General features: G+C 39.6%; 1 protein-coding gene and 1 long non-coding RNA gene across 2 annotated transcripts; both read left to right on the top strand.

Annotated features, from left to right (window-relative positions):
- The first annotated feature begins 5,194 nt into the window (after nt 1–5,194).
- On the top strand, nt 5,195–116,557 carry arid3c (AT rich interactive domain 3C (BRIGHT-like)). Its single transcript, XM_051950699.1, has 8 exons — nt 5,195–5,389; nt 5,650–6,300; nt 61,927–61,999; nt 90,720–90,903; nt 99,517–99,761; nt 104,810–105,100; nt 108,184–108,273; nt 109,261–116,557. Exons 1-8 carry the CDS (start codon nt 5,351–5,353, stop codon nt 109,434–109,436), a joined length of 1,749 nt encoding a protein of 582 aa, XP_051806659.1. The 5' UTR covers nt 5,195–5,350; the 3' UTR covers nt 109,437–116,557.
- LOC127534735 (uncharacterized) lies at nt 95,394–96,907 on the top strand. The gene is made up of 3 exons (XR_007943103.1): nt 95,394–95,598; nt 96,327–96,435; nt 96,594–96,907. It is a non-coding gene; the product is annotated as an uncharacterized LOC127534735 (long non-coding RNA).
- Nucleotides 116,558–136,299: the final 19,742 nt, after the last annotated feature.

Genomic DNA, 136,299 nt, shown 5'->3' on the forward strand with positions numbered 1-136,299 from the left:
AGGTTTTCCCTAACTCCTCCAGGAATAGTCTCCTTTTGAAGTATTCCCCCTGCTTCCATGCTGGATTCACCTCTATCCACACCACAAATGCATTGTAGGCTGACACATCTAAGATGTTGAAGAACTCCACCAAGGGCCAACGTGCTGTCTTCCTCTGACAAGAGTATGTGCCAGTGACCTGCAGAAGTGCCAAAAGTACATAAAGTCATGAGTACATACAAATGATATCCATGTTTCGCAAGACACATCAAGGTACAATTTAGCTTATCACATCTAAAACATGTTTACATATTGCACCTTGTCAAGGTTGTCAACTCCGCCTTTGTTCTTGTTGTAATCAAGGATGGCATCGGGTTTCTTGTCCTCCCTGGTGCTCACACTGACATCCCTGTGCAGAGTTGTCATCAGGAGCACATTTTTCCTTTTCTTTGGACAGTAGGACACCAGAGTGTGAGTGTCAGTGAAAGCAAATCTGGAGGAAAAACGCTCCCTGTCCTGGATAGGAAGTAAGGCAGGAGGAAGCTCAGGCTTGATTCTTCTGATGGTCCCCACCATGGTAAGTTTTTTTTGGAGAAGCTCCTGTCCAAGAGCGTAGGAGGTGAAGAAATTATCACATGTTATGTTGTGTCCCTTGAGACCTGCAGTCATCTCCAGAACCACACGATTCCCTTTGTTCTTTTCAGGAACACCATCCACAGCTTTCCCAGTATAAACCTGCATGTTCCAGGCATAACTTGTCCTGGCATCACACGCTGCCCATATCTTTATGCCATATATAGATGGCTTGCTTGGCATATACTGTTTGAAAGGTCAGCGTCCCCTAAAAGCAACCAGACGCTCATCCACTGTGATGTTTGGACTTGGGTTGTAGATGAGTGGCAGGTGCTCCACCCACTTGTCCCAAACCTCCCTGATAGCAGTCAGTTTATCTCGCTGACGACGGCCTGGTCTTGTGTTACGGTTGTCAAAGCAAATCACCCTTGACAACATTTGAAATTTCTGGAGAGACATAGTTGCCCGAAAAATTGTCCGACCAGATTCTGCATCCCATAAACTGCTGGTAGATTCATTTCTGGATCTGTACACACTAGTCAAAATCAAAAGACCCACGTATGCTCTGATGTCTGTCTGGGTCACCTCCGTCCAATTGCCTCTGTAAATGCGTTTCCCCTCCAAGTTGGTCATGTTTACTATGATGGTTACAATTGAGTCAGTCAGGAACAGTTTGAAGCAGGATGTGATGTCATCAATCCGGGATGTGGCATATTTCGTCGGTCCAGGGGACATCCTGATGTCATTTTCAGCTGAAAGTCTACCTTGATTCGCAGGTGGGGATGAAGACCAGGATAAGATTCCATTCTTTGACATGAATGTCACAGCAGCTTCAGCAGGGTCATCCTCTTCTTCATCCATCGCTGGACTCCTCCCCATGTGTTGATGTTTGGTCTGGATTATATTCTGTGTCATCTTCAATTTCTGACACATCCTCCTCGAATCCCTCCTCACTTTAAGTTTTCTGGCATTCCTCCTCCTCATCATCATCTTGGTGGTCAAATGTATAATCAAGAGCCTCACTTACTGTGAATCGACGTTTCATGGTGCTGTGACTGTGAACCAATGAACTGTTGGAAGGTCTCAAAAAAGCCCTTGTATACCGCAGTTACGAGAAAGGGTAAATGTTATTGAAACAATGTTGCAGTTGTCTCGAGAACTTCGGCCAGGTGTTGTTCCCGAGGGAGAAATATACAACATTGTTTAGGCTCCTGTAGTGGTTGCTAGGGAAACCAATGTGTGTGTGCATGTGTGTGCACGTGCGCCTTTGACAAATGAGGACGTACCTAGGCTCAGTTTTCTGCACTAATTTCAATCACCTCCATTCATTTCTAATGGCCGGTCATTTTGACCGGAAACACCAAGAGTATTAAAAAGTTGAATAATACACACAAAATTGCATTCAAATTTACACTATTTATTTTTTGTGTTAACATCCACTTTGTGGACAAAGTCATGAAAACTCAGATCTGTCGGAGGAAATTTTCCACATTTTTTGGGGGGGCAAAACTTTTAAATCGGTCAAATTTGACCGGAACACAACATGAGGGTTAAAAATGAGTCTGTACTTCAGCTGCTCAGTACCTGGTCCTCTGAACATCCACTAGGTAGAGCTGTTGTACAATACACAGTGTCAGAGCTTTGCAGGGACACAGCACAGCAAGGCTGCAAGAAAATTAAAAGTTAGAATAATAAATAAATGTACCTAACAGTGCTGCACTAAACTAACATGCTAGTTATGTAGAGGCATATGTTATCATTTTAAAGAGTCAAATATTTATTCAAAATCCACTTAACAAATAAAAAGGAGGAGTCCAAAGGAGTTATTGTGCATGCTTGGAAAAATGTTTTAATATGTCAAATTTCAAGTTAATTCAAGGAGTCATCATAAGCACAATGTAAGTCTTCCTCAGCAGCTGACTAAGTGCAGATTTAATATTCTGTCATGCTCTTTCACTGTTTCTCAGCAATCTCAGCACATATGACTGATGAACTGATAATATCAGAATCAGAAAGGTTTTATTGCCAAATAGGTTTTCACATACAAGGAATCTGACTTGGTGTTTTAGTACATTACAGTAAAACAGTAACATATACATTAAAAAATGTTGCAAAAAACGTCTCTTGAAATGTGCAAGAGGATAATAATAATCCTATTTAAAAGCTGTACATTAAGGTAACACAGAGAATCAATGTCTATGTTGGGGCAGGTGTCACTGGGGGAGTCTCTGGCGATGGTGAAGTGGAGGGACTCAAACAGTTTGTGTCCAGGGCCGTCCAAGGTTGGTCACAACCATCGCAGCACACTTGAAGGTCCTGGAGGGTCAGGAGATTACAGCTGATCGCCTTTTGGCGGAGAGGAAGATACGCTGCAGTCTGGTCCTGTCCTGCATAGCCTCTTCACTGTTCCTCGGACTGTACTCTTCTGGACCAGCTTGTTACTCAGTATCGCCACATCTATTACCACCACCTTCTTCTTGCATTTGTCCACCTACAACTTGTAAGTCTGGATCTGGAAGTTCCAGAGGATCTTGGCTCGGTCATTGTCCACCACCTTGGGAGGTGTCTTCCACTTTGACCTTGGGACTTCCAGTCTATACTCGCTACAGATGTTCCTGTAGACAATGCCTGCCACTTGGTTTTGGCGATCCATGTATGCTTTCTCCAGTCAGCATCTTACACCCAGCTACTACGTGTTATATATCTAACTCTGAAAGGATGATATGCTGGACACAAGGACTGCCTGCACATCAGGATGATCAACTTGAAGCTACATGCTGTCTGTGGCAGCATGAGTCCAATGCCTAAAACCAGAACCAAAATGCTCTGTGGTGTCTGTAAAGCCTCACACTAAGTACAAATTCACTAAAATGCCCAAACCTAACTCAGAATACCAACAGTTCACTGACACATGGAAATCACTAAATAGTTTCTTTCTCCATGCGACCTGATTAGGAATTGAAAACTAATTGGAATATAAACAACCAACAATCATTACATAAAAAAATCATAAGGAAATCTAAACTTATATATATATATTTCTGAATTAAAAATTAACCAAAGAAAGCCTCACATGCAAGCCAGATCTTATTGGTCTTACTTCAGATTATTCTTATCAGTGGTCATCACTCACAAAGGTAAATTAAACTAATTAGTCTTTTGACTCTACAAAAACATACAATGCACACATTTTAGTAGCTAACAGATTCCCAAAATAAGCAACACTTCTCAAGAGACAGTTTTTCTTTCAAGTCAGACAGAAAAAAGAAAAGACTTATTTTTAGGTGATATTTTTTCTTTCCTACATTTTTTATTTATTTATTTTTAGCATGAATCACCAAACGAATGCTGACCATGCAGATGATAAATTATTTGCTTCAGCCAAATGATATGCACTACATCACACAAAACCTTAATTGCAGGATCATCATGGTAAACAGCAGGCAATTACAGGTTTCACAGAAATTATATTTGCACCGGTGTACAATCCATGACATACAGTATAACAGTTCTTCATTTGAAACAGCATTTTGGCGAAAAATGTCAGCATAGCTTTTTCTTCATTGTTTTCATTTTGTTGAATAAAGAAATGATTTAAAGTGTAGTACATTTGAATGCAATTATGATCAGAGAAAGCCAATAGCTTTGTGAAAGCCAAGGCTGTTCCTAAATTTATTTTTGATCTAACAATGTTAATATCTGGCTTTCAGTTTAATAATGGACTAGCATTGTAGTAGATGTTTTTAGCATACACAGGTGGCTGTAGAAAGCCAACAGAGACAAGCAGTACAGCAACACTGTCTTATGTCAGTCAGTGAAAAAAGGGTGTCACTTTTGCTCCATATCTTATACGGCGGTGTTTCTGTGATCTCCCAGGTCAAGACATAATACACTGTAGGTAAAAGGTCTCAGTAGGGTGGGCCAATATGAAAATATACATTTGTCAAGCATTAGCAAATTTTGAACAGTATATTACACAGACACACGTCCTCTATTTATCTATCTAGGTGTATCGGGTCATCACTGCAAATCAGTGTGTCCTCACAAAATTGACGTTGTATGTTTTTTTTTTGTTTTTTTTTTTTTGCGCCAGTATGATGAAAATCTTGATTTGGCACAATTCGACACAGTTCATTTTCAGCTAATAATATTATTTAGAGAACACTTTATTTTGCAGATTGATGCTGAGCACACATCACTACCTAGATAATCAGGCATTTCTATTTCAGGATGTGCAATAATAGGATAAAAAAGTGTGGAATTTATATTAAAATCAGAAAAAAATGATATATATTTTTAAACATTTGTTATTATCATACTATACTATACTATTATCATACTTAAATAAGCTTGTCTGGTATGATGTGATGTCGCTTTACAAGATACATAAAAATGAATTTAAATTATCACAGTTTATTAAAAGTCTATCCAACAAAAATGTAACCGATTTAAATTACTTTTCTGAATAAATGTATGAATAAATGAATTAGACGTCGGTGGCAGTGAGGTGTGCTGAGCAGTCCTGGGTGTACCTGACTGTTCCTCAGTATTGACGTGTTGTTAGCAGATGGAGCAGGAGGGCTGATCTCTGCCTCCGGAGGTCACTCTCACAGTTGCCACTTGTTGCCCAAAGCAGCTCGGGGCTCCAGCATTTAACACCAAACACATTTCAAGTAATTATTCAGCCACCTATCGACACAGAAATATCTGAATGTTGAATGCGGAACGTTTGTCTGGACTGACAGAAGACTCCTGTGACCTGCTTTAGAACATTTCTGCGTGTCTGACGGACAGAAGCATGGTTGACAACTCCAGTATAGCGACCAAATCTGCTTTGGTAAGCGTCCCGTTTTTATTTCTCTCAGCCTGGATTATGACACTAACTGTTCTGTTGTTGAGTCTTTTTTCTTTTACGAATGTACTGAATGCTTAATTCTACACTCTTAAAAACTTTGCACAGTTTGATATTGTTCAGCCACTTGGTGCAAGTTTTCCACCATGGTGAAATATGTCACAGGTTTTTACTAGGCTACATTTCACAATCTGATAGCATAAGCGTGCCGCTAATAATCATTTCTCCACCACCTTCTACCGCAGCAAGGCTCTTTCTCGTCCGCCAGCAGCCTTCCACTCCAGGCTCCCTCCGCCTCCTCCCACAGCCCGTTCCCCGGAGCACAGTCCCACCAGCCGGCCAGCGGCGGCATGAAGCTTGAGGCGGTCATGGAGAACCTGCAGCGGCAACAGGCGGCACGACTAGCCCTGGAGGAGAAGCTCCGCAAGGCAGAGAAAGAGAAGGACCTGCGCTCCATGGTAGAGTCCCAGATTCATCAGCAGGCTCTGGCTTTCCACCACTACCAGGCGGCGATGCGCGGCGCCCTGGCAGCTCCTGTCGGAGTAGGCAGCTCGTCCCCCGGGGTGACACTTCCTCACTTTACCGTCCGCAGATCCGAGGAGGACGGGAGCTCCAAACTGGGCAACGACTTTAAGGAGCGGGACGAGGAGGGAGATGACGATGAAGACCAGGATATCATGGATGAAGAGGAGGAGGAAGGGGGCGATGTCGGGTCAAACCACTTCCAGTACCGGCAGTCTTCGCTCCAGGGAGCTTGTCTGTCTCCGAAGAGCGCCACGATGCATCTCTTGGCCAAAGTCCCGGCGGCCTTCACTCCGGCCCGCCGCGCAGAGTCTCCCTCGGCGCAGCCCCAGTCCCAGCACCACGAGTGGACCTACGAGGAGCAGTTCAAACAGGTGAGGCAGCACCGAGCCCAACACTCCGGGCTTCCTGTTTTATACACAAGTGTGTGAGACAGCTCTGTGAAGGTTTTGACAACTGACATTTTCATTTCAGAATAATATTCCTTCATTCAAATTGGCCAAACAATAGTCAACTATTTTTTTATTCTAAGCTATATGTTCTTTTAATTGTACGTCATTCTAATGAAAACAAACTTAGGATATACTTTTACTTTTGCGTGGGCATCCCTGTTTTTGTCCCTTTAACACAATGGGAACACTTGAAATGAGGGTCTGGGTCATGGTTAGTAGCTACTTTCTGATGATCTGTCCACACAAGCTGCTCTCCATATGGGTTTGTGTCAGGGCCACACAACAGCCTGCTGACACAAAACCACAAAACCAGATTGCCTGTGCACCGAAGAGTTGGCTCAGCGCCAAGCCATTACAAAACAGAAGCAAAATCCCATTCTGTTGTACGTTTGGCCGTGTTTTGCTCTGAAATGCACACACATTATTTACAAGTGTATTTGCATGGATATTCGTGCCTGTAGGCTTTTGCACAAGCAGTAGAACTCCATGCTCAAAAGTTGTGTTTTTGTGTTAAACCCACATAAATAACCAACATGGAAAATAAAATATCATGTTAATAGATTTTTTCCATTTCTTTTCGTATTGATTATTCATTAGTATTTCTTTTAATATATAATTTACAGCCTTCTTCTGTTTCTTTGACACCATGCATGTTACAATTATTTGCCAAACATTGTGTAGGTTCTCTTGGTGTTACCAAAACAGCTCTGACCTGTCAAGGTCTGCCATTCACAGATCTCTGAAGGGATCCTGTGATACAAGAAACCTTTAATGACCCCCTCTGATGAAAAAATGTATTTATTTTTTTCTGTGCTAGTCCCCACCAGTGACTGAAGAAATAATTTTCTAAAACACATCTCTAAATGTACATGTTTTCAACTTTTGCACACATTTCCTTACTTGCTGCAAATCTTTTAACCTTTGAGTTGTCACTTGTATATATCCCAATGTTTGGTGCATTTTTTTGTATTTGGATAATATTTTTCATAAAATTTATACCTGTGTGGATGTACTTTGTGACTTAGTTTAGCTTATTTCATTGGCAACATGATATAATTTTTTTTAAAACAATGTTATGTATTAGACTTTGACTGGAATTGAATGATTAAGTCCTGAACTGATTTTTATAGTTGTCTCTGGTGCCTCTTTCATGACATGAGAGACAGACTATACAACCATAACCGCAACATTCAAACTACCTGACTAATATTGTAAATCCCTCTTGTGGCACCAAAATAGCTCTAACTCATCAGGTCATGGACACTGGGATGTCTGGCACATGGATATTAGCAGTGGATCCTGTGGGTTGTGACACCTTCATGGATCAGTCTTGTTATGGTGCATTGTGAGTCTGTCAATTTTGCAGTTCACGGTGCAAAATAATCTGCTTTTGGACATAATTCCAATCAAGTGTGATTTCTTTAATTGTCTTATCATTCTGTAGTATATTAATTTCCACTCCAACCCCGAATAAATGGTTAAGGGATAAATGAGACATACAATTATCTGTCAAGGGAGATGACAATACACAACAAAACAGTTCTCTGAGCTGTTTTGTGGCATTACTCAGAATCGCCACAGACAGCAAAGCTGAATCTCCAGCATAAGACATGACATTTTCCCAATTGATTAATGTGAAGAGCACCATATATGTTTGTGTTTGGGGAACCACTCCTTTTTGTGGATTGTGCCTCTTTCAGCTTGTTTTTCAAAAAGCTATAGAAAAGTAGTGGAGGAGCGAGCTCCAGCTGTACTGGTGTATGATTTCACTCCCCTCCCCCTACAGTTCAAATCAACCACATTGCAAAACTATCCATCTTCACACATCATGTGGTATAACTTTTAATGCAACCAGCAAAGAGAAAATGAAACATGACAAAATTGTAGGGTTTTTCGAACTGTATGATGTACCTGCCATCGAATGCATATCCTGTCATGTTTGATAATAATGGCTGGGTTTTGGAAAGTTCTTACCAACACTGCAGATTTATTAAGTGTATTTCACTAAAATCCAGTTTTAAGAAGATGAAACCTGATTATATATTCAGGCTAGCTGAGATACTTGTGGCAGTGTGGCATTTTATTCAGTCCAGCACCAAATCAAATGACTTTAAACTACTAAAGAGGCCATTTCCTTTTTGTTTTAGTTGAAACTCAACTGCACACTGAGCTTTTTACAGGATTCTAGTCCAATATTGATGCATGTAACTGAATTCTACAGTGATGGAACACAAGATAGGATCATTTTCATGACTTTATATTCAGTTCTTCAATTTTATCATTCGTAATTAAAGCCAGGCTGACAGTGGAGTTGAAACAGTTACTAACATTGATTCTTCACTATATAATGTCACATTTTTATAACACATGCACACATTCATTTTCTGTTTTAATTTGATTAGCACACATGTGAAAGTAGCTTGAGTTGTGCAATCCCTCGTGTAGAAAAACTTTCAAAGGGTTCATCTTGAAAAACAATCACCCCTCCAATCTGACCCCTTCCCCCCACCCTTGCACCACCCACTTTAGTGTGACCATAAAACCGGGCAGGGAGACCCTTTTTAAAAGAGACACATGTTGCAGCACCGCAGCTCCTGTGTCAACATTCTGTCAGTCCAATCTCATGAAGCTACTGTAAGACATATTACTCAGTGCTCCAAATGGTAACAAGCTGGGGGTTCATGTCATCTTAATGACTGAACCATAGGGGTCTGTAAAGGTTGTAAATGGATGAATAGAATAATAGACAGCACAAACTTAAAATTTAAATATTTGGTTTGAATATTTCTTCCAGTATTGATCTTTTTTTTGTAAATGGTTGGAAATTAAACTAGCTCTTTCAGCATGTACCTATGATAGATTGCTTTAATTTTAAACTCAGTGGTCACTTACATGTTCCAATAGAGCTTAAGTGAATATTTTTTATTTTATCAGCAAACCCCAAGACTACCAGCAACACCAAAAGTAATTAGTTTACAGTTTTATTGAACAAGGGGAAAATTTGGCATTGTTAGCTTGACTAATTATTTGATTATCAAGACAATAGTAGTCAGAAGCTCCTGAATATTTGAACTCTCTGTTCTACGACAAATGTTCCAAGGGTGGTTCCATAGATTGCTCTGAGAGAAATTAAACCTGTCATTAATGTAAAAAGTTACATCTTTACACTTGCTGTACAGCATGATCAAAAATTTGAACAATCAAATGATCTCTGATTCAGTCTATAAGGGGAAGCTAAGAAGTCAGACACATCCACATGCCAGTTCCTTTATAGAGCCAGGACAACAGTGCATTGGGACTGGGTTCTTTGTTTTCACTCTGTCTCACTGCAGGAAGGGACCTGGGAGTCTGCATGTGGTGAAACACCCGGCACAACACGCCATTGAGACATACTTGTTTTTACTGCAAATAGCTCCTCTCTTTTCATTAAAACAAAGGCAGGGTCAGCTTGTTCAAACACCCTCCCCATCCTCAATGTGGGTGTTACTTTTTAATCGCAGCAGCCTGGAATTTCTGCAGCTGCTTGCAAAAGCCCCCTCTCTGTTTACAAGGTCTTAATATTGGGCAAACATTGCCTCACCACTGCAGGTCTGACTTGTTTTTTCCATCTCGCCATTGTTGGGGAGGCCCCCAGAACTGCAGAGATGATGTGTTGTCTTTTGAATGCACTTGTACGCCGGCTTTTAGATTGTTGTATGAAAAGTGTCATTGCCACTAGCATTGTTATCGGAGAAATGTGTTGTAATGCAGTAGAATGACACGATACTTCAAAACATGAGTTACGGAGAGCTGAGAGGCTCTTAAGGATTGAGTTTTAGAGAACGATATCTCAAGAAAGGAAAGGATAAAAGTAAATATTTTACGATCATGGTTTGGTAACATTTGTAATGTGATTAAAACAAAATCTACTCCATCATCAATACTGTGATACATTACTGACTTGATACAATGGAAGCTTTTGGATCAACAATAGCATGATACAGATTTTCACTCTTGCTCTCTTCCCGTTGTACTACGTTGTCATGTAGTTTGTCATTTGTACATGTAGCAGTGTGTTCAAGACTGCATTTGAGACTTTTTTTTGCCTTGCATTATTTGCACTATGTTTATTGCTGGAGTGTTTTAGCAGGTCCTAGTTATTTGCTTCAAAGACTCACTGCTTACTCCAGGCTGTCAGGATTAGAGTCAATGGCTCAAGGCCCAAGCTCTTTATTGGCTTTGTTTGTAATTGCGACACCTCTAATATTAGCTCTGCGTTTAGTTTGAACAGACTAATTTTATTACTATAGGGCTCAATAATCATCATTCTAATCCATCTTGGGTTTACCTTGATTTACCCATAAATCATCAATACTTGACAATAATGTTGACCATTTTCAAAGCAACATGATTTTTTTAAAATTACATTTTAGATTTTGATTATTTTGACACATTAATATACAGAATTGTTTTTGTGACACCAGTGTTCTGCTTTTCTCCAATAACTGAATATAGAAGCCACAACAACACAAACACACATCTGTCCCTGTAGGTAAAGGAAATAGATAACAAATCCAGGGTAGAAAAATTCACTGATTCTTCAATATATGTGACCTTCAGTCTCATTTGCATTCACTATGATGACCTATTCAGCATTTTTGGCCCAATGCATGTAATCAAAAGCTGTACAGTCAATGTCTGGAGATTTGCATGTGCCACTTAGGTTTCTGCTGTGTGCTAACAAGATTGAGTAATCATTGATAGACAAACAGCTAGCTAGCAGATTGGATTGCTGCCATAAAGTCTGTGTTTGTGTCAAGGTCTTTCTAACATGATGAGGAGAAATCGCTGAATCGTTTCTTGTATGTCGAGATATTTGAGGCACGCACTTGTCAGTGTATCCATATTACAAGATTGAACAACCTTTTTCTTTAAATTCCTATTTAGCGTCTTTATCTTTGGCTTTTAACACATGTTTTTGTGCCTCAGCACAGCTTGTCACTGAAATTTTATTTGTTGGCCTTTGTCATGTCAAATGTGTTCCTTTTAGTTGGCTGTCTTTCCCCCAAGATGCAGCAGTGTTGCTATGTACCTTTTATAGATCATCACAGTTGTGAGTGTCTTCTTTAATGACTAGCTATACTCCAATGATTGCCTGTAATTATACACCCTCTGTCAAAAGTTTTAGGACACTTTCTCATTCAAATATATTAGAACCTGTCCTAAAACAGGGGGTGTATTTCTTGCCTTGTATTTGTTTATTTTTCGAAAATACATCTATGTTATTTGGCCCTCAAGGAAGTTTCCAACTTGTTACTTACATTAACATCAAAAATTTATTATGTATGGGAAGCTTGAGGAAAGTCCCACAGTATCTAAATTAGTGCTGATTCCATGTTCACTTCACAGAGAATGCAGTTACGAAATAAGATACTTAGGTAGTTATGATATGCAAATATTTTGAAATGTTTTTTTTCTCAGAATTAAACATATAGCAATATAATCATCAAATGCCTGTATAGATTTTCAGTCATCCAGGTCATGCTAATTGTAGAGACTTCAGAAGAAATCAAATGGTCTTCTCTTGAAGTTTCTTAAAGATGTTTCACTTCTCATCAAAGAGGCTTCTTCAGTTCTGACTAATGGGGAGTTACAGAATTTATAGTCACTCCAGGTCACATGGCGAATGGCTCATTAATGACCAGGACTCACCGGACTTCAGGTGTGAATTGTTGTGAAACCAGGTGGTTTAACAGCAATGACAGCAATCATGGTGTGGAGCTGTCAGTTAACTTAACAAATGATGTAAATCTGCTATGTTAGGAGTGACTGAACATGCTAACGATGGCGACACGTTCTGTGAGACCTTATATCAATATAAGTGCTTTATAAGTGGTGTTGCAGACCCCCTCCTCTGTTTGGAGATGACTGTTCCAATTTGACATAGATGGCTTCCTTTACTCCTCTCTCAGACCATCTGTCCTTTCTGTCCAAAATGTGTACATTCCTGTCCTCAAAGGAATGTCCCTGTTCCTTCAGATGCAGGTTAACTGCTGAGTCTGGTCCTGAGGAGCTGCTCTCCTGTGTTGAGCCATACATTTCTGAAGCTGTAGTTTAGTCTCTCCTATGTGCAAGTCTGTGCACTCTTCAAGTTTTCGATGACTTCTACAATTCTCAATATTCTGTAATAAAATGATTAAAACACAAATAACGTTGTCACCAAAAACACAATCATGCATTTTTGATATTTCATAGATTCATTATAGGCCTCCTGGAAATATGACAAATATGCGTCAAAAATATACATACAGCAATTTTAATTATCAATTTTGGTGATGTAGAAACTTCCATGCATCCATTCTCTATACACCGCTTTATCCTCACTGGGGTCGCGGGGGGTGCTGGAGCCTATCCCAGCTGACTCGGGTGAAGACAGGGGACACCTTGGACAGGTCGCCAGTCTGTCGCAGGGCTACATACATAGACGAACAATCACACTCACATTCACACCTACAGGCAATTTAGAGAACCTCAGCATATTTTTGGACTGTGGGAGGAAGCCGGAGTGCCCGGAGAAAAACCACGCATGCACAGGGAGAACATGCAAACTCCATGCAGAAAGATCCCAGGAAAGCCAGGATTTGAACCGGGGATCTTCTTGCTGCAAGGCGAAAGTGCTAACCACTTCTTGTATTAATATATTAATATATAATACAATAGTAATTGTTTTAATGGTATGACCTTTTAACTTCCTGTGAATTATTATGATCAACCACAGCTGATGACTTCTCTGAGCCAATTTAAATAGAGCCAATCTGATGCACTCAGTTACAAACATTACAATGGAAAAGTCTGGGGTGCTGAATACAAAGCTGAAGAAGGAATTCATTGACTTGAATAAATCAGGACAGTCACTGGGGGTCATTTCAAAGCAGCTACACATCCCCAAATCATCTGTGCAAACACTTGATTCTAAGTACACAGTGCATCGTACATTGTGTTACCTCCACGATCAGAAAGAACACACAAACTACCACCTGCTGCTGAGAGAAAGTTGGTTAGGATGGTCTCAACTCAACTAAGAGAAAGTCCTGTTGTCAAATGAAACAAAAATTAAGCTATTTGGCCACAATGGCCAGAAATATGTTTGGAGGAAAGAAGGTGAGGCCTTTAACTCCAAGAACACCACATATACAGTCAAGTATGATGGTGACAGTCTTCTGTTCTGGGGCTGTCTTTGCCACCAGTGGAAGTGGTGCTTTCCACAATATTAAAAATTATCATCTCGAAGGTTAGTGCAGTTGGTTGTTCCACCAAGACAATCACCTCAAACACACAGCAAAGTACCAAATAAAGAGTTTGATCAGGCTGGAATTTAAGCTTTTAATTAGTATAACTCTGACACGACATGAAAATTTCCAGCTTATCTCTCCTGGACATATCTGAGCTCAACTGAGCATCAATATGACATTTTGACCATTTCCTCAAACTTTTTAAATTAGTTTCGTAACAAATACGCTTCCTCTCGTCTTGGCCCAGTCCCAGGTTTGGGTCTATTCATGTGATTGTTTGTTTGTTTGTTTTTATCTTACTGCACTGATCTGTGTTCAAAAAAAGCTGATGAGATAATAGAAAGATCCAAAAGACAGCTAATTTGACTTTTAAAAGGGATAAATTATCACAATTATCAAATTCAAGTCGCAACCTGGTCAATTTATGTAATTCCTAAGATCTTCATAAAAAATTTTAATTTGTTTGCTTTGTCACAATTTTTACCCATGAATAAAGGAATCTCAGTCTGTATATGTCTTGACAAATGTACATCCCGTCTGCTATTAATATGGCGGCTGTATTGTTGAGTTTGAAGTCAGTTTAATGAAGCAGGTGCCTTTTTTTTCATCTGTGTTAATAAAGGTTTTATTCACATTTCTTTTAAAATTCTAACAAAGATTTTCTGCATTGTTTTGGCTTAGGAGAAACAAATCAAAATTCAGGACTGCCTCATTAAGAAGATGATTTTTTTTTCTAACGAGACAAAGAAAAGCTATTGCAGCAAAAATTTCCTCCTGGACAGGTTGAGAACAAAATACACAACATATTGTTGAACCAGGTTAAAGTGTGATTTCTAGTAGTCTCGAATAGAATTTGTTGTTGCAGTTGTTGGAAATTGTAGTTTAACATTGCCTCTGTACAGTGCTTCCATTAAGTGAAATGAACTAAGGTCATAGGTTCATGGTTCACTGTGCCATCTTTCCCGACCCAAACCACAGCAGTTTTTGTTTGTATCTCCTGTCACTCTACTTCTCTTATAATTCTTACATTCCAGCAGCCTGTTCGGAATAGCATAGAGAGTTTTTAAACACCAAGAAAAGCACTGGTTAACAAATATCAGCTTTGGTAGTGGGTTGACAGGAAATGTTGGAGGCAAAGTTTGGGAAGTTCATTCGAAACCCAGGAAGGACTGAAATGTGAACCAGTATAGTATTTTTGGGATGTGGGGGCATCAAATGCAAAGAAGGATGGTATCTGAGGGACACAAAGAGATATACACACCAGCTGAATCTGTTGTACCTCTTTCATAGATTTACAGCCCCCTGTCAAAAGTTTTAGGACAGGCTGTAATTTATTTGAATGTCTTTGAAAGTGTCTTAAAACCTTTGACAGGGGGTGTATGTGTTTGTGTAGGTGTGTGTGTGCATGCACATGATGCAGGGCATTACATTCCTACTAAAGGCTGAGAGACCTCTCTATCAGTGATCTTTTAATGTTTCTGCTGTTGCTCCAGATTGATGGTAATCTTGGCCTGTCCAAACTAGTCTGTTCAGTCCAGTAGGTCACAAAGATCAGGTGCAACCTAAATTAATAAACCTCTGTGTTAATCCTGCTCATTGAGGGCTTAATTTTCACAATGCCAACACTACAGTTTGGCAGAGGTCTCTAGCCATTATGTGGTGGACAGAGTGAAAATGTGAAGAGAAAAAAATGATCATGGCAGGAAAGAGAAGACAGATTCACATCAGAGAGTTTGTGCATATTGAGGTTCACCTCATTTTCTTGTCAAGCCACTGTCTGCTGTCTAGTCCTTGTGGGAAATGGAAGCAGCTATAGTGGAAGTCCTTGATGTCATGGCCTGCCTCTTCAGTGAGTTTGGATGCCCATTACACTTTCCAGGCCTAGGTGGTTATCCGTTACTGATTTTTCATACTTTCATAGGCCACCACAAATAAATTAATGAAAGGAAACCACTAATCAATTACCCCCCCCCCCACACACACACACACACGCACACACACGCACACACACGCACACACACGCACACACACACACATGTCTGGTTCTTATATCCCCGTGGGGACTTACCATTGACTCCCATTCATACCTAACCCCTAACCGTTACCCTAATCCTAACCTTAACCCCGACCAAAACAATGCCTAACCCTAAAGAAACTTTTTTGCACTTTTACTTTTTTCAGTAACAACAACATGGCCAAGAAAACACTGTTTCCCCCTGTGGGGACCTCACTTTAGGTCCCCACCGTGATGCGAGTCCCCACCGAGATAGCGTGGAGTCAGGTCAAAGTCTCCACCAAGTCCCTACCGGTATAGATAAGCACGTACACCTATACACACACACACACACACACACACACACACACACACACACACACACACACACACACACACACACACACCTATACACACACACACACACACATATCTGGTTCTTATGTCCCCGTGGGGACTTACCATTGACTCCCATTCATATCTAACCCCTAACCCTAACCCTAACCCTAAACTTAACCTTCACCAAAACAATGGGTAACCCTAAAGAAACGTTTTTGCACTTTTTCATTTTTTAGTAACAACAGCATGGCCAACAAAACTCTCTTGCCACCCTTGGGGACCTCATTTTAGGTCCCCACCATGAGACGAGTTCCCACCTATATAGCAATAGTCAGGTTTAAGTCCCCACCGAGTCCCCACCAGTATAGATAAACACGTACACCCCCCCCCACACACACACACACACACTCACACACACATTTTGTGATTTCCTGACATTGCAATTTTCTGACATTGCAGAACACAACACCTGATGGTCATGATGTTGCTGCTGTAGTGTGAGAGCTGCCTCCACTATTAGAAATAGTCAAGTGTTCAGCGTCCTCGGTCAGGTAGAAGCAGCTGTCTGGCATAGCAGAAGCTGGGAAATTCCAGTGGTGGTACCATTTCAGAGCCTCTGATACACAAGGTCAGTAACTCCACCTCCATTCCAACTTGACTGTGAGTGACAGCACAACATCAGCCTAACAATTGCTACTGGTCATGTTTCCTGCCCTCCTCTTGCACTCCTCTGGCCTGATGGAAAGACAATAGGCTTTCTGGTTGATAGAGAAGTTTGAGGTGACACTGCACTGAGAGAGCTTTCTCAGTCAGTCAGATAATGAAGAGAAACCACAAAGAGGAGGAAGGGGCAAAGTCTCGGGTTACGGCATACTTACGTTGGTACAGAAGATACTTCTGCAGTACTGTGTGACATATTATTGAAAAAGAATTGTAGTAGACTCCAATATACCTGACTTATACAACAGTGCCTCAACAACACTTTTAAATAACATCCCAGATAGCAAACTATGGGTGAATCAATGTTGAATCTATGTTGTGACCTAACGTCGAAATTATACAGAAAGCGCAAGGTTGATAAAATGTTGAGTCAACGTTTGCTTTTCAACCATAAATCACACTTTACCCAGATAGCAAAAGATGTTAAATCAATGTTGAATTAGGGTTAAGAAGGTTGAATTGTGGTGACGGTTGAAGACTGATGGTTGGATCAGCGTTGATTCAACAACATTTTGTCAACATTGAAGTTTGTGTTTAAAAGATACCATTGAATCTACATTGTATTTTGGTTTAATTAAAATGTTTGACAGGTCAATGTTTAATTAATGTTGAATCTATGTTTGCAAACATGTAATCTATGTAAGCAAACGTTGACTCATATGGGGTATGTCTGTTTCAAACCAAAAAACAAACAAAAAAGATTTGGACGATTGAGGCTGAGTGTTTAAAAACTAGAACACAGCAAAACTCCTTGTAATAATTAACTTGTTATAACTTATTATTTCTATATAAAGACAGACACTCCAGAAAAATGATGCTTTAGCCTTAGACATGTCTTGAATAGAGGTAGAACTCTCTGTGTGCTCCTGTCAACTTAACCCATACAAGCTGCAGATTTTCCATTTTTTGTAATGTTTAGTGATCAGTGATGTTGCTGAAATATCAAGAAAAATAAGGTGTACTCCATATGGACGAAACCTATGACTTTTTTGCATGGGTCCTGCAAGAGTGACTTTGTGACTGGCTTTGACCTGAGATTTGTTAGAGTGAGACAGACCCTGAAATTGGATACATCCAACGCATGGGTGTAAAGGCACACTCGTATATTTTTTCTTGCAAGTGTACCAATGAATCGAACTCTGAACTGTTTATTTGGAAAGAAAACCTGCAGAGCTTTGGACATTAATGAATACTGCTTGAGAGCTGCTGTGCTAAATGGAGAACGGGTGAAATTAGATGTGACCGATGCTGAGTACTTAGCTGTAGGTGTTAATGAGAGCCTGTGATCAATTATCTACTCTGAGATGGTCAGAGATGTTGAAAAAGCCTCTCATAGTTGTGTGTTTTGTAATTTTTTTTTAGGTTTTCTTATTAGCTTAGAACTTGTAGTAAGTGCCAAATGTTACAGGAACAAACTGCTAATGTTATGCATCATACCATAGCATTCAGTTCTGTATGGTCAAGTGTGTTGACAAGAGGCAAAGGCAACTGTTGCAATATCTAATGAATGTGTAACTTGACCTGCATACAACAATGAGCTTTAAGGTAGTGTCAGTAATGGGAAAGCAACTTTGCAGTGCCTTTGCTTGTACAAATGATCAAAGCATCATTGCTCCACAGTGTTCTTCATCTGCAGCAACTGTGTTGTTTTAATGTAATCATCAAGCAGTTCCTTGGAGCTGTTTTTCCATACAACACCCTTTGTAGACTTTTCTGAGTATACAGTGCTTCTTTTTTCATTGACTGTATTAGCACCAGGTCACTGGGACTTTTTCCTTGTTTTACTTCTGAGAAGATTTTTTTATGAAGTGGATGTGACAAAATTTTCTTTTAACTTCAGTAAAATTCATATGAGGTGTTCCTCTACTTGTTCAGATATTTTAGTGAGTATTTAGCTCAAAAACAGATCACAATGTGTCACTCTTTGCCTCATGACACATTGTGCTGTGTTACAGAAAAATGTTGATTATTTTTACATTAAACCAGTTAGATGTGCAAAAATCAATATTCACGCCAAGCAGTTCAGCTTGGTGAAGTTCCTCCAAAAAATGAAATCAAGTCATCTTTCTGTACATTTAAAATAATGGTTTTGGACCCCAAAGCGCTTGACATTTAATGATATACAATTCACTTAGATGTATGAAAAAAGGAAGACTTACCAAGAATTTCCTTTGAGCAAGCGCTTGGAAACAGTGGAGAAAAGAACTTGCTTTCACAGGAAGAACATCCAGTAACATCCAGTATAACCAGGCTCAGAGAGGATGGCTATTTGCCTCATACAGTTGGAGTGAGGGTAAAGTGGAGAGAAAAATGAGCAGTGAGGAACAACAAAGCACTAAGTAGATTAAAATAGACGATAGGCACATTGGTAAAGTTTGGGACTGTATTTCAGAAACATCGAACTTTGGAGCAAGAAATACTTGCAGAGGAGTGTTACTATGGAAGAGAGAAGGCACAAAGTTAATGTCTTGTAATAGTTGCATGTTAAACCGAAAACATGAATATAAAAACACACACAAGACAAATAGTTGCCTTTGGTTTTCAATTCAGTTTTATTTATACAGTGCAAATTCACAACATGTCATCTCACAGCACTTAGCAAAGTAAGGTACAGACATTATGAATTACAAGCAGAGAACAGAAAACCCAACAATCCAAATTTTTGTGTGAGTGGGAGACAGAGTAGTTGTGATGACACTCTAAGAGGCAGGAAATAGGCTAAAGATTTCTGTAATGTATTGTGAAGCTCAACCACTAAGAACTTTGAAAAATACTAGTAATATTTTTTACTTTAATTCAGTATTTTACGGGTAACCATAGTGGAACTTTTGTGCTATGTTTTTGTTGTACAAGCTGGAAGTTGAAATTTGAATAGTAGTTGGGTAAGGCTGAACCAAGTGAGTCCCATATACAGGATGGACAGGTGCATTGTCCCGTTGCAACGTCACACCAACTGAAAGCTTCCCTCTCACTTTTTCTTTTTTTACCTTTGTCATTTGTTGCAATTCTGATGCTTAGTAGACCCCATTAATGGTTTGACTTTTTTGCAAAAAATTAATCAGAGTTTTGAGAACAGTGATATAAGGCTTTAACGTAAACAGTTATGCTCCTCCTTTGTGGGTGACACCAAGAATTTTATGAAGTACCCTCATACTAACATCTGCATAACTTTGTTAACAGCAACTGATTTGTTCACCACCACTTTTTGGCTCTTTTGTAACAAGGAGATCAATGTGTTCCTGAGACACATAGTATCCTGATACTAATCACCATCATCTTTCATGACATACTGTTATACTTGGCATCCTGCCCAGTGTTAGCTTCTCCTTTAAAGTTCTACTCTCCCTCCACTCATCTTCATCTCCATCTTATCAACCTCCTCAATGTGGCTGATGTTTTGTTTGGAGAAGCATCTTGGAAATTGGATTAAAACTATATAGTGTACAAAATGTTTTTTCTCCTCGAGATGATCAAAAAGTCTCAGCATTCTAGAAATATCCTCAATGCTGTCATAAGTACTGACAAAGGAAACCTATTAGCGATGCAGAATAATATAATCATATCATCACTTGTTTCAATGAAGTTTTAAGCCTGAATATTGACATGGCCCAAAATTAACACTGACACCCAAATAACTGTCAATAAAAGTTTATAGTTTTGCATGAAATATTACATAAAACTAAATATGGCATGTGTAAATGTAAGTTGAAGTCGTTGTCTTGGTCATCCATTATTGTTCGATGAATGTGTACATTTGAAAATCAGATTCATGTTTAGTCATGTCATAGGGATGTTAGTTCCACAACAGGAGAAACTTGATGTCGGCAGTCGAATGGAAAAAATATCTGCCCTGTGAATGTCACATACCAAAGATGAGATTACAATTCAGTGTGTCCTTTGATGTGAAAAAAGGAAACGGTTGTACTTCCTGTCTTTGTCTTCCCCTGTTGTGATTGCTTTAAAAACACGTTGAACAAACAGGGTTAGCAGTGTTACAAGAGAAGCTTTCATTTATTGTGCTTTAAGAAGGAGGCCATGCAGAAATGCAGAATGGTGACAAATTAAAGGAAAAACCAACAAAAACTTTAAGGTGTTAAGCTAGTGCATACTGCCACAACAGCTTTAGTGCTTCTTGATATTGATACTGCAAATCTCTGAACGCTACTGGAGGGGTGAATGGATGAGCACTCTTCTAAAAGATATTCCTTTATTCAAAGTTTTGATGATGGTCGTGGAGAGTGCCGTCAGTATGGTCCAAAAACATCACAGACAACAAAAGACACAAGCCAAAATCTTCCCCAAAAACTTTTTCATTCACTTTGTTCAACAATTTCAAAACTGTTTTTTTTTTTTTTTTTTTTTAGCAATCTTTCCTCTAAGTTTATTAAACACCTGCAGCATCAGGATCCATATGAGCATGTCTCTAAAGAGTGACAGAGTTGCTGTCATTTACCCTACGCTGTCAGTTCTAATTCTAATTATAAATTATCCCCTACATGGAGACATGAGGGGTCAGGATCTAACGGTAAATCAGACTGTTGTTTTACTGTTCGTAAAGTAGTTGTTAGATGATCATCACAAATTGACCAAATTTTTAGTGTTTAGGAAACTGTGAATACGTTTGGCTGTTAGTTATTCGAACATTTTGACCATCTGCTTTTAGGCTTTTGGTTCATCAGGCATGACCTGTAGACTCCTCCCATCATGCTCTACTGCACCACCTCCTTGTCTGATTGGCTGGTTGACACTGTCCACGCTCTTGCTTGCCACAGCTCTCACCAATCAGATATATATTTGCAGGTGACACTAAGGCCCAACCTCTCTCACTAGCTCACAAGAAATGCTTGTTCTGATTAGCTGTGATGTGAGACAGATGGACACCCTGATTGGCTAGTTTTTCTTTAAGGTCAGTGGCTGAAACTGAGTTGTTTCCCTGCTTACACTTTTATGCTAAGCTAACAGCTCGCTGCACAGTCATTTGAACTTGTCACGTGTCATGTCACTGTGAGGACAAAAAATGCAATAAATGCACATCTTTTTTTTTTTGTTCTTGCATTATTATGTTTTATTCTGCACTTGATGTTCTTACTATTCTCCTGTAAAGTATACATATCGTGTGCAGCCTGTACCTCTCTTTCTGTCACTGTGGTGGGTCTGTCTGAATGAACCCATGAGAAACATATATAGAAAAGGGCCTATGTCAGTATGACAGAATACTGCTACTTTGCCAGACTGAAGAATCATCCGTGTTACATATCCCACGTCAAGGTTTCAAGTTTTTCTTTTAATTTGTGGCCAGTCTGTCGGTCCTTAATAATAATTTCTGAAAATATTCCAGGTGTTTAGCTTCTAAAAATATTTGTCACAAGCAGCTATTATTCATGGCACCTCTGAAAGACACCAACATATGTATGCATGCATATAATATGAAACTGTCCTGTTATCTTTAGGCTGAGAATTCATGGTGTATAGAAGAAATCTTAATGGATTTGTTTCCCCACTTTAACCCTCACCCTGTCCAGGCTCCTGACAAATGTCTCAGTGTAGTAAGAGATGGACGTGGAAAACATTATTCAGCGTTACTCACATGGGAATATAAAATCAATATTGACCTTGTTGGGAAAAAGGCCGAGGGAGACCTATATAATTTGTGAGAGAGTCAGCAGTAGGAAAAAGTGGTCTCGTTTTGTTTTAGTCATGCTGGCTCCTTATGATTATGTGAGGAAGGATGTTAGTAGACTTTCTTTAGAGAGCCATGCCTAACACACACTCAGTAATTATAGATAAGAATATTGCAAAGCTGGAACATGTGTTTCCTGTCACTGTTGCCTCTCTCCCACAGTCTATCTTGAGTAACAGGTGCGATGCTGATTTAGATTCTTTTGATGAAGCAAAATAACTACCTATCACAAGCAAACAGTCTCTACACCGTGGGGAATCTGTCTTTTCTTTCGAGCATGTCAGTTTCTTTCAAATTCTGTCCAAAAATGACATTTATCAAGTCCAGCTCTAGTTAAATTGCATTTTATGTTTGTTACTGCCTTTTTGTCAAATTGAAAATGAGAGACATCTTGCTCTTCAGATGTGTTGTGACCTCTGTTCAGTTTAATCTGTCTTATTTCGTTTAATTCAGTTTATTTGATGTTAAATTTTCTACTTCTTATATTGCCTTGCATTTTATGTATTGCATTCATGTGAAAAGTGTCCCTGGTTTGGTTTAGTTGTCCTCAAATATAACACTTTGTTCACACAATAACACATTAATAGTTACAATAAAGATAATTTTTTATAGCTTAATAAATTTTATAAAAACCTAAAGAACCTGTACTGGAATAATCTACGATGCAGAGAAGTCCAAGGGGTTTTGGAAGATGGACATTTTGACATTTGTGTATTTTGCTGAAAGACCTTCATTTGGTGTGAGCTCTTGAATGAGCACAGTGAGTGTGCGCGGTCATTCAAGCTCTCTGTAACTTTAAGAATGTGACTCTCCCTTGTAATGTGATCCGCCTTAATTGGCATGCACTCCTGTGAAATCTAACATGAGCTTGCTGACACTGTTTCTGTTTTGCAGAAGCACTGTTTGACCGCCTCTGACCTACTTGCGAGCTGTTGCCCATCGTAGTGCTCCTTAGTCGGCCCACATACCTAAGTTGGTCAGAGATCACCGAGGGGATCAACAACAGATTAACAAATAAAGCTGCCACCATTTCTGTTCAGTGCATGGTGGACATGGGCCATTTTTTCTACATTTTACTTCATTCTTCTTCTCTTAAGCTGCAGAGGCATTCATCTCCTCTTTTGATCATTTAAAGCTTGATTTTACAGTCTAAGTAGTATGCACGGAGCTTAGATCTTGTTGTCCATATGGTTATTATCACCTCATGGCAGCTTATCAGCTTGCCATACTAATCCTATATCCCATTTCAGTGGTGGGTTAACTCCATGTAGGATGTAACGTTTTCTTTTTTGCCTCAGAACTTTTTTTTAATTTTATGATAATACACGTACTCCACCTATTGGAATTATATGATTTTAACACATGGTACTTTATGTGATCAACTTCTTCATGCACTCCACTCAAATGGTAACTTTGAATATGTATATATTATATTTATAACATGCAACACCAAAGTGATTGAACTACTTTCAGTGCTAATTAGACTGACTTATTATTAATCATTAGTTTTCTTAAATTTCTTATGACACAGGAAATGCCATGAAATAGAAAAAAAATGAAAAAGTCATCCTGAAAAGGAGCCAAGTGTTCTTGAAATTTCCATTCTCCTCAGTTTTTGCAGTTTAGTGCAGCAGATAAAGTCATTTTTTTCACCAAAATACTTCACTTCGGTATGCAAGCACCAAATTTGGTACAGATATTCTCTATAGTCTACGTTTTCATATTTCATTGGTGGCCACACAAAATTTTGAATGGACACCAATAATGTCAGCCATTTTTTAAAGATGGCCGCTGGAATAGATTTTTTTCTTGCACTGACAATGCCAAATGAGTGTAGCATACAATAAAGTTAGATTTTTAACACAGAATTATATCTAAAGATCATAGGTAAGTTGTTTTGTTGATGGAAATGTGTAAAAAATCACTTAATTTGCTCTGGTTGCCATTTTCCAAGATGGCCACCAAGAACCTTCTTCACTGCAAAAATATGAGAAAATGTTTTCCTGTTTGATGTATTGTATTAGGGTTCACTACTGTGGATATCCATGAAAAAATGTTTATTGATATGCTCTGTTTTGTGCTAATTGCTAAAGGTAGTTGTTTTGATAGTAGGTCAATAATAACAGAGTGAATGTCATAGCACAACCAGGGCACACTGGTGACTTCACTGCTGTGCAACTCAGCATGGGGTTTCTCTCCTTATCTGCTGCACTAGTTTGCTCATCCCCAAGATGTCAGTCAGAACAGCTTAAACTGAGCCATCCCTGATGTCCATGGTTTCTGTCGTGTGTTGAACAATCACACGTCTGTCATTAATGACCATGCAGTAAATGCCCTCTATTTGATTTTTTTGGCCTGGGTTTTGGGCATAAGGGCTGTGTTACAAACTTTTAACATTATGCTATTGGCCATTTGCGTTCAACCATCCAGACCTGTTGTCCTGCTGTGACTCAACCGCATGGTGGGAGGAGAGAAGTAAGGGTGTGGTCTTTATTCATATTTTGTAGGGCTCTAGACGCACTGGGTGGCACGTAAACAATGAAAAAAGGCAACTCTTAGAACATGACCGCTTTAAAGGACATTTCTCTGGAAATCCATGACTTTTCATAAAGCTAACACAACAGACTAAACTCATTTAGCTTTGTGATGCAGAATTATAACTTAAGTTTTCTAGTTTTTTGTTGACCAACTTGCTTTCTTTGAATATTGAATTTCCCTTTGAGGATGAATAAAGTGATTCTATTCTATTCTATTCTATTCTATTCTATTCTATTCTATTCTATTCTATTCCTTTTCAGGAAATTAGGGACCCAAAAATATAATCAGTCACACTGAAGTTGGCAAACAGTTCAGCCCCCCCAGTCTTTTCCTGTAGCTGTAAAAAATTCTCTACAGTAAAATTAAGTGATTCTGGTTTGCATTCTGACATTTTGAAACAAACTTTATTATGTTATTTTTTCAGGAATATATAGCATTTGCAAAATGGGACTTGATACTTAGCTTGAAAATGAGACACAAGATGAAAATGGTTAGTTTCTGGTAACCTATGCTGGTAGCATACATATTTTCTCATGGCAATTCAAGTCTGATTTTTATCGGAATTCTACATTCAAATCCTGCCTGCTGACGATCAACAAGCACAAATGAAATCAATACGTGACTGACACACTCGCACCCAGAACATTGTGTCTTCATTTCCCCTTGCTGAACCATGTTGCAGTTCTGCTACTGGTGAGATTTTAATTAAATTACCATAACCTAATTCGTCCAATAGATGGATGCAAGTCACACAATAAATCAAGTGACACAAAACAAGTTACATGGCAGGAAATCTGTTAGCTAAACAATTATTTATTTCTACATTACAACAACAAACAAAAAATCCAACTAAAAGACATTCATACATAACATGTTATGGCAGGCTGAATATTGATGAAGTCATTTAAGTTTTACATTGTTCACTGAAGAGCAAAGGGTAGAACTGAAGGAAGCATGTAGCACTACACATGAGAGAGAAGTTAAGTGGATGTGGAACAGCACAGATGGGGGATGGGATGGACTGGCCGGGGAGAGGAGGGGGTAGGAATGGTAAATTTAAGGCTCAAAGTGCCACATCATCACACAGAGCTGGTATTTCCTGCCAGGACTCCAGGCAGCTCAGACCTGCAATGTGAAAGCAGATGACCAAGATACCACAAAGATTCATCTGTACAAAACATACACACACACTCACACGCAATGATGTTTCCTCTCATTCAAAGTTTTGATAGATTGTTGATGTACATAAATATTTGTCATGTTTTTTGAATTCATGATTATCAACCCTAAACTTTCCTATCGAATGTAACAAAAGGAAGACAAGTGACAGGAGTCTAACCTGAGCTCCTGAACCAAAAAACAGGACAAAAGAGAGCACACATAAAGGGATTCTTACTCTTATCAAACTACAACTTGAAAGTCCAGATTTACAGAGTGCTATTTACAAGCCACCATTTGTTGAGGGGAAGTCAATCCAAACAACCGTTCACCTGAGATCATATCAAATGCATTAATGTACTTCTAACAATTCAGTTTCTGGCTCAAACATGAATAGCTGAACTACTCCAATATTCCAACTTACTATTGTGTGGCATTGCGTAGTTTTACAGTGTTTGAACAGCGTTGTAGATTCACTGGTGTTCTCAAGCCGCGGTGAGCAACAGAGGGGTGGTGGAACTTCTAAAGGAAGTGATTTAAGGCAACAGGTTATTTACCTGAAAAAACAAAACTCTGAACATGTAACTTGGGAGTTTAGTCAATACTTGGAGAGAAACTTCAACTATAGGAATAATGTAGACAGCGATAATTTTAAGTCCTGGAAGCATCACAAAGTAAATTCCATTGATCTCCACTGTCTTTTTGGCATAAGCAGAACAATCAGACTGATATCTCAGTACCTGCACGAATAGAACTAAAACTGCATGGACAGCTGTATAGAAACAGATCTGACAGCCGTGACGCCTCACAGTAGGGCTGGGACTTTAACGTAACAATTATGATTAATTAATTAGTGAAAAAATAACACGTCAAAATAGATAACGCATTTAATCGCACCATTCTCGGTTCCCTCATTTCTGGCACACCGATAACACTGATGAACACTCCAGCCCAGTAGGTGATGGTAATGCACCTAAACTCTGTTTACCAGCAGAGATAAAGAATTCATCAGTACAGACACGCTGGACCAACATGGCGGCTCGGTTGCAAACTTTCTCTTTTATTATGAAAACTGTTCAGCAAAAAAAAATTCTGAAAGCATCTGAGGTGATAAATATGCAGCTGAATCTGTCCTCATTTCAGTTCAACGAAGTTTGGATTTTTAACTTTCACAATGCGTCGGACCTCCGCTCCCCGTGCAGCATTTGAATTAATGAAACTATTTTTTGCAAATGAACCCTGGGGCAACACACCATACATTACCTACGACAGTCCTGGTACCAGCAAGCGGTGTAGCCAGCCCACAATAGGCCACTTTTGAAGGCATTGATGTCACGGATCGAGGAGGCTGGACCCGAGCAGAGAGTCACACCACCAAGGCAGGGTAGAATGAAATGACTTTTATTGTTAGGGAAATGAGTAGTGACGGGGGTGAGAGGAGCCGGGGTGCTGGTGGGGAGATGAAGGCGGAGTGGATCTGGGTCAGGGGTTCCAGAGTTGGGGATCGGCGGTCGCAGTTGGTTCTGGGGGGACCAGAGTGCGGCGGGTGGTGGTGGACGGATCCCTGGCGGCCGGAGGCAGGCGAAGGACGAAGAGCCGATGGGGAGGCGGATGCAGGAGGTGTGGGGGACCTCAGACGCTGACGATCCGGGGGGGCCGAGGTGGTGGATGGGCCAGGAGGTGGCTGACGTCTTCGTGGGGGACGCCGAGGAGGGAGGCCGGAGGGGACGTGGAGCCGGTGGGGAGCCAGAAATGGGTCGGGGCCTGGGAATGGCTGGAGAATCCGGGAGGGGAGCCAAGTAGGGAATCCAGGAGGGGGGAAACGAGCCGAGTAGGGGATCCAAGAGGGGAGACTTGAAGCCGAATGGGTTCCGAAGGGGAGTCGGGAAGACACAGCGGGAGGGAACCCGGACAGCAGAATCTAGGCAGGGCAGAAGAGACAGTGCGTTAAAAACGTCAAAATACTCAAGGTACTACTAAGTGGCTAGAGAGCGACTGACTGTTTGGTCAAGTTCAACAATCTGGCAAGGTGTGGAGGGATCAGCCAGTTCTCATTGCAGCGGTGTAATTATGGAGACGAGGTGCAGCTGTCCGGATTCCGTGGAGGTGGCTAATCACCTGAGTGGAGGCAGCCGTGAGACTGCACTCCACTCAAGTGCAGCGCTGAGGAGGGAGAACAGAGTCAGAGGGAGAATAAAAGGGGGAGACAGATAAATGGTCCGTATTTATATAGCGCTTTACTGTACCTACAAGGTACCCGAAGCGCTTTGCAAGATACTTCACATTCACCCATTCACACACTGATGGCGGAAGCTGCCATGCAAGGTGCTAACCACAACCCATCAGGAGCAATTAGGGGTTAGGTGTCTTGCTCAGGGACACCTCGACATGAGCTTGACGGGCTGAGGATTGAACCGGCAACCTTCCAGTTATAAAACAGCCACTCTACCCACTGAGCCATGCCGCACCATAGATAGGATAGGGGTATTTGGGATGCCAGGTAGGAAAGGGGTGAGGAGAGGGCCCTGACAATTGAAAGTGCTAGAGTTTACAAAAAGTCTTAAAATGTTGTATATAATTGCTATAATTGCACTTTGAGTTTGCAGTAATCTGTGAATGTAGTAGACAGAAGAAACATGCAGATAAATATACATGAAGCATAAACATTTTTGTTGTTTAAGTTCACATATATGTCTATTCATATATTCAGTCGTAAGCCAAAATTTATTTGATTTGATAAACTTTGCTTATCATGTCAAATATTGTTATTTGTCAAAAACGTGATTAATCGAGATTAATTACAAAGCCTGTAATTAATTAGATGCATTTTTGTAATTGTGTCCCATGACTAATTTGAATATGAATAACGCATCTAATTTGTGTGCTCATAAAGGAAACATTTCTACCCATCTGCCCTTTTTTTTAACTGTGAGTTATGAATTCTTAATTTCACACTAGCATGACATATTGGAGTCTATATAGAGAGCTTCTTCACCAACCAATGTAACTTCTTGAAACATACAAGCAAGAAGTAACACAGGTTTAGAAAGTAAATTCTGATAACGGCCTAAAACAAACAAAAAAAATCTCATGTACATATTATTTTCATTTTAGACTTAAAGGGGAACTTCGTTTTTTTTTCAACCTGGGGTCTGTTTTCATATGTCATTTCATATATGTGAGTGATGGAGAAATTAATTTTCAACATAGCTCCAGTATTTAGCCAGGCAGGCAGCTTCGCAGCTCAGCTAGCGAAAAGTATGTGGCAACTTGCCCCCCCGTGTCAAAGTCCGCCCTAACGTGCTTTTTTTCCCACACTGACCGACTCGGATAGTCTCAATGAGTGTTCCACAACATACTAGAGATGAGAAGTGAACGAAAACCTCCACATTACTTGGCGATCGCTATTTGTTGTGGTCTGTATCCAGATCTCAGGACGGTAGAAAGCAAATCTCGTTCCGAAATCGCGCGATAGCTCGCGCCAAAACATCAGTTGGCGCGAGCTATCGCGCGATTTAGGAACGAGATTTGCTTTCTAGCATCCTGAGATTTGGATACAGTTTTGTGTGTGTGTGTCTGTGTGTGCTCAGGTGCTGGCTATACTTGTAGGAAAACCGAAAACAATGTCACTTGTGGGGATCTCATTTCGGTCCCCACAAGTTTAAACAGTGTTTTCTTGGCCATGTTGTTGTGCAAAAACATGCAAAAACGTTTCTTTAGGGTTAGGCATTGTTTTGGTCTGAGTTAAGGTTAGGGTTAGGGTAAGGGTTAGCGTTTAGATATGAATGGGAGTCAATAGTATGTCCCCACAATGATAGAAAAACAAAGTGTGTGTGTGTGTGTGTGTGTGTGTTTGATCATCTTCTACATTTCAAATTACACCACATAGCAGCTGATGTACAACAGTGCAAATACAGCATATCTGGGATAAAAAAAAAGATGATTATACGAGTCACAATTTTGGTGGCAATTGTGATTTTCACATATCTTTTCATTAAAACAAGTATAAAAATGGCTGGATTTATGTCAGTCTGTACCAAACTGGGGCATCTTTATAGCATCATAATGCTTCATTTATTTGTGGTCTTTTTTCATATTTTATCTTTTGTCAAATAATTTGTGTATTGTACTTGGCCATATTACGATCTTAATAATATTTTTCTATTAATTGTTCAACCCCAGTTTTTACGTTTTGCTGCGTTACATTTCATGTAATTTCACTTCAAATAGGATGTACAATAATGTAGCTGACAGTTATACAGTAGCATCGACCTTTTCCGCAGTTAATAGGATAATTATTTTACTTGACATTTGAATGCAGGGTTTTACAACAATACAGGCTGAAAAGACAGGTGTAAGTGAAGTACCTGCCTTAAAAGTCTTATTAGCTGTACTGATATTCTTCTTCTTCTTCTTCTTCCTCTTAGTATTGTAGTCTTATATTGTTGTACTTTCTGCCAATACATGCCAATACAGTTGTAGTATTTTTTGCAAAATTCCTACAAAGAATGTGTAAAGAATTCTAGAAACTTAGCTTGCATTGCTGACATGTGGACAAAAATAATTGAAACTTTTGGAAATGATGAAGAAGACACCCATGTTCCCTGATTGAGTCAGTCGCCTTGTGTCCTTCCCTCATTTGTCATGCCAATATCACATGACTGTACAACTTGGTCTTGCTGATGGCAGACTTTAGGGATGACAATATTTCTTATTTTGTCTGTTTTACTTTCCATCAAGAGAGAGGTATTAGAATTTACAGTTTAACATGAAACTTAAGGTTTCCTATTAAGATGTTAACCATAAATGCTCCAGCCCCTGGATGGAATGGATGTTTAGAGCATGCTTTTATAGAACAAATTGGTGCCCTGAATTTATTCATTCTCCATTGTTTTGTTGTATTACTCCCACAGATAGTTGATGAAAATGTAAATTGAAGTCAGCAATTTTTCTCTCACCCTTGTAAAAAAAAAACATCAAGCTTTTTAGTCCACTTTGATAATGTTGTGCAGATGCTGTAAAAGCCATTTGCAGGCCATTTAACTTTTTGGACTTGTTTCAGGAGAATCGACACCAGTTTGTTACTCTTCATTCATGCAAAAGCTGTACTGTGAGTCATGCTGTGTGTCTGCTGCCTATCCAGCTGGCTTGAGACCTCGGGTCCCTCTTTCTGTGACTGTGGATACTTCGTCTTTTTGCCATGGCATCTGTGTTAGGAGGTGGTGAGGCAGCTCAGTGGTGCCTTGGGAAAGAGATGCAGCAAAAGCAGTCCCTGTGGTGTGCTGTATTCTCCTCCTTTGCATCCTCCAGCTCTTGTATGTCTGTCAGTGCTAACGTCACAAGACACTTTATTTGACCCTTCTCACACTACTGACTTCATTCCTAGAGCTTGTACTGGATTGCAGCCAACTGGCTGAATCTCACACAGATGCTTGAAAAGCATTGGAGAGTGACATTTATGCATTCATCAACTATAGCAATGTGCTTCAGGGTTTTGGGGTAACTAATCTTCTGGGAGAGTTCAGATTTGTGGGTCTAATATAGTATTGGATAAGGTTTGCACCCTATTTTCCACTGAAACCTCTTTTTGATGTATTTTTCTGTTTCATCTCTATTAAAATTGACTATAGATGTTTAAATGTCACACAAAGTGAGCTTAACTGTTCCACCACCACAAAACAAGCACCCGTATCAAAAAACATATCAAGGCTCCAAAATTAGCCATCCCATACAGGGTTAGGCCATTGGTGGAGAATGAGTAAGGTCTTATTGTCTTTTTTTTTTCTGTCTTCAAAGTCTCCTTCCCATTCTGCTGAAGAGCATTAATGTTCTCAAATGGCACACGACAAAAACATGCTGTAGCTTGTTAGTGGGCAGAGAGTGTGAGAGAGTGAGCAGTTGATGGGGGCAGTGGAGAGGGGTTGTTGAGACTGTGTACTGAATCCATTTCTGCTAATTAATTTAGATTCCCAATCCTTGGTCAGATTCTTTGAAAAGAAAGCAAGGTGTGCGTGCGTGCGTGCATGTGTGAATGAGAGGTCTAACAAGTTGAATGATTTTGTATATGGTGTAGACGAAAGTAATATTTTAGTATGATTAACTGTGCAGCTCCACTTAACACATGCAAAGTAAATTTTTTCTATAAATCTTATAAATACTCATGTACATAAAACTGGAAAATGTTGTAGGTACAAACTGAGCAGGAGCAACACCACTTTGTGGCATTGCTGGTTTTGATAGTTCTACTCGTTTTTTATGACATATTAAGTGTGATGAAAGCCACATTAGACAGGAGTGGTAAAAGCAATTTAAAATGCTGAGTGTTAACTTGAGGTATTTTCTCCTGCGAGCACTGTGAGACGTCAGTAAAGGGTAGCCAGGCATAAAAGGCAAGTTTGTGCAACTGATGGAGGATTTGGGTGTTGGCCTTTCGTCTGGATGCCTAGGTGTGGTTCTGAGGGCGGGGGCTGCAGACTCATCCACATTGGTGGCAGACTCAAAATTAGCACCCACGGTTTATGGCCATACAACTACCCATCCTCTTGATTGCCTCAGTCTGAGGTAGCCATTTGGTCGATGAAGGCAATAATACACTGAGAATCGCTTCCCACAGATCCCTTGCCCTTTAATTAGCTTTTCATATATGTTCCTCTGAAATAGTTTGCTCTCTTCTCTAAAATATCTCTAAAATATCTTGGAACTCCAGCTCTCTAAAGTAGATTGAAACTTGACTGACATGACTACAATCTAAGGACAGAATCAGGATGAAATTTACTTTTTTTTTTAGATTATTCAAGGGTAGCATTGTCAAAGACTAATTACCCCTCAACATATAGGTCACTGCTTGTCATGTGACCTAGAGGCATGCTCAGTCAGAACAAAGGACACAAATCATATTGTGCATTAACTTGTGTTTTTGTTATGTGAGAAACTAAAGAGATGCGGCATTTTCCCTACTTTCAGTTTATATGACATGTCTGTCTGTAGTCCATAAAATCTTAGCAATCTTAGTCCATAGCTTTTAATTCCCACACGAGATTGTTAGAGCTAGAGTCAGTGTCTCTCACTCCTGTTGACCAAAATTTGACAGAACTGATAAAAGTGAAATGATCAAATCAGAATTAAAGCAGTTTAGCGTAATGTCCAGTATATCATATCAGAGACGGTAAATAACAACCCATTCATTCGCTAAAATATATAGAAGTGGGTAAATTCTACCTACAGTACCCATTTGTTAACAAGAACAAAAATCTGCAGTATACAAAAAATGTCATCACCCCAAGATAATGACATGATCAATGACATCTCCTGTGTCTGACAATGATCTGTTAACTTAAGCTAAGCTTCATCGAATAAGTTGTCTTTAATTGGTCATATTAATGAATTATTCTTCATTAATTAATGAGTCAAGCAGATGAACAGCTTCCTATTATAGTATCCTGAATGGAACTCTAAGGGAACTTCCGCAGTTGTCCTGGCAAGGCTCACGGCTGTTACCTAAATGATACGTATGTTCTGTTGTACTGGGTTACACTAGGAGTTTTATGCTTGTTCCATGTTGCTCATCGTGTGTTTTTTTTCATTCGATTAGTGAAAACTGTGACACCATGAGTGCCATTGTTATAAAATTATGATGTTATGATTAAATGCTCTTTATGATTTCAAACTACTGTATAACTGTGTGACTGTGAACTCATGTAACCTAATGTACCCAGTAAATTTCCATGATTTAACTGTGGCCATGAAGATATAACAAGCTGATTCTGCAAGCAGCTGGTTGAAACTGGCAGCTCAGAAACTGATAATACCAATGTAGCTTGTTTATGTGCCTGCTTAAAAACTAAACTCTTTCCACCTATCGTCAGTCACTCGTTCACACTCTGCTCTGTTCAAGTGATTTCTTGTGCGAGTAAAACTTTGCTTTGACGTTAGAGATGACTTTGAGTATTAATTTGGAGAAGTCAGGACTCCACTGAAGAATTTTCATGGCAGCCGTGTTCTGCTGGATTGATGATGATCGGTGTGTACAGATAGGTGTGTTCTATGTGATGCACTATGTTTTGTTAAAAAGGAACTGAAAAGAAACTCAAGCTGTCTTACTGATCTCATTCAAGTAATCACTTGCCACAATATTCTAATTGTATGATCAAAAATACTGCAATGGTCAACACAGAATTTGCTGGATATTGATGGGGAACGTGTTCTTGTTGTCCCTACTAAATTCTATGCCCTAGCTGTTAAATCTTAGGTGAAACAAACTGAGTGCAATTGTTACACCAGATTTAGTTTTAGTTGTGATGATCAGTTTACGGTAGGTTTCATTGTGCAGCATAAAGTGGTAGGCTGCACACTGAGACCTTGTAGAAGACAGTGGTCTTTGCATTTGTACATGTCTAACACACACACACACACACACACACACACACACACACACACACACACACATAGACACACACACACAGTACTTTTGTGAGTTCTCCAATGCATGAAAACAGACAACCATTATCAAATGATCATTATTAGTTTGCACTTTTTTATTTAATTTTATTTAGTCATGTAATAAACAAAATCTAAAATTAACTTTGAAGTCACATCTCCCAAATTTACAGAGCCCCTAAGGTGCCACGGACAAAAAAAAAAATAACTCGTGCTCACGAGATACTATTTGTGCGCACGCAATACGAAAGCGTGCGCTCGAGATACTTATTCGTGGGCACGCTTTAGCTTAAACGTGGTCACGTTTAAGTTAAAACGTGAGCACGATATGTTAAAGCGTGTGCACGCTTTAAGATAAAACGTCAGCCGGCGGGAGGAGGACTCAGATTTGGTAAATATCCCAGTGCGCACTGACCGTGCGGAGTCGTCTCTGCGGCTGAGGCTGTGCGGAGCTGTTCGTGGTCCTGAATGCTATACTGACCTTTTGACCAGAGCTGTCCATACTCCCCTTAGTTATTCAGACAAGCAAATCAAAGTAAGAATAACTTTCCACAACAGAAAACAGAGCACAGAGCTTAAAATAATGTTTTTAAACAAAATAGGTATACTTCATGTTGCGGGTTAACTTAAAAAAGCATGTCTGGAAATAACGTGATGCCTAACTAGTTACTGGGAAAAATCCTAAATAATATGCTCCTGGCATGAGAGCCGTTATATAGCCTATTCTCCACAGTTATCACAAACTGAGTGAAATTTGCAATAATTTTAAGCGCGCGCGCGCGAGAGAGAGAGAGAGAGAGAGAGAGAGAGAGAGAGAGAGAGAGAGAGAGAGAGAGAGAGAGAGAGAGAGAGAGAGAGAGAGAGAGAGAGAGAAAGCAGGGGTCTGTGTGATACGCAGGTATACGCCATATACCCACGAGAAAATTGTCCAAATTTCCATATACCCACTTAAAAATGCGCAAAGATACGCATACCCAGGGGTGTAAACACGCAGGTATACACCTTATACCCACTAGAAAAGGTCCCGAATTTCCATATAACCACTTAAAAATGTGCAAACATATGTATATGTTTTATTGACATAACGTTCACTTTCCCGTTCATAAATTTGTCTTCTCTGTGTTAGGAAGCGGTGAAGCTGTATGGCTGAGAACAGGGCTCACTAAAAGGCGGACCGCGGTCTGAATCCGGACCCAGATGCCGTCTCTACCAGTGTAAATTTGACAGGTCGCTTCTATTTTACCGGTGCAGCTTTCACAGACTCCTCCTGCCATCAGGTAGAGCTGATGTTTCCTTTTCATCAGGCTCCCTTTCCTAAACGTTAACCTTAGCTCCAGCTGTAGTGTTTCCTAAAGCAGCAGTATTCACAGGACAAGCAACAGACTTATTAAAACACTGAAACTGTCACAAGGCTGGACCCGTGCAGAGGAACACACCACCGAGGCAGGTATGGAAGCAATAAGGGGAATTTATTGTAGACAACGTAATATGGAGGCAGGTGGGTCTGAGGTGAGAGGGGAGTGAACCTGGAGATGAGTTCGGTTCCGAGGATGGTGAGCCGGGGATCGGCGGCCGTCTTCGGTCCGGTGGAGGGGGACGAGTGTGGCGGCTGATGGTATTTGGATCCCTGGCGGCAACGGAGTTGGATTGGGGCGGAGATCCAGGAGGATTGGTGCCGGCAGGACGGAGCGGGCAGACATAGATGAGCAGCGGAGAGGTTCCTTCAATCAATGATGCAGCGTTGAAGTGGTGGAGAGCGCCAGGCTTTATGGGAGCGCTGATTGTTAATTTTACCTGGCTGCGCTTCTGATGAGCCGGCTCGCTGCAGCCAGAGGGGCGTGACAGTTTCTGTCAGAACCCTCTCTTCTCCCCGTTTCCTATCTGGCATCCAAATACATTTTCCCCATCTTTTCCCCACTTCTCTCTCCCTCTCTCTCTCTCTCTCTCTCCCGGTTCCGGTCGGGTGTCTTTTGAGAGAGTGTGGTTTTGTGAGGAGAAAAATAAATATTTTTTTGGGATATACTGACTTTTCTCACCCGTTGTGCCTAGTGGACCTTACCTGTGTAGGTGTGCACTGGCCGCCGGGTGAGCATCATGCCCGTGCCAGCCGGTGTGAGTGACTTTGAACAGCTGACACGCCGGCATGCTGTCAAGCTAGTTCCTAGCGGTAACTGTTCAGTGGAGGAAGCCGCCCTCGCCGTGGGAAAGGAGATTGGATATAACAATGTCAAATCAGCCTCCCGGATGAATGGAGCGATTGTGATTTTCTTGTCCAGCACAGAGAAAGTTGCGGAAGCGGTGGAAAAAGGCGCTGATATCTAGGGCACATACACACCTGTGTTTCCGTTGGTGAGTCCTGCTAAGCGAATCATCATCTCCAATGCTCCACCGTTCATTAGAAATGACATTTTAGTGACAGAACTGTCCCGTTTTGGTCAAGTTGTGTCTCCAATAAAGATGGTGTCGCTGGGCTGTAAATCCCCGCTCCTCAAGCACGTCATCTATCATCGCAGACAAACGCTGATGGTACTACGGGACAATGAATCTGATCTTAATGTTTCATTTAGTTTCAAAATAGATGGCTTCAACTACATGGTTTTCGCTACATCAGAGACTATGAAGTGTTTTGGGTGCGGTGCAGAGGGACATTTAATCAGGGCATGTCCAGAGCGAGTGGATGGCAATGCGCCTGTGCGTAATTATGCACAGGCTGCTGCTCCTGCAGCGGCCTCCGCCGATCCAAGTGTGGCGGAGCAGGTCACAGAGGCCGAAGTAGATGATCCGGATGTTGTAGCTGCTCCTTCTGTAGAGCCCACGGACGCACCATCGGGCCCCCCGCCTGCAGTGGCGGGTTCGAGTTCAGACCTCTCCATCGACGTCAATCTCTCTCTCTCTCTCTCTCTCTCTCTCTCTCTCTCTCTCTCTCTCCCTCCCTCCCTGTCACCGAATCCTCCAGAGGCCGTGAAACCCCCTGAATCCCCTCCTAATTCCGGTACTCCATGCCCCCCTGGAAAGCCTCCATCTCCGTTCAGCTGGTTCGTCGTTCCTCCCTGCCTGGATCATCTATGTCTGCCCGCTCCGTCCTGCCGGCACCAATCCTCCTGGATCTCCGCCCCAATCCAATCCGCCAGGGATCCAAATACCATCAGCCGCCACACTCGTCCCCCTCCACCGGACCGAAGACGGCCGCCGATCCCCGGCTCACCATCCTCGGAACTGAACTCATCTCCAGGTTCACTCCCCTCTCACCTCAGACCCACCTGCCTCCATATTACGTTGTCTACAATAAATTCCCTTTATTGCTTCCATACCTGCCTCGGTGGTGTGTTCCTCTGCACATATAGCATTCAGGACCATGAACAGCTCCGCAGAGGGCTCCGCACGGTCAGTGCGCACTGGGATATTTACCAAATCTGAGTCCTCCTCCCGCCGGCTGACGTTTTATCTTAAAGCGTGCACACACTTTAACATATCGTGCTCACGTTTTAACTTAAACGTGACCACGAATAAGTATCTCGAGTGCACGCTTTGGTATAGTGTGCGCACGAATACGTATCTCATGAGCACGCTTTCGTATCTGGTGCGCACGAATAGTATCTCGTGAGCACGAGTTATATTTTTTTTCGTCCGTGGCACCTTAGGGGCTCGGTACAAATTAGGTGTGACTTCAATAATAAAAATAATGAAAGAACATCTCATCACCAAACACACCACTATGGCTCACTGTTGCATTTAAAGTCTCTCTTCAGTCAGAGAATTAACACTTAAAGAGTCATCACTGTGCATCACACTTTGCATCTAGAAATTGTTTCAATGAAAAGAATCTCTTGCTGCTATAAGATGACTTAGATCAGAGGTCACTAAACGGTGGACTGCGGTCTGGATCCGGACCCAGATGCCGTCTTATATGGACCTATGTTCAGTAAATTGTAATGGGATTTTAAATTTGACGGGTCGCTTCTATATTACCAGCACAGCTTTTCTGGCATTGATTATCAGCTCAGGAAACACACAGACCAATAACATACAAGTTCAGCCATCCCACGTGACGCTACTCAGCCAATGAAGTCTTTGCATTGCACCCACTAAACATCACAGCTCAGTTCAGAAAACAGTTGAGAGGTGAGGGACAAATCAGAGGAGGACAGACAAAAAAGAAAGACAAATAAAGTGACACCCAGAGGAAAACAACCCTGCACATGCTAACCATGTTTGGCTCAACACACAGCTGAGAGGCAGCTTTCTCATCTATGAACATAATCAAAACTAAATATCGTTCCAGACTCACCAGTGAGCTTCAAATGTGTTTGAGAACGACCCTGACACCATTCAAAATACTGGCAGGGCAAGCTGCAGCTTCTCCCATTAAGCAGCAGGGGATATAAGTGATATAAGACAGGGAAAAAATGCAAAAGTGTTAAATTGTTTACATTTTTTGAGATTTAGGTATTGTTAAAGATGTATATATAAGTTGGTTCAGGTTGTTCATTCATTTTTTTCAAGTTCTGCACTTTATTTTAAGATGAACAGTTAAATCAAAACTTATTGATGAAGAAAGGTTGTCAAAATGTTTTTGAACCTTACAGAATTTATTTGATTGAACATTAACATTAATCACATTAATTCAACTTAGACATTATGATGTTCCGGACCTTTGCTTTAATGAATTTTCTCTGACTGGACCTCTTTGAATTTTAGTTGAATACCAATGACATGCTGTGTAGGCATCTGTAACAAACTGCGGGTCTGGACTCGAGCAGGGAACCACGCCACCGAGGCAAGATATAGGAGAGAATCTGGTTTATTTGACAGAGGGATGGATGAATATGGGCAGGGAGATGATCCGGGGAAGCAGCGGCGACGGTGGAGTGATCCGGCTGCTGAGGTGGGAGGGAGCCGGGGGATCGGCGGCTGTGGAGGGCTCCAGGGGGGAGCAGAGTGTGGCGGCAGGGCAACGGATCCCTGGCGGCTGTGGATTGTAGGTAGTACTCGGCGGGCAGGATTTGGAGCGGGCAAGACGGGTCCAGGGGAGGCACTAGGAGGTGATGAGGGTAGGGGGGAACCAAGGAGGGAAAATCTTCGGGTGACGCAGTTTGGTTCTGGGAGGGAGCAAGGCACGGAGTCCGGACAGCAGATCTGGGTAGGCAGAGGAAAAAACCACGTTAGCTGATTGCAATACACGGCAGAACAAAAGGTTAGGCAAGACAGCAACTAACTGTAGAGTCTAGCGCAATAATCTGGCGGAGAATGGACAGGTGAACCGGTCTTTTATTGTTGAGGTGGTGATTAGTGGAAACATCATCAGCTGTCCGGACTCCACAGACACTGATTGCGCAATGGAGAGCAGCTGATGGCTGTGTTCTGCGTCAAGCCCTGCAGGAGAGAGAGTGAGGAGAGGAGAAAAGGAGGAAGAGAAAAAGAGGGAGAAATGAAGGGAGGAAAAAAGGAGGGAGAGGGGGTCTTGGGATGCCAGGTGGGAGAGGGTGAGGAGGGAGCCCTGACAGCATCGGTATGCACTGTAATTTCTAGAGCAAACACTGGCCTTGAAAATAAGCTAATGTGTTTGTATCAACATTTATTTTTTCTGTCAACACATTATCATTTGTTGCCAGGGAGGGCATCAAGCCCACCTCGCTGCTCTGTACTATAACTGATAGGTCTTTTTGAGTCTAATTACAGAACCAGCTGTCCACTGGTGCTACTAAGTGGGGCAACATTGTGAGTTGTGGTGTGTGTGTGTGTGTGTGCATGTGTGTGTGTGTGTGTGTGTGTGTGTGTGTGTGTTCACCTCTGTCTTTTCAGTTGTTTCCTTTTAAATGTTTAATACATTATTTTTTTTGTGCCTTTAAATTTTGGCTGTCACTTTAATTGAATCAGACTATATCACCACAAGTCAGAACCAGCTCACAGCTTTTGTAACCATACCATTGACTCCTGTGGGGCAGTGCCTGATTTAATTCTAGTTCCATTTGTTGAATGCTGCAGATGGCTACTCAGCTGACACATCCAGGCCCTGAGGCATGCTGCAACTCACCAGACTAAACAAAGCAATGGACCTGAAGGATTTTATTCAGACCTCCGTCATGTCATTAAAGTTGAAGTTAATGTTTAAATGGATGTATGAGTGGACAGAGTTAATCACAGAGGTCAGTGTGACCTCTGTCCGTCAACAGAGCGAGACCAGACTGTATTCCCAGGATGTTGTTGTTTAAATGCAGAAGAAACAATGTTTTATCACTGTACATTAAGCCAAGCCTTTCACAATAGTTGAACATTACACAAACAATGACTCTCAAGACACAAATGCATTATATAAATGTGGAAAATGAGAGTGGAGATGTGTGCGAATGAAATACAAAAAAGACCTGATCTTGAACTTGGGACAGTGTGATTACGTGATTTCAAATCCCAAGGCCTCCACAGCATTAAGTAAACTTTTAAAATCTGTGTTTTGTAACCTGTTGACTGAATGCTTGACTCAAGATACCAGCTCACACGCCTGCTGCAAAATAGGATGAGCTTAAAAAAACAAGAATTAAATGATTCTGGTCTTTTTCAGTTGAAGTAAACACTATTTTGAGGTATCTGTAATAGTAGCAGGACTGAGCTTGTCCTGTCACTGTTATAAACACTCCTCTGCTCGGTTGTAGAAGGTCTTTCATCATGGAATACATTTTATGGTGAAGCATGGCTTCATAAAAATGCTTACAAAGGTTATTCAATGTGATGGTTACATCTCCATATGCACAAGCTATTGAGCAGCTGGCAGGCATCTTGGGTAGAAATGACATAAATTTGTGTCCCATTACAAACTACTTTTTTTTTTTAGCAAGGCATCACAGCTACTTAGAGAGTTTTAGGGAGGAAAACCGCAATGATAGTTACTTATTATCAAGCTATAAGAGGACAAATGGTAAAGATTAGCTTAATCAGGTGAGTGTACTGTTTCTAAGTCAAACATTGTTATCTCTCAAATCCAGTGTTTTTGTTATTTATGGCCAACAGTGACTAGAACACATGCACTAAATGTCTGTACACAGTGTGGCATCTTCGTTCAGCATTCTTTCATATATTTTTAAATGAATTTATAAAACAGTAACAGTCCAAATATATATTAAATGTATTCACGCATTTAAAGAAAACTGAAGAAGCGGTGCATTCAATGTGTTTTGCCACTTAGATAATATTTTTGCAGTTTTAGCTTGTCAACACACACCCCACACACGTTTTTTTTTTAAATGTACCTTATCAAATGTAATGTAGCATTAAAACGGAACTGTCACTGTGGGACTTGTTGAAAGGACACTTGTTTTTATTATGTTTCTGTCAGTGTTGTCAATGCTGTCACATTAAATGGGGCATGGCTATGAAAAGTAAAAAGTCAGGTGTCAAATGTTAAATCAAACCTTTCTTTTGTCATTTCTGCTGTGTGTGTTGTGTCTACCACACACTGCATGGATTGATACATGTTTTTTCTCTCTCTCTTGTTTTACATATTATGTTGCGTGTTGTGACTTTGTTTAACCTGTCGGGTCAGCTAATAACTTTCATCTTCATACTTTCAACAGAGTTTGGACTCAGCAGCTAATTGCCTGTCTTCAACTAGCACTGATTGAAACTACTTTACAGATTAAATGATGCAAGATTAGATTGATTCTCCTAGGAAAACTGCAGAATATTATACGATACAATACAGCAAAGAAGAAAAAAATGAAATTAATTAAAGCTGCAAGCAGCGAATCCACGTACGTCCACCAGGTGGCGCTGTGACTGAGAGTGTATGTCGGCCTCTGAATCGCATCTGGACCAGGGTCTGATCATACATGTAAAATTTCAGCCAGATTGGAGCATGTTCAGAGCAGTTATAGAGCATTTCCTGTCCATCCACCAGGTGGCGCTGAGACTGAGACTGTATTTCAAACAGTGGATGTGATGAGGGTTGGACTCTGATCAGTCATGTAAAGTTTCAGGCTGATTGGAACATGTACAGGCTACTTATAAAGCATTTCCTGTCCCTCCAACAGGTGGCGCTGCGACTGAAAGTGTATGTTGGCCTATGGAACTGATCAGGATTGGAGTTTGATTACACATGTAAAGTTTGAGGCAGATTGGAGCATTCAGAGGATAGTTATACAGCAGCTGTTGTTTCATGGCGAAGCATCAAAACTCTGATGGTCATCATGGCCACACCATTTGGCTTCTGGTTAAACTTTTGATAACTTTTCATCACCAAGTCCTGCTGTGTGGACTGACAAAATTTCAGGTCTCCTGGAATTATCCCCTAGGAGGTATTCACTCTCAAAAATGAGAAAAATCATCAAAAATCTCACAATTAATCCAAGATGGCGTACTTCCTGTTGGGTTTAGGGCATGGCTCCAAGAGGTTTTTTTTGTGCGTTCTGATGTGCTCTATAGGCCTCCCAAATTTTATGGATGTAGTTGAAACGTGCTGGGGGGGCTGTTTGTTAAAATACTGTAGGGGGCGCTATAGCACGTGCAGTGCCGAGATGCATACAGTGTTGTTCCTTGATTCGATGGTGATGTGTGTGGTAATTTTTGTGAGCATTGGAGTATTCCTTACCTGTCAGAAAGGACTTTGTTTTTCATGGCGATATTTGGTTGCTACGGCAACAGCGTTGCATGAAATGTCACACTCTTCACAGTGTGGGATTGTCAAGAGGTGAAGACTCGACTGACCAATTTCCAGCATGATATCACCAAGTTTGGGGCCATTGTACCTGAAAATATAAGGCCTTAAACTTACTATTATCAACAGGTGGCGCTATGACCTTTGCAGAATTTCTGAGTGTGGATGTGTTCAGACTGGACCTGGTGTCCATCATGTGAAGTTTGGGGCAGATAGGATCTTGTTCAGCTGAGATATGAATCGTTACATTTTCATGGCGAAACATCGAAATTCGTTTGGCCGCCACAGACACGCCCTTTGATGACAAGTCACCATTTTCACTGGGATGCCTCATCAATGTGTTCAGGCTGTTGTCACCGCATTTGAGGTGAATATGATCAACTGGGTAAGAATAGGGCATGAAAGTGTAAACGATGTCTATTTCCTGAAACCACAAGGTGGCGCTATGACTGTGAATGAATATCCCTATGTGGATGACATCAGGACAGGACTGTCATCATACATGTAAAGTTTCAGGCAAATTGGAGCATATTGAGAAGAATTAGACACCACTTCCTGTTTCATGGCGAAGGATCAGTTGTTTGAGGCTCTGCCATGGCCACACCTTTTGGCTTCTGCCTGAGTTTTTGATAACTTTTCATCAGGAAGGTCTGGTGCATGTACTGGCCAAATTTCAGTTCTCTCAGACTTACCCCATAGGAGCTATTAATTTTGACAAATTTTCAGCAAATTCAAGATGGCCGACTTCCTGTTGGGTTTAGGGCGTGGCTGTGATTGACTTTTTGGTGTGTCCTGATGTGGTGCATATGCCCACCAAATATTGTAGCTGTAAATGAAACATTGTGGCAGTTGGCCTAATGACTTTTTCAATTTTGCAGGTGGCGCTATAGAGCCATTTTGCCACGAACATGCGCAACTCCCATAAAATATCAAATTTTTTGCCAGTCCTGATATGCACACCAAATTTCACGCGTTTTGGGGTATGATAAGGCCACCAAAAAGGCAATTTATTTGCCGGGAGAAATTAATTTTGACAAATTTACAGCAAATTCAAGATGGCCGACTTCCTGTTGGGTTTAGGGCGTGGCTGTGATTGACTTTTTGGTGTGTCCTGATGTGGTGCATATACCCACCAAATATTGTAGCTGTAAATGAAACATTGTGGCAGTTGACCTAATGACCACTTTTCAATTTTGCAGGTGGCGCTATATAGCCCTTTTGCCACACACATGCGCAACTCCCATAAAATATCAAATTTTTTGCCAGTCCTGATGTGCACGCCAAATTTCACGCGTTTTGGGATATGATAAGGCCACCAAAAAGGCAATTTATTTGCCGGGAGAAATTAATTTTGACAAATTTACAGCAAATTCAAGATGGCCGACTTCCTGTTGGGTTTAGGGCGTGGCTGTGATTGACTTTTTGGTGTGTCCTGATGTGGTGCATATGCCCACCAAATATTGTAGCTGTAAATGAAACATTGTGGCAGTTGGCCTAATGACCACTTTTCAATTTTGCAGGTGGCGCTATAGAGCCATTTTGCCACACACATGCGCAACTCCCATAAATAATCAAATTTTTCGCCAGTCCTGATGTGCACGCCAAATTTCACGCGTTTTGGGATATGATAAGGCCGCCAAAAAGGCAATTCATTTGGCCGGGAGCTATTAATTTTGAAAAATCTACAGCAAATTCAAGATGGCCGACTTCCTGTTGGGTTTAGGGCATGGCTGTAATTGACTTTATGGTGTGTCCAGATGTGGTGCATATGCCCACCAAATATTGTAGCTGTAAATGAAACATTGTGGCAGTTGGCCTAATGACTACTTTTTCAAGTTTGCAGGTGGCGCTATAGAGCCATTTTGCCACACGCATGCGCAACTCCCATAAAATATCAAATTTTTTGCCAGTCCTGATGTGCATGCCACCAAAAAGCCAATTCATTTGCCGGGAGAAAAAAAAATAAAAAAAATAAACCCTAGGGTCTCAATAGGGTCCTAGGCACCGCTGGTGCCTTGGACAGTCGGTGCACCGCCCTTGCACCGCCTGTCCTCAGCACCCTCGGTGCTCGGACCCTAACTATGAAAAGCATACATAGCAAAAATGCCTCACCCAGACAGAGTCTCTGGATCCCCTCATTGTGGAGGTCAAGAGTTCTCCTGGTGGCACCTCATATGTAGCCATGTGACAGATGACTGATCTGAACATAATACTGTTTTCCACATCTTCTGTAGACCAGTGTCTTTAGTTTATGCTCCTCTGAACTCTCAGATATGCATTCATCTTTGTAATGACAGATTTATGGTCTGCAACCCTGCTATAATATCTTTCTCTGCATAATTGCCGAATGACTATTCCCACTAAAAGTCTAATCACATCCTCAAATGTGCTCTGTTGTCCACAGTTTCTGACCCTGTTTGCTGATTTTGATGTCTTTCTTTATAGATCTGAATGCAGGTGTGGGCTGCACTGTGACTCAGTGGTTAGCACTGTCACCTCACAACTCAAAGTTCCCTAGGTTCTGGGCTTGGGATCTTTCTGAGGGGAAGTTTGCATGTTCTCCCTGTGCACGCATGAGTTTTCTCCAGGTTCTCCAGCTTTCTCTGACAGTCCAAAAACATGCTGAGGTTAACTGGTAATTCTAAATTGTCCATAAGTGTGAATGTCAGTGTTCTTGGTTGTTTGTCTCCATGTGTAGTCCTGTGATTGACTTGTGACCTGTTCAGCGTGTCCCTTGCCTTCACCTTAAGTCAGATGGGATAGGCTCCAGCCCCCAGTGACCTTAATGAGGATTAAGTTGTATTATAGACAGTGGACTGATGGATGAATGCCAATGTCACTTAAGTCTAGAGGTGGTAGAGTAGCCAAAAACTGTACTTAGGTAAGAGTAATGTTACTTCAAAATAATATCACTCAAGTAGAAGTAAATAGTAGTCATCCAAAAAAAGACTCAAGTAAGAGTAAGAAAGTATTTGGTGAAGACTACTCAAGTACTGAGTAACTGTTTGATTGTAATGTCCCATTTATTTTTTTTAGAAATGATGAGATCAGACTGACAAAAATGTAAAATAATGTGCAAATTCTGGTATTTCCAAATAATAAAATTAAAAAATATATCAAAAATAAACAACATTTTTACAAAATGACAAGTTAAGGCACAAGAAACACAAATTTCCAAATCTCAGTTTTTCACAACATAAAGCTTTAAAACAAATACCTGTAGTAAGGTAACGTTTTTATGTTTGAACAGTGTAAACTACTTCCAGTGACAAGATATACTGCATGCTCATAGAGTCTGTGACTTAGGCTGTATCACACGGACCTATCAAGCCTGACGTCACACTTCAGTTCACCTGTGTTAGTACACAGAAGACAAAAGCCAGAGATGTCTATGCTAATGCTATGATAATGCTGTCGGACTCTGAAGCAAGATTTAAATTTCTCGAAAACGCCCCCTTTTTTTTCCCTTTCCTTAATTGTCTGCTATGTGTGTAGAGTTTGTGACACGAGACCGCTACAGTTCGTATGTGGTCATGTGACTACAGGGCGATGTCTAGTGAAACGGAGTCACGTGATTACTGTTGCTTCATCTGATTGGTGAAACAGTCATGTGGTAGATCCACTGGGACATCTCTCCTGCAAAATAAAGCATATCTAATGTGGTAAATAAAAAAGTAACGAGTCGAGTGTCGTCCAGTGTAACAGGCAAATCTACTCAAGTAAAAGTAAAAAGAAAATACTCTCAGAAGAACATTTTTTTTCCAAAAGTTAAACGTAACGGAGTAAATGTAACTTGTTACTACCCACCTCTGCTCAAGTCACTGTACCTATAGAAACATGAGCCAGCTGAGCAGTCTTTATGACCCAACTAACCATGAACCTTTCTTCAAAGTGACTAAGATCTTTTCCTCTTGCCTTGTTGGCACAAATTAATTAATTAATGGTGCATGTGGTTTCAGAGGCAGAGGTTTTAAGGCAGACAAAGTGTGGCTACTGTTTGGTATTTTTGTGGCCAGAGTTTTGCAATGTCAAGGTAGAACATTTGAATAGTAGTAGAGATAAGTAATATTCTTTAAGTGACCATTGCACAGATTGATAAGTAATCAATAAAATTAGCTCCTGTCATTGTTTTAGAAGCAATGCACCACATCGGACAAATTTCTAATAACAGTACAGAGAATCTGTTGTTATGTTCAGGGGTGCATAGCGAGACAGCAGCACATGATGTGCCTCTCTGAATCCACTTATCTTGAGAACTGAAAGCTGGCCACCAGGTGTTATATGTTAGATAACTCAATTGTAAAACACAGGCTAACATACATGAAAATATGAAATACTAATATAATATCACACACTATGCTTATTTTTTATGTTTAATATTACCCAAAGCCATTGCACTACACTATTCTGATAGTATTTACTTTACTTTTCTATGGAAAATTATAGGATATGTGTGACCCATCTACAGTCATACATAAGAAGACTGAAAGAAAGAAAGACTGAGCAGTTATGAAACAATAATATAGCCATATCAGTAATGACAGTTCTTAATAATAAATGTATATATTTCAACCCAAGATTTTCTTTAACCAGCCCAGGTAACATCGTTTTGACAGAGGTTGATCCACTGGCCTTTGTGACTGGCACTGTTCTCTGAATCCCAGTAGGTTAAAATTAACACCAGCAAAGGTTTGAATGACCTAAAATACCACATGCCTCTTGTTTAGCTTTAACTTTTTTAATAGCCCTCACCTCTGGCAATGAATAAAATAATCAAGCACGAGAAGGAAAACCAGGCCTGTGAACAGTCCATTAAGCAGCTAGGTGGCATGGTGTGAAGCAGCATTTTAATATCAAATGTCTCATGGCTGCTTGTCTGACACTGATTAACACTGGTGTGTGCAGAAGCATTCTAACTTGTTTGGCAAGAGGGCTGGAAGGAGGATGTGCTGTGTTTCAAATGTGACACCAGTGACTATGTACAACTGATTAATGCACACAGAAATGTGAGGTGGGTCACAGAAGACAGAGGTTGTGTAGTGATATTTATTTAGAACAGCAATATTTAAAGAATAAATTATTTGGTCTAGTTATTGTTGTAACTTCAGGAATGTAATAACATCCACAGTGCCATAAAGTTCATTAGTTTAAGGACAGTTTGACATTTTAGATAATGATATTGTTTTTCATCAAAGCCAGATGATGATGATGATGACATTTTCTGATATCAGTCAGTTTCTAGGCATCAAGAATAAGGAAACCCCAAGCAGCATTTAGTATCAACAGCTCAATTATCTGTAGCAGGAACAGCACAAATTAATTTCTCAGAACATTCTCAGGCAGCAAGATCAATTTGTTTGCTTATTTATCCTGTATGTTTTAGTTGGAAATTATGTTTAACTCTAGCATGTTATACATATAATAACCAAGCACAGTCACATTCACACCTGTGGACAATTTAGAGTCACCTATTTACCTCAGCATGTTTTTGGACTGTGGGAGGAAGTCAGAGAAGCCGGTAAGAACCCACACAGGCACAGGGAAGACCCTATGCTGAGATTCGATCCCAGGATATTGTAGCTGTGATGCAACAATGCTAACAGTGCACCCTGTACATGTTCTGTCATCCATTCCAGCTCCAATCCCATGAAAACAGTAGAAACTTGACATTAAGACTAGCAGAGACACTGAAATGGTCTGTTCCAGAAGGAAATATCTCGTATACCCTGTTTCTCACTCAGCAACATTATCAGGTCAACAGTGACCAACTAAACATTTCCTATTAACATCATAGATACACCAGTCTCACTTTTTCTCTTCAAATATTAGTTATCAACCAGATATTAAATACAACATAGATATCTGATACTTGTACTCTTTTCTCCCCACATTTAAAATCAGTATAACACACTGCCACAAAAAAATAGAGGTCATGGCTCACTAATAACAGAAACACAGAATATTTTGACATTACAAAGAATGTATATTTAAAATTTATCAGTCCAATAAAAAGTCTGCTTAATATGACATAGGACCAATAGCAGGCTGGATCAGCACAATTCAAACCTTCCCATTGTGTGATGTTCAGGTTAATGTGCAGCTCAAACAGCCACTTTGTCTAAGTACAGCCTCACAAAGGTGGTAGTAGAACTGTAGACCCAGAAATGTGGAAGAATAAGGTCAAACTTCTATTTTTTTGTAGCATCTTCAATATAGAATGCTAATTTCAATTCAACAATTCAGATGTAATAAAAGGAATTGGGGGTTGTGTAGTAGGTAGTTTGCAGCATGGTAAAGTGGAATTGAAGGTTGAGTGGTGCAGTGACAGAGAGCTGATTACAGGTTGGCGATCCAGTGAATTGAGTGTGACCTCAGTGTGTCAGCAGATCATGTAATGTGGAGCAGCTTCCAGTTGGACTGTGTCGTATTGTGTTAGACGCACTCATTGACGGTTCATGCTGAGCCTGCAGTTACACTGTGAGCTCTGTTTCTCACCACCACTGTTTGTGGAGAGAGGAAGCATTTGTTTGAAATGTCTGGCTTTGTGATTTTAATCGGGCTGTGTCTCAGTTGACAGAGTGATCCAGTAATTGCAAGGTTGGTGGTACCATCCCCAGCCCTTCAATTGCTGAAGTGTCCTTGGGCAAGACACTGATGCTGAATGACAAGCACCTTCCATGGCTGTTCTGTAGCCTTTGGTGTGTGTGAATGTGTAGGAAACATTGTAAAGCACTTTGATTACCACTAAGGTAGAAAAGTACTACCTAAGTGCAGAGCATTTACCATTTATCCCAGTCACCATCAATGTTTACTTGGAAGTATAGTTTGGCTATTTATCAGTAATGAGTTTCTACTTTTTAGTGTTTGCAAATTTGTCATGCAAATCACCAAAAAATCAACAATGGACAATTCGTGTGAGGGTTTCCTTCAACAAATATACATTAAATTCTCAAATAAAAGAATGGCTTTTATTTACCTTAGCGTCACAGAAAAAATGATCTTTTCTTGAAATGGGCTCTTATTAAACATGGGACAGTGATTTTGAATTACTTTTTCCTCGTAGAAATATTGTGTAATATTTTAGTAAAAACGTTGCCTTAATTAGCTTTTGATGCTGTTTTGCCTTTACATGTTTATCTGCAAATAATTCAGTATATTTATGCAGTGCCAATTCCATCAGTTGGAAGGACAGTCATCACCACTCTGCTGTTGTGTATTAAATCTGCATTCATACAGTCCATAGTCTTTTTAGTTTGTTTTCGTGTTGTTGTTATATAGCTGTGTTTTTCCACATGTAAAAGGTCTGCAAACTCACAAAGCTCAACGTCTCCCACAGTAAACACTGCTTCTTTTCTCCAGAGACCTCCAGGCCTTTCTTCTGAGACCTCTTACGACACCATGTAACACATCTGCATAATGCCTGTCTAGCAGCTGGTTTGGCCTTCAAACAAAGCAGCTCTCTCATAACTAATTTTTGTCCTACGAGATCCGCTTATGCTAGGGCTGCATCATTATACTAGGGTAACGGTATGGAATCATTGTCACTTTACTTTACCCAGCTGACCAAATAGAGTAGATTGGACTTCTAGGGAGGATTTGTTTGCAGTTCCTTCCACCTCTACCAAGGGTTATGATTTGTGGACAAGGAGAGGTAGCTTGGAAGCAGTGTTGTTTTTGGCAGCCAATTTAGATTTAGTCTTAGTTTTAGTCTTTTGAACGAAATCCTTATTCTATTTAGTCACAATTTAGTCATTTCTATAAGTGATAGTTTTAGTCCAGTTTTAGTCGACGAAAACTCAAAAGGTTTTAGTCTAGTTTTAGTCTAGACATATTAGCCTTTTAACAAATTATGTATTATTAACCTCACTGACAAAATGACAGTGGAATCAATGTTCATTACTACAGAAAAGCCAACAAAGATATTCCTTCTTCAGGACTTGCGGGTTTATTTTTTGTCAGTTTAGAGTAGTATGTTAAGGTTAAGGTTTTGTAGAATAAATATCCTCGTCTCTATTATTGTTCTACGTCTTGAGAAATAAAAAAAAATACCTTTAATTCTGTGTTCTGTAAAGTCAGTGCATTTGATTTACAATGCATTGATTCTATAGAATATAATGTTGATTAACTTGCAATGCCCCAGTAAAATAAATAAATCCTGAATAACGGGGGAAAAATTAGATGAAGCATATCGACGTTCTGAAGGCTGGAAAGTGAAATCTCTGGTTAGAATGTGGTCAGATGGTTTATATGATGTTATTGTTTGACTTAAAATCTGTTTAAAAGTAGAACAACTCAGGTCCAACTGGTTTATCGCAGTAAGCTTTGAAAACGGTATTAGAACTTCTCTTGCCATTTCTGTCTGACCGTCGGACTGAGACCACAGACTGTCACCAGTTAATCTGATCGTCACACTCTGCCGCAGTGAAGCGATATTTCCACTCCGTTACATGGAGGTCCTCATTAAACCGAGAATTTTAGTGGTAGACTGAACAGCCGTGAGTCCCAACAGAGCAATAACGACAATGTTAAAGCTGACAACAAGAACATTTCGGAACAGTTTATTGACGTCTGTGTGTTTTGAACAGGCATCGGTACAGTCACCTATGCTATGCATTGCCGTTGTAACAGCTGCCTCGCTCACTGAATATCACCAGTTGATCGAAACCATCCATTAACGTTTTCGTCCAGTCTCGTCTCTTGAACGAAAACTAGCACACGTCTCATCATGTTTTGGTCATCAGAGAACCGCGTTTATTTCGTCATCGTTTAGTTTTCGTCATGAAAAAAAGGGGCGTCAACGAAATAATTTCGTCATCGTCATCGTTAACGAAAACAACACTGCTTGGAAGCCCACAGACAGACACCCAAACCACAACAGGCAAGCGGATATATCCTGTAACCCAGATACATACACAGGGTTTCCGCGGGGTTTTAAAAAGTATTAAAAAGTGATAAATCAAAAACGCAAAATTTAATGGCCTTAAAAGGTTTTAAATTTGGGCAAAAGGTATTATTTTTTAAAAACGAGGTATTATTTTTTTCTTTTAGACAATGGCTGTTTCATTTTGATCAAAAAATAAACAAATAAAATAAAACATATCTTGCTTGCAAAATTTTGTACCAGAACGTTCGTCAGTCGCTCACGTCGACGTCATAACAATGCATTCATTGGTCGTTAGAGAGCTGAAATCTTCCGCGTGCGCACTGAGTACATAGCTGACTTAGCTGCTGCAATGCTAACTTGACATCTCCCTGGATGATGCCACTTCGACTTCCGAGAGCGACCGCGGCCTGCGGGATCGCGGATTAGCGCTCATCTGTCCGCAGATTGCTCTCCCACAACCTATACGTGGATCCAAACTTTAAGCTGTATCACTGCCGAAGTCTAATCACTTGGTCCTTGTGTCATTTCTGACCGACCCTGAAAACTTCATTCAAATCCCCGAGTCCGTTTTGAATGATGTGGGTAACAAGGAAATGATTCACACACGCTGATCGTCACATAACTCCGCCGTGGCTCTCAGCGGCGAGACCGAGACGCCCCGTCTGCCCCAGTTGTCCAACCACGGAGCGCGTTGCCTGTGGTAGCGTCCCGCTCAGGCGGTGGTCGACATGGACATTTCTCTCCACTCTTTGGTGGAATAATTAATCTAATTTACCTCATTCTTTCAGTGCTCTAATGGATCTGGATGCAACAGTTTCCATCATGGTGATTTGTCTGGTCTGTTGTCCGCTCATTTCAGCCGTTCTAATATGTTTCATGAGTGTGTATCAATCGATGATTTTTTTTTCTTTTTTGTATTCCACCACAATATTGCACGGTTGTAAAACAGTTTAGCTCCGCTTTGGTGAAGAACATCAGTGAATTAATTGTTTATCACGTTCTTCAGCAGTAATTTTTGTTGGTAAATGAGAGACATTAGTATCGCACATGTCTACATCTTCAAACCATAAACAGGAAGTAAATTCGGTGACATACGTGCATTACGTTTGCGCTGGGAGCTGCTATGATTGGTGGAACTCACGGGAGGCGGGCCAAAATTGCGGGAAAGTTGCAGTGATTGGACAAAATTGCAATGGCTGAACTAATCACAAAATCAAATTCTCTGAGGAGAAGATACAAAGAGTAGAAGGAGGAATTGGTGCAAATGGACAAAACTAACGAGGACAAGGCTGTGCAGCTGACGCACTTGCCGTAAGATTCTGATTTTGTCTCTCTCTCTCTCTCTCTCTATTTTATGAAAGGTTAAGACACTTGGCACAAGATTTTTTTTATTTTGTCATCCTGCTCTCTTTTTGATTAAGTGTTTTGTGAAAATTTGCGTGCAGATTTGTTGGTCATTTAAACCTAGTTGGTTGTTCAATCCTTGTCTCAATTTGTTTTTACTGGTTTGTGTGGTTGTTAAACATGTTCTTAATGGGCTAGTGGAGTCTTCCATGGGGACAGGAAATAAATGTGCAATATTTTGTCTAAATCTCTTCTTTTATAGTATTAGTAGCTTTTGCCTAATGGTTGGGAGTCAATCTTGAAAAGGTTGTACGTAAGTTTAAATTCAATACCATTCCATCGCTTAAGCGCCTCTGAAGCAAGGCACCCCACCTCACATTGCACCAGTTACTGTAACTAATACCCTGTAGCTAAATAACTAGGTCTCCTTGGATAGTGGTAAGTATGGTGTAAGTGTTGTATGTCAAAATCTGCGTGCATATCAAAAAAGGTTTCTGATTAATACTTGCAACTCGGTGTCTTGATGGTTGTAAAAAAAATCTGAAGGTAGTAAAAAAAGGTATTAAATGGTAGTAAATTTAACTTCAAGATTGGTGTATAAACCCTGATACAGTGCCTTGCGAAAGTATTCGGCCCCCTTGAACTTTTCAACCTTTCGCCACATTTCAGGCTTCAAACATAAAGATATAAAATTTTAATTTTTTGTCAAGAATCAACAACAAATGGGACACAATCGTGAAGTGGAATGAAATTTATTGGATATTTTATACTTTTTTTAACAAATAAAAAACTGAAAAGTGGGGTGTGCAATATTATTCGGCCCCTTTACTTTCAGTGCAGCAAACTCACTCCAGAAGTTCAGTGAGGATCTCTGAATGATCCAATGTTGTTCTAAATGACTGATGATGATAAATAGAATCCACCTGTGTGTAATCAAGTCTCCGTATAAATGCGCCTGCTCTGTGATAGTCTCAGGGTTCTGTTTAAAGTGCAGAGAGCATCATGAAGACCAAGGAACACACCAGGCAGGTCCGAGATACTGTTGTGGAGAAGTTTAAAGCCGGATTTGGATACAAAAAGATTTCCCAAGCTTTAAACATCTCAAGGAGCACCGTGCAAGCAATCATATTGAAATGGAAGGAGTATCAGACCACTGCAAATCTACCAAGACCCGGCCGTCCCTCTAAACTTTCACCTCGAACAAGGAGAAGACTGATCAGAGATGCAGCCAAGAGGCCCATGATCACTCTGGATGAACTGCAGAGATCTATAGCTGAGGTGGGAGAGTCTGTCCATAGGACAACAATCAGTCGTACACTGCACAAATCTGGCCTTTATGGAAGAGTGGCAAGAAGAAAGCCATTTCTCAAAGATATCCATAAAAAGTCTCGTTTAAAGTTTGCCACAAGCCACCTGGGAGACACACCAAACATGTGGAAGAAGGTGCTCTGGTCAGATGAAACCAAAATCGAACTTTTTGGCCACAATGCAAAACGATATGTTTGGCGTAAAAGCAACACAGCTCATCACCCTGAACACACCATCCCCACTGTCAAACATGGTGGTGGCAGCCTCATGGTTTGGGCCTGCTTTTCTTCAGCAGGGACAGGGAAGATGGTTAAAATTGATGGGAAGATGAATGGAGCCAAATACAGGACCATTATGGAAGAAAACCTGTTGGAGTCTGCAAAAGACCTGAGACTGGGATGGAGATTTATCTTCCAACAGGACAATGATCCAAAACATAAAGCCAAATCTACAATGGAATGGTTGACAAATAAACGTATCCAGGTGTTAGAATGGCCAAGTCAAAGTCCAGACCTGAATCCAATCCAGAATCTGTGGGCAGAGCTGAAGACTGCCGTTCACAAACGCTCTCCATCCAACCTCACTGAGCTCAAGCTGTTTTGCAAGGAAGAATGGGCAAGAATTTCAGTCTCTCGATGTGCAAAACTGATAGAGACATACCCCAAGCGACTTGCAGCTGTAATTGCAGCAAAAGGTGGCGCTACAAAGTATTAATGCAAAGGGGCCGAATAATATTGCACGCCCCACTTTTCAGGTTTTTATTTGTTAAAAAAGTTTAAAATATCCAATAAATTTCGTTCCACTTCACGATTGTGTCCCACTTGTTGTTGATTCTTGACAAAAAATTACAATTTTATATCGTTATGTTTGAAGCCTGAAATGTGGCGAAAGGTTGAAAAGTTCAAGGGGGCCGAATACTTTCACAAGGCACTGTACATATAAAACATTTTGAAAGTAGTACAGATTGGCATACTGCACCCTGACAGAGTAGAGATCAAACAATCATGAATTCAGGCCAACAAAGGTGCTTTATAGGTACAATGTGGGGTGTGACCAGGCAAGCAGGTGTGCCTTAAAGAAGTATCCATGTACCCTGATGAGCAGGAGTATTCTTCCACATACAGATGAAATATGTAACTGGGTGGAGAGATAGTCTCGAGACAATAGAGAACTGTGGAGTTGGGACTTTTATACCATGTTAATGCTGGGCCCAAGTAGCCAAGCAAGCAGGCCCCTCCACTCAATCCTCAGCAGTTTAGGGACCTGAGAAACAGATCATTTCTTGTGTTAGTCAGAACTTAATTTTTTGTTTGTAGCTGTATTAATTTATGCCACTTTCAGAAAGCAGATGTCTGAATGATATGAATGTACCGAATACATGTTGGATGTGTTCATGACATAGCAGTCCCTTTCCCTAATTTTAATACATTACATTTAAGTGTTGGTATCATTTAATTTATCTCCATTCCTCATTGCAATATCATGTCACCAGGGTAGGATAGTGTCTAATTTGCATTTAACAGTGGTCAGATGGAGAGTTGTGATCATTGCAGGCATACCCAAAATCACTGTTACACCAACACAGTCATATTAGACTCAAGGGTCATGTCAGTGCAGTAGAAGCTGAAATAAGACAGTGCTTGACAGCAGAGGCACATGTAGGGCGACAAGGGTGAAGTGGATATACGACTCTGAGGTCAAGGTTCTGAGTGGCCTGCCAGAAAGCATCCTGACTGCATGGCTTAGGTGGAGAATACAGTGCCATATAGTTTGGACCAAGAGACATACTAGGAAGTGTTTGACTGCAAGACAGACACCAATGACAAAAAGATCACAAGCTCCACAAACAAGGTGTTCATTTATAATATTTGAAAATAATGTGAACTACTATATACACATGGATCAGAGACAGGTAAACCAAATCAAGCAAGGGAGTGAGGCTGAACGATGGAAATAGAACACAGAAACCACGACAGGCACACAGGGCTAAGAATCTACAGGAAGTCACAGTACACCAACCGACTGAGCTTGGAAATAGGGCAGGTTATAAGCACTAGGTACAAAGAACTATCACATGGAGCTAAGAAACAAACACTTTACTGGCAGAGCTAGGACACAGGACTAAAAGCTAACCAAAACCAGGTGTAACCAGGCAAGGAAGAGCCACTTGGAACAATGCCAAGGAAATAGCAAATGGCCTGTATTTATATAGCGCTTTACTATACCTGCAAGGTACCCAAAGCACTTTACATGATACGTCACATTCACCCATTCACACACAGATGGCAGAAGTTGCCATGCAAGGTGCTAACCACGACCCACCAGGAGCAATTAGGGGTTCGGTGTCTTGCTCAGGGACACCTTGACACGAGCACGACGAGGATCGAACCGGCAACCCTTCAGTTGCAAGACGGCCACTTTACCCACTGAGCCATGCCGCCCATGGACTGATGCAATTAATAATCGAAAGCAAAACTGGCAGGACACGAGGCAATTTTAACTGACAGATTAGGGCTGGAAAAGGAGCAGCTGAAAGCTGTGGAAGCATGTCAGTGGAAGATCCAAAGTGATGAACAGAGGACAAAGCAGGGAATGAGTCTAAGTTGAAGCTCTGACAGTGAGTGATTGTCTGAACCAGGGTTTTATAGACAGGTCTGTTTATTAGAGGCAGGTGAGCAGCTCCTGTACAGGTATCCCTGCTGATTAGATTGCAGCACACCCAAAGAGAGGAAAGGAAGTGAATAATCTCACACATAAACAGGTGCAACAAATTTTCCATCAATTTCGGACACAGTTGCTCAAGGTGTGAATGCTACCAGTGGTTGATATTTGTTTCATTTTCCAGGGAACTTCACATATAGTTTTTATATCCCATAATTGCTCGGCGGAGTTATGTGACAAGCGGTGTACATTTGTCCTACTGTGAATCTGTCAATCTGTCTGTGCGCATCATTACTCAAAAACGTAATAGTGGAATTCAATGAAATTTTCAGGGTAGGTCAGAAATGACACAAGGGCCACCTCATTAGATTTTGGCCGTGATGCAGATTATAGTCTGGATTCATTAAGTATTTCAATATCATTGCAAGATAGCGGCACTGTGTCACTGTAACCATGACAACAAGTAAACGGTACATCAGCTGTCTGCTGATGATCACATGACTGTGATCCTGCCACAAATCAACCATGACTTATCCATCGGAAATAATACAAGGAACAACTGATTAAATTGTGGGGTGTTTCAGAATCCTACCAATTCCTGCCACCCGCTACATATTATGGTCACATGATTTTGGATCGGTACATAACACACACATGCATAACACATGCCTGTGCTCATCACAAGGTCTGTTTTTTTTTTTAAAGATTTCATCTATCAGAAATCCTACAACAATTGAGCAACCTTCCTCAAACCATCATTGCTAAATGAGTCTTATGCATTTTATTAGTGTAACTATTTTTTTCTTAATGCTGCAAATATACATGAAAGAGGCTTCAAAATAGCTACAACAAATACACTATTCTCATAGAGTGTATATAGCCTATGGGTCATTCCAGAACTGGAGGACATTTTACGTCCCACCCATCAAATTTCAAGTATTCTACATACAAAATACTAAAACATGCAGTTGTGTAAAATTAGTTGTACTGAGACCAAATCTAAAAAAAAACTAGGAGAATGAAATGATTGAAAAATGTTTTTTAAAATACCAAATAAGTGTGGACTTTCCCTAAAATGATATTTTTCTCATGTCCCACCTCTCTAATGACCAAATTTAATCTCAAATGAAACAGTTAAAACGAAATTCAAATGTCTTTTTTTGGTATTATTTTTTTTCCACTGATGTCTCTTGTAATTGTGGGAGCATTTTTTTAATCAACATCCATCCATCCATTCTCTATACACCGCTTCATCCTCACGAGGGTCATGGGGGGTGCTGGAGCCTATCCCAGCTGACTCGGGTGAAGGCAGGGAACACCCTGGACAGCTCTCCAGTCTGTCACAGGGCTACATATACAGACAAACAATCACACTCAAATTCATACCTACGGGCAATTTAGAGTTATCAATTAACTTCAGCATGTTTTTGGACTGTGGGAGGAAGCCGGAGTACCCAGAGAAAACCCACGCATGCACAGGGAGAACATGCAAGCTCCATGCAGAAAGATCCCAGGCTCAGGCCGGGATTTGAACCAGGGATCTTCTTGCTGCAAGGCGAAAGAGCTAACTACTACCCCACTGTGCAGCCCTTTAATCAACATAAAATTTTAAATAATAATTATTCCCTAAGAATGTGTAGAGCAAAGGGATGTCCTCTCTTGAATGTCTCACTCTACCTCATGCAATCCAGTTATGCATATTATCAGGATTAGACTAATTGTTTTTATTTTTTTCTTTACTTATTTCCATCAGTAAGTTTGTCCTCTTGGTCAGCAGTAACAGCTGGCTAAATGTCAAGCTTCTGCTCCTGAGAAAAACTTTACATTGGCATGGATTTGCTACCCTGTTACTTGCAACTCCATTACGGTGATTAGTGTAGGATTAGCAAACAACAAATAAAGCATGTAATCAAATTTTGCCATTGATATGTCAGCTGAGCCAATCAAGCCTTTGATAGTTTATTTCCTATTTCCTATTGATGAGTATGTAGCAGAAAATTATAAAAGAGAAGGTATTTTTCTAAAATTTTGAAGCCCAAATGTCATTTAATTCTGGAATGACTCATATTCTGGTGAAAGGAAAAAGGCCACAAGCCATTTCCAAATTCAATTTTAGACAGCTTCCCTTAGCTGAATCTGGTGACTGACAGCCTGAGAGAAGCATGGGAGCCTCCAGGTTCAGCTGAACTCAGTGTCCTTCAGCCTGCCTCAGCCTGTCAGTCCGTTCCTTTGCTTTACACACACAACCCAAACAAAAACATTCGGCTAATAAGTAGTGTTCAAATAGACTGGACTGTTATCCAGGGACTTTTTGATGACATTTGGTGATTTAAAAAAAAACAACCTATAACCCAGTGAATGACAAATGCCAATTAAACCAGTTACCCAATAGATTCTCATGAACAACAACATAATTTATAGTTTGAATGAAAATTCTGAAATCAAACAAAAGCAGCTATGTCATGGAAATAGAACTGACTGAGGTGGGACCTCCATATACTCAGGTTAAAAGTGGTCCTTAAGGAAGACTGGGAGCCAGAAAGCCTTTCCACGGATGTGGAAACAGATCTAAGGAACTTGTAAAACACAAAAACAGACAAGGTAGGAAGGTGCCTTGGACTTCATATTTGAAATATTTTGCTGCAAAAAATGTTTATACAGTATGTTTACATTTATATATAATGAGTTAATGAACTATAAACAACAGTCTTTCACCTTTTCTTTAAATATTTAGCTTTTTAGCCATTGAAGCTACTTTTTCATAGAAAATAATGTTAGAATGTTGTTTGTTCATATAACTGAATGTCATTGTCTGTCTTAGCTGTGTTTATGCACATACAACATTTTTGTTTCTGCATTTAAGAGAAAATCTTCATCAGTGTCTTTGCCCATATGCCTTTGCACTCCATGGACCTCACAATTGATCCTGCAGCATTGTCATCTGCTATGCATTTGTGCACTTAACATTTTTGCAATCGCTTGCTATTCCTTTACCTTTCGATACTGCCTTCGCTATGGACTGCCTGCAGTGCAGCACTCACAGGGTACTCACAACGCCTCCTCCCCCAACACAAAGACACACACACACACCAACTCCCACCTCCGGTTTCCTCCTGAGTGCTGACCTGCACTGGTCCTTTAATATTGGTGACAGCTAATACACTTCTAAATGATCAGTTATTATCTCAAGGGCCTCGTCCACAGGGCCCCACTGATTCCAAAGGTCATCCCTCTGTCTTCCATTATTGATTAAGTGGGCCTGTTAACGTGGCTCTGGGCCTTACTGAAAGTGAACATTGCCACTAGCACATTTCCATCAGCTGTGTCTGGCTGGAGAAGCCCATTTAAAAGCCTCTTTGACTCTGTCGCAGTACCAGTGAATAGGGCAGGACAAGGAGCATAATGGATATGCCAATAAGGAAAGTAACGATACTAAAATATACCAAGGGCCGCAAAAAAGACAGACACAAGACGATGTCCTGCTGAGACACTACAGGATTTTTAAACCCAGTCTTTAACAAAATATTACTGACTAATATTATTACTACAAATATTACGAGAAGATCTCGACCATTCTGACCACACTATTAATATTTTAACAATTTATTCTTGCAATTCATTAGAAATGCACATAGTCATAATCCATGCTGTATTGTGCAAATACTTGGCATGAACAGGTGGTAATGGACTGTAGGGAGAAAAACACCAACACATCAGCACCACATAAAACACAGGAGTTAAAATAAAACAAAACAGACATTGAATATAGCTGTTAAACAGAGTTATATGGACAAGTGTTTTTTCATCTAATTTTATAATCTCCATCCATTTGCATATACTTTTACTTGACATACCTGTATACTGTAGTTGTGGGAGGTGAGGCATATAGTGGGTGAGGAATGTGAAAAAGCACAAATCCAACCCAATACGAAAATGGGAAAATGTGTTTTCGAGCTTTTTTTGTAACTTTATTCAGTGGAGGCACATGAATAGACTTCAATGTGAGTCAAAATCCGTCATGTTGAGTTGGTCATCTTTAAAGCAGATGTTGTCAGTAGTTTTGCCTCAATGTCACATTTTTTTCTACAAATATTATGTCAGTAATTTTTTAAAAAGGTTTGGACAAAACGTTAGAAACACCTTGTGCAGGGATTTAAATTAACTGATTTCACAATATTGTGTATTCATACAACTTTTTGTCTTTTTGAAATGGCTGAAAAAGAAACCTGATGTGATAGTTTGCCTGGAACTGACAAAAATAGCCATGTCTTTCTAATGTTCCCAGAAGTGGAAATAATAATTACATTTTCGTGATATTGTTCAAGCACCACTGTGACACTGTGCATCTTTGTGTTCAGGGTGTATGCCAAGTTTTCAGTGTGTGATACACACAATACACTCAGCGTGCTCAAGGTTATTCAGAGGTATTCCTGAAGGAACTGAATGTCCTCATCTGTGCTGGTCAACTTGTTTAGGAAATTCAGAAGCCTCCCCACTTGTCACTAACCAAATGTGTTGATTTTCCTTGATGAAAATGTTTAAGAAATTCTTATCTTTTTTCTTTTTCAGTTGTATGAATTGGACGATGACCAAAAGCGTAAAGAGTTTCTTGATGATCTTTTCAGCTTCATGCAGAAACGGGGTAAGTAATTTTCTTTTACCTGTAAGTACATTTCAGTATGCCCTAATACCAATTTACCTCACTGGGAGGGATGTTCATTTATAACCAAAGTGTTTCATAGTATACACAGCTACATCGCATTTCAGTAAGAAGAAGCATCTGTCCACATCAGAGTTCACTATGTGTGGTCAAGATTTACATTATCCTCCCTTTTTCAACAAGACACGAGCTTCCCTGCAGGTTTCAGCTTCTTTGTTTGCAAATATACACTTCAGATGCAGTTCAAGACAACCCTCTCAAGGCCTCCTTACAATATTATGGGCTCTCTGTTTTTCATTTTTTTGGTCACCTGCGTGTCATGTTGTGTTTTACCCAAAGATAAGATTCCTGTTTTTTTGTGGTTTTACTGGGGAAATGTATCCATTTTTAAACCCTTGCATAATATGAGGAAGTTAACCACCCAGTCATAGCGGAGAATAAAAAAAACACAATCACAATGACTGTCTATTTTAGGAGCACAAGGCTTGCATGCCATGTTCTTTCCTATTTTTAATTATTTGTTGCATGTTTCACAAGCATGCAGATATCTTTGTTTTGTATCTTCACTTGCATGTCCTTCACTGACAATGCAATATCTTGTAATTAGGGAAAATAATTCCAGGCAGATATTTAGGCAGATATTTTGTGGAATTCATTTTTCATTCTGTGAAATCTGAATTTCTAAAACAAGAATACCAAAAAATGGTCAATTTTGGATTGTTTTGAATCAATCAATTTTATTTCTGTGCCTAGCAACAGTAAATTTTGACGTTTAGTTTCCTGTGCAAGGAAAAATCCTAATGACCTGAGCACACATTGGAAATAAAATTTAATGTAAAATCAAAAATGAATATAGAAACACTAAATGTGTCTCACCCACAGAAAACTTAACCTTCATTTTTTTTAGAGTCCGAGCACCGAGGTGCCGAGGACAGGCGGTGCAAATGCACCGGCTGTCCAAGGCACCAGCGGTGCCTAGGACCCTATTGAAACCTTAGGGTTTTTTATTATTATCCTGCCAAAAGAACTGTTTTTTTCAGGGCCTAAACATGCTCGAAAAGTCATGAAAATTTGCACACACATCAGAACTGGCGAAAAATTTCATATTTTTTGGAGCATGTGGAGGTGTGCAGCAAAATGGCTCCATAGCGCCCCCTACACTTTCCCACGGCCATCATGTTTCGCCTACAGCTACCAAATTTGGTACACATATGAAGCACATCAGACTGAACAAAAAAGTCAGTGACAGCCATATTCCAAACCCAACAGGAAGTGAGCTATTTTGCGTTGAATGTCAGATTTTGCCCATTTTTCATTTTTTTCCAGAGCGAACTCCTCCCAGGGGAAAACTCCAATTCGCCTCAAATTCGACCGGTACATACAGGAGGCCTTAATGAGCAAAAGTTATTAAAATCTTTTTCCAAAATCAAAGGGCGTGTCCATGGCGGTCTGTGGAATTTTGATCCTTCGCCATGAAATTTCAAGTGCTGTGTAAATGCCCTGAATATGCTCCCATCTGCCTGAAACTTTATATGTATGATCAGAGTCCTGCCCTGATCACATCCATATGATGAAATCCATTCACAGTCAGAGCGCCACCTGCTGGCAACAGAAAATGTCATTTTTTACACTTTGATGTATTATTCTTTGTCTCTTGTTCAGATTCACCTCAAATGTGGTGATATAAACCTAAACATGTTGATGGCGATTCACAGTTAAAATGGTGATGTGTCATCAAAAGGCGTGTCTGTGGCGGCATGGTGAATTTCGATGTCTCGCCATGACTTCTAAAAAGCTTATATCTCAGCAAATCCTCATCATATCTGCCCCAAACTTCATGTGCTGGACACCAGGCCCAGTGTGAGGACATCCACGGTGAAAATTTTAGAAAAAGTCATAGCGCCACCTATTGGTAACAAGAAGTTTAGAAATTACATTTGCACACACCATTGCTCCAAACTATTTCATATCATTCTGAAAATTGGTCAGCTGATTCTTCACCCCCTGACAATACCACAGTGTGAAGATTTTGATATTTGATGAAATGCTGTTGCCGTGGCAACGCGTTGTTTTTCTGACAAACAAAGTACTTTTTGACAGGCTTAGAACATTCAACAGCTCACCAAAATTTACACACACATCACAGTCGTCTCAAGGAATAACACTGTATGCATCTCTACAGGACATGTGCTATAGCGCCCCCTGCAGTATGTTTCATAAACAGCCCTTGCAGCACGTTTCACCTTCATCCACAAAATTTGGGAGGCCTATAGAGCACACCAGGACACACAAAAAAGCCTCTTGGAGCCATCCCCTAAACTCAACAGGAAGTCCGCCATTTTGAATTACGTGGATAAATTTTCTCTATTTTTTTCATTTTTGAGAGCGAACTCCTCCTGGGGGTTAACTCCTAGAGACCTCAAATTTTACCAGGGTATACAACACGATGTTATGATCAAAAGTTATTAAAAGATTCTTCAAGAGTCAAAAGGTGTGAACATGGCGACCTACAGAATTTTGATGGTTTACCATGAAACATCAAGTGCTACCTAACTATCCTCTGCATGCTCCAACCTACCTCAGACCTCACATGATTAAACACAGTCCTGTCCTGATCACATTTATTGGCCAAAATACAGTCACAGCATGTGCCATAGCGCCCCCTACAGCATTTTAAAAAATAGCCTCCACACAGACTTTCACCTATGACTATGAAATTTGGCATGCATATGTAGCACCTAAGTGCAAACAAAAAAGTCTCTTGGAGTCATTCTCTAAACCCAACAGGAAGTCCGCTATTTTGAATTAAATGTCAGATTTTTGGTGTTTTTGATCATTTTCAACAATTGATTCCTCACAGGCAATAGCTCCAAAACACCTGAAATTGGGACAATATATAAAACACGCCTTCAGGTTGACTATTTGTGAAAATTGTTCACAAAACTCAAAGGGCGTGGCCATGGCGGCCAACTGAACTTTAATGTTACGCCATGAAGCAGGACGTCTTGTGTAAATCCCCTGTACATGCTGCAATCTGCCTCAAACCTTACATGTTTGATCAGAGTCTGGTCCTGATGAGTTTCATACACCAATTTGCAGTCACAGAGATAGCGCCACCTGGTGGATGGACAGAAAGTGCCGCATAAATGTCCTGTACATGCTCCAATCTGCCTGAAATTTGAACTGTGTTCTCAGAATCCAGCCCTCGTCACATTAATGGGCCTAAATAAACTCTCAGTCGCAGCATTGCCTGGTGGAAATGCTTGGGGTCACCGACCAGCAAGGATGCGAGGACCCGTTCAACGCTGCTTGCAGCTTTAATTCCTTTTGTTTTTTGACTCTTAGGTCATTTTGCTGTGCTAATGCATTTGGCCTAAAATTCTGTAAAGGTTTGACAATAACACTCAAGATACAATATGTATGGAAAAAAGGTGACACTCAGGACCTGAAAGACAAAAATGTCTGATTAAAACCTCTATATCTGCTATTTTGGTCCCTCTGCCATTACATCATAAAATCATGCACCCAGTGTCGTTGAGCTTTGAATCTGGAGCATCAAAACTGACATCAAAATTGTCATTTTTAGTAGTTTCTACCAGATTGTGTAATTTCTTCATATTTGGCCCATGGAGCAAAATGCAGGCTTGACTAGTTTTTTTGGTTTCTGCTGTATTATAGATCACTGCAGGCCAGTTTGCAACTGTTTGGGGATCCTGGTAGGGATGTTGCAGTGTGGTGTGAATGTGCATATTGAAAAGTTTGTGTCTGTCTGCCAATTTGTGTGTGAGTACATTTGGAAATTTAGGAACTCTGATTTACTGCAGATCACAAATTCCACCCTACACACACGCATGCACTGACCTACAGACTCAATAGAATACAATTCATCATCCCTCAGATGTACAGTATATTTCTGTGTATGTGTTACAGGCCTTTAAGCTTTGAAGATGTGTGTGTGTGTGTGTGTGTGTGTGTGTGTGTGTGTGTGTGTGTGTGTGTGTGTGTGTGTGTGTGTGTGTGTGTGTGTGTGTGTGTGTATACGTGTTTATCTATACCGGTGGGGACTTGGTGGGGACTTTGACCTGACTCCACGGTATCTCGGTGGGGACTCGCCTCACGGTAGGGACCAAAAATGAGGTCCCCACAGGGGGAAACTGTGTTTTCTTGGCCATGTTGTTGTTACTGAAAAAAGTAAAAGTGCAAAAAAATTTCTTTAGGGTTAGGCATTGTTTTGGTGTTGGTTAAGGTTAGGGTAAGGGTTAGGGGTTAGGTATGAATGGGAGTCAATGGTATGTCCCCACGGGGATATAAGAACCAGACATGTGTGTGTGTGTGTGCTGAGAGAGTGTTCATCTTAAACTTTGTAGATGTGTGTGTATATACGTATAGAGTTGGGGTGTGGTGTGTGTGTGTGCATCTTTGGAGGGGGATACTTTCTCCTGCTTTAACAATTTCTCCTTATCATATGCACACACAAATCGGTCCTTCCAGGATTTCGCGGGCGTTTTTCATGATTGTTGCGGCCGAAAATGCCTGAATTTGCGGCAGCTTTTCTAAAAAAATTGCGTTAAAAGTTGCGATGTTTTAAGCTTATTTATTGTGATGAAATTGTGGGAGACAGTGACAACTGCTGAAAAGCTGCTTTTTTTTCAAGCTTGTAGAACATGTTTCATCACTGTAATTGACAATATTTATTCCGAAATTAATTATTTTGCGTTCCAACCCATTTCCACAAAAGCTGGCACACCATGGTGGGACATTAGCAGCAGCCAGATACTGGTTTAACATGAAGTGGTTGGTAGATTTGCGGCACAAAATGATAATTTACTATTAATATATTTATAATGAATCATATTCGGACATATCTGTCAGTGGCTTAAAAAGTTAATTTCACATCCTGGCACACGTGTTCACACACACACGATCACGGCTTGTCACGTCAACTAACAAGAATGGCACTGAGAGAGCGCAGTCCTCCACCAAGACAGGTGTGTGTTCTGCATGTGTGCATACCGAATCGCGTGACCTAAATATGTAGCCGGCGACGGGAATTGATGGGACTCAGAGACACCCCCACAATTTAATCAGTTGTTCCTTGTATCATTTCCGATACGTCCACAGTGGTAGATTTGTTGTAGGATCACAATGATGTGATCGTCAGCAGGCCGCTGAGGTAGCGTTCACTTGTTGCCATGGTTACTGTGCTGCTATCAGACGCCATGCTGCTACCTCAATGGGAGATCCTTAACAAATCTGTGGTTCCAAACTTTAAGCCGTATCACTGCCGAAGTCTAATCACTTGGTCCTTGTGTCATTTCTGACCGACCCTGAAAACTTCATTAAAATCCCTGAGTCTGTTTTTGAGTGATGTGGTAACAGAGGAAGGATTCACACACGTTAATCGTTACATAACTCCGCCGTGTTCTTAGGGGGAATAAATAATCTAATTTACCTTCATTCTTTCAGTGCTCTAACGGATCAGGATGCAACAGTTTCCATCATGGTCGTTTATGTGGTCTGTTGTCTGATCATTTCAGCTGTTCTAATATGTTTTGTGTTTTTTTAAGTGTATCAATCGATGATTTTTTATTTTTTTTGTATTCCACCACAGTATTGCACAGGTGTAAAACAGTTTAGCTCCGCTTTGGTGAAGAACATCAGTGAATTAATTGTTTATCACGGTCTTCAGCAGTATTTTTTGTTGGTAAATGAGAGACATTAGTATCGCACAAGTGTTGTACTGTGGTCCCCCGTCTATGCCCCCACCCTGACACTTCTTCCCCCAATTTTAACGCACCACATACACATTCACATTTTGGGCTTGCGGGGAGACTGAGGTGGGGTTCGTTACCCTCTGCTCTGCCTCACCGACCCCCAATCACCGACCCCCCCGCCCTTGGGGGGGGAGTGGGGCTGTGGGCAGGTGGAGTGCCGTGGGGGTCTGCTATGGCCCGTTCTGCTGTGCGGGCCTTGGGGCTCTGGCTGTGTCGGCGGGGGTCGCTCCGGGCTCCTGGGCTGGGTCTCCGCTTGGTGGCTGTGTGGACCTCCTTGGGCTGGAGGAGACAGCTCCCTCCTTTTGGTGGAGGTTTTCATGCATGCCAGACTCACCACACCGGCACCTACCAAAACTCAATAGAGTTTGTTCCTCCAGTCGCTGAGTCAGTGGAGGTTGCTGGGTTAGTGTCTGTGGATCTCACTCTGCTTTATCTATCCTTCTTGTGGTCTCCTGACATCTTCATGATTGATCCAGTTGGGATTTTGTCGTATTTGGTGTTTGTGAAGGGTTTTAGATTTGTAACTGGTTTTAAGGTGTAAATTAAAGAGCATAAACAAATAAAATGCACCTTTTCTCTTAGAACACTGTCTATGCCTCACCTTTCTGTCTGTCCTGTGTTTGTTTTATGTTTCACTTGGGTGTGCACAGCCCTCAATGGCATAATGCAGGAAACAGCTTGAAATAAACATGATAGGTTAATTTGCCATGAGGACAGGTGATGGTCACAGTCACAAAGAAGAAAAAAATTGCACATGAAGCTTAAGCAATGACACCATGGTTGGTTGGTGTCATTTTTGAGCGGACTTGCAGACAAAAAAAAAAGAAAAAAAAAGTATCGCACATGTCTGCATCTTCAAACCATAAACAAGGAAGTGAATTCAGTGATGTACGTGCATTAGGTTTGCGCTGGGACTGCTCTGATTGGTGGAACTCATGGGAGGCGGGCCAAAATTGCGGGAAAGTTGCGGCGATTGGACAGAATTGCAAGGCCGCGCAAAATTCGTGGAGATTGGTTGATTTCGCGTGAATTCGCGCAATCGCAACATCGTGAATTCCTGGAGGGACTGACAAATACTTATACATACGTAGGTCTATACACACCCACAATCGCACAGCTTAAAACTGGGGGGCTCAGAGATGCCACTTGTCAGGATTCTGCCTTTTGTTCCTGTTTCTGTTTCCCTCTTGTATTGTCTGGTCTCTCTGTCTCCCTCTGTCTGCTGCTCCCTACCCATTCTGCACCTGGCCTCTGATTGTTTTCAGCTGATGCAATCAAGCCAATTCATTCCACCTGGTTCCCCTTGCTAATATTTAAGCCCTGTCTTTTCCTTCAGTCATTGCTGGCTCATCGTCTTGGACTCACCCTGTTTCTGTCTCCGTCCCCTCCTTTCCTCTGGCCTGCGCCCGCTCACTGGATTACACTGCTTCCCTGTTTATGGATTACTCCTTTTGGACTCAGTTGTTTTGGACCCGGATTTCAGTTGTTTTCACCTTCCATTTAGTTTCCTCATGTGTGAGTATTTTGTCCTTAGCCCTGTTGTTTGTTACTGATCCGTAGTCTTGCCACCTCAGTCTCGTTTTCAGTTTGTTGTAGTTTGAGTAATAAACCTTTTACCATTATGCCCGGCGTTTTGTCAACTATGTCTGCACTTGGGTTCACTACATCCCACATCCCTGACACCACTGATGTGAAAACCAGTACAAAAGTCCGAGTTTATCTGATTTAGTAAGTTTTGGACCATCATTGAGTTTGCACAATGATGGTCCAAAGCTATCAGAACCAAAACTATTAACGTGTAGCTTTGGGGGAGCTTATCATGTGATATCCCACCTGGAATGATGAAGAGAAAGTTCACCGCTTAAAAAGCTCTGGAGATATTCACGTAGCCTGCTGATTCTTGTTTGGTGACTGTTTGTATTTACATGAAATATTTTTTTTAATTTTTACAAATGAATGAAATAAAACACGACCTGTCCAGGGTGTCCCCTGCCTTCACCTGAGTCAGCTGGGATAGGCTCCAGCACCCCCCACGACCCTAGTGAGGATAAAGCGGTGTATAGAGAATGGATGGATGGATGGATGGATGGATGGATGGATGAAATAAAACAAACAAACAAACAAACAACCAGTCAGAATATGATGACTCTGAAACTGAGGATGAATGTTCTTCAATAACTAAAAATTTAAAAAAATATTTTTTTTCTGTTCAAAGAAATTTCATATTTTTTAAGTAAATGATAAGTAAGTAAGTAATACAAGTAAATGTCCCTAACCTGGCAATAGCCAGATTAATAATTGAGTAGTACTTGATAGTACTCCACAATATCAATCTGGGACCGCTCCATGTAAATCCGTTCAGAGGAAAGAGGCATGGATTGGACAATGCAACAGTATGTCCCGCCTCTGACAGGTTTGTTTTTAGCCAATCACGGGATCTTCACAACGAGCGGAGCCAATTGGTAGATTAAAGTCTTACCAAAACCCGTAGGTAAAAAAGCACAAACATCTTTACCATCCAGAAATGCGCAAAGCACCTCTCGTTGTTCTTCCTTCAAAGAAGCGATAGGAGATTCAGCTAAAACTGACTTAATAGCAGCATCTACACGATCGTTGTCCTCCGTTGCCGTGTTTGTTTTGATCTACTGGCGCTTGGTATCGTCTTCACACCCGGATATCCCGCCCCACACACGAATACTGCTGCGTGATTGGCCCGTGCCAACTTGGCTCTGTACGAACAGTGAATGCGGGAGCAGTGCAAGATGATTTCTTGAGAGATTTGTGAACTCACAAATATCGCGAGAAATCAACTTGCTGGCAAGGTTAAAAAGTCCCGTTTGAAGGCGAAAACCTTGATTTACATAATAAACAACCATCGATATTTTACCTAGACTAGTAGTTATCCTGTGAGATTTTTTAATCTTATGCTGCTACAAAAACAATAATGTACCAAAAATGATTGTTGCTAATTGCTGCCATTTCCCAGCTTGTACTAAATGATAAAACAAACAAACAAACAAAAAAACAATAGTGACATTATGTCAACAAATTGGCATTTAATCGTTAAAATTCGAAGTAAATAAATGTTTGATAGTTATGATAAGGATTGATATTGCTTTAAAAATCTTACTTAGTGAGAATGGAAACTAATAATATTGTCTAATATTTTTATGGCTGTGTTTTTGACATGGGCTCTTTTTTCCCCTCTCAGGTCTGAAGTGCAGGTTTTTAGTCAAAATCTGACAATACAGTAGTGGAAAAAGTTTTCAGACACCCTTAAAATTTTACACAGTCTCAAATATTATCATGAAATATTTGTGGATAAAACTGTTTTGTGTTTCAAAAGTTATGGCTGCATTAGACAGACACAAACAAATACAAATTATATATATATTTTAAATTAATATATTAGTCTTGCCATTAGCATACAGTAAAGCTCTAATCCTAGCTAGCATGTTCCCCATAAGTCTTTCACACTGTTGAGGGATCATCTGCTCCCATTCTTCTAGAATTACTGCTTTTAATTCTTCTACATTATTTGATTTATGCTTTCAAACAGACCTTTTGATAATCCACCACAGATTTTCAATGGGGCTCATGGGGACTGAGCTGACCAGTCTAAGACCTGGACATTATGCTCTTGCAGCCAAGTTCTACTGGCCCTCGATGTGTGGCAAGAAGCATTATCTTGTTGAAACATCCACTTTGACTTCAACAGAACAGTGCACATGCAGAAGGGAGCATGTGGGTTTGGAGAATGGCATAATTAGTGACACAGTTCAATGTGCCATCACAGACAGTGAAATGACCAACACCAGTAGCACTCATGCATCCCCAAACCATGATACTGCCTCCACCATGCTTGACAGTAGGCACTGTATATGCTGGAGATAATGCTTCACCTAGCCTTCTGTGTACCGTCACATTAGCAGGAGGAAGATAAAGCTGGAAACTGGACTCATTTGACCACAGAATCTTCTTCCAATTTTTGGCTGTCCAATTCTTGTGTGCTTGGGCCCAACGACGCCAGGCTAACTTCTGTCTCTCATTGATCAGGGGCTTATTGACAGCCTTGTAGGATTTTAAGTCATGATTTAAAAGTTGGCCATGTATAGTGCGAGTTTAACACTGGACACCAGTTTGGTTTGACTGCTGCTCCTGAAGCTCCTGTGATGTCATTCAGTGGTTTTCCTGCACATGTGGCTCAGGATGTGGTCATTTCATGCTGAAGAAATCCAGAGATGACCAGATCTCGTATTTTCTTCCAAGCTGTTGGTTTGTCTGTATTTCTGCAGAGTGTATCCAACTGCTGAAGGACTGCATCTGCACTTCTGGCTATCTGGTGGCAGCTGTATCCTTCGTGATTTTCAGTCTGTATCTCAGGTGCGTTTCCTGCATTAGGTTCCTTGTTTGAGACATTTTTGTCTGTGAAGAACTTTCAAATGTGCTGCTTTATATAGACACGAAGCATGGCAACAAAAATTGTGCCTTTTAATAAAAAACACGACCTTCATTAGTGGGTTACTTGTACCAAAACGACCCAATAACCAAACATTTTTATGTATTTTTATGGAACCAATCAATTCTAAGTTTTTAATGTTTTGTCTTTTTTAGGATTTGTTTAGTACTTTGGCTGTGACTGTACTAAAAGAAATTGCACTTGAAGACCTAAGAAGGATTTTTAAAGCTGCTGTCCGGAGTTTGAATCGCAGCGTCTCCCAAAACACTGTTGGTCCCACCCTCCCTCCCTCTGATTTCGCCCCTTTATTTGTGCATGCGCGCAGTACATGAGAGGAGTGCCCAGAGTGCTGCAGCATCTTGCCTGTTTTGCTGTTTTCCACTCTTCTACATTTAGTACATTTAGTAAATAATAAAGGAATTACGTTAGAATGCTGTATTGAGTCTAACTTGTCCTAATACCAAAATAACATGAATCTGCTAGGACGAACGAGTAAAGTTTCAATATGTGATTACACTCGTGTATCCCTCTCGATGACGTTGTTTATCAAACTTAGTGCATTTACGCGTGTATATGTGTTACATTGTTTATTTATTTCTATCTAGAGTTCAGAATTGCATGACTCCTCTGACGAAGAGTATGTCCCAGACGCCCCAACATCTTCCTCCAGAGGTCGGGCATCTAAACGAAGCCGTCAGGCGGGCTATGGAGGCCGTGGTCGGGGAGCGACGCCAGCACCCCGAGCCAAAAAACGTCCTGCAGTCTCTGCCGTGGGATTGGTAACTTTTCTGGAAGTTGCTGATCCCTGATGCTCTCTCCTCCACAAGCAAAACAAATGTGTGCGCGGTTGCGTAGTGCGTAGCTCGCGCACCTCTGCATGGGTGTGCTAGCTGTGCGCGTAACCGTTGATTGACAGCATGACAAAGTGGAAGCTCGAACTTGATTGGCTAGCTGCCGACCGGCGCTTTTTGGAATAACATGGGGGGTCTATGAGAGGAAGGCGGAGCTCATGAATAAATTTTCATATCGAGTCATACTAACATTATATTATAGTATCGAACTAGACCAGGGGTCAGCAACCCGCGGCTCCGGAGCCGCATGCGGCTCTTTCAGCCCTCTGTCGTGGCTCCCTGTAACTTTGGAAAATACATTATTCTGCCTTTCAGGTGCGTTTCAATGCATTTTAATATAGAGAATTCTATTGTGAAATTACCGCTCTTACTTTGACGTGTCACTCCACCGGATGTGCTGTGCCTGTGCATGAGAGCGCAAAGCTGATGCAAAAAGAGAACACGGAGCTTCCGATTCCCACACGTTTCATGCCTTTTTTTAAAATTTTACTCCTGGAGAAGCAACGCCTGTAGTTTCACATCGTTTTGTACTCAAGAATGGCAAGCCTGTATATTAAAGCTCCACTCCAAGAAAGACACGTCTTTGAGTCAAAAGTACTCATGATAGGGAAATTACATGTTACTCGCAAGAACACGGCTCGATGTCACATCCAGGCAGCAGGTCAGAGTCAGAGGAGTGTCATCTTGGAAAAATAGGTCAGCGACTTACCGGAGAAAAGTTATTAGCTTAAGATAAATAGATTTTACAAGTTAAATAGACATTCGCAAAATATTGATTTCCAGCTAACATTATGTAACATATGAGACTGTAAATATGCATTATCAAGTATGTATGCATTGCAAATGGGTGTCAACATGTCATTACACTTTTTGAAGGTAGTCACCTTTGACAACTAACATTTCAAAAAGAACAAAACATACATAATACTACCATTGGAATGACTACTAATACTTGTATCCCAATTTAAAGTACTGAAAAGCAAAAAAGTGTAATGCCCTTTTTGTGTCAGAAGGTCTAGTTTAGAGCCATACCTGTAGATATAATGACATGTTGACACCCATTTGCAATGCATCCATGTAATTATAACATACACATACAAATTACATGTACTAACTTGAATTCGGGGAGCTCTGTAGTAGTTCATGGTTGATTAATTTAAAAATACAACAATAATGTTGAATTTTACAGTATCATTGCAGTGGGATTAAACAGATTAAATTAATTGTACAATGTCATGTTACAAGCAAAAGAACTTAGACCTAAGTTATAACTTAGGTATACCTAAGGTATACCATTACACTTTTTGAAGGTTGTCACCTTTACAACTAACATTTCAAAAAGAACAAAACATACATAATACTACCATTGGAATGACTACTAATACTTGTATCCCAATTTAAAGTACTGAAAAGCAAAAAACGATTTTGACATTACCCATGCCATTTTGAGAAAGAATATCTCAGTAACTACAAATATAACCCTGCTGCTTTTTTGTACAGTGATAGAAGACAGATAGAACTGTCTTGTAGAAAAATTTGGGGTCTCTGGTACCTGTCCCACACTGAGATTTTTGCCCCCCAAAATAGCCAATAAAAAATCTCGTCCAACTTTGGGAGCTCATATTTTCCAAACTGAGGTACCTAGAAAGCTCCAGTTTGCTAAGTTATCACACAAGTTTGTGTAGAATGGAACCCAGGGGTGTTAGAACACTTCTGTGCAGTATTTCTAGTACTTTAAAGGTCCCAAACCCCACTCGTGAGTAGGTATCTCTTAATTTTTAGCATTTTTAGCAAGCCCCCATGGCCTGCAGAGTGTAGGGAAACACCTGGGGATGTTTGTGGGGCACTAGCTACATGCAGAGGCCTTGTTTACCAACTCACAGCTCTCTGGTATGTCTAGAGGCTGAGAAATAACCACTTAAAGATGCAAAAAACGCTGGCGAGGCTTTTTATAGCCCAAATTCTGAAAATTTCAGACCCCTACAACTCACAAACTATTTGAGCTACAGGCCTACAATTTTGCATAGAAAGTACTTTTGTGACTATCTAATGGCATGCAAATTTAGGATTAATTTGAAGATGGTGCAGCAACCACCATCTGGTGAAACCACACGGAATGACCCGGGTGGGAACTAATGAGCCAAATCATGAGCCCTGGAGGCCACCCAATGTTAGGAAATAGACATAGCACCAGGTTTAACCCTTTAAGCTGCAGTCAATTCCAGCCATTTTCAGTACAAAAAAATTGCTAATATTCTATTTGTAAATAAAAAATATGACGAGAAATACAGGGAATATTGGACACGCATCGCGAGGTGCATTTCCTTGAAAACGACCGATTCGTGGATTATATACCCACTTCAGGACATGTTTTGGACAAAGTATTTTACTGGCTTGTGTCGTCTGGATGTCCAAGGTTGGATTATGGCCGTTTTTTGTGGAATATTTTCATCTGTGTGTAATAATGAACCCGGAAATGTGAGTCGCGCTGTGTACGTTGAAGCCGTGTATAGAGAACGGATGGATGGATATTCGTTGTTTGTCGGACAAATGTGTTTATATTACCCGCTGTGGTAATCACATCTGAAATTGGTTTATACCGGCGGATTCATGAGAATCTAAGCTTTCCATTGGCGTATAGTGTTTGTATAATCGCGTTTGCAGCCTTCGGACATTCTTTAAATTCCTATGCAAATTAGTAAGTGTACCGCCGGCAGTACACTGAAGTTTAACGGGGTAAATAGTATTCATGATAACTGACAAGGAAATAGAAAATGTTTTTTGGATTTGCTGTGGTTTTTTTAACACAGTTATTTCGGCCACCAGCTCTGTCTTGCAGCACCGGCAAAAAGCTTTGCTTTCCAAGCCTGCAACAGGTCTCAACCACCTAATTGGCAAATTGGCTCTCCCACTCTTCTATAAGTTTGTAGGCGATGCTGCTTACTTCGACTCTGTCCCGCCCCCGCCGTTTTCTTAGCCTCTCCTTCTCCTCCTTCTCCTCCTTCTCCTCCAGGTTCTCTCATTTTCTTTTCCGCGCTTCACTTCTTCCAGACCAGGTCGGCTCTGTTTCTTCTTCTTTTCTTTTTTTTCATTTCCTCACTCATGGGGCGGGCGCAGCGGACTATTCAGCCAATCATTACCGTTGTTCTGAGGCAAGCTCACATTTAGAAAAGCACGATTGGCTTGAAACTTGTCACATGGAAAGAGATGCCTTCAGGGTTCACAAAAAAAATCCGACAGACAGTTGCGACAGGCTGATTACAACCGATTACAACCACACTTTCACGGAATGGTCAAATTATCGTATATTTGGCCTTTTTTGGGATTATTGATCGTACATCGTACAGGGGGCAAAATTATCGTACAAATACGATAATTATCGTACACCTGGCAACACTGTGCAGCGTCGGAGTGGTGAAAAGCACCAGGCTTTATGCTGCGCTGATTATTAATTTCACCCGGCTGCACACTCTGCACAGCCGTCTGTCATTATGCTGATCAGTCTGGTCACAGGAGCGGAAGGCGTTGACACCTGTGACAGACTGGCGACCTGTCCAGGGTGTCCCCTGCCTTCGCCCGAGTCAGCTGGGATAGAATCCAGCACCCCGCGACCCTAGTGAGGATAAAGCGGTGTATAGAGAATGGATGGATGGATGTAAACAAGCTGGCATTTAAAGGTGTAAAATCCTAAAAATGTAGGAATATTTGTCAATTATGATCAAGACTGATGCTGGTGAAACTAAATGACTCACTGAAAGTAGAAAATATCAATATTATATACAGGTTTAACAGTGAGGGTTTTTTTCCAGCTTTTTCGCTGAAAAAACCCCAACGAGAACAGGCGTTTAAAGGGTTGAAATCCTTAAAAATGAATTAATGTGTAGCAATTTTCTGGCATTGTTTTTTACATGAATGTTTTTGTCTTTAAAGAAAGCCAGATCTATAGGGCCCATAAGTCATTATTATTTGCACAAGCATTCATTTTCAGCACACTGATGCAATTACATTTAAAATGCATGGACAATTTCAAACTAATGATTGTCATGTAGGGCCAAGTGTTTCACCTTCTTCTGCCATTAATCTGAAGTTAATCCACAGATGGACAACAGATACTATTATTACACATCGCTAATCAAAAAATGAAACCGACAATCATGGGCTTTTTTTTAAAGAGTTACAAATGAAATAACCACACCAAGATACAACAATTCTCTGACTTTTGATGTTTCAAATCTCATTTTCCAGCAAAATTCAAAGCATCAGCAGTATGCTGGGAGGAATCGCTAATGTTGGAGAGCTAGTTGGTAATACAAACATTTATGTATTCTTTTATAAATCAGTTATTAATGAGCTGCTGACATTCAAAGCAACACCACATGCAAAACGATTACATTGAACATACAGCTTTTGTCGACCTTGTAGTCTTGTCTTTTCTTCACCTCCTTATATTTATTTATCACAGTATTCAGTTCGATTCAGTTTTATTTATATAGCACCAATTACAGGTCAAATTATCTCAAGATGCTTTACAGAACCCATATGCTTGAACCCCCAGAGCAGCCCCAAGGCGACAGTGGCAAGAAAAAAAACTCCCTTTTAACGGGAAGAAACTTTGAGCAGAACCCGGCTCTTCATAAGAGGGGACCCATCTGCCTGCTGACCGGCGGGTTGAGAGGAACAGAAGAGGGAGAGAAGTAGAGAGGCAGAGGAAGCGGGGGAGCGGGAGAGATCGGACAAGAGGAGGGTGGGGAACAAAAGTATAAGCTGTATTTATTTGAACTGATTTGTATTAATTAGAAAGAAAAGGAATAATGTGATGCCCAATATCTGTTTTAGCTGTGACACTGTACTGTATTTATAACAGTCAGAATATCTGAAAAATTACAATCTTGTCCCACTGTGTGCTGTGACAGATGCAGAAAAGCCCACTTTGATAGAGTCATGTTATAGTTAGGTGGTCTCTTGGGATTTCGAAAGACAGTATGGATTGTTGTTGGAGCGTTCAATTAGAGATTGATTTTGTGCTTAATGTAGGAAGACATTGTCAGTGCGAAGCAGATCAGCTGCAGCCTATCTCTACTGCTCCCGTCTGACAACTGTGATCAGAGTGGACTGCTCCAAATATCCCAATCAATGTTTCTTGAAAACATCACTGTCATTCCACACTGACAAAAAAATGCAGCCAGGAAGCCTTGGTAACCATATATTGCAGAGAAAAGAGTAAAACATACTGTAGTCCTTCAACGTTGTTGATTTAATGACTGGCTGAATCCATTGTTAGGACATGGATGGCAGGAGTGTCAGTCACAGACTGTTCAACGAGCTGGTGTTTCAATTGGAGGAGTGACTAAAGTGATGTGAAGTGGGTTTGTAATTGTGGTTAAGAGCACACATTTGAGAACCGTGATGTTATCTACAGATGCAGTTGTGCTCATAAGTTTATGTACCTTGGCAGAATTTGTTAAATATGCACCATTCTTTATTAAAAACATGAATGATCACAGCAAGTATAATTGTGTGATAATAAATTTTCCGACCACTAACCCTAAATGAAAGAAAAGGTTTTCCATAATCAAGCATATTTTCTAAAATACAAAAGGACAATATTTAACTAATTTATGGGTTTGTAAACTTATGAGTCAACTGTATTTGATGTATCGAGAAAAACAGAAGATCAAATATCCTCAGGTGACTGAGAATGTCAGCGTAGGACATGATCTGACTGTTAGCAAGAACAATCATTCTTTTGGAAGAATGGTGTTCATCCCTCCCATACAGTTGCAGGAGCTTGGAGAAGCAATTTTTTCACATTCATTGCGCAGTCTTCCCTTACCTTATTGTGTTTTTGCTCACTTCAATATCTAAATGTTTCACTTTAAAACCTCAGATAAAACTGGTGTTCGTGATAGTGAAAAATTAAACCAACAATTCCTCCAAGCTAAGTATTATGGTGCATCATTTTTCATATACTTCCAAAGTGACACATTTTCTGATCTGAGACCAGGTACCAGAACAAATTGTTTTTGTTAGTGGCTTCCAAAATTAGTACCAGTGACTATGACAAAACTGATTTGTGTATATTGTCACTATTGAGGCTTGGTTAGCTTTCAGCACAAAAAGTCAGCGGTCCCAGATAGGGAAGCATCGTGCTCAAAAGATTCTAGTGTTATTAGTTAGTATTTTTTCTGGCCAGTATAGTAAATGACCAGAAAAAACTGAGCTTTGATGTATTGGGTCAGACTGAGCTTGAATCTGCATATAGAATAGAATAGAATAGAATAGAATAGAATAGAATAGAATAGAATAGAATAGAATCACTTTATTCATCCCTGAAGGGAAATTCAGTTGTCAGGGTTCTTATCTGTTTAATTTTGAATTGAATAGCCTGACTGCTGATGGTATGAAAGATTTTCTAAATCTTTCTGTCCTGCAGCGCAGGGATAGGAGCCATCCACTGATGTTTCGTTGTTCATTGAGGCAGATGTGAAGTGGATGATCCATGTTGGTCAGAATGGCCTCCATCTTGCTCAGTGCCCGTCTCTCCACCTCATCCTCCAATGTGTTCATTGCGATTCCAACCACAGAGCCAGCTTTTTTAATCAGTTTGTTCAGACGCCTTGCATCCTTGTGTTTTATGCTGCCTCCCCAGCAGACTGCAGCATAAAACAGGACACTTGCTACCACAGACTGATAAAACATCTGCAGCGTCTTACTGCAGATGTCTAGTGATCGAAGTCTTCTGAGGCGATAAAGTCGGCTCTGGCCCTTTTTGTAGATGAAGTCTACATTTGTAGACCAGTCCAACTTATTATCAAGGTGGACACCTAAATATTTATATGATGTCACCATCTCGATGTCCACGCCACAAGTGTTCACTGGCTGAAGAGGGGATTTGGATCTGCGGAAATCTATGATCATTTCCTTTGTCTTTGAGTAGCAGGCAGTTTTTGTGACTCCAGTCACTGAAGGCACTTATCAGATCCCTGTATTGGGCTTCATGTCCATTTCTGATACATGCCATGATAGCAGTGCCATCAGAGTATTTCTGAATGTGGCAGGACTCAGTGCTGTATTTAAAGTCAGATTTATACAGAGTGAACAGGAATGGAGCCAGGACTGTTCCTTGTGGAGCCCCAGTACTACTCAACAAGGAGTGTATGTAGTGCATTATGTTAGTTTGCCCAATTACTTTTGGTTCCTTCAGTGTGTTGAGAGCACATCTAAAATGTGTTGTAATTCCTACACCGATCACCTGATTTGGATGTAAATACCCTCAAATTAAAGCTGAAAGTCTGCACTTAAAGCACATCTTGTTTCATTTCAAATCCACTGTGGTGGTGTACAGAGCCAAAATGCTGAAAATTGTGTCAATGTCCAAATATTTATGGACCTGACTGTATGTAAATGAGGTTGTGTAGATATTTTTGAACATTTTTGATATGTTTGTGTAACTACACACATCATCATTGTATCCCGCTATGCTGTCAATCCAGTTGCACAATGCAGTGCAGCATAACACAGAAAAAAGTCTCATTTACTAAGATGGTTTTTTTATTTACCAACTCTGGCTGTAACAACAGTGTTTATTTGTTAAACATTTATTAGGAAAAGCAACAGCATTTGCAGTTTATGCTGCACCATTGCCCTAAGGTGATTGTAGAATGCAGCAACAAAAAGAGAGCAGCCACTTTCCTTTACACCTATTGCTGTTTGCCACTGTATTCATAGTTTTATAATGGCTTAGCTTTTTCAACTGGAGCAAGGGGACTATGCAGTATCTTATTTTACAGTTTGAGTCGACCATATTGTGCATCTCTCCATCAGCAGAAAATACACAGATCAATAAAGAGAAACAGTGTCACAGCAGCATCAGCCTCAAATTCTGATATGTTATAATATGTGACAAAAAACTGTTATTTGTAATAATTAGCAAAACTTTCTGTATCTATTATGTCATATTGCTAATCATGTACTATATTTTAAACTACAACCTACTCTGTTTAATGTTGTTTACTCAGTGGTCATGGTGGAAGTCTAGTCAGTTTGCATGCATCATCTATGTATATCTATGTAACTTGTTTGCATTGCTAATTGGGTTTGAGGAATTTCTGACTTAATGCCATCCACTGACTGCATTTTTTCAAGAAGTTCTCAAGAAGTATGTTGTTTTACTTCAGCAAGTTTATTAGAGTATTCCATGTGCATGTATTTGTCCAATTTTATCTATATACATACTCTCGACTCAGCCCAGGTCAGAAACTACAGATTAGTTTTACTGTCTAAAATACTTGAGAAAGCCATCTTCAATCAAATACCTTCATTCCTCTTTAAAAACAACCCGTATGACCCAAATCAGTCTGGTTTGAAACAGGGTCGCTCCACCTAGACCGCACTTTTATCTGTAACAGAATCACTGCATTCTACTAGAGCTGCTAGACAGCCTTCAGTTCTATTGCTGCTTGATGTCAGCTGCTTTTTTCACGGTCGGCCACCAAATCTTTCTCTCTACACTCACTGAGCTTGGCAACTCAGGATCTGCCCTCCACTGGTTCATGTCGTACCTCTCAGAAGATACAGCCTATCCACAGGTGTTCTTCAAGGCACAGTGCTCGGTCTCCTCCTCTTCCCCATATACACAACCTCACTTGGTGCAATAATCCAGTCCCAGGGTTTCTCATACCATTGCTATGCTGATGACACATAGGTTTGTCATTCCCCTGGACGACCATACTGTCTCTCCCCAGATTTCATCATCCATCCATCCATCCATCCTCAATACACCGCTTTATCCTCGCTAGGGTCGCGTGGGTGCTGGAGCCTATCCCAGCTGACTCGGGCAGGGGACACCCTGGGCAGGTCGCCAATCTGTCGCAGGGCTACATAGACAGACAAACAATCACACTCACATTCATACCTACGGGCAATGCCTGTTACAACCACCACAACAGGGCCAGTCTATAACTAGCCTCTTCTCTATTTTTCCACAGTGGAGGAATGAGTTACCAAACTCTGTTTTATCAGCAGAGTCACTCTCAGCTTTTAAGAAAAGACTAAAAACCCAGCTCTTTACTGAACACTTTTGCACTTGACAGACTTCTCAAAAAAAAAAAAAAAAAAAAACCTAATACGTCTGCATTTCCTGTAGGTACCACAGTCCTGAACTTGACCCTGTTTTATAGCATTTATCCAGGTTCTTTGTTCCTGACTGGATCCTTCTTTGTGTTGTCTCAGATGTATGTTTCTTTGCATAAAAGCATCTGCTAAAATGAAATTGTATATGTGACTCCATATTGGTGGATCATATCCCATGTATATCCTCTTCAAGTTGGAACAGGTGATGCCATTGCTCTCACCGTGTCTCACCTTCTTGCCGGACAAGCCACACACCGGTCTGAATTCAGCTGCACAAGTGTGAGGTCATTGACCAATTATATTGTCATGCTGAGTCTATCTTTCATTTGAATAAGATAATGCGATATGTGTTTGCCTGACACATGCACAGAAAGCTTGGACTGAGAAACAAGAAAATGTTTTGGTTACACGGTCTAAAAGACTAAGCTTAACTGTAGCTAAAAACAAGGTCCACCAGGAAAAAAAAACACAACAGCATTAATGACAACATGTGTCTGATTAAGAAATAAGTGATGACTCTCCAAAGGATTAAGCTTGAAGAGACAGACACTTCCCAGCCAGCTGAGTAATAATAAGCATTGATATAAACACAGTTATATTGCCATCAGGGACAGCATGTGTTCAGTCAGAGAACTGTGAATCATTGTGAATGAAACAGCCTCTTCAGAGGTGTGTTGATAATGTTCTGCTTTGAGTTTACAGTACAGTATTTGGGTGCAGTTTGGGACCAGTGATTAATACGTGACACACCTCTCTGCATGACGTTTGTGTCTTGTGTGTATGGAAGGCTTTTTTTTTAAGCAACAATTTTATTGAAATTTTAGAACAATGTAACAGTTAAAGACATATACATGGACACAACCAGAAAGAGACAGAGAAAAAAATACAATTAAAGCAAAAGAAAGATTTACAATAAAATAAAATAAAATAGGACATTAAGTACCCCATTTCCATATCATGTTCATTTCAACTTATTATTCTATGTCAATCTGGATGAGTATGTCCAGTGGTTGTATTTGGTCCAGAGGGCTTCCAATTAAAATAAGAGAATCCTTTGGACAATAAATTATGACTCTCCGCAGGAAGGTAGTCCATGAGTGGTTGCCAAGTGATCAAGAATAACTGTTCATTGCCTTTCAGCACTGCAGTAATCCTCTCATGTGGGAGCACAGAAAAAATCTCTTTGTACCACATAGTAACAGTAGGAGGTTTGTTCCCAATCCACCTTAACAGTATACATTTTCTTGCCAAAAGTAACAATTTATCTAGCAATTTAAACTTAAGAGGGGGGAGTGTCCGGATCTTTGGTTACTTTAGTTTTGAAAATGCCGCTAAGCTCTCTTGCTATACAAGACCAAAACCGTAGTATGTATTTACACTTCCAAAAAAGATGAATATTGTCCCCTCTCTCACTGAGACATTTCAAACATCGCGGTGACAGGTCTGGGTCCATCTTATTCCGGATGAAAGGTGTTATGTGTAATCTATGAAGAATTTTATATTGAGTTTCCCTCAATTGATTACAAGAAAACAAATTTTTGATACAGTTAAGAGCTTCTTGCCAGTCGTCTTCTATGTACTCATTATCTAAGTCCCTTTCCCATTTACGTTTGACATCAAACAGGCTTGTTGGACCTATGTCATGTAACAGGTTGTAAAAGGAGGAAATAAAATGGGAAGATTTTTTGCAGTTAATAAGAAAGGATTCTGGGGCACTCAATTTAGGAGTATTGAGGGAGGGGAGACTCAGGCCCTTTATAAAGTGACAAATCTGTAAGTACCCAAAAAAATGCTTATTGGGAAGACCATACTGAGATTGAAGTTGCTGAAAAGACATCAAAATACCATCTTTAAATAAGTCTCCAATAACCTTAATGCCTTTGGACTTCCAAAACTCAAAAATTAAACTGCTATTAGCTGGGATGAAATCCCCATTCCCACAAATAGGTGTCAGCATAGAGACCAAACCCTTTCTCCCAGTGAAATTAACTATATCCCTCCAGACCCTTACAGAACTGTAAACTATCAGGTTAGCTTTAACCTCTTTCGTGATGCTTTGTCTTTTGCAGTTAGTTAGGCTCCACAAAGATAAAGGTGAGCAAACCCAGGAATCAAGACAGAGGGTTGAGTCAAGATATGAGCGAAGCCAATCCCAGATTATCCTTGCATGACAGGCCCAGTTATAAAAAAGTATACTGGGGAGTCCAAGACCACCAGCTCTGGTTGGCATTTGTAAGATCTTAATTTTTTCCCTCGGCTTCTTACCACGCCAGACAAATTCAGAAAACAATTTTTCAATACTGGAGGCCACTTTCCTGGGCATCCATAAGGGCAGCATCTGTAGAGGATAGAGAATCCTTGGGAGTACATTCATTTTGATCAAACTGATCCTGCCCATAAAGGACAAAGGGAGATTCGACCAACGTTGTAAGTCTCTTTTAACAGCACATATAATTGGGGAAATATTTAGTTTCCAGAGATCAGACAGATTAGGGGATACTTTAATTCCTAGATAAGTAAAACCTGAGTTAGAACACCTAAAAGGGAAGTCCTCTGTCAAGTCACTAAGATCTAACCCACCAATAGGCATTGCCTCAGATTTATCAAAATTAACCTTGTAGCCAGATATGCTACTAAATTCTTCCAGCAATGAAATAGTAGCAGGGATTGACCCTTCAGGAGGGAAGGCTTTTTAACCTTGATAGACTGTGTAGATGAAAGAGAAATGTCTCAGCATAATATAGATGCTCAGTATCAGGATAAAGTTAAATGGAAAGAGTTTCTTTAGAGGAAGCACAATCATCTCCATCTCTTATAATAAGGAACAATGAAATTGTTATTGTGTCTGTAGAGTAAAACCTTACTGCATGTAACCATTTGTGCAGCCAGTGGCTACCTACATTCTAGTTAATACATAGCCTACTAGGAAAAATAAACAAATATTAAAACAACTGGTAATAAGCAGGTGTATGCATCCATGTTCTACAGCTTATCTATAACCAAGATGTTGTGTCAGCAAGCTAAGTTAGTCCAGAGAATCCTGAGGCATTTCTAAGCCAGATGGGGTGTATATTCTCTGTATAAACTCAGAACAACTGAAGAATTACAAAATTACTATTTACATAGCACCAATCCATTGTTGCTCTGGCTTAGTGTCACTCATTAAGAAGACTCTAAAAGACTTCAACTTCTTTACTAGGGGCAGAAATTTACTCCCTCCCAAAAAGAGCAATTCACTACTTTCTGTTAGGGAAGTGTGGTTGTAGATCTGGAAGTCATTGTGATGTCAAGCGTAAAGAGTAGAGAAGCAGATAAGTGTTGCAGCGTAGCAGACCTTGCAACAGATAGGACATTTTTGGACAGCCTAAGTCTAAGTGTAATTATAGTAATATTAAAGTTTCAGGAGTAACAAAAAAGTCTATGTTTTATTGGCATTAAAATGTCCACTGAGTTACACTGAAAGCATTACTGAACAGGGGTTAGGGGTACAGTTTTATTCAAGTAGTGGTAATAATGCAGAGCTCAGTACCACGCTACAGCAAAGATGACTGTCAAATGTCAAATTTTTATCTGGTTGAAGTGTTGTTATTATTTTTATTTCTTTTACATAAGGAATTAATCTAAGTCCACTAATATGTTTAGTGTAAAACTGAATCTAAATGTGCTGGGGAAAACTGGTTTGATGTAATAGAAGTTGGGCATATTCACACCCATTCCCAACAGTATGTTGGATAAAAATGATACAGGATGATATTGTAATTCACAGTAGACCTGATGGAGTCAGTGTGGTGTCACTCTTCTAAGGCCTAAACCAGACACAATGATACAAAATTGTTTGGCTTATTGTTCCAGTAACATGAGGGCACTGCAGCTGGTTACAGGTTTAGTTCAGAGCAGCATTGTCTTTGATATTTGACATTTTGATGACAACAACTCTGTTGATGAAGATGAATCCCAGGCTGCCATTGGTGAGGAATCACCGTTAGTACTCACAGTAACTGTAACCTTTAGCTACGACTGAGTAAAACTTACATAGTGTTCCTTTATAACAAAAAAATAAACACTGAGACATCATTCTTTGCCTGTCCCTTTTCAACTTCACACTGTCTTTCTCCTCTTTGTTCACAATCCATTTCCAGTCTTTTCGATGGCGGCAGGATATATTCAGGTTTCAAACCATCTTCTTGATAAAGCTCCTGTACATTTCAGATTGTGTGTTCATTATTCTCTAAAATATATTTTATTCTGTTTTCACCTACAAGTAGAAATGTGTTGTCTTAATTTCTATACCACTTCTTTTGGTAAAGCAGTGCAGCGCAGTCTTCCACTGATATATTTTCTTTTGTCAGAGTCACCTAAATGGATTGAATCATGCTGCAGATGGTCGGAATGCCTTTGTGTCAGTTTTTCATTCATGGAAGCAAAGACATGGAATCCTAATTGAGCGATTCCATCAGAAGCAGCAGAGACAATGGTTGCAATGGCTTCCTTTGTGTGTTGATAAATACTCAGGATGATTTACTGTTGCTTTGGAGCTGTGGGTATTAAATGATTATTATCTCTAAGACCTCCCATCAGCACTTTTTCTAAGAAGACAACTTTTGTTGCCCTCGTAATTGCTTAACAATACTTTGTGGTAGAAGAAAAAGCTACTTAAGAGTTACCTAAAAATGGTGGCGCCTTCGATCGCTATGACAATGGTTACCTTGCTGGTGCATCAGGCTTTCACCTTTCACTTGACTAACCTATATTTTATGTTCTATTAGTATAATATTCACACAATGTTAATTTTGTCATAATTTATGTATTTATTCAGGTATTTGTGTTTTACCATAAAAAAAACCCTTTCCGCCTTAACTCTACACAGCTGCTTCCTCTTAAACACCCCTGTTCCACTTGCTGCAGCTGTAGTACATGTTATATGTATGACATTTGCACCTTTGACTCAGATGTCTGAATCTGTGTTTTTGAGACCGTCATCGGTACACTGCTCAGCCATCGCCCTGATTTTTTATTTCTGTGTCTTGTATATCTTGTATAATATAAAAAGACACAATAGAGGCAAGTTAGTAAGGTACAAATCTTGATATTCACTAGATGGGAAACTTTACATTAATTTGGTAAATAGAGAGGGTTTTGCAGAAGGACCATGTCTGGATTGCTCAAAGTAAGGGACTATAAGCAGTATTGCTTTGTATCCCTACTAATATAAGCAGTACCCTCACAATCATCAGAATAATGCTGAATATATTTAATGTAGAAACTTTTGTGTGTCTTTAATATGATTTGATTTGTACAGTTATTACAGTCTGTATCATCAGTTAAAGTATGTTACATTTTTTATTTTTTCTATTTAGTTAACTAGAAAATGTGTTTAAGGGAAAACATTATAGCACACTTTCACTTACCTTACAAAAACTTACACTTACACTAACTATCAAAAACATGGAATATCATCATCATGGCTGGGGTCAGTAAAATTCGGATTGGGTGCCCAAAATATAATTTTCTATCGTGAACCTTCACATGTTGGAAATGTATGACAGTCTGCGCCTTACACCTTTTTTATCTTTATTTAGGGATTTGAGCAAGTACATAAACACTTGGTTTCCCCTGTGTCTGCATTAATCATTCATTTCAAGGGTTAAAAGAGCAAAGTCAATGAGGAGGAGAAAATGTCATTCCATTATTGGCTTGGAGGTGCAAAGTGAACACTTCAGTGATGAAGCCAAGCATAAAGATGATTACTGCACTACGAGAGGCCCTGATGTTCCACATTGTTCCAATTACAAACTCGTCTTCTCTGAGCAGCTCAGGGATTAGCTGAAGTAGACTGTTAGACTCTTTGCAGAGTGGATTTCTTCCACTCTGTTCACCATTGCTCACTGTCATAATGACACATGACCTGATGAGATAGTTTGCGCGGACAAAAGGCCTCCATTCTCACTCTTTTATTCCTTATATCTCTTTCAGGGAATCAGAGAGACAAATACATCACCTTCAGTATTGAAAGCACATAAATCTTGTTTTCAGAGGCTTGTGTCTCCTCAGATTCCTGCAGACAAAGACTGAGGCTGTTATTTATTATCTCAATCTTTGTTTGGCAACCATGTCTTTAACCAGATAATAGTTTTATACATCAGGACACGTACATGTTTTAATGTGTGGCAATAAAGATAAGCTGTAAGGAAAAGATGCTTTTGTTTTATATCGCACTATTTTACTGTAGTGCTCAACTCTCCTAGCAGCCCATGTCAATGAAAACCTTGTATCCTGTGTTCTATGCACACTACAGTTGCGGATGCTTTCATTTTCTTTCTGTCCCCAAGCAAACTGCAAATATAATGCTTATAGTTTTTGGCTTAGTTTTAAATCAAGTTTACCTTGAAATGATGTGATTATATTTGGGTTAAATTATTGTGTAGCATAAATTAAGTTACAGACACATTCAGTGATTTTGTTGCAGCACTATAGTGCTGTCTCTGTCTCTCTTTATTCTTTATACCTTCATTAATACATGCAGAGTAAAATATTAAAGTGAATGGACATCAGAAATAAAACGTAAAATATAAAGAAAAAATGGACTAATATACTGGCAGTTTTTTTCATAAGAACACAGAAAATGGCAAGGTTTTTAGCTTTACATTAAGCTTAACTTTATGTGATTTTAAGTGATCTTAAATCGCTTAACTTTTTAAAATTGCCACTATTTGGACTATTTGTCTATTTTATTTGTCTACTTGACACATACTCCACTATTCAGCTGATGAAGGTCTAGTACAGAAATGTTACTTTAATAGATTTATTTTTGCAAGTTAAACAGTATGTGGTAGTCCATTTCAGTGAAAACTGCAGAACAAAAACAGGCAGTAAAAGTCAATACCAAAGTACACTTTTGCACCATTTATCATGTTGTAGACAAAATTTTTTGATGGATTTATTTGCCAATTTTACATCAGCCAACACTAAGTTTTCACAACAAAGTGAAAAACCATGGTTTTAGAATTCTTTTGAAATGTATTATAAATCAAAAACCAAAACCTTTCATTGTATATAGACAAAATGTAGATTCACACTTTTGATAGCCTGAGAAAGAGAGAGACTTTTCTTGCTGGTTTTTAGCCAGCAGCAGTGTCCTTCATAATTTCTTGTGCTCTTGCTCTGTGCTATTTTGTGTACAGCTCCAGAAGAGTGTATTGCACTCAGGTGATCATACTACTGTCTGCACTGCTTTGTGGTCCTGATCAGTGCCGATGTCATACTAGGCAATGGTTATTCTTACCCAGAAGCTTTCAACAGCATCACTGCAGAATTTCTTTGTATAGGGTTTCTTTGAGTTGATGGGAAAGAAGGATGGTGCATCATCCACCAGTGCTGCACAGCCCATGAGGTCAGTTTCTTTATACTTTTTGTCTCGGTTTCACATTTACTTTCTTCAGTGTGAAAACTGACCGAAGTGAGTCCAATCAACATGTACTTGAGTGCAAAGACGGCAGTTATTTTCATATAAAAAGTAAAACTTTCTCAAAAGATTCCTGTCATGTCGTGCTAAGCATTGTCTTCCTTTGAAATATACTGCTATCATTTGTTGTTTAAATCAAGCCTGTCCTGCACTTTCTTTTCAAAAGAGCAATGCTGAGGCACTGCAGCGTCAGACTTGCTGCTGGTATTGTCTTTAGAGCAGAGAGGAACATCAATCTTTTGTTTAATAGTGTCTCATTCGTTCACATGCCATCACCGCAAAATGAAGCCGTAATTACTGGCCTTAATTGATGTGGCTTTACCACCTTAGACGATACTTCAGAGTTTCCCCCTACCCCCACTGTATAGGCCCCACTGCTGTTGTTTGCACTATATTTCTGCAGCTATTGATCACTATTATGGTAAATCCGATGAGCACAATGGAACTCTGTCAGCAAAATGCAGGTTAATTATCTCAGGGTCAACCACTTTGGAGTCTTCACAAAGAGCTAGTCGTTCTCTCTTAATGCCTAACATTAAATAGCAAATAGAAATTATTATTGGAGCCCCTTTATTTTGCTAATAAGGGGGCAGGTTGACAGGTCATTAATAGATGACTACTATTTTCTACAAATTGCATTTGTAAAGTTTTTAACAAGACAACACTAATTCATCTGCGTTTTTGCTGTTTTCCCACATCTTAATTACTTCATCTTTCAAGTTGTGCCCGACATGTACATTTTGTATTATTTTATTATTAGGAGAAAGGTGTTTTGTCACTGCGTTATATAACATAAAGGTTATTTGATTTTGTCATATAAATAATACTTCTCAAGTAGTTCCAGTGGATGTACAAATTAGAAAAAAAATAAACTTTCCTTGAAAGTTATATTTCTTGTTCTTAACAAAGCTGTCAGACTTTTGACTGGCTTGAGATAAATTGGCCTTATAAGAAGGTGGAGAAGCCTATTGATGGGAGGAAAGTTAATGGAATTGATTGTAGATATTGTGTTTGCTTTCTGCAGGGACTCCAGTGAATCGGATTCCTATCATGGCCAAGCAGGTGTTGGATCTCTACATGCTCTACAAGCTTGTCACAGAAAAAGGCGGCTTAGTGGAAGTCATCAATAAAAAAATATGGCGTGAGATCACCAAAGGCCTTAACCTCCCTACCTCTATTACCAGTGCAGCTTTCACTCTCCGAACACAGTGAGTACGAGCAAAGATGATAACCCCAGATGACTGATAATCTGGACACACACTGCTCTACTGACATCAAGTCAACAAAGTGTTATGTGTGTGCCCTGGATAAATGAGATGCTTTGTTTATTTTGTAGCCAGTGAATTTTAGATCATGTGTCTGTTACTGTATTTTCTTTAAATGCATGTGAAAGGTTTATTTATTCATAACAACTGCATATGTGAAAAGGAGGGAAATTTGTTTTAACCACTGGATAAGCTGTTACTTCAAACAAGATAATTACAAAGGATGAAGGTGCTGTTTTTGCTTGAACATGCATTTCAATTTATACAGGACTTTTATGAATCTGGTCTCTATATTGGTCGCAGAAGCCATTTACCTGTAGTTACACACAGTAATAATCTGCAATTGTTTTAAAGATACCATATATTAAAACAAATGGACATAACATTTATCTATGCTCGGTTAAATACATATGTAATTCACTGGTGTGGCTACAGTAGCATGTTCTCAAGCTGCTGGTCAAAAAGTAAGCAACAACCAAGGGCATGAAAGTAGTCTTAAAGAAAATGTACCTTACTTAAATGGGTAAAATAATTTTTTTTAATTGTCTTGTGCAGAATGTAAAATAAAAGAATATAAAAATGTATTACTCATAAATAACTGAACATTTTAGAAATAGAACTGTGAAAAAAGGTAACACGCTGCAATGTGCAATTTTGAAAAAAAATTGCAGCGTGTTACCTAAAAGCTTTTGCAGCTGCAGCAGCTTCAACATTTGGCACACTGATGTAAGAAAGCTGGGAGTGAACCTCCAGCCTTTTATCATGGTCATCAGGTTTTATCATATTTATTAGCATCCTCCCCACAGACTTTGGTGCAGTAAAGCTGGAATATCAATAGTGGCTGGCTCACTACTGATTTACTTGTAAATCTATTATCCACTGTAGGAGAGATGTAAAACATGCCTAAAAAGTAAAAAACTGAAAAACTAAAAAACAATATTCTACCACTCTTAGGAAATTTGGACATCCAATGATTAAATTAAACTTTTTTTGTTTTATTTTTTTACATGTTCCTACAGTCAGTAGGAACTCAACATTCTCGAATCAAACACGATACACCTTTGTAAGACTCATTCTACTCAAAGTTGAAAGCGAGCGGCAAACCCCTGGGTTGACGAATTAAGTAAAAGCGGAAGTACAGAAAATGCAATTACACCAATGGCTACTTGAAGCTCAAAAAATGAATTAGTTACCATAGACCACCATTTTAAATTTCCAGTGTTGCAACAGGAAAAAAAGCCTGGTACGAAAAGTTTGGTTCTTTACAGCTGATTTCCATTGTATAAGGGTGTCAAATTTTGCATATGTCATTTAAAAATATATTAAGGTCTAAAGTAGTCCTGTAAGAACTTGTATCTTTCAGTGAGAGGTGGCTGCCTTCACAGGACATTTAATCATCTTGGCATTTGCGTGGTCCAACCTCACCTCTAATCAAGCTCCACCTCTTTGCTTATCTTTGGGTTAGCTGGGTGTTTGGCAGTCAGGCACTGCCACGATGTCAGTTAGAGGCACTACACTGAGCTTCAAAACCACTTTTCACTAAACTGTAGGATGAACTAACTATGGCAACACTAGACATGCTATGTCAAACTGACATGTATAGTTGCATGTAACATCCCAAGACTTGCAAAAACAAAAACTCCTTTAGTCATCTTAAACCCAGCAGAAAGTCATCTATTTTGAAGTTACTGTGCAATTTTGGTGGAGTTTCCACCATTTATTAGCCTAGCCGCGCTAGACCCAGCTCTGACGATGCAAGGGTCTTAGCTTGGAAAATCCAAACTGAATCTCCATGTAATCTCCTATCTCCATGTTAGGAGATACAGGAGAGTCAGTTTGGCATTGTGCGAATTGAATCGCGTTTCCCTCCCGGTACAGTTTGGTACGACCAATCATAGCACGGGAGGCGGGAGTTAATGCTGCGTCATCTTCAGCGCCTGGATTACCCATAAAGATGATCCCGGAGGAGGAGGAGGGGGCCCACCGCCGTAAAACAAGAAGGAGAGAGAGAGAGTGAGGAGGGGGCCAAAGCGAATCTTTTTGTGGTCTCTTGGCGTTTTGGATGGCGTTAGTCGTTGCCTCTTTTCACTTGACGTTTCCGAAGATGAGGAGGCAGTGGATGGCTCGTTACTTTCGGCTTCTTGCCATTAGGAAAATCCCGTTCCAAACGTGTGAGTAAATTTAAGCAACTTTTACACATACACACCGACTTGGTTTGGCTCCGATTTAAAGTTATTACTAACACCGCTAATCGTTCGGAAGGAGTCTTTTGTTACGTAGCCTTTTCAAAAATAAGTGTTGTGCTTGAAAGTACCCCATGTATTCGCAGATTTTTGTGACAAAAACGGCAGTAATCATTCACTGCGACGCTTTCTCGGCTGCATGCCATTGTTGTTTGGACTACATGGACTGCAAGGTCGATTTGTTTGTGCGTCACATCCATGTTACGCTGATTGGTTCTTTCTCGTTCAAGCTGCATTCGTTAGCCCCTCCTTTTTGAAATCATCTCGTATCATCGCAATGCCAGACTGCCTTTATTTGTATTTATATTAATACATAAATAAAGTCAGTCTGGATTTTCCAGGCAACAAGGGTCTAGTTATCCTCGGTAAGCCTCGAGGCTGGATGCTCCTAAAACTGGCCCACAAATCACCATGAAGTGTAGAGTCAGAAGGCGGGCGTAACTAAGTGACGACAGAGGCGCGACGATTCTGACAGAAACAACCGGAAACAACTAGCCTAGCCGCGCTAGACAACCCACGGCAACGAATTTAATTCTCTGCCAGGGTCAACAACAAAAACGACAACAGTCGTTGAGCTCCATTAGCACCGACTCTGAATAATCTTTCTGTTAACATGTCTTTAATATACTTGAGCTTCACCCATTGACTGTATAAATAAGTCTTCACCAAACTCCCGCATCCTCTGATTTCCGGCGCTCTAGGAACTACGTCAGCCTATTCGTTGTGCTGATTGGTTGTATACCTGCCCAATTGCTGCAGAGTGATTTGAAAGACAACCTTTTAGCCCGCCTCCCTCCCTGCCGAGGGTAACTAGACCCTTGCATCGTAAGAGCTGGGTCTAGCGTGGCTAGGCTAACCATTTATAGGCATTGCACTGTGACAAACCCCTTCTAGAGAATTAAGTAGATTGACAGAATATTTGGACAGTCGAATCTAAAGACTTTCACAATGACAAACTGCAAAGCTTTCAAATTTCTGTTGAATGACGGGCACATGATTCCATAGTGTATCTCGAGAAAAGTAAGCTGTTGTAGCTCAAGTGTACATTGTCCAGTGTGCCCTAAATGTTAAATGTTTGCTAAGTGTCCTATCTCACGACATCTACATGGTAATATTTTTGAAAATCACAGTGCCTTCTATAATGTCTGCAAAAGGAAATTACATGTTTTATACAGGGCTGTGTTAGTGTATTGGCTGTATCAACCTCTAGCACGGTCACAAAATTGACCTTGAAGATGCTTTATTGTGAAAATTGTGAGTTCACATTGAACAGTCTTGCCGTAGAGGTGTGGCAAATTTTTATGTTCCATTTTGATTTCATTGAAACAAGAAGATGGAACTCCAACAACAACAGATGGAAATTAGCCTTGTGCTAAGTCCATTGTATTTGCTGCAACCTTGTGCAAACTACTTTGAGATTGTATGTTCATTCGTATGCTCTGTCCCATCCAAATAAATAAATAAATACAATGCGCATTGCTTAATTTACACCAAATTTGTCATGTTTAATAATCCTGCACCTGAAAATATGGACATGTTAAGACTGGGTTGTAGTGATAGCACCACCTGTTGGACACAGAATGTAAGCCTAGTGTGACAAACATCATCTGATGTGCATGTTTTATACATGATACACTAACATGACAAATAATTAGTTGGTATTCTCTAGTGACACATATTGGACACGGTACATGCTATGTGACTCATTTGTGAAGCATCTCACACAGTTCAGACCCGAAGACATCTAAATGCTCAAAACAAAATCCCTCAACTGTCCCCACATGTACAAAGGTGTGAGGGCCCGATCATATATATATATATATATATATATATATATATATATGGCATGCCGTTTAGGAAATTATATATATAATGAAAGTCGATATATATATATAATGAAAGTTGATATATATATAATGAAAGTTGATATATATATAATGAAAGTCGATATATATATAATGAAACTTGATATATATATAATGAAAGTCGATATATATATAATGAAACTTGATATATATATAATGAAAGTTGATATATATATATATATATCAACTTTCATTATATATATATATATATATATATCAACTTTCATTATATATATATCAACTTTCATTATATATATATATCGACTTTCATTATATATATATCAACTTTCATTATATATATATATCGACTTTCATTATATATATATCAACTTTCATTATATATATATCAAATCTTTTTTTCCTACCGAGCCCCGGAAGGGACATGTCCGTATGGCGAAGCGACAATGAAGGACACTCACCCGGACGAGAATTTTATTGAGTTTTGTTTTGAAATCGGCCTGAAATACACAGACATTCAAGCAGTGCAATGCGCTAAGAGTCTGCCATGCAGACCAGCGATCCTGATAATGGTAAGTTTTATTTCTCCAACATCCTGCTGTTATCCTACTATGAATACGCTAGCTACAACAGTCCCACATCAGTATTATGAACGTTCCGCCAGCTAACGCGGTCCGGACACCGGATCACTGATTAGAGGTTGGCGTTGAACTATTGTTTGCCAGCCAGTTAGCCGCTGGTAAGCTAACAAGCTATGAAACAACTCCTTATAAAACCGGAGGAAAGCAGCAGCAATATTTCAGTCCAAGACCTGTATTCAGAACCTCCCACACTGTTACACAATGACCCATTATTCATATTACTGAACTATATGGTTATCATTGAAATTTTCCTTGAAGAACCAGTGAACTCTTTGCGAACACATTTTAATTTATGTGTTGATTATGTTTCGTATCAGTAATACAAGTCTAAAAAACTGATTCAAATGATCAAGTTAACACAATGAAGTAAAGAGTACTGGTAATCTGCAGCTATTTTCATAATTTCAAGGTAAAATTCTGATGTGTGATTTTCTAGCTTTGCAGATGTGGAAATCCAATGCACTGATTTCTTATACACAGATGCTTTTGGTGTTTTTTGTTGTAAAATAAAACAAGGCATTTATCACTGTTGGAAATTATTACAGGTATTATTTGTAACACTTTATAACATTGTATGGACAAAGCAATAAATCAGTTAATGGATAAAATCATTTGTATTACAGATGCTATCAACAGCATGTCTTATTCATTTTATTTAGTTGTCGGCCTTGGATGATGAGGTCCAGTTACCAGGAGCACTAGTCCGCAGCTTACTGGTTCCGTCCTGCAGCTCCTCCACGCTGTCCTCCTCTCTACAGACCAAATCAAGTAAGATCTGTTTAGACTATGCAGACATCAACATGATCAGTATGTTATCTTTTGACCCATCCTAAAATCACAAAATAGAACATTTACTTTAAGTTAACTGTGTTTATGAAATAGAAAATAATTACTGACAACTAGTACTTTTTGGTGCTTTTATGCAGGAAAAGGGAACCAGGAAGCTGCTGTGGATCCTCTGCAGTATCTGGAGAGGTCAGAGGAACGGTTCTTGGAACAGATCGGAAGACACCAAGACGTGACCTCTGCCATTCTCCAGAACATCCAGAAGATGAATGAAAACCTTGGTTGCACTGATGGGACCCATGGCGTCGGTGCTGGAGCAACTGTCCCAGAATTAAACTGCATTGTTGACTATTGGCTTTTCTAGAAAATAAATCTTTTTTAGTACTTCACCTGTTTTGTATTTTACCCATGCACTTTGGGTGAATAAACAGAAATTTGTGATGAGAGATGCAAATTTTGTCTACAATCTACAGAGACTTTATTCAGTGTTCAGTGCACACTTTTGTTACACACATTTTGACAGATAAGCAGTTGTGCTTTTCAAGCAGATTTTAGTCAGAAACATCAGTAGCATATATTGTTGTTTTTTTTACTGTTACACCAATCTAGGTAGATAAACTGCACTACTGCAGCAGACATATTATTGAAATGTGCTTCTATTATGTGTCTACATACACTGCTCACAAATAGTTATTCAACTTTTGGGTGAAATTGATGGAAAATATAAAAAGTGCATGCTGTAGTGATATATCATAAAAGTAGGGTATTTAACTAGAAACATGCAATAGTGATTTCCTCATCTCAAAAAAAATTATTGAATCAAAAGCTAACAACAGTGGAGGGTATGTCACAATAAAAATGTCTCAGTTTGGACAGAACAGCAGCCTTCAACTGAAATCCAGTACAATTGTGTCCCACCAGTGGCGTGATCATGGATGTGTCCAGGCAGCAGCTGACCTCTGCCTCGTAATTAGCCTTAAGACCAGCTATAAAGATAAACATAGATATTATCATTATCATCAACATATGGTGCATGTGTTTAACCTTTAAGCTATGTAGGGATGCAAATGTAGTTGAAGCTAAGTAGCTAAGCTAATGCTAACACGTTCAGTGTTCAGAATCAAAACATCTCTAAAAATTACCTGTTTTCTCAAACGTAGTCGCAGTTCCCTGTGACAACCATGAAGACAGATAGATAATCACAGAAGAGCTCATCTGAAGAGCAAATGTCCAATAAGGTTCCTGTTTTTGTTTGCCATGTCCTTCCAGGGCTCAGTAGGAAAAAGTCTGAATATATGGAATGAAACTTTGAATAGATGGAATGAAAATCTGAACATTCTATATTCCGACTTTCACTCCATATATATATCTCAACTTTCATTATATATATATATATATCGACTTTCATTATATATATATCAAGTTTCATTATATATATATCGACTTTCATTATATATATATATATATCAAGTTTCATTATATATATATCAAGTTTCATTATATATATATATCGACTTTCATTATATATATATCAAGTTTCATTATATATATATCGACTTTCATTATATATATATCGACTTTCATTATATATATATCGACTTTCATTATATATATATCGACTTTCATTATATATATATCAAGTTTCATTATATATATATCGACTTTCATTATATATATATCGACTTTCATTATATATATATATCAAGTTTCATTATATATATATCAAGTTTCATTATATATATATCGACTTTCATTATATATATAATTTCCTAAACGGCATGCCATATATATATATATATGGGATCTTGTCCCCTATGCTTTTTAACCTCTGCATGGATGATCTCTCTGTGAGGTTAAATAACTGTAAAACTGGTTGCATGGTGGGGGAGAGACTTTTGAACCACCTACTCTATGCAGATGACTTGGTCATGTCCCCCTATTCTACTGGCCTGCAGCAACTTCTCAAGGTCTGCTCAGAGTATGGTGAGCAGTATGACATAAAGTTTAATTCTAAAAAGAGTGTGGTGATGGTTGTGAGGGCTCAAGAGCAGAGTAAAGCAGTTTTTCCTGCGTTCTATCTGGCGGGAGAGGAGCTTTCTGTGGTGGAAAAGGTAAAATACCTTGGTCATATCATCAGGAATGACCTGTCTGATGATGATGATATTCAAAGGCAGTATTGTAAATTGTATGCACAAGCTAATATACTCCTTAGAAAATTTGGATCGTGTACACGTAATGTTAAAGTTGCTTTGTTTAAAGCCTTTTGCACACCACTTTATACTGCCCATTTGTGGTGTGGCTACACAAAAGCCAAATTTAAAAAGTTGCATGTGGCATACAATGATGCCTTTAGGCTTTTAATGAAGGTCCCTCGGTGGACCAGTGCGAGCCAGTTGTTTGTGCAAAATAATGTCAGAACACTGAATGCTGTTATTAGAAATTTAATTTTAAGTTCATTAAGCGACTCATGGACTGTGACAATAAAGTTATTCAAGCCTTTGTCAAACCTGGGCAGAGCAGTGTCCGGTACACTTCTGTGTACTTACTGTTTATATATATATATATATATATATATATATATACACATATATATGTATTGTCAATTAAGTTCTGTTGTCCCATACAGAACATTGCATTTTAGTTACAAGGTCAAAATTAATCTCTCCAGCTTTACGTAACTTTATGTTCTGTTGTTGACACATACAGCATCTGTGGTTCTACCATTGTTTGCGGTTGAGGGGAGACATGGCATGGATTTATCACACTGCCAAAAAGCCCTGTGCATTATCCCCTGCGGACAAACAAGCTTTTTGAGATTATTTTCTATATTTGTGAATTTTCTTCAGTACTTGCAACCAAGTAATGAGCTGCTCGTGAAACCCATTCATTTATTCGGGAAAACACACAAAATGTTGTACGAGTAAAGTATGCAGCTAGTTTAAATGGCCGCATGGTTTCATTGTACGACTCTTAGATTGATGTTTGATTGACAACATGTGACAAAGGTACAAAGTGACAAAATAGCTCAGTAAATCTTTACAAAATTCTTCATCTGCCCTGCAGATATATGAAGTACCTCTACCCATATGAATGTGAAAAGCGGGGACTGAGCTCCCCTGGAGAGCTTCAGGCAGCTATCGACAGCAACCGACGGGAAGGCCGTAGGCAGAGCTACGGCTCTGCCATCTTCAACTACTCTCCTGTGGGCACCCCCACACTCCTGTCTTCACCAAAGATACAGATGTCCCACCTACCTATGCCCACTCACAACAGTGGCCATATCTCTCAGGTGCCTGTGATCAAAAAAGGTAAGACATGACAACACCTCCTCTCCCCCTCTCTACCCCTCTCCACCTCTTCTTCTACCTCTCTTCCTCTTCTGACCCTCCCAACCTGCCCAGCCAGCAGGCAGATGGGTCCCCCCAAGTAAAGAGCCGGGTTCTGCTCAAGGTTTTTTTTCCCTGTTAAAAAGGTGTTCTTCTTGCCACTGTCACCTTAGGGCTTGTTCTGGGGTTCAAGTATATGAGTTCTGTAAAGCGTCTTGAGACAATTTGACTATAATTGGCGCTACATAAATAAAACTGAATTGAATTTAATTGAACAACAGACGTAAGACATAATATTTGGAAATGGATACTGTCTATCATTTAACCCAGCTGTTGAGCGAAGTAGTCTTTGTTTGAAACAGGTCTTTTTGAGACATTTCTATGTCCTTTGTTTTTGTAAGTGTATCTTAAGAGTACTTCATTATATTTTGATAAAACATTTCCCGGTTTTTCATCTTCTCCTATTGTAATTTGCTGTTAATGCAAAAGCATAATTCCTGTCTGTCTGCTCTTTAGGTAAATTCAGAGCATTAATTCCGTCATCACGTCATGTCATACTCGCCGCTCAGGTTCTCTCTTTAACACAAATACATGTTCTCTTTTCATTTATTTAGACATTAGTTTTCACATTCTGTGCTCCATGACATTGAATACTTACTATGAAGATTTTCAGCTGATAAAATGTCTCAGTTTCCTGACATGTTTTAATGTCAAGCATCTCAAGGCATGGTTTTAATGAAAGGCCCAAATGCTGCAAATGGAAGCAATTAGAAATAACTAGTAAAAACAGTAGATTTGTCAAATGTATTATTTAATAATGTATTATTAAAGCTGCAATCTGGTGAGTATGACATAGTTTTGTTAGTGTATGAATAAAATAATGCTGTACAGATGTGTGTTACACTAGCTGTATCATATGGTTATTTGTCGTTTTTTAGTACTGTAGGGGTACTACGTTATGATTTATAGCTCTCGTTATCAATAATTGGGGCACCACCCTAGATTCCTAGGGAAAATAATAAATTTTAATAAAAAAATTAATATTCATAAAAATTTTGATCAATCTCATTTCAAAAAGTCTTGAATCCTCAGTTAAATTGACCACATTCTACACAAAGAAACACTTAAGACTGTAGTTTGATCTAAAATTAGGTATTTATTAACTATTCTATGAAAATAATGACAAGTGAACTATATACAATGTAGATATGGTGTGTGTGTGTGCGTGCAGGATTACAGGTGTGTGTGCGCGCATGTGTGGAATGTGGGAGTGTGTGTGTGGTGTGTGCGTGTGTGAGAGATGTGGAAGTATGTGTGAGAGAGAAGGAAATATGGTGAGGATTAGCCAGAGCTAACCTGACGAGGTAACCGGTAATTTGGATTAAGAATTCTAATGATTTGTAAAAGAATAAATTGATTAAATGAATTAATTGACCAAGCGGTTAGTACATCACCCATAGAATGGAATCAGAGCACACTCAGCTGGAGTTATTGAAGTGAACCGTCATGGGGCTGGGACTTGCGGGCCTTCAGAGAAGCAGTACACGGTCTGGACTTGCAGGTTCGGAGCGGTGTGTCGTCGTTATGGCCACGCTTGGATGTCCTGCCGCGGGTTGATCGATTCTGTGCAAATGGACCTGATCCAGCAGGTCTCCGGAGTTCTCAGCTGAGTGTTGCTTGGCTTAAAAATGATGGTTCTCAGGCTTTAGCCAAGAAAAACGGGTGTTGATAAAAACAGTCAAAATTAAGAAAAATAAATGCTGGTTCTGAATCGGTTCTCCAGATTAAACGAATAAAATTCGGCTTAACGTTGAGCAAAATGTCTCCTTAAGTTACAAAAATATTAAGAGATAAATAGTTAACTTAGATGGTGAGGGAATTTCAAAGATAGAAAAAGACACGCTTTAGGTAAGAAAATAATGGGAATCTCTGTCATGGATTCCTCAGGTAGTGAAGAGAGTAAGAGAGGGGAAGAGAGAGTGAGATGGGGCTGCTTAGGCTTATATCAGGCCAAAGGGGCCATGGGAGGACCCCAAGGCGGAGGGAAGCTTCGGCGTGAATCTCTGGGTGGTAACATGACCCCCTTCCTTTGTCTCAAAGGGGAGAGATGGAAAACTACTCCAGAAGGAATTAAAACATTGGGATATTAAACGATTAAAACGCGATCTGTCTATCTCTCCACCATATTTCAGTTGTGTGAAAGAGAAACGTGTAGATTGGTACATATGTTCATATTATGTGAATCATTTCATTCATTTCATGTTTATGTTTATGACATTAAAAATATATATCACAGTGAAAATATAACAACAAGTCAGAGATTTGGTAACAGGTAAATACAATGGTCATCATTCAACCTAAATGGAGAGGAAATTCAGAGATTAATAAGGGAATTCACTCCAAAATCCTGTGGGAGAGGTCAATTAACCAGGCATTTCGATATCTAGGCTTCTGTCAAAGATATAAATGTCATTTTTGGATATGATGTACAACATAATCTCACTATAACTTTGGTAATCAGGAAAGAACAAAATAAATCTCAGAAATATGAACTTTGAAGTAATTAGTTCCTTCAGTTAAAGAGAGTGTCTCTCTCTGTTCCAGCCTTCTGCCATAAAGTTTTACGACTTGTTATCTGATCTGTGGAATGCTGAGACGTCTCCGGCTGAGGGTCTCCTAAAGCTAAAAAGGGATTTTAGCATGAAAGTTCATTAAACAAACATCCATAGCATATAATTGAAGTCATTGTCTTTTAAAAAGAAGAAGTTATTCCAGGGGTTTAAGTGTTCACAGGAGCTCCATCCTTCTGTGAATGAAAACTTACAGAAATACAAATGTCTCAATCTTCCTATAGAGATGGGTGTTGGTCAGTGCTGGAGAGGGACAGCTTATCTGAGTTTTGATCAGCTCAGGAATTCCAGGGCCTTTGCAGTATTGCTACAGTACTGGCATTTATCTCAAAGCTTCTGGTATATATTAAGATAAATTTATGATCAACATGGCTGAAACATTGTTTGTGAAATTAGCATTACAAGTGTTCCTTTGGTCATAAGGTTATTAACTGGCTAGATCATAAATAGACAAATTCTGTTCCTGTCACTCTTAAGGATGGTTTATTTCCTCCTTTGAGAATACTTTGTGAAGATGGCACATGATGTAGTACACAGATCACCACATCTATCTGAGAAATTGTGGTATGATTAGCACAAAAGCAGAAGTCACTGTGTTTGCATGTCAGAACTTGATTTCACAACTGCTGCCTCATTTCCATCCATTCATGCTGAAGTAACTTGTGGGCACTGTGGTGATTCCCACCAAAGAGGAAACATCTTGCAAGACTTCCTCATTTTCCGGGACACACTGATACTCTAAAAAAGGGGCTGGGAGCCTTCTGAGTACAGGTAGTCATAAAAATAAAAATGAAATCACCTGGTTGGTCTCTGTGCGTGTCATGGAGACATCAGACGTGTGTAAAAATACACAGCTATTTTAGTGTTGTTGTTGTAGTAGTTAACCTACAAGGTCAAATATTAAGTAACATCCTTGATTTTAATTGGCAAATGGAAAATTTTACACGGATAGATTAGAGTGCATTGTCATGTGATCAGCTCCCATGTGTGCCATTGTTGCCGTCTAAAGGGCAAGTACAAACGTTGCCTCGTATGTAGTATCAAAGAAATCTTTCCTCAAATGTACACACAAGCTGTGCTGTGCACTGTGACTCGACTAAAGCCAAATCACAATAAGTATCCAGCGCTTTAAAACTGTTGGCCAAACCTCCTGGACGATGCTGACAGCACTCATAGCCCTTTAGCTTTATATAATTGTTCAAAGCTCGTTCGCATTTGATAGGTAGATCAACTCGGTGGTCAAAACCAGCTTTTTTCAGTTTGGACTGTGAGCACAGGTAAAGCCCTATCTTTCTCTCAGTGGATATAAAAAAAGTGCCACACAGATAGTCTACAGTAATTATTTGGCTGCGGGCACAGAGCAATAATTCAAAATTCAGCTGCTCTACTCTTAACAGCAAAAAGAAAATGAGATCACATAACCTAAGTGCTGGTCTCTCTACTCTTGCTTCATGTCCGGACCAGGATTGATTTTAAGATTTTATTGTTTGTTTTTTGAAATTTAAATGAGCTGGTGTCACCCTACTTAGAAATCTTGCATTTTCATACCGCAGATAGAGCACTGTTCTGAGATTCTGAGATGATCAAGCCTCTAGTAGCTGCTCCAACTCTCTGGAACATCTTTTCATGTTAAAACTGCTTAGAAATGTTTAAATTGCGGCTTAAGATCCATGTCTTTTCGTTGGCAATTGATTCAAATAGAATCTGACACTCTAATTTCATGTATTACTGTGCTATATTATTATTCTTCCTATTACTTTATGAATTTTATTTAGTTTTGTCTTTTGTAATTGTATTTTATGATTTTTTTAAATTTTGTTTCATTATCTTCATCTACTCAGAAATTCTAATGTGTAGTGTGTCGTTGTCAATGTTTCTGAAATGATTTTCCAGATAGTTTTCTGACATCTCTTTATTGCGATATCAAATTTCATACTTTGATGGAAGATTTAATCCTGAATGCCTGCAACAAAGTGTTATTGGCATTTCGTTAAAAATCGGATATCAGCAAGAACTGTTAGCCTCATATGACAACATCCATTTAAATGATACAGTCAATGGCTTCATTGTAGAAGAACAATGTAAGCCTTTAGCAGAAAGCTTCCCGATTTTAGTTGCTTTAAAATAATCACATCAACTCAACTAGTACACCTCCTGTTGTATTTTACATCTATATCTCTTTCATAATGCATGTCTAATATTTTTTTGTAATGCAATGAAAGCAATGACAAAATGCACCATTCTTTTAGGATATTTAGAGCATGATATTTACTATATTATCAGCTTTATTTATGACCAGCCTATTAAGCAACCTGTTTATGGTTTTAGACATGAAGTGACTTCAGATCTGTATTGTTAACGCACACAGAGACAGATATCTTAACAATATTTTCTCTCCAGAAGAACCCACGATGACCAGCTGCTTGCCCAGCCGGCTGACCTTTCCCATTTCACCCAGTGGTCATCATGCAGCAACTGTGGCCACCCAGGCTGCAGCAGCTCAGGCAGCAGCGGCTGTCCAGGCAGCAGCTCTGGAACAGCTCAGGGAGAAACTGGAAAGTGGTGAACCACCAGAGAAGAAAATGATGATGGTGGCAGAAGAGCAGCAGAGGATCATGCAGCATACCTTCCAGCAAAACCTGCTGGCGATGGCCACTCAGTTACCCCTCAGCATCAAACTCAACAACAGAGGTGAGACACTATTAAGCTATTTAAGTACACAGAGTGCACATGACACAGCATGGAGTGTTTATTTTCACTTTGTTTTCTCTGGGACCTTAGCATTTCCAAAATTCTTTATGGAAATAGGTCTAATTTAGCAAATATTTACATTTTATTCCACCTCAATCTCCTGTAAATTAGAAATCAGTGAAATGTCTGTGTAATTGTGGAACTGAAACTTCTCCAGTGAACTATTGTTCTTTCTCTCTACATGGCTTTGACAATAAAATATGAAAGGACACTTTATCAGATGCTTATCAGAAAGTAGCCACAGAAGCAAACTGTTGATTTGAAAGCCTGGTGTGATTCTGTTTGCATCAACATGTTTTGTTCATTGATTTCTCTTCATGTAGCCAGATCTGCACAGAAAACTCAGACTGTTTTTCTATTCTTTAGTGCCATCAGTGTTACCTCTCTAACTCCTTACACTTGAAATAAGCAATAAAATACTCCCAAGTTTATTCCTGTACAGACAGCGGATAAGATATATCATATTTAATATCAGAATCAGAATCAGAATCAGAATTACTTTATTCATCCCCAAAGGGAAATTCAGTATTTTATTATATATATATATATATATATATATATATATATATATATATATATATATATATATATATATATATATACACACATATATTATTGTAACCAGTCTCCTAGAAAGAGCCAGACCAATAATATTGTATTGATCTTACTAACACATATTCTCTGTGTATCAAAGCCTGTAGTAGTAGTAATTTGATCTTATGTACAATTAAAGCTAAATTGTAGAAATATAATAAGTAATATGAGCAACAAAACAAATAGGCACTTGATTAGTGATGCTCTGTTCTTTTCTGAATCTTGTAAGTTGTTGTCTTTCACAACTTCATGATACAAATCTGTGAGACATTTTGCTCTTCCTCAGAGATGGTTCTATTCATCCCCTGGGTTTTTGCCTGCTTTAAAATAATCCAAAGTGGTTTATTGAATTCAAGTCAGGGGTAGATCAGAGTTTTCATAATTTTTCTGCTTAAAAAATCTTGCATGATTACTGCAGTGTGTTTGCATCATTGTCATGTACAAAATTCTTTTCTGCCATGCTTTTGAGACTGGGAGCCATCTTTTTAATCAGTATTTAGGTCTTCAAACTAACATTCATGGAGCCATCTACAGTATAAGAATGTGCTGCCAATATTCATCAAGATGTTATAAGTTCCATCTTTCAATTTTGTGCTGTTATGCAAGCAGTTGTTCTCTTATTTGACTGAAAGTAACTCTAGGCAATGTCATTCAGAGTGTCTGAGCATCACTGAAACACTGTTTTCCAACTCATCCTTCAATTTTTTGTTACAACTTTGGGTATATAATAAATTGTGTGTGGCATAATTTTTCTGTTATTGATGGTATGGTTACCATACCCATTAACTAAATAAGCAGCTGTGGTTTGGCTTATTTTCGATGGTTCCTGATGCTCTCATACCCTCCCCAATGTTTGCGAAGTCTCACAGATACTCCTAACTTACAAGTTAGGAGCCATGTTGCATGGTGACTGTGGTGTTCACAGGTTCTTTATGCATGTGTTCATGTAGTTACCCTTAACTGGAAGTTACATCCCTTTTGTTGCAGCACACTGACGATATACTTTGTGGTCTGTATTTTGTGCATAGTTTGTCTAAACTACTTTGATTTTAATTATACATTACATGAACTACTCTACACCTTAACATAAAAATAATGCTATTGTTAATAATGCAACACATTGATGCATGTATTGCAACATTTTAGTGATATTGCCCAAGGGTATACTCAGTTTTGTTGAATAGTCAAAATCACCAAAAAAAATATTAAATCCATTGCAATGAGATACACTGTTGCACTGGGAAATGTTTCTTTATTACTGTAGATACACACGTAGAAGTTTATATTGACTGAATCTCACAAACAGCACACACAGAGCTTTAGTTCATTACTAAACAGTCTCAAACAAGTACTGTGTTGTCTCTTGTCTGAGTAACAATTATTATGAATATGAGAGATGGACGAACACATTGCTGATTCTGGTTTATTTTAGCGTGTACTTTAAAATCAGGTGTTCATGTAATGTTAAGTTTGTTGCCTGTTTGTGAATTAAATGTGTCTACCACAGTGGGTGCTGTGTCAAAAACAGCTAATGGCCCTGCCAGAGAGGCTGTCTGAGATCGTACACCAAAACGCCTGAACCACTAATGTGCACATAGTTCATCATATAACATGTGTAATTTGAAACTTGGCTCCATAGATGTTTTGAAGAAATAATTTCTCTTGACCGCAGGCAGAATCCAGCCTATCATGAGTAAAAATACCCGTCTGGCTGGGCTTTTGCTGCAGCCAGCACGACTCATGACAAGCCATAAGTCACATATGACTTAATGATAGAGGCTAAAGGAAGAATAAGGGGCCTATCTGCTCAAGTGTGATATCATTTCTGTCTGCATCACTGCCTCTCTCATATTAGTCATAATAGTGGGCTTTGCACTTGATACGTGATGGAAAAATGAGTGAGAATCTTTCCCAGGTTAATTCCCACACTGGCTGTCTGGCTCTTGCCCTCACAAATAAACACTGTCATTTAAAGATTACATCCAAACACTATTATTTGTCTCCACCCAGATGCACTTGGATGGACAAATTTGTGTTCACAGATGGTTTGATATGTGTGTAGAGTTGCTCCATTTTCTTTACTTTGGTAAAGGTTTACTCCTTTTCATGATTGGTGTCAGACCACCACTACAAACTTTCTTGCAAAGGATTCCCCTGATTAAAAAAAAGTTTGAAAATATACTATACTGTTCACCATATCATTTATTTAACAAGTTTCCCAACTGTGACAGGATTCATCTGTAATTGACATGTACAAATTGCTGTAACATCTTTTGACAGTTCTTTCTCCCCAGAACTCTTTAATAAAGTTCTCCTTATCCTGTCACTCTCTGAATTATCACCAATACTCCTCTTGCTTCTTCTGTTCCCTTTCTAAATGCTCATATTGAGTTTTTCTCTCTCTCCTTCTGTGCCTCCTCTCTTGACAGATGATAGACAAGAGACCGCATTGAACCTGTCTACCAACGGCATTAGCAGCATCAACATGTCAATAGAAATAAATGGAGTTGTCTACACAGGTAAATAGAGGGGCCGTTTGCTGATGTAATTGCAGGCAGGAAATTCAATAAGTTATAGCAGCACCCTGGTGCTTAGTCCTCTATGCAATTTGATGTTTTTGCTATAAAATCCATTGTAATGAAGTGGCAGTCCAATAGAGTTAAAAAAGTTAAATATCTCAAAATTGGTCCTGTGGATTTGAGGTCGATGGGGCTTGTTGTCTTATGTGCCAGTCTTGTGTCTGCGTGTGCGTGCGTGTGCGTGCGTGTGCGTGCGCGTGCGTGTGTGTGCGTGCGTGCGCGTGCGTGCGCGTGCGTGCGTGCATGTGCGTGCGTGCCTGCGCGTGTGTGTGTGCGTGCGCGTGCGTGTGTGTGCGTGTGTGTGTGTGTTTGTGTGTGAATGGAGGTAGCTTGTGTCTTGGAGTAATTACTGCCTTTCTGCTTTAACAGAGGCCATTGTTGTCAGCGTATAAACTTGGTGGCTGTCAAATAATATCCGTGCTTTCTCTTTGGGAGACAGAGCTCAGTAACCACAGTGTTGATTTGATCTAACTCAGACTGCCACGAGTGGACACCCACTTTAATCCATCTATATATTTGGAGCTTTAGATGCTGAAATATAACAACTACTGCTGAAGATGACAGTTCACTGTCTTTAGAATACTGCAGGTCTGCATGACAGATATACAGTAGATGTTATTTTTACAAGTACTAATAGAAAGATATCCTGACCTGTTAAATTTATAGGGGAAAACTGTACCTACAATATTATTAGAATTAATATTAATATATTTAAGCCACTACATATATAGAAGTGCTGCATCTTTCAAAAAATTTTGACAGTAAACCTTTGGTTTGTTGGTAAACCCGACTCTGTTTAATGAAAAATATTACTATCTAGGGGGCACAAAGAAGAAAGACAGTGATGAGCAGCAGTGTTAAAGTCATTTGCTGGAGTCAGGACAGTGTGAGTGCGAGGCTGACTAAAATTTGATGCTTGCTCCTCAGGCATCCTGTTTGCTCGGCAGTCAGCCATAGCAGGGATGACGGGACACCGTGGGAAACACAGCAGCTGTCAGACTCAGGGAAAGACCAGTCCTACACACTTCCAGCCCTCCTCTTCCTCCTCCTCCTCATCATCCTCTTCTTCTTCACTTCATGGACAGAGATGCTCCTCCCCTTGAATTCCCTGTTCCTCCTCACCACCCCTTGTCACCTCACCAAGGCGGAGACCATTCCTCTTCTCAAAGACACAAAGCAGTTGGAGTTGTTTTTTGATTGTGGCTTTCTCTCCATCCATTCATTTTGGGTCTGCAAACAAACAGATTGACAAGCAGCAAATGATTTACAGACTTGATACTTTGGTAAGAGATCTTCCTGTCCTCCTCATTCCTCACTCTTCCTATTCTGAATTAGCATTGTGTTTTGAGGACATGTTCACATTGTTTTTCATATCCTCATAGACATCTATTCAGTGTGGAACAGTTTAAAACGGTCCCCCTTTAACTTAAGGTGCAACCTGGATGAAGCCAAGCTAAGATTTCCTCCTGTGAACCCCCACAATTAAAAACATGTAACTGAGCAGCAAGCTTTCAGCAACTAACAATGGTTTTTTGACAGTATTTATGGGCTTTCTGACCGACCTCAGAAGCTCACTGCTTACAGCATGATACCAAAGAAGAAAAGAATGCTGCTCCAACATGTCCAGCATTAATGGTAAGCTTTAGCACTATTCATCCAGCCTGAAGATTAGAGTATGAATACAAACAGACAAAGCATATCAGTGGAAATCATATTGTTTTCTGTAGAAAGGATATTTAGACTACTTAGCAGTGCCATATGTGAAGCTCAGCTTTCCATTGGACAGTTAGTTAATTGTGTGTCAACACACAGTCACAACAAGGCTAGAAAGAATGGTGCATATGTACATCCACAAAGTAGCAAAGTGAAATTGTATTATGTGAATTTATGTGGTTTACTACTCTCTTCTCTTAAACATGGTCAGTCTACTAAAATTCAGCAGCTGGTGTTAACTTGTTACTAGGATGATGGAACCAAGCTTACTACAGTATGTCCCAATCCCGTACTGTATGCTAGTATGACTATTATCATGATCAGATCACATTTGTTAAGAGTCCTTCAGAAACCAACCAGTATTACAGTGAAATTCTGCTGTGCCCAAAGTTTGCTGTATGTCAGTTAGTTTGTGGTCATTTTAATAATCACAGCTCGAGAAGAAAATGCACCACATAAACATGTGACAATTATATGGTAAAACTACACATTGATCCAGAGTCCCTCTACCTGAAGGGCCCTTAAACAATAAGGTTTTCCAGTGTGCTTTAGTGGTGCATCATATAAACTGAATGCAAAGTGACTTAAATTCAATTGAATTGACTTCAATGTGAAATAAATTTCTCAAATTGCTCCAAGATAGTTGACATATATATAACTTGGGGTTCCTTAGGATCTGGGGCCCTGGGGAAATTACAGCATCTTATCAGTTTACCAGATGCTTTTTGGGTACTTTTTGTACAATATTTTATAGGTTGTAGGGAGTAGTTTTGTGCAGTACTCACTTTTGTGTATTGTACTCTGCAACATAAATACCACATTCAAAAAACACTTTTTCACAAGATGAGTTTATAATATGAATTTTGGATACAGGTATTAAGTTATTAAGTGCTGATCAGATGTATAGCCATAGATTATTATCCACTGTAACTTGTCCAGATCATGAGCTACACAGAGAAATCTAACAATTACTAGGGATGAAAGAACCCTTTTCAGCCACACACACCGCTCTACAGAGTATCAAAACGACATGATTAGTTACAACTAATCATGTCGTTTTGATCTACTGATATAGCCGTGGTGCACATGTAAAATAGCAAAGGGCTGTTCACAGCTCCTGTATATGGATGTCCAATATGACCATTAGTATTACATTTCGTGGAAGCCCTTTATTATGGAAAACCACTTGGTATTTCACTTAATGGCATGACGGATTCCTTATCTCAAGAACATTTTTTGACCACAGAATAAATTATTTGTTGAGTACGAATCTCAAAGTATGAAAACAAACTACACTAAAAATAAACGTTTTAGTCCAGATCACACATATTCTTTCTAGAGAAGTGTGTTTCTATACATTACATTTTAAAACTTGTCTTCTCTGCCTTCAAGAGTGTAAAGTGATAGCCTCCAGTTAATTTGATTTGATGACAATGATTTTTCAGGTACAGCGTTTTCTTCATTCATTTGAGCAAATGTTGCAGTCAGCATTGCTCCACTATTGTGGTTGTGGTCAGAAATACTTACTTAATCTCTACTGAGGCTGAGTGCGGTATACCCTCAGCCTATGTGATTGCATTGTTCTGTGAAGAAATCTTCTGCAATGCATACTGGCAAAAGTCAGGACCATTACCATGTAGCAAATGTTGATGTTAACGTAAGACAGAAGCACAAAGCTTGTGATGCTGGTGGAAATACAGGCCATGAAGCCGAGTGAAGAACTGAATCAGGAAAGTCCTGAAATGGCTTTGGATTCCTAGAGAAGTGACTGACAGGAAAGAATAGACCACTTCAGTCTGTATGCAGCAGGTGAACAGACATCAAAGGAGGTGACAGCAGGACACACAAAGAGAAAAAGTGATTTGTCACACAGTGGTTTTATATTGTGCATAGGATCCAGGTTTCTGTTTTTATTAATGCACTTGTGTCTTACATCAGAGAGCGTCTCCCTCTTTCAGTTCTGTATTTTATTGTTATTTTCTCTATTTTCAAAAGATCTATATTTTCTTTGTTGTGAAGAAAAATGGGAACCAGTTTGAAGATATATGAGTTTTTAATATTTCTGTTAAAGCATTTAACTGCAGATTTTATTTATTGTGTTTTATATTTGATCCTGCTAGTGTTGCATTCAGCTTCACCACTTTGGATGCAAAATCTTACAAAGAGTCCTCTTGAACGCAGATACCTCATCGATTTACTTGTATATAGTCATAGTATATTATGAATACAAAATATACCTCATAAATTTAATTTGTTTGTATTGTACGTTCACTTGAAATCAATGTTTTGCTTTAACAGACCACTGGATTTTTCCCCCCTTTTTTCATATTTTGTATGATTACACCAAAGAGGAGAATATTTTATTGACACACATCTACCTCATCTGTTACAGACTGTGCCAATCAGCATGTCCACAATCTTAATTGCTTGTATATTCACAATGTTTCATATCCATGTATTTTGTGAACACAAAATGCTTTTCAGTGAAAAAAAAAAAAAAAAAACCCAAAAAAAACAAACCTGTAGATTATACGAAAGGTTTAGAAATGTTGAAAGTACTTTTACATTGGGTGTGGTGCTGACAACACAGCCTAGAGACAGCCAGCTGTCAAAATGAATCCAACCTGCATAAAAACGTGAATAGCTTGTAACATTGATTGGCCATCACTTGTTAGTTTTTTCTTGTTAGCAGTGGGGGTGGAGGATGGTGGGGTGAGTCCAACGGTCTTAGAGTTAGAGATTTCCTGCCATAAATTAAGTTTGATTTAATACACAGAAGTACATATAGCTGATCATATAAAGATATTGACCTCATGTGTTTGTGTGGTGATGTTTTAGCAGATTTCTCTGTTAGATTCCAAGATGCAGTTGAAAAGCTACCCATGAGGGAACCTCTGAGTACTTACTGTCACTCATACTGTTTCTAGATTAGGACCCAACAGACAAACCAATGAACCAATGTATTAGGCCACATTATCACCGAGTATATCATTGGCTGACGGAACAAGAAATGTCAAAGATGTGTTTGAGGACATTTAGAAAGAGTTTTCTATTAGGAGTACATTTCTGGTAGAGAATAAACAGAATTGCAGTTCTCAATATTCAGTCCTACTTGGTTTGACAATTTCACTTGCTCCACATCTTGTTTCAAATATTTCCCATTCTCCTGGGAATCTTAGAGATTTTTCTGACCCACAAAACTTAAACTCTCTAGCAACACACTTCGGTGCACAAAATCATATCAATGGGTAGGCCAAGATTAATTTATTGTACATATTCATATTCTTGGAACATGAATGAATTAATATAATAAGTTTGGTTTTTAATGACCTTTTTTAATGCAACCATCAAGCAACAGAAAGAGACAAACATTTGTAGTTTGAATACTGATAAAACATCAGAGAACAGCCTGTTTGTGTGCTTTTGGTTGTCTGCCTCACTGTGCAGGATTATTCATGCAGATTGCTCTCAGTTGATTTAAAATGCCACAAGTAGTTCAGTTTCGTGATGACTGTGTAATTTTTAAGGTTGTGTACTGTTCAAGCCAATGATATATTGTGAGTGTATGTATAGATTGTAATGTTGAAATTGTACAAACGCAATCGTGCAGCAGAGGACAATCGTCAGCCAATAAGATGAGCTGACCTATCAACTGTTAGTTGAGCTGTTAAAAGTGGTTGTGCTGTTCGTGTGTTCACTTAAAATGTGTTCTTTAGCAATCAGACAGTTGTGCAGATAGATGCAGCAAAGGTCCAAAAACGAAAGTCCTTTTTACACATGCACTTAATGTTTCATCTTTGATTACTGAAAATGATATACATATTAATAGACTTTTGTTAAAGTAGCTGGACTAGATAGACCTCCCTAGTTTGAAAAAATATGGAGCATTGTTCCAGCCCTATTGATGTTTATGTTGTCCTTACAGAGCTCGGTCACTTCAGACCTCAGATAACCACATTTATCTTTCTCAGACATTTACACATATTTATCCTACATTAACAGGGTTGCTAATTGGGAGAAGTTATTTTAGGTACAGAGGGCCCTGGAAGTACGTCCAGTACTTTTTCTCTGATGATGTTTGATATATCTCAGTGGAAGCTCATCAAGACACAAAAGTCTGTCAATATCCAGTCTTTTCTTAATTCTGACTATACCCAGTACGTTTTTTTAAACCACTACCCTATTTAAAATGAAGATGACAATTATTAATAGTTTTGGTACAGTTTGGGAAGGCACTGACAAAAATGCCCATAAGGGTATAAGGGTAAGAAAATTACTTAAAAAGACAGTTTTGGCTGACAGTGACAAATTATCTGTTTTTAAATGTAGCTTCAAAAAAATGTGAAATTTGCACCTCTGATTACTCCATAGCAACAGCTCCTGAGGCCCAAGGGTGCTTTAGTCTTTATGTCCACCTACCAACCAAACTGTCATACAAAGTTGCTGTAATTTCAACTGATGGCCATAATACCAACCTGAAGGCCCATTAAATTGTCCAGAAAGCTCTGCTGTTCCTGTGTTGTCAGCAATGAGGAGATCATCGAAAGAAAGCTGGGGATAGATTACTTCCTGAACTGGCTGCTTCTCCCACTTCACAACTCTGTAGCACACACTTTATAAAGAGTGTCACGTGGGTGATTCTGGAGTAATGTTTTTGATTCAGTTCATCATTTGCCATGCTGGTAAATTCTAACAACCTCACTAGCAGCAGGCAATTTTCTTAGAGATTTTTAAGGTGTCAAATAGTAGATGTCTGAAGTACGAAAATCATGACTTTTACCAAAAAACGTGTCTTCCACCACTGTCTCTAATAGCATCAGGTAAGGACAGAAAGACCCAAATGCTGGATAGCATAGGCAGGTAGTCCATCATCCATCTCAGTTTTTTTTTTTAAATCCCTTTACAAAAATGTCAGGTTCATGCTCAGAAGTTGTCATTACATTTTTGCAACAGTGAAAATTAGGTTTGTGGCTAACTTGGGATGGACTTCTTCCATTTATCAGTTATACATACTCACAGGGAGGTCTATCACAACTGACACTGGGCAAGAGGTAAAGTACACCCTGGACAGATCAACAGTCGACTGTAGAGCAAAAACATTCACATGCATGTCCACGCAAAGAACATGCTGCAAGCAGTAAAATCACAGCAAACCTGCCACACATTTCCCATAAAGTCAGAAGTTCACCACAAGTTTGTCACAAATGTAATGTACATATAAAAATGTGATCTTGCTGCAAATTTGCAACAACGCTGCCATGGTTAACACAAAGGTAACCATGGCAGGCTGTTGTTGACTATGGCAAGCATAAACTGCAATTTTTTTTACCATTGGGTTACTATAAGTTAAGCACTACTGGCAAACTTTGGTGACAAATTACATGTTTTCCAGGCAAATTTCTCAATACAAAACACAAGGAAAAGAAGGACGGTCAAATCACTGATAGTGTAAACACTGTCTGGTAACTGAGTAGTATGCTGCTAAGAGTATATATACAGAGATGATCGATTGGAGGATTGAACTCAGGTGTTACACAAAACTAGCCAGAAACTAACAAAGGCAGGAAGTAAGACAGCCTGGAGTGCATGAAGGTGAGTAATTACAAAATAAAAACAGAAGAACGATTAACTGAAGTCCGTGCAGATAATCACAGAATCAATACAAACAAATATTCAGTCAGTGAGTGAGGAAGCAAGCTTTGATTTTGTGTTTAATTACTGTACAAACTTAAATGGAAGAGAACTTTCTTTGTCAGTGTATATATTGTGTTGTTTTTTTTCTTAACACATGCCTAACCAAACCTTTTCACCTTTGAAGTTGCTAAGGAGTTTGCCTCCTACCTAATGAGTTTATTTGTTTGTTTGTTTGTTTGTTTGTTTTTAATTCACTATAATGGGAAATTTTACAAAGCTGAAATTCTGAAATTTCTGTGAGACTGCTATTGAGGATTATGTAGAATGATGACTATGGTCCATTCAAGACAGGATATATTTTCTGCTTTCATGGTCCATGTGTTCCTGATAAGGCAGCCCAGTCTCAGCGTAACTGTCTCTTTCTTAGCCCCTCCTCCTGCACTAAATGAGGCCAATCTCTGAACACTTCACGTAACATGCATGGGATCACTAGCATTCTTCTCACCAAAGAGCTTTTCTAGCTGTGACCACACACTTCATTTCTAGGTCATAATCAATTACAGATCAAAATAAGCAAAATAAAGGTGACAGGTCTAAATGGAAAAAAAAATGAAATGACTTATGTAATCAAACATGTGTTTACTTTGTATTTTGGTTATGCTATGCTGGTAGATTTTAGACACTAATTGCTTTATTAGCTGTGTATGAAGCTGTAGATGTTTCTTTTATTTCCCTTTTGTTGGATGAATCCAGTGCATTATGGGAATGCTGGATTGTGGTGCTCAGGGGTTCACAATGTACAGAAAAAGAGATGAAAGAGGTGTTTTGCCATTTGACTTGTAGCGTATTTAGAAATAAAATCATGCTTTTAATTTAAGTGAAAGCTTTCTGCGTTACTTGTTCTCTCCATTATAGCATGCTATTGTGGCCAGAATGTCATTACTGCAGCAGGCTATACCGCACATCATTTCAGTGGATCAGACTGGGTATGTGTACTGTTTTTACCTACATTGTGATACCAGGCTCATCCTCTAGCCCTGATTATTTTCTATTTAAACAGTATTCTAACATAGTTTTTTTTTTCATATTTTAACACTCGTGAAGGTATCTTATGGCTGTGAAATGGAAAAACAACATTGATGTTCACATACAAACAAATCACATTGATCTGTGTGCATTATTTAGTACTTGTTTGGTAGTCTCTTAAATTCCACTCAGGTAGTGTTAAGTTGTTGTTTGGTAGAATTATGAATTGTGAATCTTCCTGTCTAACACTTTTCTTTTCTATGGCACAGGAAATTAGATGGTTTCATCTCCTTGAGTAAACAGAATTTCAGTTTAGATATTTTGAGTGTTGAAATAAGCCAATAGTAGAAAATTGTTTTGACACTAGAAGATTCACCTATTATCACAATGTGGTTAAAGTGAGACCTTTCATTGTCTGTAACTTGTTCTGACCCATGTCACCCATATCACACATGCTAATTTGAGCCTTGAAAGTTTACCAAAAATGCACTTTTTAAAGTTTTCTTCAGTGAATTATTTGATAATAATTGCATAATTTGATAATAATTGCATTTGCTTCTGCATCAGGACTCTGACGTTCCTCACAGAGCACGACTCTGGATTGTACCACCTCAAAGTAGCTCTGAAGAAACACGGTGCAAGTTTGTGCTCGCTGCTGAAGCGGTTGGTGTTTTCCTTCAGCAAGGACTCGGCAGATCATTTTCTTGATATTGTTGCTCTAAGAAAAAAATATGCTGAACAAAAATACAACTTTGTCTTTAGGTTGTGACACCTGGACTGGATGGAAAATTGATTTGGTTGCAGTTTATAGCTCATAGCTCAAAACATCCATCCATTCTCTATACACCGCTTTATCCTCACTTGGGTCGCGGGGGATGCTGGAGTCTATCCCAGCTGACTCGGACGAAGGCAGGGGACTCCCTGGACAGGTCGCCAGTCTGTCGCAGGGCTACATATACAGACAAACAATCACACCTACGGGCAATTTAGAGTAATCAATGAACCTCAGCATATTTTTGGACTGTGGGAGGAAGCCGGAGTACCTGGAGAAAACCCACACATGCACAGGGAGAACATGCAAACTCCATGCAGAAAGATCCCAGGCCCAGGCCGGGATTTGAACCAGGGATTTTCTTGCTGCAAGGTTAAAGTGCTAACCACTAGCCTAGTCGCGCTAGACAACCCACGGTAACGAATTTAATTCTCTGCCAGGGTGGGTCTAGTTGCCCTCCATAAGGCTCGAGGCTGGATTCTCCTAAAACTGGCCGGACCAATCACCATGAAGTGTAGAGTCAGAAGGCGGGCGTAACGAAGTGACGACAGAGGCGCGACGATTCTGACAGAAACAACCGGCGCACAATAAACAGTTATCTTTGGACTCGGCTTTGGCCACAGCCCTTAAAGATTTGAAGCTAAAATTCAACTTGAAAGATAAACAAAGGACGGCACTTAAGTGTTTCATTGAGATGAAAGACGTATTTGGACTTATGCCGACGGGATATGGCAAATCCTTAATATACCATTTGGCTCCGCGGCTCCGCTGGTTGGGAAGCTAACGGGACTTAGCCACACAATCCGCCGGTGCTCTCGGAACCACGTCAGCCTATTCGTTGCGTTGATTGGTGCCGTCAGAAACATGGGATCTACCATGGCTAGGCTAGCTAACCACTACTCCACTGTGCAGCCCCTAGCTCAAAACATTGTTTAAAAAATGTTTTCATCCTTGAAAATTTCATTATCTATCTTCTGTACCTATAAAGTCATGAGGCTCAGAAGCATAGGCGTCAGTTTAGGGGGGGACGGTGGGGACGTGTCCCCCCGACTTTTTGACAGGGGTCATTTTGTCTCCAACACATTCAAATTCTTCACATGTAAGCCATTGTAAACCCAGTTATTTTCAGTAGTATAGAAAATTCCGACGCTCCTGAACGCACCATCCGTACTCGGCCGAGAGTTGCACAGACACGCAGCACACCTTCGTGAGGTTAAAAAAAACAAAACAAAAATTAAAGCTGCAAGCAGCGATGGACGGGTCCTCGCATCCACGCTGGTCGTGAATCCACGCACGTCCACCAGGTGGCGCTGTGACTGAGAGTGTATGTCGGCCTCTGAATCGCATCTGGACCAGAGTCCAATCATACATTTAAAATTTCAGCCAGACTGTAGCATGTTCAGAGCAGTTATAGAGCATTTCCTGTCTATCCACCAGGTGGCGCTGTAACTCAGAGTGTATTTCAAACAGTGGATGTGATGAGGGCTGGACTCTGATCACTCATGAAAAGTTTCAGGCTGATTTGATCATGTAGAGGCCAGTTATACAGCATTTACTGTCCCTCCATCAGGTGGCGCTGCGACTGAGAGTGTCTGTTGGCCTGTAGATGTGATCAGGATTGGATTGTGATCACACATGGAAAGTTTGAGGCAGATTGGAGCATGCAGAGGAGAGTTATACAGCAGTTGATGTTTCATGGCGAAGCATCAAAACGCTGATGGTCGCCATGGCCACGCCATTTGGCTTCTGGTTAAACTTTTGATAACTTTTCCAAACCAAGTCCTGCTGTGTGGACTGACAAAATTTCAGGTCTCCTGGAATTATCCCCCAGGAGGTATTAACTCTCAAAAATGAGAAAAATCATCAAAAATCTCACAATTAATCCAAGATGGCCGACTTCCTGTTGGGTTTAGGACATGGCTCCAAGAGGCTTTTTTGTGCGTCCTGATGTGCTCTATAAGCCTCCCAAATTTCATGGATGTAGGTGAAACGTGCTGGGGGGGCTGTTTGTTAAAAATACTGTAGGGGGCGCTATAGCATGTGCAGTGCCGAGATGCATACAGTGTTGTTCCTTGGGTCAATGGTGATGTGTGTGGTAATTTTTGTGAGCATTGGAGTATTCCTAACCTGTCAGAAAGGGCTTTGTTTTTCATGGCGATATTTGGTTGCTACGGCAACAGCGTTACATGAAATGTCACACCCTTCACAGTGTGGGATTGTCAAGAGGTGAAGACTCGACTGACCAATTTCCAGCATGATATCACCAAGTTTGGGGCCATTGTACCTGAAAATATAAGGCCTTAAACTTACTATTACCAACAGGTGGCGCTATGACTTTTTCAAAATTTATGAGTGTGGATGTGTTCAGACTGGACCTGGTATCCAGCATGTGAAGTCTGAGGCAGATAGGATGTTGTTCAGCTGAGATATGAATCGTTAAATTTTCATGGCGAAACATCGAAATTGGTTTGGCCGCCACAGACACGCCCTTTGATGACAAGTCACCATTTTCACTGGGATGCATCATCAATGTGTTTAGGCTGTTGTCACTGCATTTGAAGTGAATATGATCAACCGGGTAACAATAGGGCATGAAAGTGTAAAAGATGTCTATTTCCTGAAACCACAAGGTGGCGCTATGACTGTCAATGAATATCCCTATGTGGATGACATCAGGACAGGACTGTCATCATACATGTAAAGTTTCAGGCAGATTGGAGCATGTTGAGAAGAATTAGACACCAATTCCTGTTTCATGGCGAAGGATCAGTTGTTTGAGGCTCCGCCATGGCCACACCTTTTGGCTTCTGGTTGAGTTTTTGATAACTTTTCATCAGAAAGGTCTGGTGCATGTACTGGCCAAATTTCAGTTCTCTCAGACTTATCCACTAGGAGCTATAAATTTTGACAAATGTACAGCAAATTCAAGATGGCCGACTTCCTGTTGGGTTTAGGGTGTGGCTGTGATTGACTTTTTGGTGTGTCCTGATGTGGTGCATATGCCCACCAAATATTGTAGCTGTAAATAAAACATTGTGGAAGTTGGCCTAATGACCACTGTTTCAATTTTGCAGGTGGCGCTATAGAGCCATTTTTTCACACATATGCGCAACTCCCATAAAATATCAAATTTTTCGCCAGTCCTGATGTGCACGCCAAATTTCACGCGTTTTGGTTCATGATAAGGCCGCCAAAAAGGCAAGTCATTTCCCGAGGAGCGATTAAGTTTGAAAAATTTACAGCAAATTGAAGGTGGCCGACTTCCTGTTGGGTTTAGGGCGTGGCTGTAATTGACTTTTTGGTGTGTCCAGATGTTCTGCATATGCCCACCAAATATTGTAGCTGTACATGAAACATTGTGGCAGTTGGCCTAATGACTACTTTTTCAAGTTTGCAGGTGGCGCTATAGAGCCATTTTGCCACGCACATGCGCAACTCCCATAAAATATCAAATTTTTCGCCAGTCCTGATGTGCATGCCAAATTTCACGCGTTTTGGAGTATGATAAGGCCGCCAAAAAGCCAATTTACTTTACGGGAGAAAAAAAAAAAAAATAATAATAATAATAATAATAATAATAATAATAATAAACCCTAGGGTTTCAATAGGGTCCTTGGCACCGCTGGTGCCTTGGACAGTCGGTGCCCTGGCACCGCCTGTCCTTCGCACCCTCGGTGCTCGGACCCTAAAAACGTGCAGATGCTAAATTTGCGCCTGTGCCAAGTGGAAGCTCCGACCAGAGGCGTGCAGAGGCACAATTTCGGCCGGGAGAATTAGTACTATAGCGGCCCACAGACCCCTCTACCCGCATGTACCGATAGCTCAACAGTTTGAGCCTCCGCCTCTGGTGCGGTGGTTGTGAGTTTGAGACCAACTTGTGGCATTTTGCCGCCGTTCTTCGACATTTTCTCAAAGTGCTGTGGTCTTCGTCCCCCCCCCCCCCCCCCCCACACTTTTAAAAACAAACTGACGCCCTTGCTCAAAAGTGATGGCAAACAAAACGAGAATTTTTAAAAAATACATAGAAAATTCAGCCTACCTCAGTGTACTTCCAGTACATGTAAAACTTAACATATGTATAGTTTGAAGATCAAATTTTGGGCGACTTCATTAAATATGCTAAAGCTATAATATATAAAAATTAGCTTATTCCAAATGGAGTGATGTCAAGATTCAATTGTTATTCGTGCAAATCCCATTTAGTGACATTATGTGCAGTACCTCAAAATTTGCTTTCCTTCATCTCTTCTTTAAAGGTCCCAGTATCTACGACCTATGAAGTTGCCTCTTCATGAAGTTCATAAATGGACAGCAAAGGGTATACATCCTATAAATTAGCACAGCAGTAATGGAATTTTTTCACTTTGCAGTTTATTCTAACCGGCTTGGCCTAACTAGGTCACTTTTAATATTTTTTCCATATCTTGCATTTTCTTTTAAAGTAGTTGCCTTGCATATGGCATATGGGTTCTGCAAAGCGTCTTAAGACAATTTGACTGTAATTGGCTCTATATAAATAAAATTGGATTGAATTGAATTGACTTATTTTCCTTATTGTTCCCTTTAAATAGAAGACAACCCACTGGAGCTGGATCGGCAGCAATGACATGTCATTACCATCATAAAAAATAATTTCCCTCCGTCCATGTCAAAAACATGACTTACAAGAAAACTAACATAAATGGGAACAGATACTCATCCTTTATCTGTACATGACTTGGTTTATTCCAATGGGAAATTCTGTTTCGAGTCCATTAATTTTTTGCCCAATTAGACAAATGTTTTAAAACTGTAAGGATGCTTACAGTTATAAAACTATTTTTACAAGTTTTCAATTTTTACATGATCTTGACTTGTTGCAAGTTATCTGGGCAGTGGACTTAAATATTTAGCATTACATAGCATTGCAAAATAGAGCAACTTTTTTCCTACATAGTGAATTTTAAATTGAAAAATCAAAAATTTCTTTTCTCATCTTTTCAGATGGTTAACCTCTTTTGTCAAATGTCAAATCTAAAAACTTCGACTAATCAAACAAAAACTATCTGAAATTATACGTTTTGAATCTTGTAAGCCCTTTTGGTGGATTGGGCAGTATAAACTCAGATTATGACAACACTTATCATTCACATGTACAGAACTTGTAAGTTACCGGATGTGTGACAACACTTAATGCTTCTTTTGTTGTGTTGTTACAGTTAAACATAGCGTTATGCTTTGACAAGTTCCCCCAGTGTAAATAGACAGCTCCAAGGACGACTGAAGCAAGCAAAAACAAATTATGTATATACAATGTTACAGCATGTTTTTTGCCTAAATAAACTTTGCCAACCCTGAGATATGACTGTGTGTTAAAAACATTCATTCTCAGCATCCAGAGAAGGACAATAAAATGTCAAGATTATAAACAATGAAGTCAGTTGCTTTATTTAAAAGTGACAAGCAGAGAACTGGAAACACTGATTCAGCAAATGCTGGCAGTTTGCTTGAGTGCTGCATTAAGCAGGTAAAATGCTGTAAAGATTGGTTAATTAAGGCTGAGAATCCTGATGTAATTAGGAGCAGCAAAGATTAGTGGCCGTCAATGGTGCGACTAGGATTTGCAGTAATAGACTTATTATTGAGGCTTGCTGAATGTTACTTTATACTTCTGAATAAACAAAAACAAATTAGGAGTAGTTGTCCAATAATAGGTTATCTTGTCAGGGGCTGACAGAAATCCATGCCCCTATAACACAGTGTTAATTTTATGCACCACTGACAAGCACAATGGTAATCAATAACACTTCTATAAAATAAGGTGAAACATCAATCTACAGTGAAGGTGTTGGATGGAGCTGTGAACACAGCAGAGAAAAATGTCAGCAATGTTTTTGGAGAAATTTACTAGTCATTCCATACATAATGAAGCCTGTGCACAGTGTGTTACACCCAGAAACTGACACAGCAGGAAGGGGGCAGGTTGCTGAGATTCTCTCCCTGCAACTTCTTGGCTCCACTGGGAGCTGAGCATCATCTTTTTTTAAAGTTTTCAGAGTTCTGTTCTGAGACTATTACATTAGAAAAACTAACACATGAACCAAACCTTTCTGTGCTTTCTGTGTTGATGTGGAAGGAACACAACTGAACGTGCAATGGGATCTTACTGAATTGTACAGTGATGATGGTCTCTGTGGCGAAGCTTCCACTAAAGGATTTCCACTATAGAAATTATGTTTATTAATAAAATTGTACGGAACATCACATGTAACACAACTCTACAACATGCAATGCATGCAGAGTAATCCACGTGGCATGAGTAAAATTTTAGATGAAAAGCATCTTTTTCATAAAAGCGTAAAACCTGGTACATAACCTGTTTTCTTTGGGGGTTTTTTTCTGCATTGTTAAGGGGACGCCCATCTCACCACTGTTGCCAAATGTTTACTCCAGCCCTATTTCATTAGTTTGTTTTTTTAAATAATTATGTTAATCAACAATTCAAAAGTAATGGCTGATTTTGATTATTTAATTTTCAATAAATTTTTATTTATTGTTACTTTTGTGAGTTTCAAGTGATTTCAGTGAGAATTGTGGGTTTTTCCTTCTTTAACTGAGGGGTACCAACAATTTTGTCCACGTGTGTATATCCCTAACTATTCACCAGTTTGTGATGTTGCATTATTGTTATGCCTGACCATGAACATTTACTGACAATCTGTCATTTAAAGCCTAAACAGCACGATAGCAATAATTACAGCACAAACCTCTCTATGTATCTACATGTACACAAACTATGTGTGTGTCTTACTTATAGTTATTTAAAGTATTTTATGTCAGGCTTTGGTTAATTGCATCTTGCAGTTCATTTCCATATGTGAACATATGTGTCAACAACTGATCCCATCAAGATCAGAAAAACAGTCTTTTTTTATCAGCTCTTTCAGTGGTGATTGATTCTGATGGTGACCTTTGACCCCGGCAGTAGACCTCTCATCATGTCAGTCGGGGTAGGATTTGCACTGGTGAACAACTGGATGCGGCTCTGTCAATACCAATTAGCAACTACCTCACACATCTTCAGATGCACATCTCCTCACAGATGTCTTACCCTAGCTTAACACAAAGACTGGATGCAAGGACAAGCGGTTGGCTATAAGACTGATATTGCAAGTTGCATTACTATTTCACAAAATAATCTTTAATTCAATAGTCACTACGTAATTCATACTGGAGCATTCAGTACCATCTTACTCTCTTCATTTTAGAATAAAGCTTGTTTATGTATGATATAATGGGTCTGTGTATGGAACCAGTGAGATGCAATTGAAACCTCCAGAAAATAAGCATTGCAAAAATTATCCTAAAGTCTGTTAGGGCTTAATGTAACAGAAATATTGATTATAAATTTGTCTTCCCAGAACTAAAACTTAATTAAATAATAATGATGGATGATAAAATGGTTTGTTCATGAAAAAGTTGCTGCACCTGCTAAACTGACAGCCAGCTACCAGGGAGCGAGTGAGATTTTTCACTTCACTTTTGGGGAGCTGCCATGCTGCTGTTCATGCACACCTGCAGCAGCAGTCTGTGTAAAAGTCTCCTGGCTAGAGTAGAAGAGTTAATGTACAGCAAAGAGCAGGAAGGTCAAACCAAAATCTGATTTTTTGACCAAAAGATAAGGATTGAGTCCCCTGAACTGGATGATTATCTGATGTTTGTATTTTGGATTAAGGTGTGATTGGGTCATTAAATCAATCGCCATAAATCAGACTTAATCAAAATTGGGGCACCACTTTCTGGTAAAGGAAATTAGACTGAATTGTGATTTTGGTTTCATAAATCAGTCAACAGATATTCTAAACTATCAATTTGGTATTACTTTCAATAATTATTTGAATAATGATAAGCAAAGTACCATATCAGTTACTAGGTTGAAGGATTTTCTTCTCTGATTGGATGAGGTTAGCAGGAGGGGTTAGCAAAAAAACACATAATATATCCGATATAATCTTATTAAATGTATTTAAAAACCACTGAAGAGGTTGTGTAGTATATTTTAGAGTGTGAATGTGTATGCACAAGATGTGTTTCTTCATACTTCCTTCATATGTACCATGTGCAGGGCATGCATTTGGTCAGAAACAAGGAGTCTATGTAAAGTGGGATTTTTGAGTGTTCTTTATGCAAATTTAAAGCAAGCATATTTGATCTGTGTTCAGTCATTACTTTGAGTAGGAAAAGTGGATACTTGAAAGCAAGATCCCGGGTCTGTGCATCAGCAGCGTCAACAATCCAGTAACCAAGCCATGAAAACAGATCACAACAGTAAAATCAGGAAATCAAATTAAATAACTAAAGTGCAGGTGTATTAACAAAAGCAGCTCCGTGCTTAGTTGTGTACACTATATCTGTGCAGCTGTATATACTCAGGTGCCAGCCCATGAAACTGTTCTTTGGCAAGCTACATTGTTAGCTGCGTGTTACCTCAATTAAATCCCATTGACTGTATATAAATGATGAACACAGTCTCCAGTTCTGAAAATTGAAGCAAATGCATAATCGTCTTGAAGACTTTATGAATACAGTATCATGTTCATTTAGTAAATTATGGTTTCATTTAGAGTAAAAGAGATGACAAGGGTATGTTTTAGAACAAGACAACTTTGTGACTGATAGGTCACTACTGTAATGGCGTTCACAGTGCTGTTGAGGTGAAAACACCTTTCGATCAATACATGTGGTTTCAAAAGACCAAGATGGCAGCAGCCAGATTCCAAACTTGCATCAGTCAACAAACGAATGAGTGATGTCCATTGTTTTCATAAAGTTTATGCTGAATCTTTGTCCCTGTCCAGCATCAACTCAGATATCAATAACAAGTTGCATCACTGAACTGCATAATGTTAAAGTGAAAGCAGCTCTGTTGATTTAATTTTGGGTACAAACTTTTGGTTCAGTGTTATTTTTAAGATTCTAACAAGATGCCGGCACACACATACACAGCATCTCAACACACTCAAACTGTCTGGACCTGAGTACCTAATAATTATCTATACGCTTTTTATTTATTAATTACTTATTCTAGGACATGAAGACATGTCAGTGAAGACCAATTTCTGTTTGATGCAAATATTTGTGCATTATGAGGAATGTTGCACAGCACCGAAGTTAAAGCAGTGGTCTGTTAAAATGAGACAGTCCAATGGAAGTATTTTTCTGAATGAATAATTGTGATCAATACAAGTGATCTTAAAATTGATCCAAATAATGTGATTATCTTTTTTTTTGTCATAATCGTGCAGGCCTACTTTCTAGGTTCCTAAAATTCATTTGAAACTTTTGGTCTGTGTGATGAGCTGTCACATCATCATCAATACAAGAAACATGAGAACAACATGGGAAAGGCATACCTTACCAAGTTATGTTATTTTTATTACTGGTTGAACTGAGGTCATATTGACAAGCTTCTACGTGTAAACTGTCAGCTTTTCCCGTCTTAAAACAGGGTATAAAGCTCAGTTTAATTTTAACATTCATCCTGGTGATATTACACTTTCACATAAACTGTAGTTGTTGTTTGTTTGTTTTTTACTCCTGTCAGAGGAGTAGTGGGTATGTCTGCAGGTTAAAGAATATGGCTTTAGAATGGCATATCTAATTTTTAGATATGGTTAGACTGCTTAGGTGTCCATATTTTTAGTGAGTTCATACTAGAATCATTAAAAACAAAAAGCTATTTTAGACAAAGAAGTGGTTCAGAAGAGATTACCTGTCTAAGGTTTGCTTTTCCTTGACCAGTTTATAGGTACACTGTGGTTTTATGAAGACAAGACATTCAGAATGTACTTGTATTGGACATATTATTAAGGTAATGGGATGATGAAAAGTAAAGGACTGCTGTCATTTCAGCAGAATCTGAAGGTTATGACAGACAATCACAAGGTACCTAAACACAACTGTGTTTTGTCATATAGTAGAATGACCATTGTGATGAAGTGAATAGAGTAATTGCTTTGTGGCTTTGTGTGATCACAAATAGTGTGAAGAATGTCTTGTCTCTCAATCATGCAACCTGAAGAGGAGAAAAACACAATGCCTTCTTTCATACCGTCACACTTTTTCAACTTAGTTCAAAAAGTCAGTTAAGTAGCAGTTTATTGACACATTAAGAGACATGTCAACAGTGTTCGTCACAAATCATTAATGAGACTAGTTGTTCACCAGCAGTCCAAGAACATGTTTGAGATGCCTAAGCTTGCCCTGTTTATTAAATCAGGTTTCCTTTATTTGTAGTGGAACAGTCCTGGGTGGAACGTTCAACATAAGAGATCAAACGTATTAATGCAATAAAAGCAAGAGCTATTTCAATCTTTAATCTGATAGGCTCATTTATTATTCACTTGCACGAAATCAGCTTTATTTACCTCCTGTTTCATTTTGCGTTGGACTTTTCCACAAGTGTGTGCCTGTAAATTAGAATGGAAACAGATGCCAATTAAACATGTAGCATGTTGGCCAATGGCCCAGCCAATGACAGCGCTTTACAGTTCATTGTCTGCCATCAACAATAAAGCATTAGATACAATATGTTGCATATTAAACATGAACTACACTACATTCAGTTTCTAAGATGTCCCAGCGTACCATTCTGTACATTCTCCAATCACATCTGTTGGTCATATTTACAAATGTAAAGTCAATAGCTGGATCAGCTGAAATAGCTGAAACCATGATGTTGGCAATAATTCCAATTCTGCAGTTTTGCTCAGCTGTATGGAGCTTAGAAACAAACTGTTCAAACCTAAAAGGACCATTTTTATTGTAAATACTAGCAGAAAGTAACTAATTATATTCATTCAAGTACTGTACTTAAGCACAATTACACAATGAGATACTTGTGCTTGACCTGAATATTTCATTCTATGCGATTTTTTTCTTCCTCCTCTGTATCATATTTCAGAGAGAAATGCTCAACTTTCCACTCCACTGCATCTATCTGAAAGCTGTAGTAACTTTTAAAATAAATTTGATAAAACTAAAGGCTTTATCAAAGGGGAACATTTTAAGCATAAGTGTAAAAGTAGAGATGGCGTGTGCCTCCTGTACTCAAACTGGGAGCTGATAACTGAAGGCTCTGCCTCCTATTCCGCTTCTGGAAACTCTTGTAACTAAGTAAGCTGTGAAGTGTTCTGTTGGGATTGTATGGTAAAATTAGATCTTCATTATGTGTACACCATAACAGTAAAGTATGAATCAAATTCAATGTTGGCTTGTACTTTGTACGTATCATCAATCTTATCATACATGTATCCAACTGTGTCTTATATGTTTTTTGTTCCCCACGCCGCTCTTCTCCCATCCCTCCCCCTCTCCACCTCTCTATTCTTCTACCTCACTACCCCTCTCTACCTCTTCTGTCCCTCTCAACCTGCCAGCCAGCAGCAGATGGGTCCCCCCACATAAAGAGCTGGATTCTGCTCAAGGTTTTTTTTCCTGTTAAAAGGGTATTTTCTTTGCCACTGTCGCCTTAGGCCTTGCTCTGGGGGTTCAGGCATATGCATCCTGTAAAGCGTCTTGAGACCTTTAGACTGTAATTGGTGCTATATAAATAAAACTGAACTGAATTGAAAATTGAATTGATTGAGCTTGTTAATTAGGTCTATTTATGTCTAATAATAGGCTTCCTTACTTGTTCCTGTCAAAACTCCAACTGCACAACAAAGTTTTTAGATCAGCTTGAGGTTTTTCAGAGAGTTATTTGGACATCCTCATAATGACCTCCGCCAAGAAGGTTATGTGACACCCAGCGTTTGTGTGTCTGTCTGTCTGTCTGTCTGTCTGTTAGCAAGATAACCCAAAAATGCCTGGGCAGATTCACATGAAATTTTGAGGGGATGTAGATTATGGTAAGAGGAAGAGCTGATTTAATTTTGGTGGCAATCCGGAAAGGATCCTGGATTCTGGATCACTTTGAATTTTTTAGTATGTTGCAGTATGTGGTCCAAAATATGACAAAAACATCATAGGTTAGTATGTCGTCCAACAAATTAGAGCAAGGTGTCCAGATAGCTCAACTGGTTAAGAAGGTGATTCATAAACAGAACTGTGTCAGAGACACAGGTTTGATTCCAGCTCATGATCCTTTACTGCATGGGTTTCCTGTTTTCATCTCTATCCTTGGCGGAGGTCTGCGCTCTCTGAGTGCTTTTCTAGTTGGGAATTGCAATATTCCAGCTGAGAGGTTACAAATGCATGGAATATTTTCTCAGAAATACTGTGAGGATTCTTGTAATGCTGACAATGTGGTGCAGGTGAGATGTCAAACTGTTTACTTCATTCTTATTCTACCTGGTAAATCAGCTAAAATCTTTGATGATGGTACATTTACCTCAACATGCTAAAGAGTTCTTGATATTAGAGGTTCATAAATGCTCTAATAATCATAAATAAATTAACTGTTAATTCCGGTCAACCTTAATAAATGATGAATTATCAGGAAGTTGAGGCAAAATGGTTAAACACCTTTAAGAAAAACTACAGAAAATGAAACATCACTGTGGGCCTCTTGGGTAATTCTGTACAGTGACAGCAATAGCACATGTTACACAAATTTTTAAAGATTATTTAGACAAAAAGCTTTTGTAAAAGTGGAAACATTTGGCAGTCCCAGTTGCACCACATCCTTAAAGGAAACATATTTATGTTACTTAGACCTCCACAGTTTGCACTAAATCGTGCAGCACATCTCCTGTAAGACAATACAGAGCTCTGATACTCTGAGAGAAGCAAAATATTTTTTTACTTTATATAAGTTGTAAAATAGGCACTGTATTTAACTTTTTATGTCCTCCTTTGTATTAAAAATCCACACCAACAGATTGTTTTAAGGATGACAAGACCTGCTGAATAAGAAGTTTAATCCTGTGTGCACCTGCCAGCGCATCCACTGGATGAGAAGATAAGCAACATTTAACATGCAAATACACTTAAAAAAAAAGGCACAAAAAGACAGCAGGGATGTGTTATTGATGAATGTCTCGGCAGCGAAACTGATTAGAGCCTAACAAACACAGCTGTACGTCTGCATTCCCTGACAAATAAATGAAGAAAGAACATGAAGAGTTCATTTGCAAAAACAGATAACTCTGTTTTGATAAATTGTCAGAAAACCTTATATTTTATTGTTTACTTGAGTTAATATCAATCAAAGTGAAGATTTGACTCGGTAGAAAAATACATGACAAAATATAGAATAAATAGATTATTAGTGTTATTATTATTATTATCTAAGTAAACAATAAAAAATGAGTTTTCTGAAAATTTATGAAACAGAGTTACCTGTTTTTGCAAATGAACTCTTCACATGAACAAATGACATTATGAGAGCAGAAAAACAGTTGTCTCAGTCATCCGTACTCTGCCCTTCTGCCTGTCCACAGGGGCTCTGCTGGGTCGGTCGTTCATGCTACTTGTTGAGACTATCTAAAACAGACAGCTGCCACTGTTTTCTGATACCAGTGGGCAGAATAAAGATGAAAATGATGAGGTAAATTACTTGATCAGACAGACAGGTGATGCTGAACAAAAGTGTATCACTGACCTCTTCTGGTTGAAAGTTCCAGTTCTGTTGCATTAGCAGTGATGCTGGGTGTGGTCAGAAGTGTTGTTTTGAAAAACTTCATCCAACAGTGAAGTCAAGGTGTACTGACACTTTGAAATCACAGCAGTTTGGTGATGATTTCAACCATGAGATATGAGGAAAATCAACATATTATTTATAACATTGTATCAGATGATTTGGAAATTGTAGAAAAGGGGAATGTAGCAATGAACATACAGTGGTTCTTAAATTTCTACATCTAATTTTTTACACAAGTCCTTATATTTTGTAAAGAGAACCCAATTAAATAAATTCATTTTTTTCCCCAATATGCATCTGAGTGACAACAGTACCTGAACCTTTGCTTCCAGTATCTGGCGTGACCCTTTTGTGCAGCAATAACTGCAAGTTAATGTTTCCACTGATAGTGGTAGGTCTCAGAGGGGCGGGGAAGCACAGATAATTTGTGTGCAGTGAAGACCTGCAAACAAAAATCTACTCGTCTCAGACAAGTAGACACATTTTTTAATGAGCTGATGAAGAGTTCTCTCACAGGACAGTTCAGAATTTCCTTTGATTATTCTCATGCAGTTCCTCTGTGATGGACTTTCCCTGGTTGTTTGTGTGCTGTTGACATAACAGTCTCAAATAGCTTGGTGTGATATTCTTTGCAGCCTGCATTGATTCTTGTAATGGCACACAAGCCTACAAAGTGTGTAAGTGGTGCAGTTACAGCACAGTATAGAACTACACCAACACATACCTGAGTAAACATATTTCTTTTTAAAAAAAATTTTTTATCTGAATACTGAAAGTGCCGTTACACCAAGCCATGTGGTTTTAGTGATGAGCTTAATGTTGACTAACAGGTTTCAATCATAATTGCTCAGCACAGCTATGTCAAGGACAGAGGCTGTACGCTTAACAAGGCTCCCAGGAAGATGAGAGAAGAAAGCTCCCAGAGGAAGAACTTCTGCAGCCAACACCTAACAAGCCTCCCATTCACCTCACTGAGAGCAACAGCTGCTGCTTCATTCCACCGATAATTGGGATCGAGTCTCTGTCTGCCATCCACTGCCAGTCAGAACTCCCTGGCCTGTGTATCTGTATGACATCTTTTACTTCTGTCTTTGTGAAAGCCTGTTAGAATTGTGAAGAGGCTTCTTTTGTTGTTGTTCAAATTACGGGCGTCTGGCTGACCCTTACTTCTTCAAGAGGCTGTTTCAGATTTTGGACTTCGCTAAAAGATTAAGGTTAAAATTGGGATAAGAAAGAGTTTCCCTGGGAGTATATTGAGGGAAAGAAGCATATCATATGTATTTGTGTATGAGAACACACGTGTGTTGGCTTGTGTTTCTTCTCTAATTTATGTTGGCATAGCTTTTTTGAGTTATGGATGTTTTGTGAGGCAGATCAGACTTCAGAATAAAAGATAATTTGTGTTTCATGAGAATACAGTCATTTAATCAGAATCCCTACCAGAACACTTCTACAGATAAACACTGTGTTTACGATCAAAGCGACACCTACTGGACACAGTAAGTTAACCTTCCATGACAAAAATACAGTATTTTAATGAAAATTAAATTTACATGGTGTGTCCTACACATTATATACAACAAGAAAAGCACTCAGAGAGGGCAGTACTCCGCCAAGGCTGCTCAGTCGGTGTATGATTTCTGATGAATAAGTCCCAATAAGTCCACTGCAGTGGATATTTAGTAAGATCGCAATCGTGATCGTTAGAAGGCAGCTGACACAGCATTCATTTGTCATAGTTATACAGTGACATTGTGCCACTATCTCGCAATGATACGGAAATGTTTAATAAATCTGTGGATCCAGACTACAAGCTGCATCACTGCCAAAATCTAATCAGGTGGTCCTTGTGTCATTTCTGACCATCCGTAAAAATTTCATCCTGTTTCTGAGTAATGTTGCGCATAGATAAACAGACAAACAGACGGATAAACGTACGCCGATCGTCACATAACTGAGCCGTGTTCCTTGGTGGAGTAATTAGCATTCCACTAGCAGCTTCAGTGTGCACAAAGGTGTGAAGGTCCGATCTTCAGTGGTTGCAGCTGTGAAAGCAGGTAGGTGTTGATGATGGGCAAGGAATGCTGGAAAACTCACGAAACCTGCCCTGTATTTGATTTGATTTGATTTCATGTATGATATTCAGGAGCCACAAATGACATTCCACGACTTGCAAACAGCATCTTGGAGCCATTCCCTAAACCATTCAGGAAGTCAGCCATTTTGAATTTACTGTGCAATTTTAACAGTTTCTGCCATTTTCTATGGTTGCTTTATTTACTTTTGTAGCTTTCTCTCCTGTAGCTTCAATTTTGTCCTGTTCTCTTTGTCCTTCCTCCCTGCAGGTATCTCTGTCTCTGAAGCTGCATACTTCTGTTTTGCAGCTCCACTGACCTCTTCAGTGTTTACTGTTCGTTGTTTCTCTCCACTCATCTTTTCTCTGTCTGCTTTCCTTTCACCCCTCGTCACTGAAGGCAGATGGCCACACACCGTGAACCTGGCCTGTTGTAGTTTCTTCCTGTTGAAAAGGAGCTTTTTCTCCCTACTATTGATAAGTGTGTTTTTTTATGATTTAAACGTGAATTGAAAACATCAAAAATAAATGGCTGGCCAAAATAATCTGCAGCCTTAACAAAGAACACCCCTGTTTTCACAAAGTCAGTGCTGATTTCTTTTACTGTTAACCATTATTGCTCCACAACCTCAGCTAAACAAATTTTCCTGTTAAACTTACCTGCCATTAGCAATGCTAGGTTACAGTAGCTCTTATCTGGAGAGTTGTGACATGCTTCAGAATTTGTGTGGATTATAATCATGCAGAATTTCTGGTACTGTGAAACTAATTTAACATTTACCGTTACCAGCCACATTTTGAACAGGTTGATTTAAGCATAGAAATTGTGTCTTGGAAAAAAAATCAATTAAAAGGTGTATTGAGATTCAATGTGAGGCACAAATTAGAAAGAACTGTGTCTGTCCATCTTTAAGTCAGAGCCAAAATGTACTTGTTGTCTCTGTCCAACAATGTATCTTGCAGGTCACTGGTAGGCTCAACACCAACGTTTGCCTTAATTTTCCCTCTGCAATTTGTATTGTATTTTTATATTTTTAGTTTTTATTTCATAATAGACACCCAGCAAAATCATTCTTGGTGCTTTTAAAGAGCTTGATTACTTCTGTTATCGGTCGTGTGCTTAACTGACACACAGCATTCTGGCACATCACACAACCCCATTTTAATTTCATCAGGTTACCTCAACGTGCAGAGAGTGATCGTCAGCCAAACCGTCTTTGAGTATCACACTGGATCACAATTACTCCACTGTTGCGTGTCAACAAGAGGAAAATACTTTTAGACGAAATTGGCATGTAGAAGCAGGACATCTGAAAGTGACAGACAACAATGTACAGAAGTTATAGTGGCACTTGGTGCTTGCAGCTCATTCTGTCTCTTGGACTCCAAACTGTTTAAACTGATGCTGACAGTAACCACAACAGATCAACAGAAATGTGTTCATGTATTAGGTTTCATTATTGTTAGCATTATTTTCAACTTGTATCTTAATCTTGACAGCCAGAAAAGAAACACCTGGGGATGGTGCTGACCTTAACGTTACCTCAGCCTTCACTGAGTCAACTTCTGACAGTTAAATCTGATTTCCCAAGTCGCCTTTACCCCATTTTCCCACTGATTTCTCCGTATTTCCTGCCCTGCTGTTTGTACCTGCTCTCTGGTTGTCATCTGACCTGACATGTTAATTGTACAATGATTAATTGGGCCTTGTTCCTCATGACCTTTTCACAAAGATTAAAAACAGCATTTCCCCAGTTGATGGAGGTCATTGTGAGGATGTATAGATGTGAAACTTGCCTGACCTAACTTGCCTGTATATAGAGAACTATCTGCAAACCAGGATTCCAATCTTAAACACAGGTCCTCGTTACTAAGAGCTAACTGACCTTTTCTGTAGCTCACTGTGTTTCTCAGCAGATGGCTATTGCTTGTTGTATCTTCAGCAACCCTTGATGAGATCGTTGCTTGAAAATGGGCGGTCCTTTGGACAGCAGTGGTATACAAACCTTTCATGATGTCATGATTTCATGAACTTATCAATTCATTTTTGCCCACCCCACCCACATCAGATTTTTTAATGCTTGAAAGTTGCTGGTTTCGTTAATTAGGTCAGGCAAGTTTCACTGATGCTCAAAAGACATTTTCTCGTTTCTGCTGTTAGCTGTGGTCTGTCACTGATTGAGCTTGGACTGCCCTCCTGTGGAAGAAGAGGGAAGTCTGTCTCCTCACTAACCTCAACTGCTTTCCAATGAATGCAAATGGGTAGCAGTGTGACCAACCATAAAGCAAGAAAGTAAAGAATTTGTGGAGTAACTTTACAATAGCTCAAGAGGTCATCTGAAGCAATGTGAAATTAACTTCATCCAACTGTAGTGATTTCAGCTGTTGCTTCCCTGTAATTTAGTTTTTGTGATTAAAATCAATTTCTATGCAATTCAACTTGCCACTGTTTTACCAAGTACCAAATATTTTTCTGGTGTACCACCACCAGCAACTTTACTTTACAGCCACAGACAGGCTTCCTATTGTGATTTGTGTTGTTTTTTTCTCTCCCTACTAAGATGTTCATACTGCATATACACTTCATTAGATCCATTAAAATTCACACACAAGTAACATAACTACAAGTTTTTTCAGAAGGACACATCTTACAAAGACAAAAACTCTTAAAAATGAACAATAGAGTATACTGACAGTCAATAGAAACTTTGAGGTAGAAATGTAGGCAGAATTCTACTTGTAGGGGGGTTGTAATTATTCATTGTGGATTTACTGATGATCTAGTGCCCTGGTAGTTGAGATAATGATGAGTTGCCATTTTGTCATGATTCATTGCACATGAGTTGGTCACTTTGCAAAAGTGAACCAAATACACACCAAGCAATACTCAGTGAGTATCTGCACAATTTGAGAATGGGTTTTGAAGGCCTATTTAAAGGCCCAAAAAAGGCCACCATTGTTAGTCCAGTGAACTATGGAGTTAGAACAGTCTCATAATTCACAAATGCACACAGAAGAATTCACAAATGTAAACTGCAATCCACAAATGCACACAGAAGAATTCACACATGTGAACTGGGGTTCACAAATGTAAACTGCAATCCACAAATAAATTAAGAAAGTTCA

The sequence above is a fragment of the Acanthochromis polyacanthus genome, chromosome 7, assembly GCF_021347895.1.
Source record: "Acanthochromis polyacanthus isolate Apoly-LR-REF ecotype Palm Island chromosome 7, KAUST_Apoly_ChrSc, whole genome shotgun sequence".
NCBI lineage: Eukaryota > Metazoa > Chordata > Actinopteri > Pomacentridae > Acanthochromis > Acanthochromis polyacanthus.

What these genes read in the sequence shown, in the direction of transcription:
- arid3c (XM_051950699.1), top strand. Translation starts at nt 5,351, where the DNA reads ATGGTTGACAACTCCAGTATAGCGACCAAATCTGCTTTG. An exon ending in TAGCGACCAAATCTGCTTTG is followed by an intron (nt 5,390 to 5,649) that starts GTAAGCGTCCCG and finishes CTTCTACCGCAG; the next exon opens with CAAGGCTCTTTCTCGTCCGC. An exon ending in ACGAGGAGCAGTTCAAACAG is followed by an intron (nt 6,301 to 61,926) that starts GTGAGGCAGCAC and finishes TTTCTTTTTCAG; the next exon opens with TTGTATGAATTGGACGATGA.